This window comes from Carassius carassius, chromosome 4 (assembly GCF_963082965.1).
Source record: "Carassius carassius chromosome 4, fCarCar2.1, whole genome shotgun sequence".
Taxonomy (NCBI): Eukaryota; Metazoa; Chordata; class Actinopteri; order Cypriniformes; family Cyprinidae; genus Carassius; species Carassius carassius.
Genome location: NC_081758.1, coordinates 37,929,645 through 38,070,146, shown reverse-complemented (window position 1 = coordinate 38,070,146; position 140,502 = coordinate 37,929,645). Strand labels below are relative to the sequence as shown.

The window sequence follows — 140,502 nt, the reverse complement described above, 5'->3', positions numbered from 1 at the left end:
TACAGCCTTGAAACCCTGGACAGCGAACGACTGGTACCAATCAGGTGTAAGCCTGGGGACTTCCTCGAAAGTGAAAGTGGTGTCGACGGACGCCTCCACTTCGGGATGGGGAGCGCTGCTCGAGGGCAGACCGTTCTTTGGCCTGTGGTCAGAACAGGAAAAGCTCCAACATATCAACTGTCTGGAAATGCTGGCAGTGGAGAACGCGCTGACGCGCTTTTGTCCCCGAATCAAGGGCCACCACGTCTTAGTCCGTTCGGACAACATGTCTGTGGTGTCCTACATAAATCGCCAGGGTGGTCTCAGGTCCCGAAACCTGTACAGGTTGGCGGAACGCCTCCTGGTTTGGGCTCAGCGCAACTTGTGCTCGCTGAGAGCAGTTCATGTGCCTGGGCTACAGAATCTGGGTCCAGACAGACTGTCCAGAAGCAACATTCCCACGGGCGAATGGTCTCTACACCCACAGACAGTCCAGCTGCTGTGGGAGGGATTTGGCAGGGCGGAAGTGGACCTCTTCGCGTCCCACGAAAACGCTCACTGCCCCGCGTTCTTTTCCAAGAACGAAAGCGCGCTGTCACAAAGGTGGCCGTGCTGCCCGTTCTATGCTTTTCCCCCCGTCTCCCTCCTTCCGCAGGTGATAGAACGGGTGAGGGAAACAAGATGCTCAGTACTGCTTGTAGTACCACTTTTGGAAGAACCAACCATGGTTTCCAGATTTGATGCAGTTATCAGACACTGTCCCGTGGCCAGTGCCGTTGAGGAGGGACCTCCTCTCACAGGCCAGGGGCTCGATTTGGCACCCTCAACCGGAGTTGTGGTCCCTCCATGTGTGGGCGCTCAACGGTTACACGCTGATCTCTCAGTGGGAGTGCTAAATACTATCACTCAGGCTAGAGCTCCGTCGACTCGACGGCTATATGCCTCGAAGTGGTCAGTATTCTCCAGCTGGTGCACAGCTCGGGGACGTTCACCCCTTAGTTGTGAGGTGACGGAGGTTCTCTCCTTCCTACAGGAGCTGTTGGATAAGGGCAGAGCCCCCTCCACGCTCAAAGTTTACGTGGCGGCTATCGCAGCGTTTTCTGAGACAACGCTCGGTCAGTCAATAGGAAGGAACGATTTGGTCATCCGCTTCCTTAGAGGAGCTAGGAGGCTGAATCCTCCCAGACCTCCATCAGTCCCTGTATGGGACCTCTCGACGGTTTTGGAGGCCATGAAAGGTTCCCCTTTTGAGCCTATCGGAACGATTAGTCTCAAACATCTGTCATTCAAGACAGTGTTCTTGTTGGCTCTCGCTTCAGTGAAGCGTGTGGGTGACCTGCACGCGCTCTCGTTGAGCCCGACTTACTTGGAGTTTGGGCCTAATGACTCAAGAGTCATACTCAAGCCTAGGCACGGTTATGTGCCAAAATCCCTCAACACACCGTTTCGGGCTCAGGTTATTTCCCTGTCTGCCCTGTCGGTGTCTGAAGAGGATGGAGACTCAAGTCTTCTTTGCCCCGTTAGGGTTTTAAGAACTTATGTGTCTCGCTCTGCTGTCTTCAGACAGACTGAGGAGCTGTTTGTCTCGTTCAGTGGACGTTCCAAGGGAAAGGCTGTTTCGAAGCAGAGCCTATCCAGATGGATAGTTGACGCTATAGCGTTAGCTTACACTTCCAGGGGCCTTCAGTGCCCACTGGGGGTCAGAGCACACTCCACAAGAGGCGTCACCTCATCGTGGGCGTGGTCTAGTGGGATTTCCTTACAGGATATATGTATGGCGGCAGGATGGGCCTCGCCGTCTACATTTATCAGGTTCTACAACCTAGAGGTTCCCGCTCTGCAAGCAAAGCTGTTGTCGGTATAGTTGAATCAGTGTCCTGATGCGCTGCCGACTGTTATATGGGCAGTATTGCGTAAGACCCACATTCCCACATTGGTCAGGCCTTGCCTTGAATATGTGATGTCATATTGCCGCGTCTACGGACGCTGCTGGATATGGGACGGAGGGTTTCCCCCTCCTGTTCTAGGACTCTCTGTGAGTCCCTCTGGTGATTGGGCACTGTAAATCCTGGGCGTCGCTTCCAGGTTTATTGGTGTGTGATCTCTGCACGCACGGTGTCTTACATTGGGATCCCATAGCGTCTTAGCTAAGACGCAGTACGAGAGAACTCTCGTAAGAGAACTCTAGAAGAGGGAACGAGTACTGCGTTCTCTGCCGTGCGTACGATTCACTCTGGTTCGCTTCGGCGATGAAATAAATCAGGTGAGTCAGCCTTTTCGAGCTCCCTTTATAGGGCTAGGCCACACCCGTTTCGGCGGGAAGTGGCATGGAGGGCGCGAAGCGCCATTGGTCTGATGACATTGGTCTGATGTTGCATCAGCCTGCGCTCGATAGGCTTATGCAGTTGCCGCAGAGCAGCCAATGAGCGAGCGAGCCGTCTTGCCTATGTCTGTGTGTTGCTGCAAATGCGCTTTACAATAATTCAAAATTAAGGATTAATTTTTTGCTTCAGTGTATCGTGAAAAGAGACTTTTCACGTAGCGTCTTAGCTAAGACGCAGTACTCGTTCCCTCTTCTAGAGAGAACCGAGGTTACATTAGTAACCGAGTATGTTTTCTTTGCTCGGACCATGATTGCTAACAAGCACATTGTATACTTTGGAAAGAAATAAACTGGTCTATTATTTCCAGATAGAATAACTGAAATTAATGCACTGGCCATAACGCCTGTGGATCTCTTGCATGAAACATGAGCGCAATGGATTTATATGTTAAGTCCTACTTAACTATGTAAAAAAGTCTTAAGTGATTGCATTAAATGTAAATTTAAACTATAAAACATTTTCTTTTAATTTTAAATAACATGCAGTTAGATGTATGAAAACATTACATTGAGTTTGCACTTAAGTATTTTTTTTAAAGTACATTCTTTTCATAATAAAGTGCACTTCTTTTTTACAAGGTTACCGTCACTGCACTGTCCCTGTCAAACAACAACTCAAACCAGCCTTAGATGGCTTATTGGTCTCCACACCTGGTGAGCATTTCCCAAAAGCATTGTGTGGGCTGTTTGTGTGCTTTTGAAATTGTTTATGCATTTGGGGTTTTGTCAGTTTGTTTATTTGTTTAATCTTTTCTCGTCACAGGAGCCCATACTACATCGCCATGCTTCCAGATATAAAGTGGACTTGCATGCTCCCGTGGTTTCCTGTAAACCACATGACTGAAACAACTTGTTCAGACTTGCTTCCCCTCCAGCAATTTCAGGTAAAGATGGGCTGTTACAGATGGGAAGCACTAACTGTCTTGTTCCCACTTTTGCTGTATTTAGCGTTCAAGAATCTTAACTGGCTTTACTCAATACATTAATCCATGATAATTATGTCAAACTAATGCTTTACATTTCAAGGTGAGTAACTTTAGTAAAAGACTTGAATGAAGACATGAATGACTCTGATAACAGGCATAAACACAAGTATGCAATTGCATAGAAAAAACCTGTCAAAATACATAATAGATGCATATGATATGATCTAACCTAAATATTGATAACAATAGCTGTATTTTCCCTTTATTGCATGACCTGCTTCATGCAGTTTTGGACTTGTAACTAGGTCAATTATTGCTTATACAGCTTAAAATCTTAAAGATGAGCTTCAGAGCACCATTGTAGCAAAGTAGGTTAGAGCTTCTTCTTCTTGTTCTTCTTCCGCTCTATGGCTGCCCATTGAACCGCTTGTGGGAAAGTTATGAAATTTGACACACTGATAGAGGACAGTCTCAACATTAACCACAACAAATTTGATGTCTTATATTCAAACTCTCTAGCGCCACCACTTGTCCAAATTTGCAGTCATGTTTATGCTAATAACTTTTGAACCATAAGGTCTAGAAGAAAAATCCTTTTCCCTCTGATTCCTAGGCTAATGCAGAGTCGAATGGACTCATTTGACTCTTTCGTCAAATTGGCTCAGATCATCTTCAGACCATGCTGGTAAAAAGTTATCAAAAGCTTTTTGATAGACCCATCAGTTCTCGAACACCGCACAAACGAATTTGACAAAAAGCTTGCCAAATCGGAGGTTATGTCTTTCCAATGTTTTGTTGTATTAAGACCAAACTTAGTGTGTGTTATGATAAACTTGACCTGAGGTTACTTGCAGAGTTCTGCCTCAGTGCCACCTAGTGGTCTGGAGACTTGTCTATTTAGATTCAGAGCAGCATACTGAGTGAAACAATATACAATTTTTTGTCAAAATTTTTTATATTTTATGAATGTATTGACATATCGCTTTTAAACTCTGTATGTGTATTCAGCACCATGCCCTGAAGGTACTCAAAAAGATTGATGCCAGTGCCACTTTGTGGTCAAAAATTAAAATGAAACTTAAAAAAATGCTAATAGCTTTGAAGATTTTTTGTCTATTGTCATGAGACTGGCAGTTGGACTAATGCTCCATGCTCCTCATTATACCTCTGTTGTGCTTGACCCCTTAATTGCTGCTTGCAGCTATATTTTATATTGTTTCCAATAGAAGTCTTATTGGATTGAGGAAGAATGTAATGGTTTATAATCACAGTAAAAAAAACTCACTCAGAAATTGCTAGTAAAATTCACAAACAATTTAAAAAAACAACAACAATAGAAACAGCAGTGTTTAAAAAAAATTACTAGTTGTGTTATATAACTTTCTCAGTTTACAGAAAACATCTTTTGATGCACAACCTTGGACACATCATCAGTGTTGTTTCCAGGAGTCACTGGGTGTTTCGGGTCTTACAACAGACAGCCTCGTCCAGGCGACCCGACCGAGGCTGATCAGACCCCGGCCTGTGTCCAAGTGGCATTCTACTGCCCCCACTGCTCTCCCCTCTTTAACCAGAGCCATCTGGATGCTTTTTCTGCTGCCTCCACATTGTTACCTATGGCTCTTCTTCGGCTAGCACCTGTTATGCCCAGCGTACCGTAGGCCTTGCTCAGGGAGTAACTGGCAAATCCCCTACTGCCCACCTATACTGGCATACACCTGGTCCTCCATCCGTTCCTCTGACAATCCTCCACCAGTTCTTGATATTTCTCCCTCTTTCTCTCTTTAGCTTCCTCCTTGTCCTTCCTTGATGAAGTGAATGGCCTTGGCTGTAGCTTGGGTGTATCGGCTGTCCTTAATCCCCTTACTGATCAGTGTTGTGGGTAAGAGTTAGAGTAAGGGTTAGAGTACTCTAATTACTTTTTTCCTGAAATGTGTAACTTAACACGTTAGTTTCGTGCGTAAGTAATCAGTAACTTCGTTATTTTTTTAAAAAAGTAATCCGTTATTTTAAGGAAAGGAAAATCCCGACTGCAGCCTGCTTTTTGTCAGACAGTAGGCCTAGGTCTACTGTGCCACCTGCGGATGTATCAGCGGAGCCGAAGCTCTGTGATCGTAAAGTCAATGGCTGTGATACGTCTGTGCCCTGCACCTGACCCTGTGTGTGTGTGTGGGGTTTTTTTCGAACTCCCGGCAAGATGGCAGAGAGGACAGCGTTTGGTTTATTGTAGTACGCACATTATTTTCAATTTGTCAACGAAAAAGAAAAGAACATAACGGTAAAATGCACACTCTGCGTTGGTGAAAAGCTTCTGTCGACCGCCAAAAATTCTACCTCAAATTTAAAAAAACATCTCGCATTCAAACACCAATCTAGCACTCTGGTAGCAAAGCCTGCTGAGGAGGACGACGGTGGTGCACCAGCTACAAAGCTACAGCGTTTGAGCGTTTGAGCATTTGAGCGCACCCGTGGAGAGGCTTTTCAGCCTCGGGAGTCTCATTCTTACTCCCAGGAGAAATCGACTGTCGGACAAACGTTTCGAAAATCTGCTTCTGCTACGTTTTAATCACTACTTTGAAGAGTAAATGTAAGAGGACTGTGTTAAAGCGAATTTAGGCTTGTGACTGTGAGTGACACTTTAATAATAATTAGTTTGGCTATTAAGCGATTTGTCATTTGCCTGTGTGGCAGTGAAGGATTTAATTCGGTTTGTTATCATTTTTGTTTGACAGGCAGCTGTTAATTTCTGTTAGATCGTTGGCTGGCTGGTTGTTCATCATTTCTAAATGGATTTAAATCTGCAAGCCTGTTTAAGGTTGTGTTTACAAGTAAGCATACTTGTACTTTGATAACTGCATTATTTAAAGTTAAAGAAAAATCAGGAGTTATCTTGTGGTGCTCATAATATACAGTAGCCTAGGCTACCCGGGCTGGGTAGGTGCGAATTTTGATTAATAATATGTTCTGTGATAATAAATAAATAAAACGCCATGTGGAATAGCCTATTGCTGACTGTCTTTCCTGTTATTGTTATCCTGCAGTGTTAATTTAGTCGGATGACTGACGTTATTCATTGTCGGGAGTCACGACTTCTAGGTGCATTTAAAGGGGCCGGGGGCTGTATCTGTCATGTGTGAGCCGCTGCAAACGGCTTTTAATTTTTGGTAACGCATGAGTACTCTAACGCGTTACTTTTATGAATAGGTAACGCTGTATCATAACTGATTACTTTTAATTGATGGTAACGTTGTAACCTAACTAACTACTTTCCAAAGTAACTATACCCAACACTGTTACTGATTGCCTCAGCGATGGATTTGAGGACCTGGTCGTGCCTCCATCGATACCGACCCTCACCCAGCGCCTTGGAGCAGCTGCTCAGGATGTGTTCTAATGTCCCTGTCTTGGAACAAAGAGGGCATGCAGGTGTTTCTATTTTGCCCCATGTGCACAGGTTGGATGGACTTGGGAGGACATCATAGACCCCCTGAATCAAGAACTTAATTCTCTGGGGGTTCCACTTCCAGATTTCCTTCCAGGTGACTCTCCGCTCCATCGCCTGCTCCCACTTCATCCAGGCGCCTTGCTGCCGCATGGCCACTGCTCTGCTGGTTCGCTCTTCCTCGACACAATGTTTTCTCAAAACAATGTTGCTACAGTTTTTAGCTTGTGGCTCCCTGGAACACTTAAAACTAGTTAAAAAATATTTTTATATATTTTGCCCACTAAATTTGTTTCACTCAACACCCTCTCTCTTTTCCTTTGTTTTAAAATAATTTAAAATAAATATTTCATGCCTGAAGTTCAAGGCTTTCTCAACAAAATCATTATAGGGATTTTCTATTGAACCTTTGTGGTTTGTAAGTGGTCATTGTTGGCTTTATTACTCTGAGATTACTGGAAGGTTTGCCACTTCCTCCAACATTGTGCAACTGAGAAACCACTAAGGGTATTTTCCCCCCAGTGAATGTACTTTTAAATTAATTGTTCTGTAGATAAAACTGCACATACGTTTGTCCATTTTTGGGTTAATGCCTTAAGAATGTTTTGCCATGCTTTCAGGAAGATCACACACCTTTTACCTGCTCTGAGATGGGTCTCAGATCACCCTTGGCTTCTGACAGCTGAAGTGGATCTTGTAAAATGTGTAATTGCATCATTGATTACTCTTGAAAAACTTAAAGATGAAGTAGGCAACGAAAGAAAAATATCCAAACTTTTTCAGACTACTGCAGTTTGCACACACGCAGCCCACTGGTTCGCTACATCAGAAAGTTTATCAATAATGAGGAAAATCTGGCTCTGATCTTCAGTGGCACAAGACAGATTCTCAGATCTTTCTTTACTGCACATAGAGAACGATTTGACTGAAAAATATCAGAAGAGAAGAGATAGAGAAAAGAAATACAGTGGCATCTACAGTTGCGGGTATACAGCTGTACCATGAGGAGATTTGCCCCGCAAACATTTTACAGTTACTATAGGCCTGTATGTCCAATGTTTTGTTGACTGAGCCAGCCATGCCATTAATTATGAATTTATCAGTCTTTTGCATGCAAAAGTCAAATTCTGCTTATTAATATTATGCCAAATATAAGCAGAAGATCAAGCTATATGCACTTTCATGAGATCGGGTCAGCCTACAACAATTAATTTATTGGTTATTTTACAAATTGGAATAAAATGAATTCATGACAATGTTTTACATTCAAGCTACCCATGAAATTTAAAGTGAAAAGTACTTTAAAAGCATCCGGAAAGCAATAAAGTAATATTTAAAGCTGTTTTTAAAGCATTTGCTGCATGGATAAAAAAATAGGCTAATAAATAATTCACATATCAGACAAAAATTGCGTTGCAGCAAGTCCTGTAAATTTTAAGGTATTCAGAAAAGAGAAACATACAATTATAGGACCAAGTTTTACATATATGCCATTATAATTTTTGCTTTTTTTTACTGTATAGAATTATAAAATAAAATGCAAATCATAATTGGGCCTGTTTTAGGCTTTTCCTTTTTTATATTTAAGACATTCATCAATTATGGTAATAAAAAAAATGATTCACCAACTCCTCATTGGATGTGCCCTCTAGAGAGAAATACACGGATTACATAATGAAATAGTTTCTATATTTTCATTATTTCGATTTAAATAATTAATTTAAAGCTAAATTCTATATCTGTGAGAAAGTTCGCTGAGTTTAGGTTCATCATTGTGAAGTGCTCCTGTTCAAGACTGAGACAGCAGAAAGTTTTTTTTCTCTTCTTCTTTATTTTATAAAAGCACAAGGTTTTGTAGATATTGTGAGTGCACAAATACAACTAAACCCTTTATAGTATAGAATGATGTATTACTCTTACCTTTTTGAGCAAAAATGACTGCATATTTTAAGTTGTTTCCACTGTTAGAAAAACATGCAAGTGATCACGCTGGCTCCTCCTTGTCCTGCAGAGTGCACTTCAAAGTCAAAGATTAATTTACTTTCAATTCTTCCACATCTACAGCACAGGTGCTGGTCATATATTTAGAATATCATAAAACAAATATTTATTTCACTAATTCCATTCAAAAGGTGAAACTTGTATATTATATTCACTCATTACACACAGACTGATATATTTCAAATGTTTATTGTATAATTTATTGTATAATAAAACTAATATAATAAATAATAAATATAATAATAAAACTAATATAATAATAAAACCCAAATTCAGTATCTCAGAAAATTAGAATATAACTTAAGACCAATACAAATAAAGGATTTTTAGAAATCTTGGCCTACTAAAAAGTATGAAAATGAAAAGTATGTGCATGTACATCACTCAATACTTAGTTGGGGCTCCTTTTGCCTGAATAACTGCAGCAATGCGGCGTGGCATGGAGTTGATCAGTCTGTGGCACTGCTCAGGTGTTATGAGAGCCCAGGTTGCTCTGATTGTGGCCTTCAGCTCTTCGGCATTGTTGGGTCTTGCATATCACATCTTCCTCTTCACAATACCCCATAGATTTTCTATGGGGTTAAGGTCAGGCAGGTTTGCTGGCCAATTAAGAACAGGGATACCATGGTCCTTAAACCAGGTACTGGTAGCATTGGCACTGTGTGCAGGTGCCAAGTCCTGTTGGAAAATGAAATCTGGATCTCCATAAAGTTGGTCAGCAGCAGGAAGCATCAAGTGCTCTAAAACCTCCTGGTATACAGCTTCGTTGACCTTGGACCCTAGAAAACTCAGTGGACCAACACCAGCAGATGACATGGCACAGCAAACCATCACTGACTGTGGAAACTTTACACTGGACCTCAAGCAACGTGGATTGTGTGCCTCTCCTCTCTTCCTCCAGACTCTGGGAGCCTGATTTCCAAAGGAAATGCAAAATTTACTTTCATCAGAGAACATAACTGTGGACCACTCAGCAGCAGTACAGTCCTTTTTGAAGCGAGACACTTCTGATGCTGTCTGCTGTTCTTTAAATAAACTGACTGAAGAGGGAGTTGAATGAGGTGGTGAGCAGACCAATGCTGCACAAAGTGACTTGAGCAGGTCACAGTTTGTTAGTGGGTGGGGATAGTGGAAGGACCTGGGGATGTAGGAGCTTCCTGACAGCCTGATGAATGAAGCTGTCCTTCAGTCTGCTGGTCCTGGCCTGGAACTGTGCACATTGCAGGTGCCACTCGTCAGGATGCTCTTGATGGTGGCTCCACAGAAGGTGCACATGATGGGGGCCAGGGCTCTGGCTCTTCTTAGCTTGCAGAGGAAGTAGAGATGCTGCTGTGCTTTCTTGGGCAGTGCTGCGCTGTTGTCAGTTCAGGAGAGGTCCTCTGTGATGTGCACACCCAGGAACTTTGTGCTACTCATAGTCACACTAGTAATCTAGTTAGAGTGCACTCTACTGAAGTCAACAACAATTTCCTTCATCTTCTTTACATTCAGAGAGAGATTGTTGTCACTGCACTGACCCGGCCAGGCGGCTCACCTTGCTCCTGTAGTTTTTCTCATCTCTGTTGCTAATGAGACTCACTACAGTTGTGTCATCCACATAATTAATGAAGAGGTTGGAGTTGTGTGACGGTGTGCAGTTGTGTGTCAGCAGATTGAAGAGGAGGGGACTCAGCAGCACACATCCTTGGGGGTCCCCAGTGTTCAGTGTGATGGTGCTGGATGTGTGCTGAGTGGACATGGTGGCAATGGCATCGGCATCGGTCGAGCGGTTGGACCGATATGCAAACTGGAAGGGGGGGGGGGCAGACTTGATATGGTGCATAACTAGCCGTTCAAAGCACTTCATGAGAATAGGAGTAAGTGCAACTGGATGGTAGTCACTGAAGCTGGATGGACGGCTTCTTCGGGACTGGAATGATGCTGGAAGCTTTGAAGCATGTTGGGACAACAGTCTGACTTAGTGAAATGTAAAAAAAAATGTCTGTGAAGACATCAGTGAGTTCCACTACACAGTCTCTCAGTCTTTTCAGGACCCGGAGCTTTGCGTGCATGGATCCTGCAGAGGGATCTCCTCAAGCTGTCTGGGGACAGTGTCATCATCTGGTCACGGTAAGAGGGTGCGTCTTCTGTGCAGCGATGCTGTTTTGTGCCTCAAACTGGGCACAAAACAGCTAATAGGAGTACTGTCTATTAGCCTCTCTGATGACGCGGGATAGGTTAGCCCTAGCTGTTCTCAGGCCCACCTCATCTCCAGCTCTGAATGCAGCATTCCGCATCTTCAGGAGACCTCCCTTGTCATCCACGGCTTCTGGTTGGCCCAGACAGTGATGGTCTTTGTGACTGTTGCATCATCAGTACACTTGGTTATGTAGGCAGTGACAGTCTCTGAGTACTCTTGGAGGTCTGTAGTGTTACTGTATGTGGCAGCCTGCTTAAACATTCCAGTCAGTGGTGTCAAAACAGTCTCGAAGTGCCTCTGCCGACCCTTCCAGCCAAAATTATATTTTGTTTGTTTGGTGTGGCGACTTTAACAAGTGGTCTGTATGCAGGCATCAGCATGACAGTAATGTGGTCTGAGGCACCAAGGTGGTGGAGGGGAAGGGCCTTCTCTGAGCTCATCTCTGTGTGGTGTAAACAAAGTCCAGAGTGTTGTTTCCCCATGTTTGAAAGTTTATGTGTTGGTGTATTTTCGGGAACACATTCTTTAAGTCTGCATGGTTGAAATCCCCAGCTAAGATGAGAAAAGCATCAGGGTGGGCTGTCTGCTGCTCACTATTGTGCTGGTTTAGTTCATTTAGTGCCTCGCTCCTGTTGCTCTTGTTGCTTCCTCTCTGCGCAAACGATTAGATATGTGTAAGGTTAAACATTTAAACTAACATTGTAATATGCTTGAACTGTTTTTAAAGATTTTATTTGCACACGGACCCACACTGCACCAGCGCACCAACTACGAGGAAGCCGAGCACCGAGCACCGAGCACCGAGCACCGAGCACCAAACCGCCTCACATCGACGCCATTTCACCACCCAACCCTTAATAAAATCCACCATTCGGGGAACTTACCTTCATCCTCGAGTCGTGTCCTTCTTCACCCCGCCATAACATCATTCATCTGTGAGCATGATCTTGATATATGTATTTTACCATTTTGTTGAGTTTAAAACATGTGACACATTCGTTCTGCTATCACTGATCATTTGGTCCCCCATAAAAAAAAAAGAAAAAAGATAATTGCCTTCAGGCGTACCTGGTCATCGACACTATTTGGAAAAAGAGGAAGCTTTTCTGTGATAGGTATGCTTTTTATTTATTTATTTATTTATTTATTTAATGTATTTTAATGTTGAATAAATGTTATATAAATATATGAAATGTAGAACATTTAAAAAAGTGTTTGTGGCTCGTCTGCCAGTGCCCCCCCACCCACCCAAGCATTAAAGTGAAACTCCACCTATGAGTACAATGCGCCAACACTACACACACTACACTATTTATATTTATATACACTACACTTTTTATCCAACACACATACTTAGCGTACACGTAAATCTTTTGCACATAATATACATGTACATACATGGAACACACTACACTACTTATATTTATATTTATATACACATACACTTATTTATCCAACACACATACTTAGCGTACACGTAAATCTTTTGCACATAATATACATGTACATACATGGAACACACTATACTACTTATATTTATATTTATATACACATACACTTATTTATCCAAACACACATACTTAGCGTACAGTTAAAATTTTTCCACATAATATACATGTACATACATAAATGCTCATTTTAATATACCTGCCATACATTGTCAATTTGTATATTGTCAATCCTTACCCACCTATTTGTATTTTTTTGTATTTTTTATTCCTTATTGTGTTTTTTGTTCTGTCGCTGTTATGTTGCACTGCGGAGCTCTGTCACGAAAACAAATTCCTCGTATGTGTGAACATACCTGGCAATAAAGCTCATTCTGATTCTGATTCTGATTCTGATTCAATATTTGTTCTATTATGTTTCATGAATGAGGCCCTTTTAACTGTTTTCTCACGCATGTGCTTTACATTAAGATATGATGCCATTAGGGCAAAAACTGTAACCTCCAAGTGCAAATCACTGTTCACCTGTAAGATGCATGGTTTGCAATAGCTATTATTTAAAAGAATAAAGAAAAATAGAGATGCAAATAAGTGATTGTAGCATAGTTATATGAAGTACATTCCTCTGCATAAAAAAAAAATTAAAAAATTTTACATTTTAAATTTGGACCAAGTCAAAATTTTATTAATATTTAGCCTGTAATGGTGCATATTTTTAGGTAGATGAGTCAATGTAATTCCACTCAGTATTGATGGCTTCAAACAAATAGGAGTTAAAAAAAATATCTCCCAGTTAGTTGGAGTTTATGTGAGACCAAATATTCTTATATGGTTCAAATCTGGACTCTGACCAGGCCAAAACACAAGCCTGATGGACTTGTTTTAAAACCACGTCTTGTTTATCTTTGCAGCATTGGCAGGAGCATTTTCTTGTTGAAAAATAACATCTGATTGTTTCTCTTTAGACAATAAATTTTCAATTGTTATAAGCCAGCTATTCTGCAGTATTCTTTTATCCAAAGCATTATTTGACTTTTGTGGTAGGTGCATTCAGATCTTCAAAGACACCGCTCTGTTTCTTCACCATGCAACTTTGTGTTTTATTGTGATGCATGTCTTTGATAGTTTGTTAATGATAGTGTGTTTTGCTTAATTCTTAATTGATCAAATGCTTTTGCTAATTTTTTACCCTTAACCTATGAATAAATCCATTAAAAGATTATATAGAAGTATAAGGAATTGAAAATCTTATGATGCAGATGTGTTTTTATTTTTATTTTATTTTATTTTTTAGGTTTACAATAAAAACTCTATAGCAAGTTTTTTGTTCATTCTAACATGAATATGATTGACATGAATAGACTATTGGCATGAATAGACTGTTGTTTTTGGAAAGCTACAATAAATAAGAGCGGGAAAAGATAACATAGTGCCAAGTTATGCTTTTTCAAAAAAGAAACTGAGTTGTGCATAAATGGTTGGAGGGCTGTGCTTCTGAAAATTACCCAAATAAAAATATCTTTACAATAGTTATGCTCTTGGTGTTGTTATGTGCTTCACGGAAAAGCACACACCCTTGAATCTGTGCCAAGCTTTCTGATACCAAATGTCATTCAAACTATTCATTAGTTTGTCATCAAGGTAATGACTTGTGTTGAACAGGAAAGTTTGGAAAGGTCTAGAATAGATTATCCACATTATTTCTGTCTCCGCTAAAGAGATTAATTTTGGGAAATTAATTTTGTCCATCAGTCAAGTGGGTTTAAACAGTTTTTTAAGAAATATACATTTTAAAAATATGCTGAATTGAAATACAATGGGGTCCAAAATGTTGAGCCCATTGAAAATCTGGGATTAAAAAATATAAAATTTGATTTAAAAATAAGCAGAATGTTTTGGCATATGAATCATTATAGATAAAATGATGACTAGATAAATATACAGATAATTCTGTCTATATAGGAATATGCAAAAAACGAAGAAATTGATTTTTTTTTCAGTTCGCTCAAATTGCTAAACTGAAAATTATAATTTTTCTGTAAAATGTGAAAAAAAACTTGTAATCTAGCAGCAGAAATCAGATAAAATCATTTTAATAGTTTCTTTAGAGAAAAACGACAGTTGTGTGCATCAAACTGTATGCAATTTTTAGAAAGACGTAAATATTTCTCGGAGAGTTTAGCAGAATATGTGTGTCCTGTTTATGAGCTGTGATATTAATGATCAGGTCATGCACCCCTGCAGACAATTCTACGGGAATAGCGGGGAGAAAAGCCAGTAAAGAATGTGGGAATGATAAATAGTTTTGAAACTGATGCATTTACAAGATAGGGGTGGAGCAAGTACGGTAAGTCTTAGTGTGAAAGTGAAAGCTTGCTCATTTTTTGTGTATAAATACCTGCTCCTGATACCTGCATTTCACACCTGTGCACAATTGTCTGATGAGCTTGCAGCGACCAAACACAAAGACAAGAATGCAGACCACAACAGTAACTCTCCTGGTCATTACTGCAGTCCTCTGGGGCAACATAGAAGGTAAGAAAAAACTCATGGCATACATCTTGCAGCTTCTCAGAAGAATCCTGCAGAATTTCAAACTGAAACTTTTTCTGTATTGAGAATTGGCTGCAGCTCAGATTGATTAAAGAAAGAAAGAGAAATGCTCTGCTTTTTCTTTGCTGGCTTGCTTTTCTCAAAGATTCAGTTATAATGTGGGAGCAAGTTCCCGTAAGTCCATAAATGCCCAGGAACAGGCCAAGTTTTGTTCTTGCATGGGGTCAAATGTGTATAGTAGAGGAGTTTCCTGTGAGAAGTGTTGCTTATGCTGTCCTTTCACTCTTAGCTTTTTCAGACACAGCTGTGGACTGCTGTCTGACTACCAAGGACACTCGCATTCCAATACAGATTGTTGCATCCTACTTTCACCAAACCACAGAGAGTGGCTGTCCCATTCCAGCTACTGTGTAAGTATCCATTTATGGTTTCATGAAAAAACCTCTGACATCCATCAAATACAAATGGTTCTTTATACTGTTAAAAGGATCTTTAGATTAGTAAAGCCCCTCCTATTTAAAAAAAGTATTCTTTTTAAGAACTATTCACTGAAAGGTTCTTTATGGCAACCGCCATAATAAAATAATTTTAACTTCATTGATTCTGATATAGGGTTATGTTAATGCATGTTTCCTTCTTTCTGTCCCTATAGATTCATCACAAAAAAAGACAAGAAGCTGTGCGCTCCACCAGAGAAAAACTCCTGGATTTCCAGGATCATCACACACTTAGACAAGAAGAAAAATACTCCTCAGTAGGAACACAGGTATATATATATATATATATATATATATAAAAACTTCCCCACTTCAAGCTTTTAGTTCTGCTCTCATTTTTCATCTCATAGACATCTTCAAGGCCAAATCAGACAATAAGCAGAAGTTGTGTAGTTCTGCTTCCTTGAAACCTTTTTCTGGCTAATGATAACAAAAACTGAATCTGGTTTTGTTTTCCTGCTTAACAGATGGAAGGCGTACATGATGACACTCTGCACTGAGCAACACTGAACTAGACTGGAAATGACTACACTTAATCAGTAACTGTCAAAGTGAATTTTACAAAGTAATTTGTGAATCACGCAGATATAGGGAATGCATGATGGCCGAACTTTGTAAATGGTAAAAGCGAATATGCTATTTGTATATATTTGACTGTACTGTTTTACTGTAGCAATTATGAGTCTCACATTTGCATGAATTATCCTGTGAGCTGTGACTGTATTTTTAGCATACTTTGTGTGACTGGAATTTTTTAAGAATGTGAATAAATTTGCTTTGTTAAATCTCCCGTGCACTGAAATTATTTAATCTAAACTTTAGTTTATAAAGCAAATCACACATAACCTGCATGGATAAAAAGACATCTCTAATGCTCATCAAGGTTGCATTTATTTGGTCAATAAAATTTAGTACGAACATTAATTTTGTGTAATATGATTAGTATTTGAAATAACTGTCGTCTATATGAATATATATTTTAAAATGCAATTTATTGTGATGCAAAGCTACATTTTCAGCATCATTACTCCAGTCATCAGTGTGTCATGATCCTTCAGAAATCATTATATAATGCTTAAAACAAAATTAATATTATTATTACTGAAAACAGTTGTGCTGCTTAATATTTTTTGGAAATGTGATACAATTTTGTGAGTTTTCTTTGATGAATAGAAAGCTTAAAGGAACAGCATTTATTTGAAATAAAACCTTTTTTAATGTCAATTCTGATGATTGCCATATAAAATTTTCATGCACAAGCTTGCTCTTGCCCTCAGATGTTTGTGATGTCAAACGCTTGAGATAAGTTGATGATGGTCATTGACAAGCGGCACATGTGCAAAAGGTGTGTGCAACCTGAAATTGCATGGGAATTTCCTGACTTCTTCAAATTCACAATGGCAGTGCTGAATAGAAAGGCATATTTAAAACAATAATACTTTTAGATTTGCTCTCCATTCCCTAAGTGCTACACATTTAAGCATTTAATCAAACAATATATCCCAGCCATTAAGCCAGTCTATCATTAAAGACATCAGACAGAACTTATAAACTTCTGCTTCTACATTCAAACCCAACAGAATTTACTGTTTGCTTTCCAATCACACACACAGACACACACACACACACACACAGTTGAATTCCCAGCTATGTATTGACAAGAATCATGAAGTCGATCTAACAGTTTGTCAGGTTTATCTGAATTGCTTCTTCAGTCATAGCGAAACATCTGCCAGTCTGGTGCCTTTGATTGAGAAAGTATGTGAAAGTTTCTATGTGGGTTTAGGCAGAGAAGAGAAAAAGAGCAAGGAACAGATACAAAGAATACATTGTGCCGTAAATTTGTCCCTCCTTTTGTCCAGGCCACAACCTCTCTTTCAGCCTTTGCAGCCTTTGACTTTGTTTTTTTACAGGACAGGGGAGGGACTATGCGTAAAAATGAAACTTAAGATTGTCCTATAAAGCAGGGTAGTGATGAAGCAGTGAGAGGAGAGGGTTAGAGAAGTGACAGATATCTTCCAGCTGCTTCAGCAGGACAAACGTGACACTTGTTCGACCATCTCATCTCCGGTTGCCATGGCCTCAGCCCTCATATCTGCCATGAGTCTGATTCTCTGTGCGTTGGCATTCATTCTCTGCAGCAGTCCAGCAGGTAAGTCATGTTTTCTTCCTACATCTTCATCTTTATGTGCTTTATGAATGCATGGAGGATGTGATTTATTTGTTCATTTATTTGTTCAGTTATTTCACTTATATGATAGAAGGTCATAGTTAGTAATCAGAGAAAAAAAATCCCATCCATTTTTCAGAATGTAAAAATGCAAATATATAAATATATTTATACATCATATTTTTAAAGCAAATTAATGTAATTTAATATAACAACTAATGGTATAAAATTAAATATAAATATTGACACTTGATTTACACTTGACTGTGCTTTTCTTACAAACTGAGATGTCTCTAGGGACAGACACAGGTGGTGCTAAACACTTGTTTTCTTGTTCTTCCATCTCTTGTCTCTCATCATTTTTTAATTTCTCTTTTGTCTCAATCTCTCTCAGAGGCTCAAGCAGACTTAGCATTGGACTGTTGCCTGACGGTTAGCCATAAAATCATCCCTAAACAAGTCCTCCTCACTTACCGGAAGCAGCTGAGAGTTGACGGCTGCCCCCGAGATGCTGTTGTGTAAGTATATTTTTCAAATGAAACGATTGGACTGGGACATGTGTGGGAGCCTTGGAGTGAATGAAACCATTTATGAGCACATTTTCAAACAAAGCAGATGCGAAAGGGCATATTTAATGGGAAATTTCATTGTGCTTAGCATACAATGCTAGGATTGTCTACTCTTTTGTCAAATAATGTGCAAAAATCTACTATCTTTCAGATTCACGACCAGGAAAGGACTGAAACTTTGTGCCCCATCTGCAGAAAAGGAGCAGTGGGTTAAAGAGACAATGAAGTTTCTGGACACTAGGTTTAAGAAGTGCAAAGAAAACAAATTTAATGTATGTAATTCAACGTAGTTTTGTTTCCTCAGTCATGATTATTATCTAATGACATAAAGCTGGTTGCACAACAAGTACATCATTGTTATTGCAGGAGCCCTGCTGCAGGTCACTTTCTCTTTTCTGGTTTTCATCTGACTCATGACAGTGTTTATATATAGTAGATCACAATTTGTATGTTATGGTCTTACTCATGCAAAACCACAAACTATTCATCTGTAAAACCACAAGCCAAAACATCCTCCTATGGCAAGCTTAAACCGACCACCAACACTGAAGACTGAGTCAGACTGTGCTGCATGTTGCATTATACATGAAGCATGTGCAGAAAACTGTATTTAAAAAAATAATGATGTATTTAAATAAAAGAAGCATTATATCAGTTGAATTCAAGTCAAGTAAAAGTGTAACATCTCTTTATAAGCAGGCTTTAACTAACGGTTTTCTCTGTGTTCTTTTATTTCAGGATAAACGCTGTCATGGCCTGAAGAATTGAGTGAACACACACATAAATATATGCATTAAATGGCAGCTGAAGTAGCTCACTTCTAACAGTTTCTGTAATACATTTAGGTTCTTCCTCTTTCAGCATTTTCATTGTTGTTTGATCTTCCCATATTTGCTGTTGTGTGAACATATTATTCCTTTTTTTGTGTCTGTGTGTGTGTGTGTGTATATTCTATTCTGATATAATCATTGTGGTGGTTGTGTTTCTTTATGTGAATAAATCTGTTGAAAAAAACACAAATGTTGGTGGGATTGCATTCTTCAAAGTCCTGATTTCATACACATAAACACACATTCATCTAAACAGGCATCTCTCCCAAAGCCTAAAACACAACTTTGATGATTGAAAACGGCAAAAAAATTATTATTTATATAGTCTTTTTGTGAATAATCTTTCATTTTTTGTGCATCTAGGTCAGAAAGTCATGAATGTGAGCCTATTTATTTAAAAGGGAACTTTTTATTGGGTCCTTAAAGTGAATTCCAATCATTAAACCTAACCTAAATTACAAATTTTGGCTTTTGGAAGCCCATGAAGACATGATTTAGTGTCTGCATTAAGGTTTTGCTTCTCCTTTTGAGATTCTGTCTGATTTTATTTCCTCAAAGCCACAGCTGCGAGTGGCACTAATGAGCTGATCAATTCAGTTTAGTGCCAACACGAAAAAGAGGATGCCACACATTATCACACGGTTATCATCCTCTCACATCATTTTTCAGTTTATATGCATAATTATTATGCTCTTAAATGACGGAATTATCTGTAATGTTGGTAAGTGAGATTTGTGCGAGAAAACAGTCCGTGAGCATCACAAAACAAAATCTGGATAACTGCTAGCAAGCATCTTGTTGCCATAGAGAAACTTGGATGTACAAGCACATATACATTAACGATGTGAATTTAGCATGTATTAATAACTTAATGAGTATTTATATAAAAACTCATGGTCTAAACGCAACAATAATGTACATCTACAGTCAGTATGGGATAGTTATATGAATGTATGATTATTTCAGTGTTTTCGGTCTGCGTTTATTATGGCATCAGGTCAGAGAATATCGTCCTTTCTGGTTGGAAACGTGTCTGGCGTTTCCTTCAGCCTCAGTGCTGTTTCATCGTCAAATGCAACAGGTAGATAATTTCTAAAAACATCTCGATGCTATAATAACTGCATTTAAACTGCTATCTAGTGTGCTGCCTTCCTAGACGGCATTTTTGGGCATCAAAGTTGTGTTTACAGACTCAGAAGTGCTGTTTTGGTGTCATGTTCAGAAATAATTTATTGTGCGTAATTGAAATCCTTTGAGACTCTTTGTCTTTTTCTCATTAATCATAATTATTCCAGTTCATAACTTTTGGCCATGCTTTGCATTAGTTTACATGTTATTGCACTGTGTAATTATGTAGATTTACAGTTTTTAAGTTAGCAGACACTTTTCGAAACTGTATAAAAGTGTAATATGTGAATGCTGGAATGTTTGGACTTGACATTGTGAACTTCTTCAGGTAGCATCATCCCGTCATCACCCTGTATGCACAGTGGAATCTTTCATATGAATTACTTATGCAGCGGTAACGGCAGGTTTGTGTACTATGGAGGGGCAAATATGTCTTATTAAATCTCTGTCTTCATTCTTATTAGAAGTTAGTTCGAATCAGCAACATTGAAATGTGAGCAACATGGAAAGAATTTACAGCAGTAAACAAGCATCTACACAATAAACAGTTACTCTGTAAAGCCCCGGTTGAAATGACAGGAAAATAAAATCTGTGTTAATAACCTTTATTCCATACAACCTGTGTGTAATTAAGCAGGGTGTGATCACCTACACATCACATTTTTGTGCATGACTGAAATTCCCCTACTGCTTTGCCTTATCAGGATATTGGTCTCTGCAGAGATTTTTATGAGCTCCAGCCACTGATATAGATCAGTGGCTCCAGCACTTGCAGGGCTTTAGTGGTTTTTATGGGTTAACTTGGCAAAATGAGAAATTACTTTCCTTTCTATTTCACCTCAGCACAGGTATTTTTTTTACTCGAGTTTGCAAAAAAGTTGCTTTAGATTTCATGAGAGCATTCAGACAGACAGTAATCAAAAGTAATCAGTACCATAGGTCCTTTTTTTCTGGGGATTTCCACTGATGTGATATGACACTTTCTTGTAAGCTGCTGTGGAAAGAAAGTGTCTTCTAAGAACATACATGACTTTTCCAAAATGTAGGGTCAGTAAGGTCAAAGATGCATTAAGTTGTTCAAAAGGGATAGTAAAGACAATTATAATGTTATATATGGTTTCTATTTTAATCAAATTCTGTTCTTTTGAATTATCCATTAATCAAAGTGTCCTGAAAAAAAGTTGCACAGTTTACACAATTGATAATTATAATACATGAACAGAAAAATCAGCATATGAAGGATCATTTGACACAGAAGACATTTTTAAATGGTTATATTAAATTTTAATAGTATTTTACAATATTACTGTGTTTTTGATTAAATAAATGCAGCTTTGGTCAGCAGAAGAGGCTGAAGAAAAATCTTACCAGCTTCAGACTTTTTAACTGTGGTGTAAAATGTATTGTACATTTTCCACAGTTCTTACACGATACACTTAAACAGACTAGAAGTATGAATATATTTAATATCTTGTCATGCAAGATATTTAATGAGACGGTTTTATTATAACATCCACAAGACAGGATAATAATATTGTTCATAATACTTTAAATGTTTAGCAAAATTGTAATATTGTAATTTTTGCTTCGGCTCATAGTGTGTAATGGATTTGTTTTTTTAAACCTGTATGTTAATATCTATTGCTCACGAAAACTAGATTTCATCATAATTCATCCGGCTGACTTCTTCAGTAACATGATGGGAATATCCCTGACATTCAAGTTAGACAACCTGCAGTGACATACCACTAGAATAGAAGTGCTTTGTATTGTGATTATTAAGGGAATTGCCTACAGTAGAATCCTGACCAGAAGGAGTGGCTCAACTGAATTTTACCACTTGGAGTGTTTCTCATCACACTAAATGATGTGCGGTAATGTTTTGTTGAAACATTCTTCCTGAGGCTTTCCAAAACACAGCCCAAGTCCTCAGGAATGCAACATCTAAACCTAAAAACGAATTAAGCCCAAAATTAATTTCACACTTAATTTCTGTACTGACACCAAACATTTAAACGGCTGTATGTGTTCTTAGAAGACACTCCATTACTGCAGCCACTTACCAGAAAGTCCCATCTGAACAGAAATAGCACATATGGTACTGTTTACTTTTGATTACTGTCTGTCTGAATGCTCAAAAAAACAGCATTTATTTGAAATAGAATTCTTTTGCAACATTATAAATGTCTTTACTTTTGATGCATCCTTGCTGAATAAAGGAAAACCAGGCTTGCCTTACTGGAATATTGCACTGCTGAATGTCATTATATTCTCTCTTTTGAATACCAATATATCAAAGTGGCATCCTGGTGTGACAGTGTCTCAACTGCAGTCTGCAGCTGTGTGAGAATGAAACATCTGTCCCTGCCTGCTGCTTGAAACCACTGTCTCCGGGAGACTCTCCCTCACTCATTATACAGACTCAGATTTATGCCAAGATTGTCCTCAACAAACACCCGTCTGGTTAATGTCTCTTTACATGTTACTGAATTCCTATGGCTCTGTGGTAGAGCAATGTGTTAGAAGCACGGAAGGTCATGGGTTCAATTCAGAGGAGCACACATACTGATAAAAAAAAAATATATAGCCTGAATGCACTGTAAGTCACTTTGGATAAAAGCGTCTGATAAATGTAAAATGAAATGTACCATGAAATACAGTAGTTAATGAGTATTTATTCCTTTCACTCAAACATTCACATTTACATTTATTCATTTAGCAGAAGTTACTTAGAAATGAGGAACATTACAAGCAGTAGAGTATTGCTTTAGCCAGTACAAGGTCATGGGTTCAGTTTCCAGGGAATGCATGAACTGGTCATGAATATTCCTTGTATGCAATGTAATTCGCTTTGATATAATAATTTATAGCATTTATAGCGATAGTATAGCACTATACTGTTTCATAGTGTTGTCATTTATAAATTGAATACCTTAATGCTTTTAGACAATATATAATAATGTATTTGTGTGTGTGTGTGTGTGTGTGTGTGTGTGTGTGTGTGTGTGTGTGTGTGTGTGTGTGTGTTTTGTCATTCCCAGCCAAGTTTTTGCGCCTCTCGGCCACAACCCATGTGATGTTTCCCCAGGCGAGTGTGACATATGGTGCAGTTGAGACTAGGTAATAATTAAAGCATACACAGCTGAACATCTGTTTGTAATATATCAATCCTTTTCATTGGCAATCTCATGTTTAGTCTTTGCTAAGCCCCAGTGGTCAGTTAACAATTAAGCTAATCGTCAGTCCTACTTAAGTAAAGTGTAACAGAAAAAAATTACTTGCAATTAGGGCTGCAACAATCTATTATTTTTTATAATCCATTAATCTAACAATGATTAGAATGATTGATTTGATTGATTGATTGATTTGCTGACTAATCAGAAGACATTTATTGATTATTTAGCTTTTGAAATTAGTTAAAATATTGAGTTATACATATTCTTCCAGAACCTCAGATTCAGGAGGAACAGTGTGGTTTTCGTCCAGGCCGTGGAACACTGGACCAGCTCTATACCCTCTACAGGGTGCTGGAGGGTTCATGGGAGTTTGCCCAACCAGGTCACATGTGTTTTGTGGATTTGGAGAAGGCATTCGACTGTGTCCCTCGCGGCGGCCTGTGGAGGGTGCTCCGGGAGTATGGGGTCCGGGGCCCTTTGCTAAGGGCTATCCGGTCCCTGTACAACCGGAGCAGGAGCTTGGTTCGTATTGCCAGCAGTAAGTCAGACTTGTTCCCGGTGCGTGTTGGACTCCGGCAGGGCTGCCCTTTGTCGCCGGTTCTGTTCATGATTTTTATGGACAGAATTTCTAGGCGCAGCTAGGGGCCGGAGGGGGTCAGGTTTGGTGACAACACGATTTCGTCTCTGCTCTTTGCGGATGATGTTGTCGTGTTGGCCTCATCAAGCCAGGACCTTCAGCATGCACTGGGACAGTTTACAGCCGAGTGTGAAGCGGCTGGGATGAGAATCAGCACCTCCAAATCCGAGGCCATGGTCCTCAGTCGGAAAAGGGTGGCTTGCCCTCTTCAGGTTGGTGGAGAGTTCCTGCCTCAAGTGGAGGAGTTTAAGTATCTTGGGGTCTTGTTCACGAGTGAGGGAAGGATGGAACGGGAGATTGACAGAGGGATCGGTGCAGCTTCTGCAGTAATGCGGTCGATGTACCGGTCTGTCGTGGTGAAGAAAGAGCTGAGCCGCAAGGCGAAGCTCTCGATTTACCGGTCAATCTACGTTCCTACTCTCACCTATGGTCATGAGCTTTGGGTCATGACCGAAAGGACAAGATCCCGGATACAGGCGGCCGAAATGAGCTTTCTCCGCAGGGTGGCTGGGCGATCCCTTAGAGATAGGGTGAGAAGCTCAGTCACCCGGGAGGAGCTCAGAGTAGAGCCGCTGCTCCTCCACATCGAGAGGGGTCAGCTGAGGTGGCTCGGGCATCTATTCCGGATGCCTCCTGGACGCCTTCCCGGGAAGGTGTTCCGGGCGCGTCCCACTGGGAGGAGACCACGGGGAAGACCTAGGACACGCTGGAGAGACTATGTCTCCCGGCTGGCCTGGGAACGCCTCGGTGTCCCCCCAGAAGAGCTGGAGGAAGTGTCTAGGGAGAGGGAAGTCTGGGTTTCTCTGCTTAGACTGCTGCCCCCGCGACCCGGCCCCGGATAAGCGGTAGAAGATGGATGGATATTCTTCCAAATAAATTAATCACTTCAGCCTTTGTAAGTCATGTTATGTAATTACATTTCTACAATTAATTTATACAAATAAATATATTTGGCACACAAAATGAGATGGCAGAGAAACTCTCTTATTCATCATTTAATTAGCTATATGAAAAAGTAGCTGAATGACAGCACTCTGCCTAAAATCTTCTTGTAATTCATATGGATAAGAACCAAATAAAGGCTAAGTGATAAGACGTTTTATTTTTATTAACATAATCTCTGAAATAATCTCTCACAGTCCTGAGCTAGATCAAGCTTTGATCTCTGCAAACCAAACTATAACTTTAATGAAATATTTTTTCCCCACTAATGAAAAGATTTTATTGCTTGATTTAAGACTATTTTACTGCTTGATTTAAGACTATCTGTTGCATGAAGTACGATACTATATAAATATTCGTGACGTGACTGGACTTTACTAAACGACTGAGCTACAGAGCTCATGCAAACATCCACATCGCTGTAATCAGATGCGTTTTAAACTGCTGCTTTCCCACCACTGTCAGTTTTGATGTTTTTATTCTGTTATTGAGAGGAAACGTGCAGTATATATTTAGCCTACATATTCATCCAAACATAGCTCAGCAGCCTCAGCTTTGCCAATATTTGTAGACAATTTTTTATTATCGACGTTTTATTATCGTTTCAGCCCTACTTGCAATGTCACAATTCATTCCAGCCCTCATCAGAATAATATCCAACTTGTTTTTACCATTTTACGTGCACATTTTACAGAAAATCATGCTGTTCATGGGAATCTCTGATTCATTTCTACATATGGGATGTTTGTGAAGCTTGTCTGAGCGGGAAACATTAACAAAGGGGATGCAAGGTTAAGGTTATTTATGAGTGTAAATTTTCTCTTTTCAGGACTGTACTCAAGAAGTTCTGGGGTTGTTTGCGACTCCTGGACCTTTTGGTGGAAGTTTCAGTCCTGTTCCAGAGTATCATTGCTCAGCTCAATCCTCTGAAAAAGACCCTGATTGGTTCTCCTTCCCCTGTGTCACCTCTGCCTTGGACAACAAACCCTTTCTGGGACTTTTCTACAATGGCGGGACAGTGTAAGGAGAGGAAGTGCTTATGTCCTCTATAAGGTTTCAGTTTTGTTTATGTCTAACTTCTTGTATTATTAGACTCTAAACTGTTCAGAAGTTTGTGGTTGGTAAGAAGGAAGTCCCTGCTCACCAAGGCTGTATTTATTTGATCAAAATGAATTAATATTGTGAAATGTTATTATAATTTAAAATAACGATGTTCTATTTTCCATTAAAAAATTTGTGATGCAAAGTTACATTTTCAGCATCATTATCAGCATCCAGTCTTCAGTGTCACAAGATCCTTAATACTGATTTATGCTGATTTAGTACTCAAGAAACATTTCTTGTAATTAATCAGGGTTCTCTGATGAAAACACAGTTCTCAAGAACAGAATTAATTTGAAATAGAAACCTATATTTAATTCACCTTTATTGCATAAAAGTACTTAGTGACCCTGATCCTTTAACCAGTAGTTAAATATTTAGTGATTTTTCTAAATTTGCATGTTTTTTTGCAGCTCTCCAAAGCCCATTCCATCATTCCAAGCTCTGCAGATGACAGCTCCTGTACCTCCCATTAACTACCGCCAGGGGGATCCAATATTCACCAAAGATGACTAATACTTCACCATCCCACAGGTTAGAGACAGTACATTGTTAGTGCATGTATCAGTTTATATGAGTGTGCACATTCATGCATGTGGTATGAATAGTAATCCCATTTCTGTTTTGAGCAGAACTCTGGACTGGGTCAGTGTGTGGAAAATGCTCCAGTGACATTTTTGGAAAACTCTCAGTGCGTGGGGAGGCTACAGTCCTGCCCATCACCTTCTGATGACCTGAGAGCAGGGACGAGCACAGACATTTTGAGGGGCAGGGGCTCAAGTGAAATAAAGGGCACTTCTCATAATTAGTTTTTTTTTTTTTTAAACAAAAAAGTATATATATATATATATATATATATATATATATATATATATATATATATATATATATATATTAACGCAACTCTGACTTCCTTTAAAAAAAAATAATTAAAAGTTAATTAATTTTATCTTCCTCAAACTCACGCAATTGTTTCATTTTCAAAAGATGTCTACAAAATAATCAGTTCACAGAAACCATGGTCTCCTTAGTATTCACTAGGTTTATAGAGCAGCAAAGGAAACCATTCCACAATGTGCATGTTTTGAAAACATTTTCTATGCTACTAGTTTCAAGTATATATGAAGAGTTCAGATGCAAAAGCCTCTAAGTGCCATCTGAAATTTTCTTATGAGCTTTTTTTTTCAAGCTCGTATTTAAGTTCAGTAATTTAACTTAAATGACAATTAATAGGTAATTTTCATTGCCAGTAATGTAAAATAAGTGAACATAAACATACAAGCTTGATAAAAATGATCATTATTGAAGGAAATTTCAGATGGCACTTAGAGGATTTTTCATCTGAACTCTTCATATTTAGAATAACCTAAATAACTGCATCAAACAGAGGGGCGTGTTTTACTAATAATTTGTTTATTTTTGCACAAGGCACTACATCGTTTTAATTATTTTGGTGTTATCAGAATACATAACACTTTAAAATTAAACTTACCAAAATAATTGAGTAAAAATTCAATAAAAGCCAATGTCATGTATGTATTTGTGGTGGTATGGAATACTATTTTATAAAGGTTTCGAGGAAATAAAAAAAGTTAAATTACTTAAATAGTTCATATATAAATATTGTTATTTTTAAAGTTTAATGTTAACTTATTTCTACTCAGTTTTATTTATTAATGTACCAGATGCAGTTACTCAGATTTACTAAATTTTTTAGAGTGTATCCTCCATCTGTTTGCATCTGTAGATTTCTTCTAAATTCACCAATTTAGATTTCTAAATTTCAGGGGGAAAGACTCTTGATGTAAGTCAATAACTGGGGACGTTCTGTATGCAAATTAGGCGCCGACTAGTTAAAATGCGCACATTTGCATCTAATTGACAGGGAAATGCAGGTAAATAGGATAAAGAAAATAACTAAAGCATATCACCTGGTGGTGATATATGCTTATTTTATTAACTTATTTTATTACATGGCTTGGTTGAATTCCAATGTAGAATGCGGTCTGTTATAACCAACAGACCGCTGTGCGGAGTATAACAGACCGTTGCCATGAAAAACAGAGCGTTGCTATGTGTAAATGTCGCAGATATTTTTTACCTTTGAAAGGTTTTTGGATTGTTTGTTTGTGTTGTGAAAGTGTAGAAAGATGAATGAAAGTTAAGTAACAGCTTATAGGAAAATTGCAGGATTTATTTTATTTGTTCAAAATATTACTGTCATAAATCCTCGTAATTTTGGTGGCAGTGTAAATGTTATGATATTTTTTACCTTTGAAAGGTTTTTGGTTTGTTTGTTTGTTTTGTTTTATAAATTTTGTGGTAATACTTGTGTGAAAATTGTATTGATCTACATGATAGTTTGGTAATAGTGACACCCCAGGGGGGAAAAGGAGTAATATAAGACGTATTGGTCATGTGATTTTATATTTTGCGTGCTCACCGGAAAAGGAAAAAGAAAAAAGATAAGAGAGAAACACGAGGTGTCGCACACAAATCGAAAGAGGTAAAATAGAAAGAGTGTTCGAGCAAAATTGTCTACTAATGTCTCCTGAGTCCAGATTGGAAAGCACACGGTATGTTTGTATGCATTTTGGTTATTGTTTATTTATAATTTGATGTACTGTGTACAATGATTTCAGTTTTCAGTTTCGAGTGATGTCATGGTAGAATCACTTCAACAAATTTGATTTTAATTTTGGTTTATTTTTCAGTTTTTTCACGGTGTCCATTCAATTTTTGTGATATTGAATATCATGATTCCTGAAAGGAAGACATTAAAAGATTGAAGGCATCAGTTGAAGCGTGATTTTTCTGGTCTGGAAAAAACATTCAGGAGCCGTTATAGTGAAAAAACGTCTGTTTACGTTCCCCTGGACGAGTGCAAGAGTTCATCGTGGAAAAGGAAAGATTGCCAGACCTCGATGTGAAGAGCATAGTCCAGTCGACTTCGGTGGAAAACTGCAGCTGTTGGGTAAAGTGAGGACGCCGCCATTCTACGCGATTTCGTCGCATTGAAACTATTGCATTTCGCGTGACTGCATTCCTTGCCGTGTGGAAGGGCAACGCAAGACAATAGTGCTGCAGTGACGAAAGACAGCCACAAGGCGGCAACGTTGCGATGTTTTTGGACAATTCAGCTTTCAATAAGAGTTGCTACCTTTGGATTTGCAGGTCAGACTGTATCTTTTTAGCTTGAATTTTCATTTCTTGGTTGAATAACATTTATTCAAGTTAAAATAGTTAGCAAATGATTTTAACAAATGTTTGCTTTTCATACCTTTCAAGTTAAATTGATAGTGTGTAACTTGTTTAAAAATTGACATTGTGCTATTTTCTCATGGATGGAATTACAGCTTGTTAGCAGGGTAAAGCTGAATAATAGTGTAGTTTAAAGCAAGTTACCAACATGGATCAAGATAGATCAGAGAGCTGTGTCTTAGACCAAGTGATTCAAGCTCTTGAAGAAGAAAAAGCACAATTAGAGGGGAAATTAGAAACTGAGATTGATGCCATTGACAGAGAAAAATATGAAGAACGCTTAGCTGAAATTAATGCAGATCTGGAAGTTAATAAGACTAAATTCCAGGAGTCACCATCACGAGTTGAGCAGGCAGTTAGACGATCAGAAAGAGAAAGGCGTCCAACTGAAAAAATGCTTGAGTTGAGACATGACGAATTAGCAAGAAGAGAACAGAAGTTTATGCTCACGTACTTAAACTTCAAAGCTGAAGCTCAGTTTATCAGATCCAAGCTTAAAGAAGAGTGCTCTAAAACCGGGTTAGATGATATGATGGTGACATCAGAGAAACGTGAAGCAGAGTTAAAACAAATATATGAGAGTATTCGTGCACTGAACGTCCCATCTCAAGATATAAGGAGGAGAATGGATAGCTGCACTTCAGTTACTAGTGAAATAACTGCACTACTGAAAGGACGTTGCGCAGAAGTTGGCATAAAGGAGTTTGATGCTGAAGCTGTAAAAGAAACACTCACTCAGTTACTGCAAAGAGATGACGCCAGGTCAATTTATGGTTCAACTGTGTCGAGAGCTGAAAGAGATAGTCAACATGGAAGTAGTATGTCAATAAAAAGAGCAGAAGCAGCGGCACGCTTAGCTGCAAAACGTGCTGAACTAAAGAGAGAACAAGAAATATCAGCTCAAAGAAAAGAGGTACTAGCTCAACAAGAGAAGTTAAAAATGCTGGAAGAGCAAAGAGATCTTGAAGTAATGGAAGCTGAATATATCGTGTATGCAGAAGAGGAATCAAGATTAAATGCTGAAATAGAAGATTCTAAAGAAAAAAGCACTATGCCTTCAAGTCAACTGCCACTGCACCACAATAACCCTTCTTGCATCAAGAAAGAAACTTTAGCTCAACCTTGCACTGAAAATGAGCTAGAGACCAAAGTAGATGAGGTCTTGTTAGTGAAAGCACTAAAAGAATCCTTGGCAATGACTAAACTTCCAGCTCCAGAGCCATTCACGTTTACGGGTGACCCACTCAAGTTCACAGAATGGCGAACCTGCTTTAAAGCTTTGATTGAAACAAACTGTACAAGCCCAGCATATCGGTTGTTCTATCTGAAAAGGTACATAAGTGGAGATGCGCTTAGTGTACTAGAGGGAACATTTTATAGGAGTGATGAGGATGCATACACACAAGCTTGGGATGCCCTGAACAAACGTTATGGACACCCCTTTGTAGTTCAAAGAGCGTTCAGAGCAAAGCTTAATAACTGGCCAAAACTTGGACCCAAAAAATCACTGAAACTAAGGGAGTTTAGTGATTTCCTCATCTCTTGCAAAAATGCAATGCCTCATGTACATGGTTTGAGGGTTTTGGACGATTGCGAAGAAAACCAGAAATTGCTTCAGAAACTTCCTGACTGGATAACAACTCGCTGGAATAGGTATGTCACTAAAGCACTAGATGAAGAGAAGCCATACCCAAGCTTCACTGATTTTTCTGACTTTGTGGCAGAGGAGGCACGCATTGCATGTAATCCTGTTTCCTCTCTACTTGCTTTAAAACATGCAGATGAAAGGCCTGGAAAGGAGCAGAAACGTCTCAAGGCCAGTGCTCTGGCACAAAATGTTAAACCCATTGCAAAGAGTGCATTGGAAAGAGAGAAAGGCACTAAACTAAACCCTTCTGTCACTCAAGATAAGAGACAAATAGAATGTGTCTGTTGTCAGCAAAATCATTTTATATACAAATGTGAAAGGTTTGCGGAAATGCCTCTTGAGGAGAAGAAAAGGTTTGTTATGAACAACAAGATGTGCTTTGGTTGTCTCAGAGTTGGCCATGTCTCCAAAAACTGTAGAAAACGAGCTACTTGCAACATCTGCAAGCAGAGTCACCCCTCTCCACTTCATGAAGAACGCTCTCAAGGAGGAAAGCCAGAAGTGTTACCTGATGAAAGGGTTTCAACTAGCTTATGCAGTGTGGAGATCGATAAAGGTAATCACACTTCGATGATAGTTCCAGTTTGGCTCTCTTGTGCAACTAAGAACAGCACAGAAATTCTAGCTTATGCATTACTGGACACACAGAGCAGTAATACATTTATCAGTCAGGACATCTGTGACAAACTGCAAGCAAAGACAGAACCTGTGAAATTAAAGCTGTCCACAATGACTGATAGAGCTTCAATAGAGAATTGTCAGAGAGCAGTTGGACTAAGAGTGAGAGGTTATAGTCTGCAAGAGTACATCGAGTTGCCACCCGTATACACTTGAGAATACATTCCCTTGGAACGAGATAGCATTCCTACTTGCAAGAAGGCTCAGAGATGGATTCACTTGCTCAGTGTTGCAGATAAGATGCCAGAGTTGTTGAATTGTCCTGTAGGGCTTCTCATTGGCTTTGATTGTCCAAGAGCTCTAAAGCCAACCCAAGTGATATCAGGGAAGGATCATGAACCATATGCAGTCAAGACAGACTTAGGCTGGAGTGTAGTGGGATCCATAACACCCCATGGTTGCTCTAGAAAAGTAGCGGGGTTCTGTCATCGCATTTCTGTGAAGGAACTCCCAGCAATCACACCTGCTTCAGTAATCAGGACATTAGAAGCAGATTTTCGAGATACAGACTCAAGGGAAAAAACAATATCTCAGGAGGACATTCAATTTCTTCAACAGTTGGATGAAACGACTCAACACAACAAAGAAGGACATGTGGAAATGCCCTTGCCATTCAGAGAACGTCCTCAATTACCGAACAATAAGTAACTGGCTACGGTTCGTTTGAAGCATTTGAAAAGAAAATTGGAGCGAAATCCCAAGTTCAGAGAAGACTATGTGAGATTTATGGATGGTGTCTTTGGAGATGGTGATGCCGAAGAAGCAGATTACACACCGAAAGAAGGCAACGCCTGGTACATTCCGCACCATGGGGTGTATCATCCCAGAAAGCCAGAAAAAATAAGAGTGGTATTTGACTGTTCAGCCAAATTTGAAGGTACATCTCTAAATGACCACTTACTCACAGGCCCAGACTTAACAAATGCTCTTACTGGAGTGTTGTGCAGATTTCGTGAGCATCAGATTGCAATTGTTTGTGATGTGGAAAAGATGTTCCACCGCTTTCATGTCAGTCCAGAAGATCGTGATTTCCTGAGATTCCTATGGTGGGAAAAGGGGAACACCGAAAGGGAACCCAAGGAATACCGCATGCGAGTACATATTTTTGGAGCTGCATCCTCTCCAGGTTGTGCGAACTACGGCATGAAATATCTTGCCAGCAAATATGAGAGGGACTACCCACTAGCAGCGAGCTTCATTCGCAAAAATTTATATGTGGATGATGGACTTGTAAGCGTTGATTCCATTGAGAAGGCCAACAAGTTGGTTAGTGAAGCGCAGGAAGCCTTGGCCAAGGGAAACTTGCGTTTACACAAGTTTGTGTCCAATAGCAGAGAAGTCTTGAGTGCAATTCCAGAGAGCGAACGTGCCAGTGTTGTGAAGGATGTAGGTCTGAACTACAATGAACTTCCAATGCAGAGTGTGCTGGGAGTAAAGTGGAACATAGAGACGGATACATTCTCATTCAAAGTTGACCTTAATGAAAAGGCTGCCACTCGGCGAGGAATTCTGTCAGTAGTTGCAAGTGTGTACGACCCATTAGGTTTTCTTGCTCCATATATTTTGACTGGGAAGAAAGTGCTCCAGGAGATGTGCAAACGAGGGGTAGGATGGGATGAACCTCTTCCTTCTGATCTCAAGCCAAAGTGGGATACATGGATCCATGACTTGGAGAACCTCCAAAAGATCAAAATACCAAGATGCTTCATTCCTGAAAATATGGGAAGAATCCAGAAAATAGAGCTGCATCACTTTTCAGATGCCAGCAGTGAGGGATATGGGCAGTGTTCATACATCAGGATTATTGCTGATGAACAAGTACATTGTGCACTGGTCATGGGTAAGGCCAGAGTAGCTCCTACTAAGCTTTTCAGCATACCACGCCTTGAGCTGACCGCAGCCACAGTTTCTGCAGCAGTAAGTCATGTTCTTAAGGAAGAGCTTGATCTGAAGGTAAATGAGGAGTTTTTCTGGACAGATTCCCAGGTAGTGCTAGGGTATATCAAGAACGAAGCCCGGCACTTTCATGTTTTTGTGGCTAATCGTGTGCAGAAGATGAGAGACTCTACAGATCCAAGACAATGGTTCTATGTGGAAACAAGTCAGAATCCTGCAGACTGTGCGTCTAGGGGTCTCAAGGTGGCAGACCTGATTGACTCAAGTTGGTTGATGGGTCCCAAATTCTTATGGGAACAAGAGATTAGCACTCATGAAAAATCCCCAGTGCTTCTTGTAGGTGACCCTGAGGTAAAGGTCCTGAAAACAGATGCCTGTATAAGAGGTAGCTTCCTTGAAAGACTCTCAAGATTCTCAGATTGGAAGAACAACGTATGGCTGACCTTCCAGCTGACCGAGTGGAACCCTCACCTCCATTCTCGTATTCTGGTATTGACTGTTTTGGCCCCTTCTACACAAAACAAGGTCGGAAGGAATTTAAGAGGTATGGACTGTTGTTTACGTGCTTGAGCTCCAGGGCTGTACATTTAGAGATGCTAGAAGATCTTTCCACAGTGTCATTTCTAAATGCCTTAAGATGTTTCATAGCAATCAGAGGAGCTGTGCGACAGATCAGATCCGACCAAGGCACGAATTTCGTGGGGGCTAAGAATGAGCTGGAGAAAGGTTTGAAAGATCTGGACCAAGAGAGGATATCTACATATCTTGCAAGCAAACAATGTGATTTCCTTATGAATGTTCCTGAAGCAAGCCACATGGGAGGTGTGTGGGAACGCCAGATAAGGACTGTTAGGAGTGTGATGAATGCTGTTCTGGCACAAGCTAAAGGAAGACTGGATGACACTTCATTAAGGACATTTTTGTATGAGGCAATATCGATTGTAAATAGTCGTCCGCTTACCACTAACACAATAAATGACCCAAAGAGTGCTGAGCCTTTGACGCCTAATCATCTGCTCACGATGAAGACCTCAGTGCCTCTTCCTCCTCTTGGCTAATTTGTCCGTGAAGATTTGTACGCTAGGAAAAGATGGAGGAGAGTGCAGTACTTGTCAGAACAGTTTTGGAGCAGATGGCGCAAAGAATACCTGGCCAACATAAGCCTCAGACAACAGTGGCATACGCCTAGAAGAAATGTTCACGTTGGAGATGTAGTAATTCTCAAAGACGACAATGTTCCCAGAAATGAATGGAGACTAGCTAGAGTCGTTGAGGCAAATGCAGAAGATGATGGGTTAGTGCAAAAGGTTAAACTGCAAATGGGACAAAGTAAGTTAGGAAAAAAGGGTGAGCGATTGACAAACACATCCATTTTGGAGCGTCCAATCCAAAAAATTGTAGTAATAGTTGAAAACAGCTCTTAAACTATGAGTGTAACCACAAGGATTAGACTAATTAGTTTTGACATCTAAAATAGTAAAATTCAAACGAAGGCAAAAATAATACTGTTTATGAAAGTGTAGAAAGATGAATGAAAGTTAAGTAACAGCTTATAGGAAAATTGGAGGATTTATTTTATTTGTTCAAAATATTACTGTCATAAATCCTCGTAATTTTGGTGGCAGTGTAAATGTCGCAGATATTTTTTACCTTTGAAAGGTTTTTGGTTTGTTTGTTTGTTTTGTTTTATAAATTTTGTGGTAATACTTGTGTGAAAATTGTATTGATCTACATGATAGTTTGGTAATAGTGACACCCCAGGGGGGAAAAGGAGTAATATAAGACGTATTGGTCATGTGATTTTATATTTTGCGTGCTCACCGGAAAAGGAAAAAGAAAAAAGATAAGAGAGAAACACGAGGTGTCGCACACAAATCGAAAGAGGTAAAATAGAAAGAGTGTTCGAGCAAAATTGTCTACTAATGTCTCCTGAGTCCAGATTGGAAAGCACACGGTATGTTTGTATGCATTTTGGTTATTGTTTATTTATAATTTGATGTACTGTGTACATTGATTTCAGTTTTCAGTTTCGAGTGATGTCATGGTAGAATCACTTCAACAAATTTGATTGTAATTTTGGTTTATTTTTCAGTTTTTTCACGGTGTCCATTCAATTTTTGTGATATTGAATATCATGATTCTTGAAAGGAAGACATTAAAAGATTGAAGGCATCAGTTGAAGCGTGATTTTTCTGGTCTGGAAAAAACATTCAGGAGCCGTTATACTATGGACTCACAGGATTCTAACCGTAGAGACGGAGCGGACTATTTTCTTTAGCGGAAGCAATACAATCGGGGGAGGGGGAGAGGGAGAGGGAGCGCTTCAGAACTCCTGACCTGATATTTAGATACTATATTTCAATAAATATATTTGTTTGACAGGGAAGCTGTGTGCAAACAGAAATATATATTATTTTTCAAAAATAAAAAAAAAGCATCCCAGAAAAAAGGGCAGGTGCTCAAGCCCCCTTTCATGTCTATGTGTGCACGTGCCTGCCTGAGAGTGGATGTTAAAGATGGATGGGGAGGTAGATATTCAGTATGACAGTTTTCTTTCTTTTCCTTCCTTTTATTAACACAACCAAACGTAAGACAATCAACCAAATATTACAACATGATACATTATATTTAGTAATATACAGTAGATACCATTGAATCAGACATACCAACAGTGCTAACTTTTCGATATTGTAAAAATTTAAGGTTCAAATTTATTAACAAAGCTTTTGCAAAAAGATGGATGAAATTCCTGAACCTACATAAAAAGTGTCCATATCTGATAAAACATAAAGTGAAAAAAAAATCCATTATCAAAAAATATGCATTTTGACAGTGTTTTAAAATACAACGTTATGCTTTTAAGGAATAGTGTGATTGTAGAGTTTCACACAGTCTACCCTTTCTGTGCATGCCTGCATATATCAATTTGTGTGACTGTTTACTCATATTGACTTAATCGTAAGAAGTTCTCTTTCTAGCTTGTACTTATTTGAACAATGTCTAAATCTTGGTATTACAAGTTCGTCCTGTGTCTGTTTGCCTCTTTAAGAAGTCGATTTATGTATCCCCCAATTGTAAGTGGCTTTGTATAATAGCACCTGCAATATGACTAAATGTAAATGTAAATATGTGTGCATAATTTAATACTTTACATTAGTTAAATGTAATTTAATATTAACTATATATTGATGTAGTCTCAATTTTAAATATTAGGAACAAGTAAATTGTGATTTTGATTATATATATAGCATAAAATATCAATAATATAAATGTAGTGTATAAAGATTTGGGGTCTATAAGATTTGTATATTTATTTTTAAAATAAATGAATAATTCTAGTCAGCAAGGATGAAATAAGTTGATGATAAAATGATGGTAAAGACATTTATAATATACAGAAGATATACAGAGGGCCCAGATCAATCTCTTGCAGCCAGGTAGTGTAGCATATTCATATTCATCCACACAAACTACAAGAAGCGTTAGTTTAATCCTGTGCTGTGTCCTCTGCAGGTGGAGATGGCCTGTGCTCTTCTGCTGAACTGAGACCAGCTCTGTTTGGGATCAACTCAACACATCAGGCTGTATGCTTCCTGTGAGTTTGTGAATGTGACACAGGTCACAGTTGAGGTGAGTAACACTGCTGAAGGGCTTTATCTGACAGAAGTCTTTCTTTTGCATGTGGTGTCACAGGGGAACAGTGTGTGGTGTCTTAGCTGGATCAGTGCCTGCTACACTCGTCTCCACAACAGGAAAACCAAACTTTTAAGCAGCAATGGTGTTTTCAGCATGGATAATAATAACACAAAATGTTTCTTGAACAGCAAATCAGCAATTATAATTGTTTCTGAAGATCATGTGACACTGGAGACTGGAGTAATGATGCTGAAAATTCAGCTTTGCATCACAGGACTAAATTATATATATATATATATATATATATATGTATATATGTATGTATGTTAATAAATATATATGTTGCAATAGAAGACATAATAAATGCATAAATGCAGCCTTAGTGAGCAGAAGAGATGTCTCAAAAACATAAAAAAAATCACCTGAAAAAGTGGCCTACTGCTTTCAATGATTGATTGAAAACTATTCTTGCTCTCCTATATCAGCTTCAGTGCAGAACTCCAGTCAGCCAGCAGAGGGCAGCACTGGAAAGTGTTCAGCTGTTCTCACCCACCTCCACATCCATGTGTGGAGCAGCATCATGGGAAGTGTGCAGGGTGTGCCTCAGACTGTATACAGGCAGTGGAGATTAGGACTGCTTCATTCAGCATTGTATTGTTCTTATCGTCTCACTTTCCTGATTGCAAACATGATAGCTTTTCATTAATGTCTGATCTCGATATGTCTAGATGCATATCCAGTTTTGATACTTTGAGATGAGAACATTTTAACTTTTGAGAACATAGAAACAACATGGAGGACAGAGTGTGGCATGGGCACGGTAAACCCATGTTTAAACCCAGAGCTAATGCAAAATTTCCCTGTGAGCTCGTCTGTGACCTTTACTGACAATCCTCTTATTACACAACCCCCTAGATCCAGGTGGGTCCTAAACGCACACATATATAAAAGAGATTACTGTATAGATGCAGTTGCATTTAATTTCTAAATTATTTTTACATTTGAATAAATTCCCCTTGATCAAAATACAATAAAGGGCTTGAATTTCTTATGGTTACTAATATAATGAAATATAAATAGCCTTGAAAACAACGCTTATCATTTTTGTATTTTTCTTTGTGTTGGAAACTTTGTTGAAGTTGTAGCATATGTTCTTAAATGAGTTTATTGCTCATGTTTTGGTATATTTGGATGGTTGCTTTGAACATGAAGCACCTCCAGTCTCCCGCAGTGTGACATGTTTGACCCATCTACAACATTGTAAACAACATTTGTGTAATACTTGTGTGTGCAGTTGTTATGACTTCATATTTGGGGACAACATAAAATATTGGTGCTTTTAAAATGTAATTGTCACAGGCCGGGGTGGCCTCCCCCGTGTCTCACACCACCCCTATTAAGCGTACCACCTCGAGGAGTTACCCAAAGACACCACGAGACCAGACAAGGTAATCAGTCTTAAACGTTGTATTTTATTGAATTAAAATAGGCTAAATCTTAAACTAAATAGACACAGGCTGATCCGACTCTCTTCTTCGTCAGGCTGCGTAGGAAGTTCACACAGCGGTTCCTCTTTGGGCAGCCAGAGGTAAGTAATGAAGCAGGCACTGGTAAAAGGGTTCACACAGTGATTCCTCTTCGGATGGCCAGAGGTAAGTGACGGGACAGACACTGGTAAAAGGGTTCACACAGTGATTCCTCTTCAGACAGCCAGAAGTAATGGAGCAGACCTGGTAAGAGATTCATACAGCGATTCCTCTTCGGACGGCCAGAAGTAAGTAATGAAGCAGACACTGGTAAGGGATTCACACAGCGTTTCCTCTTCGAGTCAGGGAGTCAAACAGCAATGCATGAATATTCAACAAATCCTCTTCACATCAGACAGTAATCAGGTACTCACGTCAAGGATCTTCTTTAGTGTGAACAGCTCATTAGACAGATAATGCTTCCTCTTCGAGTCAGGGAGTCAAACAGCAATGCATGAATATTCAACAAATCCTCTTCAAATCAGACAGTAAGGAGCTGCAATACTGTACAGCATACACTCAACACACAGCAGCTAGCTAATTTCAATTCGGCATTTGAGACCAGCGAGTATGCCAACTGGGGACACGAGCAGACACAAAATTATATTGTCCACACCTGTGCATGCATCCATCACTTCAAATGGTCACACGTGTTCACTTCACACTAAGCACTGCAACTCACAACAGTCCCAGCCGACTCTCTCCTCTCAATTGACGATACTGTACATCCAAAACTGTGTGGGAAGTGTACTATGAAGGCATTAGGTTTCCTAATAAAAATTACAGATGACACTTAACTGCTTGACGAAGTAACATAGATCCACTGCCTCTCTTCTTCTGTTAGCATTATCTCCCTTTATGGATCCAGATCCATCAAAACCGCCGATTTAAGGATACTTCCTCCTAAGATGCAGTCTCTCCCCGCTCTGTGTGACCCCCTCTCCACACAAACGTGTCCTTATATAATTCCTCTCCTTAACCCACTTTGAAATTCCGTTATCAAACCTTTTTTTTCTAAAAAATACATTAATCTCTCATTTACCATTCTTTCCATTAATTTGCAAATATGCGATGTTAATGCTAGGTCTATAGTTTAATGGCTTACTAGCATCTTTTCCTGGCTTCCTTATTGGGATAATTACTGCTTCTTTCCAACTTTCAGGAATTCTCCCTTCTTCCCATATTTTATTAAATAACATTAGCAATTTTTCTTTACTTTTTGTACTTTGTTTTAACATGATATAGCTTATTTAATCTTTTCCTGGCACAGTTTGTCTAGTTTTAGTTAACGCTCTTTCTACTTCTCCCATATTAAAAGGAGCATTTAGATCATCCTCAGAGACTTCCTTCTTTTTTAAAGCTTCCATATTCTTAGACTTGGTGCTCTCTCTACCTTTCTTTCCCTCCACAGATAAATTGTTTGAGCTGTGTATACTAACAAATGTATCTACCAACATCTCTGCTTTGTCTTTGTTAGTAACGGCATCTTTATCTCCATCACTTAACACAGGATAGTTCCACTCCCTTACATCCCCACTCATCTTTTTAATAAAAAAAAAGTTTGGGAACCGCTGCTATATATGTAACAAACTATCAATATATAATAACTAATAATAATAATAACAACAACAATAATTATTATTATTCATATTAATATTGTTTTATATGTAAAAGCATTATCTTCTTTCTTCCACTTAAATATTTGTAACAATCCATCAATAATTATCACATCATTAACATACTTGAACATGCTTCTACTACTAGTAATAATTATAAGCTAGTAATAATTATAATATTTTGCTGATGTGATTGTGATTTGAATGGCTGTTCCAGCAGCGCCCCCTCGCGGTAGAGACGCAGCGCAACTTGTGGGAGGGACGTGAAACATCACTGAGCGCTCTCAGTCCCTCTCAGTATCTGACTCCAGCTGGGTTTTTTTACAGCTATTTCTGGTGCACTCGTGGCGACATGAGCGGAAGAGTCGGAGATCTGAGCGTGAAACAAGCCGACGCTTTGGCACAGGTGAATTATTCCCTTTCTGTTCCTCTAAAGGGTAGGTTGTAAATTTAATTGCTCCGGGATTTTGGAATGTAATATTTTCCCGACCAGAGAGGCCAAACACACACCGCAGATGAAAACAGCCGAATCACGGTCGTTTAGAATGCAGAATGGATATACTCTTCTAAGAGTATAGAAGTGTTAGTTAATCGCTCTTTTGCTGAGTTGTGTAAATGACTTAACTAGTGAAGTTTGCAGTGGTGCCAGCACGTGAATAGATGCATGCAATGTTGCATGCATGTGTGTGCAACTTCTTACTCTGAGTCTGACATTGCATAATTATTCATCTGTTTTCTTAAGTTTCGAGAAAATGTTAAGGATATTCTACCCCAGTGTCCATCCCAGAGTGACCACTTTCTGCTCCGATGGCTGAGAGGTGAGCTTCTTCACTCACATTCATGATGCACAATGGACAGTTTGTATGTTAAATATTAATTTCCTAATAATAGAATATAATCTTGTGGAATGACACTATTAATCTATAATGACAAATATTAAATACAATTTTCTAAACTGATACCACTTAAAGAATAGTATTTTATAAAATAATAAAAGATAGAATTTTACAGAATGATCATACTTCTAGAATAGAAAAAAATATATATATAACATTTTATCTCATAGAATACAATCTTTTGAAAGGATACAGTCTATAGAATAGAATCAGTTTTTTTTGTAAAACACAATTCAGATGAGATTCTAGAATGAGATGTCATGTTCAGACAGGGTAAATCAGTGTAATCGGATCAATTCTGCGTCTGTCTGCAGTCAGGAACGGGGAGGATGAGCTCAGAAAGTCCTGGGACTCACAATACATGATAGATTAGGCCTTCATGCATTGGTCTGGTTAGAACGGTTCTAAATTAGTTTGTTCGTTCACTTATTTTAAATCTTTATGGCCATTTTATTTATGAATAGAAAGCACACACTGAAAAAGAAAAGGTTTGTAGATTTAGCTGGAACATTGAGTATTTAAAGTTTTTAAGTTCCTGTAAGTTTATCTTCTGTTGGAAGCTGTTTCAGATAAAGCATCTGCTAAATGCATAAGTGTAAATGTTCTCTAAACTTTTAGCTGACCCTTCAGAGTGGCATTTGGACACCTCGTTCTTGGGTTTTGACAAAGGCTGTTTTGTGTTTCTGAGCAGAGCTGAATGCAGCCAGTCTTCTGCAGGGATTTCTTGGCACCAGACAGATAGCAGTCCAGATTTAATGCAGGATTACTGATGTAATCGATTAATTATATTCAGATAAACAATGACACCATCTAGCATGCCTGATGGAAAGTTGTGAATGTGATGAATCACGACTGTGCATGTTTTTCTTCTAAGGGATCTGGGTTATTCATATATGTGACTCTGGAGCACAAAACCAATCTTCAGTCGCTGGGGTATAGTTGTAGCAATAGCCAAAATACATTGTATGGGTCAAAATGATTAATTTTTTGTTTTATGCCAAAAATAATTAGGATATTACATAAAGATCAAGTTCCATGAAGATATTTTGTAAATTTCCCTCTGTAAATATATTAAAACTTAATTTTTGATTTGTAAAATGCCTTGCTAAGAACTTCATTTGGACAACTTTAAAGGCGAATTTTTTTGCACCCTCAGATTCCAGATTTTCAAATAATTGTATCTCAGAAATTGACCCCTGTGACTGGTTTAGTGGTCCAGGGTCACATATGTACTTCTGCATACCTGTATCGTCATCTTTTGTGCTGCGTTAGAGACTGTTGTCACGGCAAATTTGTTAATAAAGGCTGTAGTGTCTTGCAAGTGTTGATATGATAAACACTCATTTGTGAAATACATCACTGAGGTCTGCAGTGATGTGATACGAGTTCACTGCTGTATAGCATCGAGTGCACAGGTACTGCTGTTGATGCACTTACAGAGATGCATACACTACTGTTCAAAAGTTTAAGATCAGTAAGATTGTTTTGTAAGAAATTAATACTTTGCATAAATTGATCAAAAGTGATGGTAAAGAAATGTATAATGTTACAAAACATTTCTATTTCTAAGTAAATACTGTTCTTTTGAACCTTCTCTTCATCAAAAAAGAAATGTATCACCGTTTCCACAAAAAAATAAGAAGCACAACTGTTTTCAGCATTGATTTATAATAACATTCGTGACACTTTAGACTGGAGTAATGGCTGCAGAAAAAATTCAGCTTTGCATCATAGAAATAAATTTAATTTTAAAATATATTCCAATAGAAAACAGTCAAAAATCACCACCTGAAGTTGACTGCTGCTTTAAATGAAAGAATTAACTTGCCTTTGAATGGCAGTGTATGTAACTTTGTAACGGCTGTAGAGGTTTGATTGATGCTAAATAAGTCAAATATCACTTCTGTTTTTGCTTAAACTAATAGGAATTTGAACAAAGCCTTAATCTCAAGATGCACATCTCATCCTGCACTATTTGTGCAACAAACATGAATAAGCAGTATCTATTAATTTTTCCAAGCGATTAGACTTGTTGCCCTAATTGTAGACAATAAAATGGGTTTTATTGTTATTATGATTACTATAATTTCTACTACTGAGTTTGTCTTTGCTGCTGCTGATAAAAAAAAAAACGAACTAAATTACTAACTAACTAAATAAATCTATTTAGTTTGATAAATGTTGTATTTAAGAAGAGAAGGCACTGTATCCACCATTAAAATTCTTCATAAGGAAGCGATTGATATCCGTTCCACAAAACACTGAGCGCTTTTGTCAGTTGTGTCACATAATCTTCTTTATGTGTATTAAATACTTATGTATGACTCCATGTCTGACTAATTCTGGGTCAGCCGTGTCTTTAGGCCAGTCAGGTACAAACAAGTGTGAGTAGATGATAATAAAACTAATCCACTGACTGTGGAAATGAAATTGGGTTGGGTTGAATTTGCAATTATTATATTTTTTGGTAATACTTGTTTGAGGGTAGGCTTTCCCCTAGTCTGTCTACATGGGGATATGTTGAAGGTCAGCAGCACATTGTGGCCTACCCAGTCTGCTCATGGGCCTGCAGTTCTGCAAACTTTCCTTCTCAACTGAACAGTTAATCTGTTACCCAATAGTAACTTTTAGTGGCACATGGCTTCCAGTTATGTGCAGGTTATCTTGAGCGAGTTAAGTTACCTAAAAGCTTGTCTTGTGGAGTAAGGATATTGAGGAAAGTCATGTGCACTGCTTGTTTGCTCTTTATACTGTGAGTGTGCCACTTTATTAATGGATTTTGTCTGTGTGCAAGATTTGTGGTCAAAGATTAGTGCTGGAAACTGAAGGTTTGTAAGTTCAAACCCTGCAACACACTTAAGCTTCCTGTAATAGATTAGTTATAATGGATGAAAAACAGTAACGTTTAGTACATTATATTTCTCTCTTCATTTTTAAACTAATCTTCATTGCAACTTGTTTTTCTTGCTTTACAGCTAGAAATTTCAATCTACAGAAAGCCGAGGCCATGCTGCGCAAGGTATCACATATTCTATTTTTTTTTTCTTTTTTTTTTTAGTATTTACACTAATGTTCAAAGTTTGAGATCAGTAAGATATAAAACAATATATATATACACACGGTATATTAACTATTTTAATATTTATTTTAATATTTCTTCTAATATGCCAAGCTGATTTTTTTTATTATTAGTTCAAAATAATTGTGCTGCTAAATGAAGTGTGAAAGTGATTTTTTTTTTTCAGGATTTGTTGATGAATCAAAAGTAAATCTCTGGATTCATGAGCCTGTCCTCCAACAAAAAAAACGACCATATAGGTTGTTTGTGCAAGCACCTTATTACGACCTATATTCACGTTTTAAAGTTAAGCGGCCTCTAGCGGGCGTAAAAATAATGACAGTATCGCGTTGCGTCTGTCATCATGAAATGACGTATAACGTCATTACCAATCAAAACGCACGTTTATTTAAATGCAATGTGTGGACTTTTAAACTGATCTCACAGTAATTCGTACATATTTTACTAGGTGGCTTATTCGTTCGAACGACCACACCTAACCCCACTCCTAAACCTAACCCTCACAGAAATCATGCTAAATTATGATTTATTGAGCATATATATTTTACGTGCAACTCCGTTCTCTGGGATCGAACCCAAGATAGCATGATTGCATATCAAGGTATAACGCACTAATCTATCAACTGAGCTACACGAAACAAAATCAGAGTGCAAATAAAAGAGTACAAAACATTAATATGCCGATAGGGGCGCATATATTGTAGTATATGCTCTGATGGGTCATATTTCTGGGATTTGGACAAACGACCTATACGAGCGTATTGTCTGGAGGACAGGTTGGGATTCATACAGTGTGATGAATTTGGGTGTGACTGACCTTCATGATACCAGGCTTTATGTCAGTGTTTGGTGTACACTCCCCAGAGGCTTCAAACAACTAGTTGAATAACACTATGTAATATGATCTCACTAATATTAGGCCCTGTTGAATTTCAAAGGGAGAATCGCTGATTTAGTTCATCACTCACAGCATCAGTTTATTGTTGTGTGATAAAAAAACAACCATATATTTTAAGAAAGTCTCTTATTCTCAACAAGGGTGCATTTATTTGATCATAAATACAGTAAATAACAATATTGTGAAGTAGTATTACAGTTTAAAATAATTGTTTTAAAATGAAATTTATTCCTGTGAAGGCAAAGCAGAATTTCCACTCTTCAGTGTCACAAGATCCTTCAGAAATTATTCTAATATGCTTATTTGCTGCTGAAACATTTCATTATTATTATTATCAGTGTTGAAAACAGTCATATTGATTATTATTTTGTGGAAACCATGATACACTAACATTCAAAAGTTTGGGGTAAGATTATTATTATTATTAATAATAATAATAATATTCATTTTGTTTAGCAAAGACACATTAGCACATTAACCAAAATTAATGACTGTAAAACATGCTATAGAATATTTTATTTCAAATAAATGCTATTACTTTACATTTTGTATTCATAAAACTGTCTTGGAAAACATGTATGATGGTTTTCAATGTTGATAATAATAATTTTTTTTTTCTTGAGCAGCAAATCATCATTTTAAAATGATTTCTGAAGGATCATGTGACACTGAAGACTGAAATGATGCTGAAAATAAAATGGAAAAAAATGTTTTTACTGTATTTTAGGTCAAATAAATGCAACCTTGGTGTGCATAAGAGACTTCATTCTTTTGAGTTTTTATTATTGCAGACTTGGCAACATGTTTTTACTTGACTTAAAATTATATTATTAATCCAGAGTAATAATAACATAAGTATTCATTTTCTGTTCAGTTCATCTTTGAACAGAATGTGATAAAGATAGCAGTTCTGCAGTGAAGTGTGCTTTTCAGGTTTTAATTCAGGAGCGATGAGTCACGTCACTGTCTAATCACAGCTTATGGGTGATTACACCCTGATCATTCTGTGCTATTGGGTGTTCAGAGTGCTGCTTGCTTTCCCATTGTGTGAGTGATGCTTGTGTAGTTCATGTTTTTTTTTTATTACAGACATTTTCTTGCCATCTTGTATATCTGAACTCTGTTACAGCATTGATTGAACCTCAGCTCAAAGCACAGCAGTATCTTATACACAGAGACTCATGGTGGCAAATTATGTTCAGTCCGAACTGATAACACTGTTAAACTTTGCTGTGGTGAAGGTTTTAGTTTTTGAGCAAAAACACTGGCATGTTTTTAATCACGTGTTGCTTTTCCTGCACAGCACGTGGAATTTCGGAAACACTTGAAAGTTGACACCATCACTACAGAGTGGCAGGTGCCAGAGGTATGACACACCCATTTAATGATTACATATCTAACATATCTCAACTTTTTAATATTTTGCAGTTACACTACTCTCAAAGTAGTTTGAATAAATAAAAATAAATTATTTTTGAAAGAAGATTTTTTTATGGTCACCAGTCAAAAAGAGTAATATGTTGTGAAATAGTATTAAAATATTTCTGTATTATTATATATTAATTACTTAAGATATAATAATAATAATAATACATAATAATTAATTACCTATTTTCTGTTTTTATATAGTTTCCTTTATTTTTTTTCTGTAATTGCAAAGCTGAATTTCATTAGTCTTTTGTGTCTAGTAATGAACAGGTGTTAATGAACAGGCTGTTGTCCCTTTAAGACTTCTATGCATATGACCTCTATTATGATTGGCTGACCTACTCTTGCTCATTATAAACATGGCCGTTTCTTAATGAAACTTTTTTTTGTTAGTTTTAGTAAATATTTTGCATAAAGTGGGAAAGGATTTTGCAATGCTGATGTTGAATGTATATACATCACGCTCTCCTGTTTTCTATGATGTGTCCCAGTTTAATTTTATGATTTACTCTTGTGCTTAGGTGATAGCCAGGTATCTGTCTGGTGGCATGTGTGGCCATGACCGTGAAGGGAGCCCCATCTGGTATGACGTCATCGGACCTTTGGACCCTAAGGGTCTGATGCATTCAGTATCCAAGCAGGACTTAGTCAAGTCTAAAGTCAGAGACTGTGAGATTCTGCAGAAAGATTGTGACTTACAGAGCGAACGGGTAAGTGTGCATCTGTGAAAAGCGATGAGGAATAGTTTTGGGAGTGTATGTAAAGTTTTTTGGGGGAAAACAATACTTTTGTGGACAATTTTGAACGTAAAAGGATTAACATATAATTTTTCCTCCCACTTTATTATTTTTTTTGTATCACCATGTCCCTATAGACATTAGTTGCATGCCATGTGACTATTAACAAACATCAGAGAACAGTAAATATGTGAACATATTGTTAAATTATTGAAACATTAGCCTAAATTCTCAGAGTGTACAGCAAATAAATATTTTAATTCTAAAGACTCCAGGGTGTTTTTACAATCAAAACAAATTGGAGCAAAAATCTGGGCAAAAGTTGCATTGTTTATTCCAGTCTCAAAATGAACCCTCACTGAAGAACTGAGGTTATGATGAATTATATCATGGCTTAATGTGTGTATTTAATAGTTAATGTCTGTCTGCTTTCTCTTTTCTCCCTCTCAGTTGGGTAGGAACATTGAGGCAATTACTATGATCTACGACTGTGAAGGTCTGGGAATGAAGCACTTATATAAGCCTGCTATAGAGACTTATGGAGAGGTGTGTTTTTTATGTGTTTCTTGATTTTTAATATATTATTGGTTCTTTCAGTTGCATTTGACTCATTTATGTCTTTAATGTTCTTTCACAGGTTCTCACTATGTTTGAAGATAACTATCCAGAGGGACTCAAGAGGTTATTTGTCATTAAAGGTCAGTAGTATCTTCAAAACTTTCTCAGTTATTAGTTAGCAAAATATATACCGCTTTTGAAATATTTACCACTGTTTCTGTTGCAGCACCCAAACTGTTTCCTGTGGCTTACAATCTGGTGAAACATTTTTTGAGTGTGGACACTCGCCGTAAGGTCATCGTACTGGGATGTAAGTGAACACGCATATCTTAATGTGCTAATGTCTTTTCAGGGTTCTTACACAGTATGGAAAAGTATAGAATTTGATTTTAGTAATATCTAGGTCTGGATAAATATGAAAAAAAGAAAACAGAGATTGAAAAATATTTGTGTTCCCAAACTGTTGCCCCATATAAAGTTGGGAATTTCTAAAAATAAATAAAGTTTACACGGTTGGTTATGTGAGAGTAAACAGTTGAGAGAAAAACGGGTGCATGCCTGTATATTAGATGTGTGTCTTAAAGTGACAGCAGACTAATTGTACTAAACATGCTGCTGCTGGTCATTAAAGGGATAGTTCACGCAAAAATGAATATTTTGTCATTATTTACTTACTCTCATGTCGTCCCAAACCTGCATTAATTTCCTTTTTGTGCTGAGCACAAAAAATATATATTTTGAAGAATGTGGTAAGCCAAATCAATGCTGGTTTTCACTGACTTTGCTAGTAGGGAAAAAATACTACGGAAGTCACTGGGTATCAGCATCTCTTTGGTTACCCACATTCTTCAAAATAACTTTTGAGTTTAACAGAAGAAAAAACTAACTTGAGAGTAATTACATGACAGTAATTGCACTTTTGGCTGAACAATATTTCATAAATGGCTTTAAAATTCAACTGTTTTTATGAATTTTATATTCTGACTATGTATGCTATTATGTTGCCAAATAATTGCTGTAATGATATACGCATTAGGGTTGGGAGATATGGCAAAAATATCATAACACAATTTTTTTTCAGGAAAATCACAGTTTATGATTTCATCACGATTCTTTGTCATATTGTTTTTAGTATTTTGCAAGTTTTCTAAGAGGTACAGCCAAACTAGTTTCCCTGTTGTATTCATCACACTTTTTCAGAGAAATTCCCACATAACCTGCAGTTTTCAGATCGTTCAGCTAAATCTAAATGCATTTTGGTGGAAAATTTTGCTAATATCTTTAGCTGACAGATTAGCTGGGTTGTTTCCTAAAGCAATATTGTGTGTTTTTCATCTTGATCGTCTGTGTACTGTGTATTTGACATCCTGTCAGTTACCACAGACGATAATTTCAACTCATCATTTGGTGTGTATAAACAAAAAACACACGTGTTTACAGTAAATTACTAGCTACAGCTACTTCTGTTAAAAAAATCACTTGCTTATTCTCCATTTGAATTATTTGCAGTAAGTGTGTTTCCCCGTATTTGGGTTAAAATGCTGAGAGTCGAAATACAGAAGTGCATAGACATTAGGTTGAAAAATAAACCTAGAATATTAATTTTTTAGATATTTGTTAGTACCCAGAGCACAGCTGCCATCCAGATGTTTGACATAAGTCATGTTTTCACACAAATGCATTTTATCATTAAGCTTCTGTCTGTCTCCTCAGCAAACTGGCAGGAGGTTTTACAGAAATACATCGACCCTGAAGAGCTCCCAGCGCACTATGGAGGCAAACTGACTGACCCTGACGGTGACCCCAGATGTAGAACCAGGGTGAGAAAGAAACAAAGAGCACCAATCATGCTAAGTGATGTTGACTTGTTAACGAGGTCATGTTAACTGTAACTAAACCTAGATTTCTTCTTTCAGTTAAAGTGGAATGACGCTGCGAAAACCACATGAGAATTAGTCAGCAGTTTCCGTTTCATGAACCTTGAGGTCTAACCCATGTGCAAAACCGACATTCTTGATTGACATAGAGCATCCATCTCATACTTCACTCTGAAATCAGCGGTGAAGTAATACAGGATTCTTGATTTTAGCAATGTGAAGTATTTTTAGTTTGATTGTTGATTGAACTGTTCTTACATCTAACATCGAAAATGAGCTAAAATTGGTAAAATACTAAGAGTTTTCAGAGAATGCGTTTGGAATTAAGATACATTTTTCATATCCAGTTATGTTTATATTTTCAAGTAGTTCTTGATTTAAGTATAAATCTGTAGATAGCAACATTTAGTAAGGTTTATTCTTGATTGATACCATAAAAAAGGAGGAAGAAAACTATAAATATTAACTGATTCTCTCTACGGTTTTGCATTTCATGTACATTTATTTTTGTTTTCTATGGAAGCACCATTTCTGGCACCCAATACAAAAAAAAAAAAGAAAAGTTTTATCTCACATCTGTCAACCTCAAGTTAACTTCTGCAATTCTGACTTTTTCCCAGAAGTGTTTATGTCTCTCAAATCTGTATTATATCTTCCAGTTCTGAGTTTACATCTCGCAGTTCTAACGTTCCTCTCAGAATTTCAATAAAAAGTATAAATGTTAAGATGTAAACTCATAATTTCAATAAAAATGTTTAAATTGTGAGATTAAAAGTCACAGTGACATTTTGTTATCTTGTGATGGAAACAAGCTTCCGTAGTTTTCAGTATGTTTAGATCTTTATCTAAATGTTTCTATAAATTGAAAACAAAAAAGCTTAATCAATTTGACACTGTTTCTGCAGGGTCCAAAATTAACACTCACCAACCATCAGCATGTGAGTTAAAAATGAGATTTTTAAAAATTGCTAAATAATTTATGGTTTAATCCACGATGTAAAAGAGATACAGTTGGAGTACTAATTCCAGTTACCAAGTAATGCAAAATCCAGTTTCATAGCCAAGGGGGTTTTTTTGACTGTTTGTATGTTGCTTGTTTCCTGCTCATCTAGTTTCATAGAAAAGTGCTTAACAACTCTGAATTTGTTTATTTGCCTATTTAGTTCAAACCTAAAGGAGCTTCTTGTCCTTGCATCAGTAAACCCACATCATTTAGCAATAGGAACATATTCAGCCTGTTGCCTCACAACCTCCTTCTAGATGTATTTTTAGTGTCTAATGGTGTCTCAAATCAACAGAGGGGTGGAATAGCTGTCAAATGGTTGTTTATATATATCGGTTTATGATTCCAAAACATTATATATTTCTTTATGACACACTTGATACCATGTGGTGTAATCTGGACGAGAACCCGTTGGATTGGTTCACTGGTTATTGCATAAGCTGATTATTCGGTTGATCTGCTGGCAAGGTTGCAGCTTTGGAGCGCATGACATGACTAATCTTCCCCTCCAATCTGTCAAAGCATTGTGGATATGAGTTTGTTTGTGATAAATCCTAAATGTGAAGAGCAAAGGGCTGTTATGACACTGACACATGAAAAGCACCCTGTCAAACGGACATACAGTGCTTATTTAACCCTATGGTACTGTCAAAACAAATAATAATTATACTTTTTAATGAAATTATGTACACTATTTAATTTCAGTGCCAGTTATCCTGTAATATTTCATTTATTTGTATCTAAATAATGCAGCATTTATTTCTTTTAGAATTTAGATCATAAGTGTGACTATTTTTTAAGAGAATAGTTCACCCAGAAATAAAGAATTTGCTGAAAATGTATTCCCCCTCTGACTGTCCAAGATGTAATTGAGTTTGGTTCTTGACTGGAACAAATTCTGGAGAAATGTAGCATTGCATTACTTGCTCACCAACAGATCCTCTGCAGTGAATGGGTGTCGTCAGAATGATAAAGCTGATAAAAACATCACAATAATCCACACTCCAGTCCATCAATTAACATCTGAAGTGATAAAAAAATCTGCATGTTTGTAATCAACACATTCATCATTAATAGCTAATACTGTATATAACTGTATATAACCACCTATAATATTGTAATATTGCGTAAGGCTGAGTACATTTTCAACACATTTTTTCACTATTCTTTTAAGACCATTTGGCCTTTTCTAATAATGTCCATGATTCGTTTTTGTGTGTTTATATAGCAAGTGTCTCAAAATTCAACTAAAATCAGCAAAGACCACCACAGGGTTACATTTCTGTTTCCAAAAATAATTCTGTGCTAGTGGAGATGTAGGATTTAAAATACAAATCACATTCAAAGTTCTGAACTGAGGCATTTTTGTGTATGTATGTAGATACACAGGTAAAGCTGCTGCCCCCTTCAGGACTGGAAGTGCTAAAAAAAACCTCGGAAGACTTTGTGAACTCTCAAAGTAGACTGATATTTAGTTATTTAGTTACAAATATTCATTGGAGTCTTTGTTGGACTGTGATATCGCACAAAGTCAAATAAATGTTTGTCTAGAGAGCTGAACTGAAGATTGTTTATTTTGTCTTAAAGAGAGTTAGAGTGCTTGTTTTTCCACTGCTATGACAAATGGACGGCAATTTCCTTGCCTATTAAAACTGTAATTAACCTTAATGAAAACCAGAGCACTTCCTTCATGGGAAAATCGCTAAAGGGAGACAGATCAAGTACACAAGAAGGAGCTGTTTGTATGAATGAGCACAGATGGAGTCATTGCATGTTTAAATGACATGTCACACAAATCACAGGCTTCTATTGTAATGTCTTTACACAAGACTGTTTTATTGAGAGAATAAAGCAATTTTGGCTGAATCCCAATACACATGCTTCTACTACACCTTCCAAAGATATGTGCTTTTGAGTATGTAAAAAGATGCTATATGCCAGTTTTGGGACGTATACTGATAAAATTGTCTTGATTCAACATTTCAATGTTTTGCATGTAAATATTAGCATCTCAATATATTCCTGTATTCATTAAATTCAATCACCTTTACCTAAAATCAACTTTAAAAAAAGTTGAACATTTATTTTTCATTATGTGACATTTCTGAATGAAATCGAATATTCAACAATAACAAAAATAAGAAAAGACTAGATTTTATCCATCTTCATTTGTATTACACTATGTTTGGCTGGTAAGTTTTTTTTTTAAATGTTCACCAAGTTTGCATTTATTAAGTCTACAAAAGTACAGTAAAATTTGTATTGGAATATAATTTAAAATCAGATGTATTCCTTTGATGTCAAAGCTGAATTTTCAGCAGCAATTACTCATGTCACATGATCCTTCAGAAATTTGATGTCCCAGACATATTTCTTATTATTATAACAGTTAAAATCAGTTGTAGTGCTTTATAGTTTTGTGGAAACTATTATTTTTTTCAGGATTTTGTGCTGTTTTATAAAATGTAACATGATAAATTTCTTTACTTTAAATTTTAAAATTTAATGAATCATTGTTGAACTAAAGTATAAATTCCTTAAAGAAAATGACTTGACCCCAAACTATCGAACATTGTATTGTATTATATTATATTATATTATATTATATTACATTACATTACATTACATTACATTACATTATATTATATTATATTATATTATATTATATTCCGTCCATGCACCTTATTTGGGATGCACTAATAGTATGCGAATTGGCATTTAATACATTGAGTTACTGAATATGAAGTATTGTCTTTGATTTCGAGTGTCTAAATGTGTTTCTGTGTATGAAAATAATAGTGCATTATTTTGAATGATACACTTTTTCTCAACCAACATCTTTATATTTGAGTCTGTGACTCCAGACAACGTGACCTTAACTCTTTATAAAGTGTCTGATGTTTATGCTGTCAAGTTTGTTTTCTTACTGGATTCAGTGACGATTTATTTTTATTTCTGTATTTTATTGGATTTTGAGCTCATGAAAATAAATAAAACACAAACACATCTGCAGTCTGTAATACTGCAACATTTTTCTCTTTAAGCTTCATGTAGGATAATGAATCTCAAACAGTGCATGTAAAGGGAGTTTGTGTTCCTTATTAAAAGCCACTTTGATTTGGGCTGCTTTCCTGTCTGTTTTTTTCCTGTTTCCTTATTTCCCATAAAATGCTTTACTAATGTTTAAATGTCAGGCTTTTATCTTTCGCACTCATGATGCTTCTGTAAGTTTCATCCTCTTTTGTGATTTATTTATTTTTGAATTTTCTGATTCATTATTACCAACTCTTCTCAGCCAACTACATGTTAAACGAAGGTTTCTGTATTTATTTATTTATTTTTTCAGATTACGCTCGGATCAGAGATTCCCAAGACCTACTATGTTCAAGACTCCATTAAAGTGGACTATGATCAGTGTGTGACTATTGGCCGTGGCTCATCTCATCAGGTGGAATATGAGCTACTTGCACCAAACTGTGCACTAAGGTGATCTAATGCTAATACTACACAGAAGCACTCTCTGATACTAATTACAGATACTGATCATAACATCAAAGGTGCTTTAAACAAAGCAGCAAGAATCTCTGCATGGGACATGCATTTGGGTTTACTAACATTGGGTCTGTTGGCATTCCTTTAAAAGGATTTGGATGTGAGAGTGTGAGCTTGTGAGCTTTTCAGTACTCTATTCAATGGTCTCCTCATCAGATGGCAGTTCACCTGTGATGGTGCCGACATAGGTTTCGGTGTCTATATGAAGAAGAAGATTGGAGAGTGGATTAAGGCTAGCGAAATGAAGGAAGTTGTGCCAAATCAGCGTTACAACGCACACCTGGTACCCGAGGACGGATCCCTCACCTGTCCAGAACCAGGAGTGTGTAAGTACATCCTTACAGACTTCATTTTATATCACTAATTGACATGAAAATTAAATGTGCATGTGGATTTACTGTATTTTGTTTTATTCAGATGTACTGCGATTTGACAACACCTACAGCATCTTCCAGTCCAAAACGGTCAGCTTCACAGTGGAGGTCCTCCTGCCCAGTCAAGTCAACCAATCAGAACGTTAGATATTATAGCAACAAGCAAGCGGACAACTAGGTTATGAAACAGTTTAGGAATGACGACATCTTATACAGTTTATCTGCTGTGGTAAATGAAGGAAAATATTATAATAACAGTGCTCTCAAAAACGAGAGTATGTAATTGAACTGACCAATCAATGCATTAAAATGGTAGGATAAAATTACACTTCAGTGATTGACGTGCAATAAGAGACTGTATCTTCCACTGACATATCTGGATCCTGACTCTGATGCCAGTGTGATTCTTTACATTTGTTTCTCTGAGATGAATATATTATCAAGTTCATTTGTCATATATATTAATGAAGTGCCATTCATTTATCCGTGGCTTAAGTGTAACAACTGTGCTGCAGTTTACTAGACTGAAACTGTCTTGGTATGTATTCAGGGGCGTCGGACTGGGGGTAAAACCAGTACTGATTACCAGGGCCCCAAAGGAAGAGAGGGGAAAAGTCTGGAATATATATTTTCAAGTGTGGGGGGTGGGGGGGGGGGGTCATCAGGACTGCCTATGCATAGGGCCCGGGATCTTGTGCAGCGCCCCTGTATGTATTATTTGAGCTTGCCCTCTTTATGATTGTCTTAACTCATGTTGTTGAACTTATTTTCTCTTTTTTAGTTTAGTTTTTTTTTTGATAATGAGTTCAGATGATGAGGCTGCACACATTTCCCTCAGAATGTGGTAAGAGGTTAAATTATTAAATACTTTTATGTTATTGACGCACACAACCGTTTGAAATACTTTGTTTACAAAGAGCATTTGACTCGATACAGAATATGATATTGACATCATGGGTGGTTTGCCTTTTTTTATCCTACTTTTTATTATTATGATTATTATTATTTAACTAATTGATGTCTTAGTAAGGAGATTTTATACCTCAGGTCCTTGTGTTTACAGTAACAGTGCTCATATTTAATTCCAGCAATATGTCAGTGTCTTTCTAGGATGACCACATTGTATTTTTTCTCATTCCCATGTCTCTTTTTGATTTTGTAATATTGATGTAATTTATGAGTGATATTATATTGATTTGAATTGATTTACTAATTAAATATATACATTAGCAAAAACTGTCTCAGATTATTTTTTCTTGTCTTTCTGAACTACATTAATGTCTACTTGCAAACGAATGTCTAACAACCAGTCCCCGTGCACAGAATAAATCTTATGTAATAAAATAATTTGGAATATGGAGGATGTATGATATAGCTGTAGTAGCGTTCATTTTTAGCCAGTCTGATGGCGCCACCTGTTGGTGGAAGCATTTTTACATCTCTGTCAAAGATATCGAAAAGTTGTTTTATTTGCATAGCTAAAAGAGGCATTATATTTCCACAGCATAAATAAACATATAAATTGTAATTAGATTTAACAATATTAGTTTTGAAAGTTTTTTTTTTTTTTTTTACTTTTGTTTTTTTAAATCATAATACAGCCTTGGTGAGCATAAGATACCTCTCTTTATTTTGAAATTTGTACGGGTTTAATATGTCTATAATATTAATGTAAAAATAATTGGATGTAATACAAAAAAAAATTAAAATAAAAAATATGTATGTGTGTAAATCTGATGAAAGATTCCAGAATTGAGAACATATTTGTTAGGAAAATGAAGAAATTTTGTGTTGTGGGCATCAATAAATGTACTGTTATGTAATATATATTCATAGAATATATTTTAGTTTACGTTAATTACTGTATAAACACTAGAAAACATATCCAAACTTAAAATAGCGAAAATCTGTTTATGCAACAAGGCTGTTTTTTTATTTATTTTTTATTTTTAATCAAAAGTACAATAAAAAAAGTTATACTGTGAAATTTTTATTACAAATTAAAATAACTATTTTTTTGCTTATATTTTTATATATATATATATTCTTGTGATAGAAAAGCTGAAATGGCTCCACCTTAACTGTTGAGAAATACTGTTCTTCCTTAATTTAGCAAGCAAACTCGTTCTTCTGATTGGAGTTTCACAGGCGCTATGTTAATGAGGGGGCGGGGCCTTGTGAACTGAGTAGGTGACGTCAACTCTCATTCCGCAGAGAGCGAAACAAACATGGCGACAGAATGGAGTGGGAAAGGGTGCACGCTGACTTTAATGCTGTTCTTTTGGAGTAAAATCTGCGCTAATAGAGCGGAATCCCTGGGGAGCGACAGCCGGATCCTCGGCATGCGGCTGGAGTGGAGCGAAAAGCCCGCCACGACCGCCGACAATGGGATCATACAGGTAACAGAGGGGAGCAAAATCAAGCTCCGGTTCTACGGACTGCAAATCAGTAATGACACCAAGCAGCAGATTAAGTTCGTAGAGCAGGGCGAGGACAGCAGCTCTGACTTCAACAGGACTTGTGCTGATTTCACCAAAGACATCTCCATCGAGACTGAGATGGAGGTCAGCAACCAGGGCACATCTGGGGTGCTGGAGTTCAGTATTAAACCACTTAGGAAAAGTGAGTCCAAGAAGGATTACGGGATGTGCATCAGACGCAGCCAGGATGGGAAGTGGTACCGCCTGGGAGAACATGATGGAAAGTTGCGTGTGGTGGAGGAGAAGAAGTCTCTGCTTCCCATTTGGTTCCAGGTGATCTTGATCTCCTGCCTTCTGGTGCTCTCAGGTATGTTCAGTGGTCTAAACCTGGGACTCATGGCTTTGGACCCCATGGAGCTGCGAATCGTCCAGAGCTGTGGCACGGAGAAGGAGAAGAAGTACGCACGAAAGATTGAACCCATCCGGAAGAAAGGAAACTATCTGTTATGCTCGCTGCTTCTCGGGAACGTGCTGGTCAACACCACGCTGACCATCCTGCTGGATGATCTTATCGGCTCTGGTTTGGGTGCTGTGGTGGCATCAACCATCGGCATCGTCATCTTCGGTGAGATCGTTCCTCAGGCGCTCTGCTCTCGCCACGGCTTGGCGGTGGGCGCTAACACCATCCACCTCACCAAGTTCTTCATGCTTCTGACCTTTCCGCTGTCGTTCCCCATCAGCAAACTGCTGGATTGCATTCTTGGCCAGGAGATCGGCACTGTGTACAACCGGGAGAAGCTGGTGGGGATGCTTAAGGTGACCGCGCCATACAACGACCTGGTGAAAGAGGAGATGAACATGATCCAGGGTGCTCTGGAATTGAGGACTAAGACGGTGGAGGACATCATGACTCCACTCAGCAACTGTTTTATGATCAACAGCGACGCTGTGCTGGACTTCAACACTATGTCAGAAATCATGGAGAGCGGATACACACGCATTCCGGTTTACGAGGACGAACAGACCAATATAGTGGACATCCTCTTTGTGAAAGACCTGGCGTTTGTGGATCCGGATGACTGCACTACACTGAAGACCATCACTAAATTCTACAACCATCCGGTCCACTTTGTGTTTCACGACACTAAGTTGGATTCCATGCTGGAGGAGTTTAAGAAAGGTTAGTCACTTTTTTTTCTTTTTTTTCCCTCCTGCAGCATTTCTCATTGTCACTGTCGGAGATGTTCATCTGGTTTAGCGAGGAATGGTACAGCCGGAGGGAGGTGTGTCAGCAGTGATGTCACTTTTACAGGGTTTATGGAGAAGGCCGCTCGTTCTGACTATTCTTAAATAGTTCAATTTCTGTCAGGTTGGAAAACACACATCCTAACATCCCTATGGGCATTTCTCTCCTCCACTGACTGTCAAGGTCAGCTGTTGGGACTTGGGAGTCGGTCTTCTCTTATTTCCTAAAGCCCATGAGGTCGACATGAAATCACTATTGACCTTGTGTGCTTTCCTAAAACACATTTGTGGTCTGACTGTGAACGGTCATCAGTGCATGTTATTTCAGTACAAAAAACATAATAATAATTGTTTTCAAACTGTAATGATTCTCTGAATTTGTATTCCACCCCTTAAAAACCTGTTATAGTGTTATTTATATCCTATAATAAATTTGTATTAATATTTTTAATTTGATTCGATTTTTTTTTTATATTTGTAATATTTTTAGTAAAATATTTGGGGGTTAATTTTATGTAGTTTTTAACATTACTATTAGTTATTGTTTTCTATTAAAGCAATGTAATTTTATTTTTATTTGTATCTTTGCTTTATTTTAATTAACCAAATTGAATTAATTTAGGTTAATTAATACATTTCACTTTTTTTATTTCACTAATAGCTTCAGTTAATGATAATAACCCTGATATAAAGAGCTTATCATGATCCAGTCAATTATGTAATCAAGTCCCGCCTAGGGATGGGACGGTATGAAAATTTAATATCACGATTATAGTGACTAAAATTATCACGATTATCAATATTATCACGGTTTTGTTGAAACGAGATGAAAGTGTTCAAAAATAGTTGATGCTCACACTGAAAACATTTCAGCAAGTTTTATATTTAATAATCAACAAACAACTAATAAAACAAGCAACTCTATGCACTTAATTTAAAGAAAGATTAAATTCTGTGGCATTTCCTTCCTTACAATGAAAAGTGTAGAAGCATAGAAAAGCATAGAAAAGTCACTGACTTTCACCATTCCTTCTCGAAAAAAAAACAAAAAAAACATTGTGCGCTGCGCTTGCGTCAGACTGTTGCTGGCTGGACATGATTTAATAGTGAGTTATTAAAACCGCGATAATCAAACACGGTTTTAATGATAATTCATTTTTAAACGATATTACTAACCTTCAGCACATTTTATCACGGTTATCAATAAAACCAGTTATCGTCCCATCCCTAGTCCCGCCCCATTTTTTTTTCATTGAATATCGTGTTTCACCTAGAAATTAACAAGTAAAATGACTTGTTAATGCCATTTCATGTTTTGACGTTTTTGGAAATATTTCCCAACAAGTCTTTAATTCAGTAAATCCTCAGTTTAAGTTGATCTTAGTTGATTAACCATGGGTAACCATTGTACCATGTTTTTACTACAGGCCCTCTGGGAAATCTGTTTAAGCGAGGATTTGTAATTAATTTCTAAAGCCTTGTATAAATACTGAGCTGAAACTTAACATCGCAGAGCTATTTGACTAATCACATGTTTGTTGTCATAGCCATGATGATGGGACGAAACCTGCTATCTAATCACTGCTTGCACAAATTTACTGTCAGCAGGCTTTGACTTGGGGTGGAGCTACATTTCCAGAACTCGAAATGTTCTATTGCTGAAATTTTAAATAAGTGTTTATATTCTTCTATATCTGGCATTAATTTAAACACCCAAACCAGTCAAAGTTGTATATTAATTAACCTACAATCCTTAAGTCTGACTGACTGCCTGCCTTGTTGTCTAGTATAAAATCCTCAAGTTTGGGATTTATTCTGTGCTAACATTCCTGCCATATTAGTTTTTAGTTTTGAATAAACTGAAGTGGCATTATAGCTCATTTGCTAAAAGTGATAGTCACACAATATGTTGTGCTCATGTGACTATTACATGACCATACCAAAGGACATTAGCACTAATAACATGATCAATTCATAATGTTGAAGCTGGATAGAAAGTTTGGTTTTTACTGTTGATCTTTTTAAACCTGGTTCCATGATTCATTGAATATCTCTGAAATGTTTATGGTTATCTGAAAGGTACCATAAAGACTTATGACTCGGTTGATATCATGACTTGCACCTTAAAGGGATAGTTCACCTAAAAAAATAGAGAATTCTGTTATTATTTACTCGCCCTCAAGTTGTTCAAAGATATGTTAAAGAATGTCTGTAACCAACCAATCAAGTCAATGGATAGCAGCAACTGTGGCATGTGGTTGAATCAATGATGACATTTTCATTTTAACTGGAGAGCAAAGAGACAGTCAAGACCTAAGATGTATGCATTCATACTGTCCTTTGGACTTGGACAAGTAATACATTACTTAGCAGTCAGTAGTGACTACTGGTTGAAAACTATTTAGCCACATTTGATTTAGAATCATTAGGCTGAATGAGTTTGTTGGATAATATATGAAGAAATCATGAACTGAAACATTTGTTTCTTTAGTTGCATATCTGGTTTCAGCTGTCTTTTAAATGTAGGAGGTTTTATTGAATTGACTTTTGGAGGTCTGTGTCACGTCTGTGCACATTCAGAATTCAGTGTATTGCATAGTACATACAGTATATTGCCTAATATTTTTAATAGCAAGCAAACCTTGCTCAGTGTGTGACTATACACATTTTTAATAGTAGGATGCTGTATTTTTGTCACATTGCTGTCCATTTCTAATTTTAATTTTACATTTAATAATTAATAATACTGGTCACACTTTACATTAAGATCTGATAATATTAGCTCACACATTAGCTAACATGAACTAACAATGAACAACAGACACTGAAGAAATTGGCAGGATTTTCACTCAGAAATAGCTAGTTAATGCCATAAAGAATTACAAAGATAAAGTGAATGACACTTGTATTAAGCATTTATTAATCTTTGTAATGTTAGTTAATATATATAATTATTTATTATTTGTTTACATAAGTCCACAGTGCATTAATGTCAACTGATAAAAACATTTTGTTTAAAAAATGTCTTAGTTAATGTTGAAATTATTAATAAGATTATGCTGAATAAACGCTGTGGAAGTACTGTAACCCTAAAGTATGATAACTATTAATTAACTATTAATATTAATTAATTAAAATAACCATCCAATCAAATAATGAGTGAATGAAATCATGTTTACAAATTTTGCTGATGATATTGGATCACATACTGGTAAGGATGAAAGGGTCATGTCAAGTGCATTGCATTGTGGGGTACAGTATTCAATATTTTGTGCTCTAGTGCACAAGAGTGAACAGATGATTTTGTCAATATAGCTCTCGAGTCACTTGGGGCCTGTACCGAGATGCTAGTTGAACAAATTCAGTTACAGAATTAGTTTTGAGTTGACAAAACCAAACCACTCCGTTACGGCTTTGTTGGTACCATGATTCTGATCATCAACTTTATTTGTCAACTCAAGCTTTGATCCTAAATTTGTGGAGCAGATGCACACGGATGTGACATCTGTAGCGAACAGCCAATCACATGCCTTGCAACACAGAGCAAGTGTGATTCACTTCTCTCTCGAGAGCCAGTTAGCTAAAGGTTAGGAGATTGAAGAATAAGAGGAATTTAAACTTGTCCATGAAAGAGGACAAAAAAAAAAATAATCTTGCTCTCTCAGTACAGTCACAAGTGAAACTTGTGAAGTAAGTGTACCCTATATTGTTGTGTATATATATATATATATATATATATATATATATATATATATATATATATATATACGTAGTCATTTTTAAAGTTTTATCTATTGATTCTACAGCTTATTCATATTACATATTATCTGTATTAAAGTGCCCCTATTATGGATTTTAGAAAATTACTTTTCATGCAGTGTGTAACATAGCTCTAAATGGATGAAAACATCCTGCAAAGTTTTAAATCTGAAAGTGCACAGTGTATAAAGTTTGTATATTGTCTCTCAAAAGAAAGAGTCGACTCTGAATCATTGAAATGAGTCGTTTTTAAAACGAAGCATCAACATGAAACATTAGCATATTTCCCGCCCACTTGTTGGTCTTTTCGTTTTGGTGTGAATTAAAATGCAGATTCTTTCTTTGTTGGTGACTCTCAAAAGTGTGTAATGGATTATTAATAGTAGAAATTATGTATAAATTCAGACATATGTCACTTTTCTTACATCTGATTGCTTTTTGTTCATTGTCATTGACTAACAGGTACAATCTGTTTGCTTTTCATCTATTACTATCATTTAAGAAGTATGTTTACATTGCCGTGTTGTCTGGCTTGGTTTTAAATCAAAACCGCCGTTGCTATGCTATCTGTTTGTTAAGCTCATGAGTTTGTCTGTTTTGAAGCACTTCCTCTTCTATGCAGAAGGCTTTTCTTACTTCACTTCCCATCCATGATACAAACCCAAACCATTATATTTCTTTCCTCATCCACTTGTCCTGTTCTGCTTACACACGCTGATACTCAAAGATGGCATTCTGCCACTGTGGCCCAGTTTTGGGTTAGGCTTCTATCACGTGGTACTGTGGCAACTGGTTTTGGTTATGTGTTGCATGAAGGAATACAGGTCATAAATGGTTATTCTCAATGGCTTAATGACTGGGTTTCCCCTGGCAGATTTTTGGCCCCATATCCACCTTATTTTTTAACAAAACAGCGTGTGGTTTTTTGTAATTGCGGTGTGCAAGAAAGAGCGCTGAGGTGTGATATGAGAGACGTAAAAGTCACATCGGCCTCAAATACCTGCATGAGCGGTTGTTATCTGTAAAAAACACACCTCGGATTGTTGAGACTGACCAATCAGAAAGAATCAAGAACCTGTAATAAGCTGCTTTTTATTGGTATTATTTGCTCATTAATTTATTTAAGGATTCAACGATACAATTTTCGATCCAATCCGATACCAGCGCAGTTTTTTTTAAATCAATGTAGAATTTCTATACTTCTCTGTGTTGACCTGATCATCACTCTTTTGTGGGTTAAACACAATCAACTACATATAGACAACTTAATTTTAATGAAAAAATAACAAATTAAAAAATATGTAATCATAATCTGTTATAAAATACTATTATAAACTTGGTTAGTGGATAATTCAGCAGCAAAAGATACTCTAGAAAAATAATGGGTGCACAATAATTTTATAAAATCTAGGGAAATATTTTATTTAAAAATAAGATAAAAAGTCTAAAATTTGGTAAAATGTTAACCATTGCTCTTTGTATCATTGTAAAACACATTCATGAAAAAACAAGTATATACATTTTATATAGAAATCTAAAAGGGTTTATTTTAAATGTATAGCACAATTATAAAGGCAGCAACATGTGATAGATAGGACAATAAGAAAGGCTATTAATAATCTTTGTAAGGGCAAGTGCAATCAAAAGACATTAAGAGAAAAGAAAAGACACATTTCTGTCAAACCTGTGCTTTATTTGGTTGTTTTGTAGTCTGGGTTTAGTTGTGCTAAGTGGATTTGGCGAGCTCTCTGACGGTATTGTCATGTCATAAGCCTCTCCGTATTCTAATAGGATCACAATCTCTGTGTTTCTCTGTTCATGCTTACAGTGTCGACTCACAGATATCTCTCTCTTCCTGTTTTTTTACTTCCTGTCATGGCATTTGTTTATCAGGAGTGCCGACCAAGCATATGTTGTGTGCTTGTGCATGTGTTAGAGCCCAAGAAGAAGGAAAGACTCTGCTGATGAAGGTGGTTTGAATGGTTTTAGATATAGCACTTTTCATTTACACTTAACTACACAAATATGGGATATTTTTCTCACCGGATTAGATAAAAAAAAAAAAAAAAAAAGTTAACTATAGCTTCTTGTGAAAATGAGAAATATTGTTGTCAAAAGATAAATAATATGGTATTTTATATTGTATTTATAAAAATATTTTAAATCAAGTGGTTTAAACAATAGTAAACACTGTTGTTAAGGGATATTTGAGTTTTTCTTGGAATGTATCTGGATAACCATTATTGCAACAAAGAAACACAGGCCATGTATTTTATAAAAACAAAAAAAGATTTCAAATCAAGTGGTTATAGCTACAGTGTATTTACTGAAATAAAAAAAACAGTATTTTTCAGATTTTTAAATCTATTTAAAAAAAAAAAAATTAGATACATCAGTATATTTAATTGATCTAAATATGTATTGTTACTTAATCGTCCTGAATCATATTTGCTGTATTAAATCCAATAATTTTTTCTTAATAATTTTGGGTTCCTGGCACCAAAAATAGCGCTTGATTTGCTATACCACAAATAATGTTATGAACAGTTTGTAAGGTGAGGAAGTGTTGTATAATTATTTAATTAATATCTTGTTCTGATCCAGGTTACAACTATTTGTTCAGTTCTTAGCTGTTTTTCACATATACGAATGATTCAAAAGACATGGTTTATTATGCCTAATCATGATTTCAAGGTTAGAATTATGGATGGTGACAGAAAAAAAATAAAAAAAAGAATACAAACATGGCCCAGATCTGTTTTACTACAGTACATCTAGACTATGACAGAAAATTATATTTTTGAGAAATGTAAATATTATATCTTCAAAATGTATAATTAAACTTACAATCTTCAAAGACATTTTTTACTCCTTTGAAGATTGTAAGTTTAGCGTTACATTTTGAGGATACAGGGTTGTATAATTGGTGAATGTTTCTTTGTGTAAAAGAAGTTGTCATTAAATCAGTATCAACCTTATTTATTTGCTCTTTCTCTCAAATTGCTTTCCTTTTCAGATGACATCCCTTAATGTCATCAAGGAGCCAAATAGCTTGACCGAATTTTAGCTAAGTCCTCATTTGGTCTCCATTACTAGTGTAAGTGGCAAATTATGTTGACTTTAAGGTATTTGTACATGGTTCTGAAGTTGTCGTAATGAGGATAAAAGTTGCACTAACTATTTATAGTTTTATAGTAGAACTATTTATAATTTTTTAGTTGGTTTAAACAAATGTAAGAGATTTAACGATGGCACATTCAGATGTTCGATTTGCATAGTCCTGCAGTTATGTAATTGTGATGAGTTTCAGAAACTCACCGTCAGTGAAACTTCAGATGACAAATCACATATGTAACTAAAGACGCCGTGTGCAATTACAGATGCAATTGCTTCTTTTACTCATCTCCTGAATAAAGAAGCATTGGCGTCTTCAATTGCATATGACTCAGATTAGCCAAATGTGTCATTGTGATGAGATCAGTAGTAATGCCCTGTTTTTTCAGAAAGAGTTCACTTGCTAAAAACATTTTATAATGTTGCATAATAAATCTGATTAGATGACATCGTTTGTTGGGATTTGTCTCCTAATGTTGAATGTCTCCTTATGAATATTATAATATCTTTTGAACAATAGTCAGGCATTACATACGTCAATAAAGGTGTGACGGGCTCAATCAGAAGTGACTCGACAATTTTAAAAGTATCAACAATCACCTTTATATGTTTGACAAGCAAGACCCTGCCCATGTAAACGCCAATGTTCTGATCTTGTAGTTAATGTCGTGTGAAGTCGATTCATTTGTCATTTCACTCACCAGAGTTGTTTACTCTAAAAACTTTTTCTTTAAAATGCTGCAGTTTTTGAGAAAGTAGCTTCAAGTGATATATTAACCAAATTCTGAGAAATGATCCAAATTCAAAACAAGTTTGTCTGACGTCTACTGAATCAGATGACACACCTGTATTGTGACGCATATAATTGTTTTAAAATGTAATTTATTCCTTTGACGCAAAGCTGAATTTTCAGCATCACTACTCCAGTCTTCAGTGTCACATGATCCTACAGAAATCAATCTAATATATGCTGCTTGGCCCCTCAAGAAACATTATTCTTATTATTATCAACGTTGAAAAGCATGATATTTTTCAGGATTCTTTGATGAGTAGTAAGAACCCGCATTTATTTGAGGGTTTGTAATCGAGCGTGGTGGAGCGCAGAGCACAGAGTGTGTCAGTGAATGAGCCGGTTCAGTGATGCAGACAGACGGGGCATTGTTTTAGCCGCAGGGATTGATGACTCCACAACACATAACTGTCTAGTGAAATACAGAAGGGACAGAGGGTATATGCATAGTTCGTATTTTTATGAGAAATTAAATAGGATTGGAAGTGAAGTATTTTATGTGTCTTTTTCTGGCTTTGATAAACCTGTGTGTGGCACTCACGTTCACAAGCCTTTTAAGGCCAAGTCAACTTTAAAAGTAAATGTTAATTTTATTGATTCATTATATTTTGAAGAAGATTTTACTGTAAAATAAAATCAGTTAATCAGAAATATTAATAATTCACCTTGTAGATTGACTTCAAGTTGAGACTTGAGTTTTTTTGGAGCTGCATTTGGAAGGTAATCGTTTCCCCACAGAAAAGCATTATGAAGAAACATTTGTTTTTTAGTATGTTAAGCCCTGCCAAATCTTGTATTTTTAATGGTTTACTATGGTTAAAGCTTAGTGTTAAACTTTATGATTTGCATTCAGATTCTGGGTTGATCAGTTGCCCATAGACAGCATAAACAAAGTGCAGTAAAATTAAAATTTACTTATCCAAAATGTAGGTGAGCTTGTTTTTTGAAGTAATTTAGCATCACTTTCAGCAATGGTTCCTCTGCAGTGAATGGGTGCTTTCAGAATGAGAGCCTAATCAGCTGATAAAAACATCACAATAATCCACACCACTCCAGTCCATCAGTCAACATCTTGTGAAGCAAAAAACTGTGTATTTAAATTAAACCAATCCATCAATAAGACCTGATGCTTCATCCAATGCAAAAGTGGTCCCGTCTGCATCAGGAGGGAAATATGCATAGATCAAGATTTTGATGCAAGAGGATAACAGGGAATGATCTTTGGCAATGCGCTATTATGGATTATGGACTCGAGCAACAATTTAAGGTTAGAACACCATAGGTTATTTCACCAAAAAAATGAAAAATCATTATTAGATAGTTTCATTATTCTGTTAAACACACAATAAAATATTTTCAAGAATGTTGGTAACCAAAAAGTTGCTGGTAGCCACAGAGTTCCATAGTGTGGGGAAAAAAATTCCTAGAAGTCAATGGCTACCACTAACTATTTACACATCAGAATATCATCTTTTGTGTTCAACATAAGAAATTCATAGTTTTTGACCGAATAATTAATTTTTGGGTGAACTTTTCTTGAATGATGAAATCTTTTTTGTTTTGTTTAACTTCACAAGATAGGTAATTTATGGACTGGAGTCATGCAGATTAATTGTGGATTATTGTGATGTTTTATCAGCTGTTTAGGCTCTCATTCTGGTGGCACCCATTCACTGCAGAGGATCCATTGGTGAGCAGATGATGTAATGCTAAATTTATCCAAATCTGTTCCAATGAAAAACAAACTCGCCTATATCTTGGATTGCCTGAGTAAATTTTCAGCAAATTTCAATTTTTGGGTGAACTATTACTTTAAGCTGTTTTCAGTTTACAGTGGAAATATGGGAGGCAGTGGTTCAAAATATTTTATTTTCTGTTATGCTTGTGTGGTGTAGTTTTGGCAGTAGATACATGAAATAGTTTCTCATGTTGTCATCATTATATTTGGCTCAAGTGATCCTCTGCAGCATAATGCAGGCCCGCTGGGACATCTGCTGTCAGAGATCTGTTTTCCAAAAATGTCCTGAACTAACTTATGCTTTTCTCAAGCAAAGACACTTGTTTAGTCTGTTTAGTCTGCATGCACTGCACAGGCTTTATTAGCTACATCCTGTCACATTACAAACACGGGGATGAGAGATAAGCAGGCAAGTTTTAACTCTTCATTCTCTGTCCACTAAGTTAAAATTACCATAATATTACCATGTTTCGTTTAGATGTGGTCCATTGTTTTTTGGACTTTTACCATATTATTCTTGAAAGTAGGCTACACTTTCTTTGTTCTTATGTTTGACTCTTTAAAAAACATTCTTTTGAAAATATAACATGATGTGAAATACAACATATATATATACACATATATATATATATATATATATATATATATATATATATATATATATATATATATATATATATATATATATATATATATATATATATATATATATATATATATAGGAAATTGTCTTTTTCAGGATTCTTGGATGAATTGAAAGTTCGAAAGAATGACATTCATTTAAAATTGAAGTCTTTTGTAACATTATAAATGTCTTTACTATCACTTTTGAACAATTGAATACCATACTTTTGTATGGTAGTGTATCTTAAAATACCTCACAAATATCATGAAGCATTAATTTTAGGATCATGCCACATGTCGCAGTGAAATCTAGTGATTGTTTGACAGTCCTAACAATTGCAGTCAAAACGTCTGTGGTAGAAAATAGGAAGTGGTTTTGGACAAGACATTTATGTTGAAATATTTTGTAAGTCAAGATTCTAAATAATGTTTTGCAGTTCACCGTTGTGGATATTTATGTCAGTGAAGCAGTGTGTTATGTCTACACGTAACACTGGATTTAGGCTTTTTGTTTTGATGAGCAAACGCTTTAGGATTTCCTGGGTCTTTGTGTGCTGCATGGCCACAACAGACCTTCCTATAAACTGTGTTAACCCATAGCTTCTACCGTTTGTCCTTAAAACTGTTTATAAAGAAACAAGATAACTACAGTACTGTTTTGTCTTTTACTATCTCTAAATTGAGCAAAAACGTTCACTATGTATGTAAGCACTTTGAATTTTCTTTTGAAAATGTACTTTGGTCACTACAAGTAAATACCTTGATATATGGTTGTAAACGCTCATTCAATACAATGATATTCATCATCGTGCCACTATAGTACATTTTGTAAGGTTTGAGGACTGTATGCATTTCTCTCACACTCTTAGTTGCTTAATTTCTCTCTGTAGTTGCAATCTCTGATTTAAAATGTAAAATGTATTATAAATGCAAACTCAAATAATTATGCTTTAGCAAGTGAGTTGTATAATCAAATGTATATTTATAATTTTATTTTCTGACTTCTGTGCTTTTGTAGAGCTAAAATGTGTTATTTCTGCAACATTAGTGTCACCAAATGGAATTGCAAAAACAATGAGTATTTTCAAATTGGTTTTCCAAACACTGCCATTGGTCAGGCAAACTTTTAACCTGCCCTAAAACTCATGCCTTTGGCGGAGCATTGTTTTGTGCCACAAAACCATAGCTTTTAGACTTCTCGGGAAAATCAGAAATATTATGTGAAATATTGTAATGTATAGTATTAGATATAAAAAATATTGATATTATTAATTTATATTAATGATAAGATATATTGTGTAATATAATTTATTATTATTATGGCTACACAATCAAATTTCTAATCGCGATTACAATTATGGATGCCACAACTACATAATCGTTCAAAGTGGCAATTATGTTATTCTGCGTGCTTAAGATGTGGTTGTTGTTTTTCTATGTTATCTTAAGGTTTTTTCCCATTATTTAAATTTTAGTTTTAGTGTAACATTATAATACCATTCATATTTTATAGGGGTGCTCCGATCGTTATGCGCATTTCGTCAGTAAAGCCGGTTCTCTAATCAGCGGTAAATTCCATCAGGAGCAGTAACAGCTGCTCAATGTGAAATCACGCACCTGATGGAATTTACCGCTGATTAGAGAATCGGCTTTACTGACGAGATGCGCATTAACGATCGTGATCGGAGCACCCCTAATATTTTAACTTTTTTATAATTTAAAGAAGAAACCAATCAGATTTATAGTTCACATTAGAGGCTTAAATGGTTAGTTCAACCAAATATTAAAATTATGTCATAAATGACTCACCCTCATGTCGTTCCAAACCCGTGAGACCTCCGTTTATCTTTGGAACACAGTTTAAGATATTTTAGATTTAGTCCGAGATCTCTCAGTCCCTCCATTGAAGCTGTGTGTACGGTATACTGTCTATGTCCAGAAAGGTAAGAAAAACCTCATCAAAGTAGTCCATGTGACATCAGAGGGTCAGTTAGAATTTGTTGAGGCATTGTAAATACATTTTGGTCCAAAAATAACAAAAATGACGACTTTATTCAGCATTGTCTCCTCTTCCGGGTCTGTTGTGAGTGCGACTGCTGTGACGGTTGACGTACGACGCTGCCGACGTGTTATCTTTGTTACCAGAAAACACGTCAGCAGCGTTGTACGTCAACCGTCACAGCAGTCGCACTCACAACAGACCGGACAGTATACCGTACACACAGTTTCAGTGGAGGGACAGAAAGCTCTTGGACTAAATCTAAAATATCTTAAACTGTGTTCCGAAGATGAACAGAGGTCTTATGGGTTTGGAACGACATGAGGGTGAGTCATTAATGACATAATTTTAATATTAGGGTGAACTAAACGTTTTTCCGTTAGTGTTTTCAGCTTGTTTATTTTCATATAAAAATATGGTATGTATCAAACAATGGTATAAACATAATTCAATGTAAATCGTGATAATCGTAATTAATAATCGCAATTACAATTTCAAGGGAATAATCGGCAATTCCGATTTTTTCCGTAAACGCGCAGCCCTAATTATTACATTAAATCGTGAAATATACAGTTATATATAATATTATCTTTATAATTCTTTACCAGACAATTGTTTAATGTAATTAATTATGTTATATTAGAATATAATGTTATTTTTATGCAAAGCTCTACCAAACCTTATTCATGAGGGCATTTTCTGCTTTAATACTAAAGGTCTTTGAGGAATGTTATTTGACTGCATTATTGTTTTTATTATTATTATTAACAGCTGTTTACTGAAAGAGTAACACAAATACTCTTTTATGAATGAGTATTGTTATTTATTTAAATGACTGCAGTTTTTGTTCAGTCATAACTGATCTGACTGATTGGAAGTTTACTGTATTGATCTGATTAATCGTTATCTTCTCCTGCAGGTAAATCACACTTGGCGATAGTTCAGAAAGTTAATAATGAGGGAGAAGGAGATCCGTTCTATGAGGTGCTGGGATTGGTCACTCTGGAAGATGTCATTGAGGAGATCATCAAATCAGAAATCCTGGACGAGTCTGACCTCTACAGTGAGTGGAATGTGTTTTTGTGTTGTTCGTGTGTCTTGTAATGCCTGTCATCTTTTAAATAAATCCACACAGCACTCATACAGCAACAAATTCTCCAGAATGCACACTTTTGACTTCCTCTTGCTGGCCAGCATCATAAATCTTTTCATAATGGTTGCACGCATACACTCTGCTTGCGAAATCACAGACACATGTGCTGATCATTTTTGGAGAAAAGCACTATCATCATCATGGAATTAAAACTTTGATGTAAAATCCTCTGTGTTTTGCTCCCGTTCTGCACATCGCAATTCCTTATGAATGAGATTTTTGTGCATTTCTTTGCAGCTGATAACCGTACCAGAAAGAAAGTGGCACACAATAAAAACAAGCGAGACTTCTCTGCCTTCAAACAAGAGAGTGAGTCTAAAGTCAAGATCTCTCCTCAGCTGATGCTCGCCGCTCACCGCTTCCTTGCAACAGGTAAACAATCAGTCAGACTCACTGTATCTGTACGTGTCCACTGAACAGAAAATATCCTCTCAATTGTGCTCAGAACACCAAAAGTGTCCTTAAAAATCTGCTTCAGATATGTCATTTCAATCAAGTCATCAATGCAAATTCTCTTTATGAAGACCAGTGTACCTGCATATCAGTTTAATACACTTACATTTACCTGATCCCAGTCTAGAGACACATTGAAAGCATGCAAACTGTATTTAATATGAACAAAAATCTGACACATTTTTAACCAGTTTTATTTTTACCCTTTTATTTGCATAAACTTCAGGTTTTCTTAATCTTTTGATGCTATCATCACTTTAAAATAAGGTTCAGCTTTAGTCAATGCATTATGCTTCATGAACCAACAATGAACATCGTTTTTACAGCATTTATTACATCAGGTTAATGCTTAATTAATTAAATATGCTAATGCTATTTGTTAATCTGTGTTCAGAATACATAAACTCATGTTAATTATACAACTTGAAATGTTAAAAATGCTTAAGTATATATAGAAATTAACTTTAACTCAGGATGTTAAACATCTTATTTTTTGCCATGAAAATAGCCTTGAATGCTGGCATTGATCAAACAAACAAACAAACAAACTATTATCATTTACTAATATAACAGATTAAGCAAACTAACATATTAATTTTTATTGTAAGTGCTACCGGTTTGTCAAAAAGAAAGACATGCATTTCAAATGTGCTTTAATTTTAACGTCTTTGTCTGTTTCTGTCTCTGTCTCTGTCTTCACAGAGGTTAATTTGTTCAGTCCGTCTCAGATCTCAGAGAAAATTCTTCTGCGTATCCTTAAACACCCCGATGTGATCCAGGAGATCAAATTCAATGAGAGTGATAAGAAATCGGCGCACCACTACCTTTACCTGCGTGGCAAACCCGTGGACTTCTTCATCCTCATACTGCAGGTAACAGCACAAACTGATGCCAATTACCTGATCTTTAGTAGCGTTAGGGCTTGGATGGCTTTTAAAGCCAATTAGCAAGACAAGGTGTTTTAAGCAGTTTAAGCCAACAGGCTTTAGCTCTCAGCATGAGCGTGTGCTTGGCATTAACTTCTGTTGACGCATGCTAAAACTGAGGAGTATAAATGAGACTTCCTGTCTCACATCATGGCTATATGGTGATGTTTTAGAACATCTAAATGTCTGTAATCTCTCCAGTCCATATGTTGTGCATTATGATATAATTTCAGAGGACCATAGAAGTTACTTTGAGATATAAACTACCTTTCAAAAGTTTTGGATTGTTAAAGGGATATTCACCCAAAATTGAAAAAAAATGTGTTGATCTGCTCAGCCCCAGGGCTTCCAAGATGTAGGTGACTTTGTTTCTTCAGTAGAACATTAACTGAGATTTTTAAGTCAAACCGTTGACGTCTGTCAGTCTTATAATGGAAGTGGATGGTAATCATGGTGAAAACAAAAAAAAATATATATACACACAAACAAAACCAAATTAAACCCTGTGGTTTGTGACGGTAAATATTGATGTGTAAAGACACAAAACGATCGGTCTGTGCAAGAAACAGAATAGTATTTATATTGTTTTTTTTTACCTCTGATTCACGCAATGTCTGAACTGTCAGAACTCTTCTAGGCACGTCCTCAGCAGCAGATGCAGGAGGCGTCTTCTTCTTCTTGCTTTACAGCGGACAGCAGACTTAAAATTGCATTACTGCCACCTATCTCTCAAGTGGATAATTGAAACTCCTAGTTGAGATTGTAGATAGTGTGTCAGTGGTCCATTTGAGAGATATGTGGCCGTAATGCACTTATATATTGGATGATATTCCGGACTTTATTCAAAACGAATTGCAAACTGTATTTGCAATTGCGTTTTCAATTTGTGGATGCATAAAAAAAAGTCCACACTAATTAATTAATAATAATTTATTACCGTCGACTGTGAGTGATGTCACTTCCCAATGCAAACACGGCCAATAAAATGGCCCCACCCCTGTCACTTGATTGACAGGTTCCGTGTAGACGTTGGAAATTCAAATGCAAAAGGAATTGCGATTCCATTTGAGTTTTGGCAGTTTACATGCACAGTGCAGAGAGAGTGAAAAGGCAAATGTGGTAATTAATATTGCTATTTAAATATGACAGGCTCATAGCTCGTAAGATATGGAAAACACAATTGCAAACGGACTTTGCATTTCCATTTTAAATTTGGCAGACACTGTGCGTTTGCTTAAACGAAAATGAAAACGGTAATGCGCGATTTGCATTTGAGTTTAGATTGTCACATTTTATGCGTGCACAAATTGAAAACGCAATTGCAAATACAATTTGCAATTCCTTTTGAATAATGTCCATAGATCATTCCATACTTATAAGTCTGTGATTCCCATCCACTTCCATTATAAGACTGATAGACTGCAATGGTTTGAGTTAAAAAAAAACTTGGTTTGTGTTCTACTGAAAAAAACAAAGTCACCTACATCTTGGATGCCCTGGGGTAAGCAGATAGTGATGCGTGGGTCGTCTCATAACCTGCGGGCCCCGCGGGTCGGGTTGGGGCGGGTAACTAAAAACTAAATTTTTAAAAATCCATTTATGTTGCATGGAATTTAGTGGTTGAAATTTTGATTCTTTCCAGAGATTCGTTGATTTTCAGTTCGTTCACCAAAACGATTCATTCACTGATTCGTTCAGTTGGCAAAAAAGAGTATCTTATGTGTTATGTGTCTTAAGTCAATGAATGTATTTACTTGTGACAAAAACTGATTTGGCTTTATTAAAGTGTGTGCATGATCGCATTAAATAAATAGTCTAAATAAATTGTAAATTGTTGAGTTATGTTCTGTATTCCAAATATGAAAACAAGCGTATGTGCACCAATAACTGTGCTTTGTATCTGCTGATTGCTGATCGAGATTTACATGCTTGGCTGACTGACCCTGTATAATCTCATTCATTTCATTCACGAACGAGATTAATCAGTTCATTCAACTCTTTCACCTACGAGAAGATCGTATTCGTTCACTACATTCAACAAGTCACATGCTCCGTCACATCTTGAGTAACTCTTTGACAGGATGAAGCAGTTCACAGAGCTGTTCACGAGCTGCGCATGCGCTGCTAATAGCGCCGCGCTCGCGCGCTGCTGTGGGAAGAACTTCATTGAACGAGAAATGAGTCTTTTACTGTCTATGGTCAGTGGATTACGTAAACGAGAATGATTCGTTCACCTAAAAGATTTGTTCACGAATGAACCATCATAGTGCAATTACCTTTAGCCTATATTAAATATCTGGAATAGATATTTTCATATTTTATTAGGTTCTTTGATAAGGTTACGATACGAAGGTATAAGTAGCAACGTAATGTCCGTGTGTCCCGATGCGCCGGGCTGGTCGGGGCGGGTCATGAAATTTTATTTTATTTGCAGGGCGGGCTGGGGCGGGCCAAATAATTTCAAAGAAGTGGGACCCGCGGGTTGGAGAAAACCCCGACCCGTGCATCACTATAAGCAGATAAACATCAAATTTTCAATTTTGGGTGAACTATTCCTTTGAGATAAATTTGGAAAGAAGTCTCTTTATGCTTACCAGTTTGGTCAAATATACAGTAAATTATTGTGAAAAATTATTATAATTTGAAATCATTTTCTGTTTAAATATATTTTAAAATGTAATTTATTCCTGTCACAGAAAGCTGAATTTTCAGCATCATTACTCCAGTCTTGATTGTCACACAGTCCTTCAGAAATCATTTTAATATGCTGATTTGGTGCACAAGAAACATTTCTTAATAATTATCAATGTGGAAAACAGTTGTAATGCTTAATATTTTTGTGGAAAGAAAAATTTTTATTCTTTGATGAATAGGAAGAAAAACTTTATTAGATGAGAAAAGACGAGAAAAAAGAACCACTGTTGTCTGACTTCCGCAGCAGTGGAGCTGTGTTGCTGGTGTGCAGGTCTGTTCAGGTCTGAAACCGGTCTGTGGTTTGTCCCAACAAGATAACAGAAGATAAAAGATAAAAGTTGAAGATTCAAGAAACTTACCAGTAAAAGTTTCATCAGAAAGAATTCAAAACATAGAGAAAAAAAAAAGTCTACTTCTCTCTCAAGAACCGCATCCCCAAAATATGTCTGAAATACAATAAATACTTTATAAAAAAAAAAAAAACTGGGCCAAAATACCTTGTAATTGTTGCACAACTCTAGTAAATTAGCAATAAAAAGCATGTGATGAAAGTTGCCAATAAACAGGTTTAATGAAATATGTATGCACATGCGTTCCCATCCATTAGCTTGGTTATTTAAACCATTTGTTTAAAATATGCCACTGTGTTAAATCATTATCACCTGGATGAAGCTCATCTCATATTTTGGGGGCTTTTAGCATGCAGAAATCCATATGATTTTTTAAGAGTAGTTATTTAGTTGTACTTTTTCCCACAGTGGTACCATCATCCATCACTTATTCCTTCATTCATTCTCTCCGTCTCACTCTTGGGTTTGTTGTTGTTATTATTGGCTTCTAAACAATCATTAGACCATTCAGCCCATGCTGGTTAAACATCACATGCCCACCTCAGCCTTTTAGTGATTCAGTGAATTACAGACCCCACACATTCTTTCCTCTACAATGGGTGTTTAAAGCCATGATAATCCTAAAAATAAAAACGGGGGAAACCACATATTAGGAAAAAGAAATCTGGGTTTCTGCAGATTTTATGAAGGTAGATTTATCATCATTTACTGACGATCAAGTTGTTCCAAACATGTATGGATTTTTTTCTTCTGTTAAATGCAGTTGCTGGTAGTCTTTGATCTACCTAGTGTGGGCAAAAAACTGTGGAGATCAATGGCTACCTGCAGCTTATGTTACTAATGTTTTCCAAGTATCTTCTTTTGCATTCAACAGAAGAAAAAAAATCATACAGGTTTGGAACAACATGAGGGGAGTAAATGATGACAGATTTTTCATTATGGGTGACCCTTTTAAGATCAATTGAAGAAAATTTAGATAATTAATTAAAGGGAACACAATACATCAGTATGTTTGTTAAATGAAACCATACACAACAAAGTATACAGCGAGTTGTATTAGCAACAAATTTGAAAAATACAAGAAGTTATTTTTGTATCATTGAGGTTCGATTTTATTTTTAATTTTTTTATTATCGGTTTCCATTTAATGTTTTTTTTTAAATATAAATCATTTTGTTATTTTTTAAAATGGGTATGTATAGTTTTTATACATTTTTATTTCAGTTGAAGTTTTAAGTTAAGTTAAAGTCATGTTAAGCTAAATGTAAAAGAGAAATATTGGCAACTAGCTGAAATATATTTTTTTATGTTTTCATTTTATTTCAGTTAAATGTTTATTTCAGTTAACACTTTTTTTTAAGCTCCAGTTTTCTGTTTCTAAGAAAACAAATCTTAATATCTTCATTTTGCCTCTGAAGTAAATATCTCTTGATTTAAGGATGTTTAAAATAGGACAAAAATAAGAAGATAAGTATTTTTGTAGCGCAAGCAACACTTAATGCCATGACTTTATGAATGTAAGATTTTCTGCTCAAATTTCAGACCTTTTTAATGCCATCATTTCTGGAAAGGGTGATTAAGACTATTTAAGACCCGCAGAAATAATACATATAGACACATCTTAAACTTGTGTAGTTTGTGGCTCGTAATAATTCACAACACTGATCTTTGTTCCTTGAACTGTCATGGATTTAACTTGTCAGGTTCAAGCGTTCCGGTTAAAATGTCTGAAGTCAGTACACCGGTGTAGATTATTCACAGTGAGAAGGAGATTCATTAATAGGTTATGAAGTGCACACTAGCAGCAGTTTGAGACTGTTAAATATGTCATGCAGCTGTTGGTGCGGCTTTTGTTATTTATGATTTAAAGCGGCTCAATGATGGGTTTGTGGAAGCAGGATATGCTGTATTTATTATGATTATTATTTAATACATTAAGTGCACTTGCAAGTAGACTTCCCAACATGGAGACCTTTCTTTCCTGGCACCGGTTGAAGACGGCCTCAAGCTGAGAGCGGCCGAGTGACCTTCATCAAAGATTAATGCTGCTTTCTCTGAGGTGTCAGGCTTTGTGCTTAAGATACATAGCACTCTCTTCTGCTGCACTCCTGTGTATATGTGCTAAAATGACTAGTGTCTTCAAATCATTTGATGTTTGTTGAGTTGACTTTAAAATTGGGTTTTAGATATTCATGATAAACATAGCTCTTTAGTTTGTGTTTAAAAAAATCCACACAAATAGCTTTTTTTTTTTATATAGAAGAAATGCATTTGGTGGAGTGACCGGCATAATTGTACAGGACATCTTCAAGAGCGACTAATCGTTTGGACAAACCACTGTCTAACTGATTTTGGAAATATGTAGTTTTGCACATCCCTATTTAACTCTGTTTTGTGAAGGAGAGAATTATAACTGTGCATGAAGAGAAGCTGTGATTGTCTCTCCTGTACACAAATACTTGAAGTTTGCTTTTCTTCACTGCACATGAGCACTGTTGTTAGTTACTCAAACAAAGACCTGTTAAACAAACATCGTAGCAATTTTACAGTGTGTGTTTGGCCACCCACGTTATGTGTTTGTGAATGATTGACAGTGAAGCTGAGGAGAGGTTACTGAGTGATGCAACTTCCCGAGGCCTTCTGCACGTACACACACATCTAAACAAAAATTATCTCTTCTCAACACCTCCATTATTTATACAACCCATCTGCTGGCATTGCATGACCAGTGTGTCATACCATGAATGTATGAGACAAATTGCCATGACACTTTGTGTTTGGGATATCCAGGAAGTTCTTTTTTCTTTTTTGTTATTTATTGTTCATAAAATTATTTCTTTAACTATATATATATATATATATATACACACACACACACACATATATATGAATGCATGCATGTATAAATAATATATATATATATATATATATATATATATATATATATATATATATATATATATATATATATATATATATATATATTCTCATTCAAAGAGTTTTCTTTATTTTCATGACTATGAAAATTGTAGAGTCACACTGATTCATCAAAACTATGAATTAACACATGTGGAATTATATACATAACAAAAAAGTGTGAAACAACTGAAAATATGTCATATTCTAGGTTCTTCAAAGTAGCCAACTTTTGCTTTGATTACTGCTTTGCACACTCTTGGCATTCTCTTGATGAGCTTCAAGAGGTAGTCACCTGAAATGGTTTTCACTTCACAGGTGTGCCCTGTCAGGTTTAATAAGTGTGATTTCTTGCCTTATAAATGGGGTTGCTTGGGACCATCAGTTGTGTTGTGCAGAAGTCAAGTGGATACACAGCTGATAGTCCTACTGAATAGACTGTTAGAATTTGTATTATGGCCAGAAAAAAGCAGCTAAGTACAGGAAAACGAATGGCCATCATTACTTTAAGAAATGAAGGTCAGTCAGTCCGAAAAAATGGGAAAACTTTGAAAATTTGAAAGTGCAGTCACAAAAACCATCAAGCGCTACAAAGAAACTGGCTCACATGCGGACTGCCCCAGGAAAGGAGACCAAGAGTCACCTCTGCTGCAGAGGATAAGTTCATCCGAGTCACCAGCCTCAGAAATCACAGGTTAACAGCAGCTCAGATTAGAGACCAGGTCAATGGCACACGGAGTTCTAGCAGCAGACACATCTCTAGAACAACTGTTAAGAGGAGACTGTGTGAATCAGGCCTTCATGGGAGAATATCTGCTAGGAAACCACTGCTAAAGAAAGGCAACAAGCAGAAGAGACTTGTTTGGGCTAAAGAACACAAGGAATGGACATTAGACCAGTGGAAATCTGTGCTTTGGTCTGATGAGTCCAAATTTGAGATCTTTGGTTCCAACCACCATGTCTTTGTGCGACGCAGAAAAGGTGTACGGATGGACTCTACATGCCTGGTTCCCACCGTGAAGCATGGAGGAGGAGGTGTGATGGTGTGGGGGTGCTTTGCTGGTGACACTGTTGGGGATTTATTCAAAATTGAAGGCATACTGAACCAGCATGGCTACCACAGCATCTTGCAGCGGCATGCTATTCCATCCGGTTTGCGTTTAGTTGGACCATCATTTTTTTTTCAACAGGACAATGACCCCAAACACACCTCCAGGCTGTGTAAGGGCTATTTGACCAAGAAGGAGAGTGATGGGGTGCTGCGCCAGATGACCTGGCCTCCACAGTCACCGGACCTGAACCCAATCGAGATGGTTTAGGGGTGAGCTGGACCACAGACTGAAGGCAAAAGGGCCAACAAGCGCTAAGCATCTCTCGGGGAACTCCTTCAAGACTGTTGGAAGGCCATTTCAGGTGACTACCTCTTGAAGCTCATCAAGAGAATGCCAAGAGTGTGCAAAGCAGTAATCAAAGCAAAAGGTGGCTACTTTGAAGAACCTACAATATGACATATTTTCAGTTGTTTCACACTTTTTTGTTATGTATATAATTCCACATGTGTTAATTCATAGTTTTGATGCCTTCAGTGTGAATCTACAATTTTCATAGTCATGAAAATAAAAAAAAACTCTTTGAATGAGAAGGTGTGTCCAAACTTTTGGGCTGTACTGTGTGTATATATATATATATATATATATATATATATATATATATATATATATATATATATATATATACAACCCGAATTCCGGAAAAGTTAAATCTATTCACAATAGATTATAGATAACGTAGCAAATGTTTAAACTGAGAAATTTTACACTTTTATCCACTTAATTAGCTCATTTAAAATTTAATGCCTGCTACAGGTCTCAAAAAAGTTGGCACGGGGGCAACAAATGGCTAAAAAAGCAAGCAGTTTTGAAAAGATTCAGCTGGTAGAACATCTAGTGATTAATTAAGTTAATTGATATCAGGTCTGTAACATGATTAGCTATAAAAGCTTTGTCTTAGAGAAGCAGAGTCTCTCAGAAGTAAAGATGGGCAGAGGCTCTCCAATCTGTGAAAGACTGCGTAAAAAAATTGTGGAAAACTTTAAAAACAATGTTCCTCAACGTCAAATTGCAAAGGCTTTGCAAATCTCATCATCTACAGTGCATAACATCATCAAAAGATTCAGAGAAACTGGAGAAATCTCTGTGCGTAAGGGACAAGGCCGGAGACCTTTATTGGATGCCCGTGGTCTTCGGGCTCTCAGACGACAGGGCATCACTCATCGGCATGATTGTGTCAATGACATTACTAAATGGGCCCAGGAATACTTTCAGAAACCACTGTCGGTAAACACAATCCGCCGTGCCATCAGCAGATGCCAACTAAAGCTCTATCATGCAAAAAGGAAGCCATATGTGAACATGGTCCAGAAGCGCCGTCGTGTCCTGTGGGCCAAGGCTCATATAAAATGGACTATTTCAAAGTGGAATAGTGTTTTATGGTCAGACGAGTCCAAATTTGACATTCTTGTTGGAAATCACGGACGCCGTGTCCTCCGGGCTAAAGAGGAGGGAGACCTTCCAGCATGTTATCAGCGTTCAGTTCAAAAGCCAGCATCTCTGATGGTATGTGGGTGCATAAGTGCATACGGTATGGGCAACTTGCATGTTTTGGAAGGCTCTGTGAATGCTGAAAGGTATATAAAGGTTTTAGAGCAACATATGCTTCCCTCCAAACAACGTCTATTTCAGGGAAGGCCTTGTTTATTTCAGCAGGACAATGCAAAACCACATACTGCAGCTATAACAACAGCATGGCTTCGTCGTAGAAGAGTCCGGGTGCTAACCTGGCCTGCCTGCAGTCCAGATCTTTCACCTATAGAGAACATTTGGCGCATCATTAAACGAAAAATACGTCAAAGACGACCACGAACTCTTCAGCAGCTGGAAATCTATATAAGGCAAGAATGGGACCAAATTCCAACAGCAAAACTCCAGCAACTCATAGCCTCAATGCCCAGACGTCTTCAAACTGTTTTGAAAAGAAAAGGAGATGCTACACCATGGTAAACATGCCCCCGTCCTAACTATTTTGAGACCTGTAGCAGAAATCAAAATTGAAATGAGCTCATTTTGTGCATAAAATTGTAAACTTTCTCAGTTTAAACATTTGCTATGTTATCTATGTTCTATTGTGAATAAAATATTGGCTATATATATATGCATGCATACAATAGAGAAGTCAATGTTTAATCATCATAATAATTATGCAGTAATTGACTTTGGCGTCATTTATTCAAACTCAAACCCTATTTTCATGAAAAACAAAAAGGGAGATGTTTTGAACGTTCTAGCTGATTATTTCTATACAGTGAAAGCATACAGTGGCAAAGAAGTGTCAGTTGTCTAGGTATGCAAGATTGTTTGTTGTTGACATCTTAAGGTGGGGAATGCCGTCTTAAGTGTGTTTATGATTGATAAATGTGAACTTTTCCCTTTGCCAGCACACACATACACACTTTGCCCACCTCACAGCCATGGATTTGTGTATTAAGTGGCACAAGGACGATTTTCTTATGTTTGTGTGTGTGTGTGTGTGTGTGCATGCTTTTTGTCCTGGAGGTCTTTCTCGTTAAGGTCAGTTCATATATTTGTAAAACGTGGTTGATCTGATCTTTCCAGAAAAACCGGATTCATGCAGCCGTTGCAGTCCCCTCCCTGCAAACAGTCTCACTCCATTGATTCTTGCAAAGGCAACTGTCTGTGTGTGTGTTTGTGTGTGTGTGTGTGTGTGTGTGTGTGTGTGTGTGTGTGTGTGTGTATCAACAATGTGATCATGCTGCATTGTGCACCTCATTGTGTGGACATCAGTCACTCTGTGGTATTCGGCCCCCTTATGTGTGTGTGTGAGCATCATTATTGTCTCAGTGGATTTACTGTGCTACAGTTCTCACATTCCTCTTGACCAGAGCTCACATTTACACACTTCTATCGCTGTAATTCACCCAGAGCCTTCTCAGTTTATTTGACTGCAAGTCTTTACCTTTGTTCATTTATGTGTCCGTTCACCTTCCAGAAAAAAATTACTCTCGTTTTCCTTGTGTCTGGGAAACTAGTCGTGTGGAATGTTCTCCATTCAGATTGGCAAAGGCTTATGGCCCTGTCTTCAATTGATTTAAAGGATAAGTTCACCCGAAAACTTGAATTTGGCATCATTTATTTAAACTTAAACCCTGTTTTAATGAAAAACAAAAAGGGAGATGTTTTGATAAACAGTCTAGCTGATTATTTCTATACAGTGAAAGCATACAGTGGCAAAGAAGTGTCAGTTGTCAATCAAAGTCAAAATTCTAACTGAATAGTGACCTAAATTTGACTGTTTCTTACATTAAGCCATCATGTGGCTTACTTTGATTTTTTTATATTTTTAAAAAGTATGAGTTTGTCAGCCAGTTTGGCAGAATTTCTTTAAAAATATTAGTAAAAATATTAGTAAATCATGACGGTTTTCTTACTGATCAGATTTGAATGTACAATATTGTTAGTGTATGTTTTTTTTATACAAATTAACACTTTTTTTTTTAATTCAGCTAATAAAAAAATAAAAAAGTTATTTTGAGCATAAGAGACTTCTTTCAGAAAAGAAAAAGAAATTCCGAACGTAATTTTGTTTGTTAAAAGCCCCTCAGATTAATCTTGCTGCTTTGTACACAGGGCCGTGTGGAGGTGGAGGCTGGGAATGAGAATATGAAGTTTGAGACCGGGCCTTTCTCTTTCTATGGAGTCAAGGCTCTCAGCGCTTCAACACCAGGTGAGACAAACACACAGAAAATACAACATACATCACAAATAACAAATACATGCAAACAAATACTCATCTCATCCTGCTTGATTAAAAAACTTCAAAATGGGATTCTATATGGAAGTCTAATACTCATGCACATACAGTATATACCTGTATATATTACTACATATTGTGTTGCCATCCCCTTCACAGCTCTGGGTTCATATATTAAGTGACTAAGATCAGGATAGTCTATTTAAAGTTCATATCCTACACTCTCCTTTCAGATTTGTGTATGTGGATGAGCAGTAGGTGGTCTTGTTTGTGAGTCTGTGCATGCATTATGGTAAATACCACATTATTAAAGGGTTCAACAGCAGATGAGAAAACACTTTAAAGCACTAATCACTCATAATTATAATTATCTCACGTGGGTTATTAGGACTTTTCCAGACCACCCATCTATCCTCATCGGGCTTAGGAAAAGCAGTAGATCATTGCCCTCTAGTGCCGCATCTAGAGGATGCCATTATCCTTTTTTTCATTTAAAGGGATTTTTCTCCCATTATTGGAAATTATCATAATTTGCTCACCCTCATGTCTTTCCAAACTTCTATGACTTTTCAGTCTTGTACTGAATGAGACTGCAGGCAGAATGTGGATGCCGCTCTTTGTTATAGAGTAAAAGTAAATAGTATTTGCAGAAAATAAACATCATAAAAGTATTTTATACTACTCTTGCAATATTGCAAGTGTTTTGAAGCCATATGATAGCTTTGTGTGAGGAATAGACACACTGTGCAAATTTTATTTATAACGCGTTCTCTCGCTATAATGTTAGCTAGCAAACAAAAGCAATATGTAGCATTAGTTTTGTTAAATACATGCTTTGATAATAAAGACAACATGTGTTCAAACATCCTGCCCCCTAATAAATAAACTCAATAAGTATTTCTTCTTGTACTGTCCACCTGACTCATTCAGAAAATTTTTACTGAGGTGTTTAAAGTTGTCGCGCTAATTGCATTATCAGGTTCAGCGCTCCTATTGGTTCTTGGTTTAATGGTCTTCGTAGAAGTCACACTACAGGAAAGTGTCGAAATCATCAGACACTGCCAGAATTCAATGGGAAGAAATTATTGATTGCAACAACAGCCATTAATCGGCTGTCAGTGAACATGTCAAATCAGCGATCAAAGACAACAGATTTTAGCCTAGGATTATAGGAATATTTTAGGATTTCCTAAATTCTGGTCTCAGACGACCAAACCGCACAGTGTGAGCCTGGCTTTATTCTCACACAAACTGACTTTTGACAAGAGCAGCGTGAATGTTTTGCCTAACATCTCCTTTTGCAATCCACAAAAGAAGGAAAGTCATATCTGTTTGGAAAACCATCACCAAATTCAAATTTTTGGGTCCATTATCCCTTTATTTATAAAAGATGTCATGCTGCGTTTTATGTTTGTCTATCTGTGCTCACGTATGTACACAACCGTTCAAAGATTTGAGGTTGGTAAGATTTATATTTTTTATATTCATATTATCTCTTCTGCTCACAAAGGCTGCATTTGTATGATTAAAAATATTTAAAACTGTAATATTGTGATTTATTAATATAATTTCAAGTAACTGTTTTCTATTTGAATATACTTTAAAATGTAATTTATTCCTGTGATGCAAAGCTGAATTTTTAGCACCATTACTCCAGTGTCACACGATCCTTCAGAAATCAATCTAATGCTGATGCAAAAAAAAAATATATATATATATATTATTATCAATGTTGAAAACAGTTGTGGTGCTTAATATTTTTGTATAAACCACGACACTTTTTTTCAGGATTATTTCATGAATATAAAGTTTAAAAGAACAGCATTTATTTGAAATAGCAATATATTGTAAGTGTTTTACCATCGTGATCGAGCAACATAATGCATCCTTGCTGAATAAAAATATATAATTCCTACTGCCTACTGACTGTAAACATTTGAACAGTAGTGTATGTCTTCTACCTTGTGTTTTTCCTGTACCTGTACTTCCCTCTTCCCTCATCCATGTCTTACCCTTCCCATCAATCTCTGTCTTTCTCTCTCGCTCTCAGTGAGAGTGTCTCGTCCTCGTCACCTGTCTCTTAAGAGATGCTCTCTCTTCTCTCGTTTCCCAGGTAACTGCCGGCATGTCTGGGCTCTCTAACCACTCACTGGGAAGGGTCGGACTGATTAACAGCAATAGTTTTCACAGAAATAACCCCTTAAGTGCTAATTAGGGAGCAGCCTTTTGCTTCTTCTCTTACACTAAAGTAGATTAGATATTTGTACACAAATGTCAATAACGTAACAAATTTTAGAATATTTTAACTGACCTAGAGTTGAAAAATCCCTCTTATGCATCTGCTATCCTCCAGAGTCTAAACAATTAAACACGCTTTAAGAAATATTTCAACAAAAAATTAAAACTGTCAACATTTAACTCATCCTCATGTCATTTCAAACCTGTATGATTTTATTTCTTTAATAATTATTTATTTATTAATATTTTTAGAAAATCTGCTCTTATGTAAAAGTAGACTCTGTCAAGCCACAAAAAGTGCCATAAAAGTAGTACTTATGATGAACATGTACAAGCACTAAATAGATGTCAGAACTGGTGCATTTTCAGTAGATAATGGATTCAATCACGTAAAGTTATCATATGGCTTCAGAAGATAATGTAATGCACAAGAAATATAGATTGCTGTAATGGTGATTTTGCTTTCTGGGGCTTGACATTCTTCTAAACGAGCTGCTGTACTGAGAATGTGCCAGTAGGTGGCGAGATCTGAGCGGCGCATGTCTGTGTGACATCCAGCACTTCTGCCTCTCTCTGTTCTTATCCTTCTGTAGCTGATTCTTCACTTCTGAATCTATATACAGTCTTACATTTATACTATGTAGTGTTGTGTGTGAATATATAGCCTCTAAACACACTTACATCACAAAAACCTGACTTTATACACATGAACACTTGTTGAACGGTTTGGGGTTGGTAATATTTTTATGTTCTGAAATAAGTCTCTTATTCTTCAAGGCTTTATTTATTTTAAAAATGCCATTATAACAGTAATCTTGTGAAATTGTGAATAAATGTTTTCTATTTTATCTTAAAATGTAAAAAGAAATTCCTGTGATGGCAAAGCTAAATTTTCAGCAGTTTTTACTGTAGTTTTTGTTGTTACACTGATTATTATCAGTGTGAAAAAAAACAGTTGTTGTGCTTCAATATTTTTTTGTGGAAATGATTTTTTCAGGATTCTTTGAATAGAAAGTATATATTTTTTCAATATTTTAAATCTCTTCTTTTGATCAATTCATACTCGCTGAAATAATAATGATAATAATAATAATTATAATTAGTTTAATAATTACTTGCTGACTAAACTTTTAAATAGTATTTTGTGTTTTACTACTGCTGCTAATGTTCCTGCATTCTCTACATTGTTTTATGTATGTATGCATATATATACACTCACCTAAAGGATTATTAGGAACACCTGTTCAATTTCTTATTAATGCAATTATCTGTTCAACCAATCACATGGCAGTTGCTTCAATGCATTTAGGGGTGTGGTCCTGGTCGAGACAATCTCCTGAACTCCAAACTGAATTTCAGAATGGGAAAGAAAGGTGATTTAAGCAATTTTGAGCATGGTTGCTGGTGCCAGACGGGCCGGTCTGAGTATTTCACAATCTGCTCAGTTACTGGGATTTTCACGCACAACCATTTCTAGGGTTTACAAAGAATGGTGTGAAAAGGGAAAAACATCCAGTATGCAGCAGTCCTGTGGGTGAAAATGCCTTGTTGATGCTAGAGGTGAGAGGAGAATGGGCCGACTGATTCAAGCTGATAGAAGAGCAACTTTGACTGAAATAACCACTCGTTACAACCGAGGTGTGCAGCAAAGCATTTGTGAAGCCACAACATGCACAACCTTGAGGCGGATGGGCTACAACAGCAGAAGACCCCAACGGGTACCACTCATCTCCAGTACAAATAGGAAAAAGAGGCTACAATTTGCATGAGCTCACCAAAGTTGGACAGTTGGAAGACTGGAAAAAAGTTGCCTGGTCTGATGAGTCTCGATTTCTGTTGAGACATTCAGATGCTAGAGTCAGAATTTGGCGTAAACCGAATGAGAACATGGATCCATCATGTCTTGTTACCACTGTGCAGGCTGGTGGTGCTGGTGTAATGGTGTGGGGGATGTTTTCTTGGCACACTTTAGGCCCCTTAGTGCCAATTGGGCATCATTTAAATGCCACAGCCTACCTGAGCATTGTTTCTGACCATGTCCATCCCTTTATGACCACCATGTACCCATCCTCTGATGGCTACTTCCAGCAGGATAATGCACCATGTCAAAAAGCTCGAATCATTTCAAAATGGTTTCTTGAACATGACAATGAGTTCACTGTTTTTTTTATTTTTTATAGAATGATATCTGGGGCTGTGAAGCCATAAAAGTGGTCAATATGAATCATATCTTATATTCTATGGGCCCTGTATTCATGTTTGAGTGAACTACTCTTTTAACTCTCTTTGAACCTCTCTAATTCCATTTGAATCTTGTAGTGATAAGTGTGTTTGTGTGACATTTGATCTGATGATCATTAATACACTGAAGATGTTAAAGCTCTTGATAGGTTTTATTTATTTATTTATTTGCCTTGGCTGCAAGATATGTGACCCTGGACCCTGTCTTAAGTGTAATTTTTTTCAAAACTGAGATTTATACATCATCTGAAAGCTGAATAAATAAGCTTTCCATTGATGTATTGTTAGGATATGACAATATTTGGCGGAGATACAACTATTTGAAAATATAGAATCTGAGGGTACGAAAAAATCTAAATATTGAAAAAATCGCCCTTTAAAGTTGTCCAAACCTTTTTTATTTGCAGGATCTAAATTAGTAAATTTTTTAAAAATGCATCCCAATAATTTCAGCACATAAGAACACTCTGGATTACAGGTGCATCTAAAAAAAATTTAATATCATGGAAAAGCTCTTTATTTTTTGTAATTTAATTAAAAAATGCAAACTTTTCGTATTTTCTAGATTCATTGCACACAAATGAAATATTTTAAAAGTTTTTTTTTTACTTCTGATGGTTACAACTTACAGCTTAGGAAAATAAAAAATTCAGTATCTCAAAAAAGTTGAATATTTTCTCAAAGATCAATCAAAAAAAGATTTACAAAACAGAAATGTTCAAGATCTCCAAAGCAGGTTTAATTATGCACTCAATACCTGGTTGGGGCTCCTTTTGTATGAATTACTGCTTCAATGCGGCGTGGCATGGAGGCGATCAGCTTGTGGCACTGCTCAGGTGTTATGAGAGACCAGGTTGCTTTGATAGCGGCCTTCAGCTCCTCTGTATTCAGGTCAGGTGAGTTGGCTGGCCAATCAAGCACAATAATATCATGGTCATCAAACCACTTGGAAAGTGGTTTTGGCACTGTGGGCAGGTGCTAAAGTCCTGCTGGAAAACGAAATCAGCATCTCCATAAAGCTTGTCAGCAGATGGAAGCATAAAGTGCTCCAAGATCTTCTGCATCGACTTTGGACTTGATAAAACACAATGGACCAAGACCAGCAGACGTCACGGCACCCACATCATCACTGACTTCAGAAACTTCCTTGATTTCCAAATGAAATGCTAAATTTACTTTCATCTGAAAAGAGGACTGTGGACCACTGAGCAACAGTCCAGTTCTTTTTCTACTTACCCCATGTGAAATGCTTCTGACATTTTTTTCTGGTTCAGGAGTGGCTTAGTTCTAGGAATGTGACAGCTGTAGCCCTTTACCTGAAGACGTCTGAATGTGGAGACTCTTGATACACTGACTCCGGCTTCAGTCCACTCCTTGTGAAGCTCTCCCGAGTTCTTGAATCGGCTTTTCCTGACAATCTTCCCAAGGCTGTGGTCATTCCTGTTGCTTGTGCACTTTTTCCTTCCAGTCAACTTTCTATGAACATATTTTGATACAGCACTCTGTGAACTACCCGCCCTTTCAGCAGTGACCTTCTGTGGCATACACTCCTTGTGGAGAGTGCTTATGATTGTGTTTTGGACAACTGTCAAGTCAGTAGTCTTTCCAATATTAGTGGTTGCATGTTCTAAACTAGCCCAATAGGTACCCAGTATTTATAATCAAAATTACTCAAACTAATCAAGCTTAAAAATTAATATTCTGGAATATTCAATTTTTTTGAGATACTGAATTTTTAATTTTCCTAAACTGGAATTAGTAAACATCAGAATAAAAAAAAAACCTCTTGAAATATTTCATTTGTGTGCATTGAATCTAGAATATTACAAAATTAGCTTTTTTTTAAGTAAATTACAAAAAATAAAGACCTTTTCCATGATATTCACATTTTTTCAGATATACCTCTATGTCTGGATTATAAAATTGCCAGAAATTAAAGAATTATTTTGGTCGAGACACTACATTTAATGTCTCTGTCACTTTTTATAATGATTATTATTCTTATTATTAATAAACAATTCTAAAGACCTCAACTGTAGGTAAAATAGAAAAAATTGAAAACTAGGGAAATAGACAAAAAAAAAAGATTGTATTAATACCATATGAATCTTTTAGGACATAATTGTTTTTTCAGATGCATTTACCCATACATATATATTCACTTACCAGCCTCAGCACGCTAGCTCACTTGGTTGCATTATTTTATTTTAATGGCAACTTTGCTCATCATATTGCAAAGTACTATTTATTTATTTCTACAATACCATTTATTTATTTATTTGATCAAAAAAAAAAAGTAAAAACAGGTTTAAAATAGCTGGGTTTTTTTTTTATAAATTGTAAAATATAATTTATTCCTGTGTACTCACCCTCCTCTCCCACACCTTTTCCCTGTTTTTTGTTTTTCTCTTTTTTCAGAGTTCCTTTCGCCATCTCACATTTGCGGGCTCAACCGATCAGCGTCTCTGAGCTACACGGATCGCCCTGAACCTCAGTCCGTCAGCGGCAGCAACACGCAGCTCAGCAGTGCTGCCTTGCCACAGTACACCCCAGACTTCAACGTCCGAGCTCTGGAGGACCTACAGTTTGTGAAGGTAAAGGTATATTTAAGTGATGCACTGAAATATTCAGCCGAAAATGAATTTCGGCTTTGGTCAAAATGGTATTGGAGGGCCTAAATCATTGACCGAACGAAGTTTAATTATCGTTTCTCCAATGGTGCGTTTTGACTGTGTCTGCGTCTATTTTGTGCACTCAAAATGTCAGCTGTGTGGACACTAATGGCTTGATTTCTCGTTTTTGATCGATTTTCATTTTAATGAACTAAGTTCTTTTAATCTATGCTGATTTTCAACTGATTCGTTTGTGGGGCACTTGTATTGTAAATAATGTGTTATGTAAAATTACATTAACGGAACGTTTCACCCATGAATTAAAATTTGCTGAAACTTTTCTCAGCCTCAGACCATCCAAGAAGTAGATGAGTTTTTCTTTATCAGAACTGATTTGGAGAAATTTAGTATTACATCACTTGCTCACTAGTGGAGTGAATGGGTGTCGTCAGAATGAGAGTTCAAACAGCTGATAAAAACATCACAATAATCCACATCACTCCAGTCCTTCAATTAATGTCTTGTGAAGTAAAGTGGTGTTTTCAATTTTAAACTATTGCTTCTGGCTAAAATACAAGTCCTCTGTCCATATATCCATATTGCTTTCTTGTCTGAATTAGGAGAGAAGTATGCACAGATCAAGCACTGTTTACAAGCAAAAACAGTTTTAAACGAATATGTCAATGGATTTTAATGTAAGAGGACAACAGGGGATGTACTTTTCACTGGAGAAATCCTTTGTATAGATTATGGACAGTTCAAAGTTAAAACTCCTGAATGATTCTTACAAACACACAACTTTTCACTTTAAAAGATGTTAATTGATGGTCTGGAGTTGTGTGGGTACTTGTGGATTATTGTGATGTTTTATCAACTGTTTGGACTCCCATTATGACGGCACCCATTCACTGCAGGGGATCCATTGGTGAGCAAGTGACATAATGCTGACCTATTCCAGGTGTTAGTTTTTTTACATACTGGTAAATAAAAAAAATGTATAGCCTGAATGCACTGTTAGTCGCTTTGGATAAAAGTGTCTGCTGAATGCTTAAATATGTTCCCATGAAGAATGAAACTCATCTATATCTTGGATGACCTAAGGGTGAGAACATTTTAAGCAACTTTTCATTATTGTGTAAACTATTTCTATAAACTTGACCAAACTTCACATGTTGAAAGAAACGTCCTGTAAGAGACGCGTTTCTGTAAGTGTTCCAACTACAGAAAGACATCAATTAAACACAGATGCTATTTCTTCCATTTCAGTCGGTTGGGCAACGCAGTGCGAAAGTGAGGAATTTTTTATACACATTCAGCCACAGCTGTCACTGTTCTAGACTGTTTGTTCTGCCTCTGGATATATATATAGTCCAGTCAGTGTCAAGTCACATTATGTGGAGTACCACCCCTTTTTGGGCATTTTCACTATGGTTCTCATAGGCAATACAAATATTTTATTTTGTAAAACTGCAAGCACTGCAAATGTAATCTGTATGAGATCAGTGAGGGCTAGCACTAACATGCTTTCGTAATCATATATAACTTTAACCCTTGTATGGTGTTTTGATCTGTGGGACCTGTTTTCATTTTTTATGAAAAGGAACAATTAATTCAGACTCATTGGCCTTGGCTCATATTCTGTGAAGAAAACATATCAGAACACATTTCGTCACACAGAACACAGCACCCCCTACACATGTATATTACATAAAGTATGTTCCGGTCCACTGGACCCAGGCTAATAAAAGTGAAGAAATTGTCACTCTGTCCCCTCCTCTTGTCTGGGCCTGCTTTTAGTGTGTGTGTGTGTGAGTGTGTGTGTGTGTGTGTGTGAGAGAGAGAGAGAGAGAGAGAGAGAGAGTGTGAGTGTGAGTGTGAGTGTGAGTGTGAGTGTGAGTGTGAGTTTTGTGTTTCTGCCCTTGCCGTTTCTGCACAAGGTTGTAGCACTTTAAATGTTTATTTGATTATGATTACAAATCATAAATGTAATCTAACAAAGGTAAAGGGCAAATATTAACCATATATGCTGATTATTGCTTGTAATTGATGAAGTAAACATCTGTTTAGTATTTCAAAACAAAATATTTAATTGCATTGAATTAAAAACGCAAAAATGCAGTGGGTCCACCAGACCTATGAACACTGGCTGAATAACAAAAATATGAACACCACGCAAGGGTTAACTCGTGCAGCGACTGATGAGAACAAACATACCTCTATTATTAAATCAGGTCATATGGTATTTTAAAGTGTCCTAATTTTGTTCCGGAGTCCCCTACAACAGGTTTTACTGCATCAAGGGCCAGAAAACATTGTAATATTCTCAGAATATACATTTAATATTAGAATAATTTTTCAATGATTTCAACATGATTTGTTCAAAGCCGTTCTGAGTTTAAGGTCCGTAAACTCTTCCCTTCCATAAACCTACTCTGCTCTGATTGGTCAGCTGGCCAAGTGTGTTGTAATTGGTCTTTCTGGATACAATGCGTCTCGGAAACGAAATGGCCATTACCATAATTCATTTTTGCTCCGGAGGGTTACTTGTAAACAATAAGGTTACAAAAATGGCATCAATATTACCTTATAAATTCGAGCCTGTATCCAAGAATGATACCGATGCAGTCACTCAAGCTCCATCGCAAGCACAAATAGATCAGGCCGTTTCTCAGTGGTAAGTTTAAACTTATATATGTATGTGGTAATTTACATGTGGTGACAGCAGTTTTATTGCATTCATTATTTACTTTATTTGAGGTGCACATGTGGAAACGGTGTTAGAATGCCCCCAGTGAGGCTGAAAACACTGCGTCTTCTCGACATGATGTAAACACTAACTATTGGTAGTGTTTGTGGGAAGGTCAGTTTGTTCGTATTTCGTGGGCAGGCTGGGATTGTGTGTAAATGTGTTACCTTGTGACGTATACAGGCAAAAGATTTGAAAATGTCGTCTCGTTAAGACGGGTCAGAGTTGACTCTTTCTTTTGAGAGGCAATATCTTTATTTATTATGCACTTTTTTGATTAACAACTTTGCAGACTGTTTACATTAAAGGATAGCGATGTTACAAAACATACTGTGCTGAATAAAGCAAGTGAAAGTGACATTCAGCCAAGTATGGTGACCCATACTCAGAATTTGTGCTCTGCATTTAACCCATCCGAAATGCACACACACAGAGCAGTGAACACACACACACACTGTGAGCACACACCCGGAGCAGTGGGCAGCCATTTATGCTGCGGCGCCCGGGGAGCAGTTGGGGGTTCGATGCCTTGCTCAAGGGCACCTAAGTCGTGGTATTGAAGGTGGAGAGAGAACTGTACATGCACTCCCCCCACCCACAATTCCTGCCGGCCCGGGACTCGAACTCACAACCTTTCGATTGGGAGTCCGACTCTCTAACCATTAGGCCACTACTTCCCGAACTAACCAATATCTCACCAGTAAAGTTTAGATGGTAGACGATTACAGTGACATACAGCAATCATACATTAGATAAGCACGAGTCTGTGATTATTGGTATACAAACAAACAGAGCGTGTGTGTGTGTGCGCTCTGATAGCTTTTTGCACAGGCACATTTCATTATGATCACATGTCTGGCAAGTGTTTTATAATAGACACTCGCTGAAGAAGCATGTTGTTATTATAGGAGTTTGCAACGGTCAAGGGTGTTTATGCAGACACTCAAACACAGACACGAACATTCACTCTGACAGAGGAACTGACAGCTGCGTTATTAACATTAAGTGACAGGGCATCTGATGTATGGCATCAGTTGGTGGGCCTGATCTCCTCTGGCCAGATGAAACCAGTGTGGCATGGTTAAATTCCAGGCTGCAACACAGGTTATATTGTGCAGAGGACTTGTCTGATTCCCATGGTCTTGTGCCAATGGTCGACGAGGTATTCGCAGAGAATCGGTCTCTATCTTTAATTGATGATACGTATCGGTTTCTTTCAAGCATATTAATTACATGGCAGAGTTAATTTGCAACATACAACAGTACTGGTATTACATAATATTCCACTCAAATAGCCTACATGTTTGGGGGAAAAAAATCTATAATAAATAGTATAATAAATATGTATATATTTAAAATTCACTAAATTAGTCTTATTTATTTTGGTTTTTCTGTCACAATAGGAATATAGCTGTACATGTCAAAACCGGAATTGTCACCGGATGTGTCACTGAACATGGTTGTCCGTCAGATGCGAAGTCACTTAATGTTAATACATATAATATAACTACTATATGATAGGTGAAAAACAGTAGTGGCCGGATGACCTACTGCTTCCCACCCAGATTCTTAAGTCTGCATTCGATTGAAACTTTAGTTTCCAATGAGGCCATGGGAGATGATTCATGAATTGCAGTGAAGTGACGCAACTGACAACATGTTGGATGTAGTACGTCTGAATTTAATTAGCATGTTTCTCAATATGCGTTCTTGTTTGACTTCTGTTCTTGTGGACGTCATCAGTCATTGCCAAAGTACTGTTTCAGTTCAGAGTTTACATCAACCAAGCACAGTTCAAATCCCTGGATGTGTCCTTGCTCCGCCCCTTGGGAGAAACCAGGCTCAGTCGGGGGGCCAGTTCTCCTCTGACCAGACGAAACCAGCAGTTCAATTACAGGCTGCAGCAAAGTCAGATTGTGCAAAAGAGTAATCTGTTTCCTGTGGTCTTGTGCCGGTGGTCGTCTGAGACAAGGCTCATCTAGTTGTCCTGGTCTCCAATGTCTTTCAGGGATATAGAGGTCCTCTCTAGGTCCTGATCCACCATCTGGTCTGGATACGTACTGGATCCGGGTGACTGCAGTGACCCTCTGATCTGGATACAGACTGGAACTGGTGGCTACGGTGACCTCGGAATAAGAGAGAAACAGATTAATATTAGCGTAGATGCCATTCTTCTAATGATGTAACAAGTACATTGGGTGCTATGGGATGTGTTCCCGGTTCCGGTTTACCTAATAAATGCAGCATAAAAATAATTTAACGGATTTGGATATTAGAAGCGCATTAGTGTATTATGTGTAAGGCAGGTTAAAGAGATAGGTCTTTAATCTAGATTTAAACTGCAAGTGTGTGTCTGCCTCTCGAACAATGTTAGGTAGGTTATTCCAGAGTTGTCAGAACACAGTGGACATGGAGGACTACAATGTAACAAGAGCTTGTTCAAATATTGAGCTGCTAAACCATTCAGGGCTTTATTAGTAATAAGTGTCTAGTGCTGACAGAACTGGGCTAATATGGTCATACTTCCTGGTTCTAGTAAGAACTCTAGCTGTTGCATTTTGGACTAGCTGCAGTTTGTTTATTAAGCATGCAGGCAACCACCATATAAAGCATTACAATAATCTAACCTTGAGGTCATTAATGCATTAATTAACATTTCTGCAATTTAGATATGTTTTTGAGATGGAAAAATGCAGTTTTATAAATGCTAGAAATGTGGCTTTCTAAGGAAAGATTGCTATCAAATAGCACACCTAGGTTCCTAACTGATGACAAAGAATTGAAAGAGCAGCCATCAAGTTTTAGACAGCGTTCCAGATTATTATATGCAGAGTTTTTAGGTCCTATAATTAACACAACTGTTTTTTCAGAATTTAGCAGTAAGAAATTTCTCGTCATCATTTAGTTTTTCAATTTTTTTTGGTTTTTCAAAAGTTTTTGGTATGTTTCGCCGGGCCGCAAAGAAATATAGAGCTGAGTATCATCAGCATAACAGTGAAAGCTAACACCGTGTTTCTTGATGATATCTCCCAAGGGTAACATGTAAAGCGTGAAGAGTAACGGCCCTAGTACTGAGCCTTGAGGTACTCCATACTGCACTTGCGATTGATATGATACCTCTTTATTCACTGCTACGAATTCATGGCGGTCATATAAGTATGATTAAAACCATGCTACTGCACTTCCATTAAAGCCAACAAAATTTCTAGTCTGTGCAAAAGAATGTTGTGGTCAATAGAATGCAGTGCTAAGATCCAATAACACTTATAGAGAGATACAACCATGGTCAGATAATAAGAGCAGGTCATTTTGTAACTCCAAGGAAAGCAGTCTCAGTACTACAGTCGTGGCCAAAAGTTTTGAGAATTACATAAATATTGGAAATTGGAAAAGTTGCTGCTTAAGTTTTTATAATAGCAATTTACATATACTCCAGAATGTTATGAAGAATGATCAGATGAATTGCATAGTCCTTCTTTGCCATGAAAATTAACTTAATCCCAAAAAAACCTTTCCACTGCATTTCATTGCTGTCATTAAAAGACCTGCTGAGATCATTTCAGTAATCGTCTTGTTAACTCAGGTGAGAATGTTGACGACCACAAGGCTGGAGATCATTATGTCAGGCTGATTGGGCTAGAATGGCAGACTTGACATGTTAAAAGGAGGGTGATGCTTGAAATCATTGTTCTTCCATTGTTAACCATGGTGACCTGCAAAGAAACGCGTGCAGCCATCATTGCGTTGCATAAAAATGGCTTCACAGGCAAGGATATTGTGGCTACTAAGATTGCACCTAAATCAACAATTTATAGGATCATCAAGAACTTCAAGGAAAGAGGTTCAATTCTTGTAAAGAAGGCTTCAGGGCGTCCAAGAAAGTCCAGCAAGCGCCAGGATCGTCTCCTAAAGAGGATTCAGCTGCGGGATCGGAGTGCCACCAGTGCAGAGCTTGCTCAGGAATGGCAGCAGGCAGGTGTGAGCGCATCTGCACGCACAGTGAGACGAAGACTTTTGGAAGATGGCCTGGTGTCAAGAAGGGCAGCAAAGAAGCCACTTCTCTCCAAAAAAAACATCAGGGACAGATTGATCTTCTGCAGAAAGTATAGTGAATGGACTGCTGAGGACTGGGGCAAAGTCATATTCTCCGATGAAGCCCCTTTCCGATTGTTTGGGGCATCTGGAAAAAGGCTTGTCCAGAGAAGAAAAGGTGAGCGCTACCATCAGTCCTGTGTCATGCCAACAGTAAAGCATCCTGACACCATTTATGTGTGGGGTTGCTTCTCATCCAAAGGAGTGGGCTCACTCACAATTCTGCCCAAAAACACAGCCATGAATAAAGAATGGTACCAAAACACCCTCCAACAGCAACTTCTTCCAACAATCCAACAACAGTTTGGTGAAGAACAATGCATTTTCCAGCACGATGGAGCACCATGCCATAAGGCAAAAGTGATAACTAAGTGGCTCAGGGACCATGTTGAAATTTTGGGTCCATGGCCTGGAAACTCCCCAGATCTTAATCCCATTGAGAACTTGTGGTCAATCCTCAAGAGGCGGGTGGACAAACAAAAACCCACTAATTCTGACAAACTCCAAGAAGTGATTATGAAAGAATGGGTTGCTATCAGTCAGGATTTGGCCCAGAAGTTGATTGAGAGCATGCCCAGTCGAATTGCAGAGGTCCTGAAAAAGAAGGGCCAACACTGCAAATACTGACTCTTTGCATAAATGTCATGTAATTGTCGATAAAAGCCTTTGAAACGTATGAAGTGCTTGTAATTATATTTCAGTACATCACAGAAACAACTGAAACAAAGATTTAAAAGCAGTTTAGCAGCAAACTTTTTGAAAACTAATATTTATGTAATTCTCAAAACTTTTGGCCACGACTGTATGATACAGTCTAAATCCTGACTGGAAATCCTCACAGATACCATTTTTCTCTAAGGTCAATAGAATGCAGTGCTAAGATCCAATAACACTTATAGAGAGATACAACCATGGTCAGATAATAAGAGCAGGTCATTTTGTAACTCCAAGGAAAGCAGTATCAGTACTATGATACAGTCTAAATCCTGACTGGAAATCCTCACAGATACCATTTTTCTCTAAGAATAAAACTTGATATTGTACATTTAAAATTTACTGTTGATTATTAAAGAAACTTGATTATTTAACCTCTTTTTCATCTATATTAGAACTTTTTTTTATTTCAGTGCATCACAAATATGATTTATTCTCTCATCCATCAAAATTACAGAATAGCTCACCAACCAACGTTTCCATCTTTCTTTTTCCAGATCACACGCTCTCAGTATCAAAACGGTCTGATGGCGTCTCGGCTGGACAGCTCGCCGCAGTCTCCAGACAGCGGACACGGCCGTGTGGATAACAGCATATCATCCGCTCCCCATCCGTCTTCAGAAAACATCATCTCGCTTGCAGACGCCACTGATGAGACAACCTCACTCCTCAATGAACAGAACAGCCAACCTGCGCGCCAGGCCAACCACAGCACACATAACGACAGTGCCATTTGACACACTCACACGATTTACCCATATCCCACACTCCCATTGGACATTAAGCACTTTTCCCAGAACTTTTAATCAGACCCCTTTTAGCACCAACTATTACAGCTCCCAGTATAAACGTGCGGGTGTATGAAAAACAACCATTTGCTGAGACATCCAAGGATAACATTGTGTAACACATTGTGCAAGATGAAGACAGAGAAACCAAAGGGTATCTGGACTGAGAAAGGAAACTGTTTCAGACAGACACATGGGGCGTTTTATAGACTGCGCGAATAGAGACATTTCTATATTCAAAGATGTTTATTTTGTCATTTTTCTATTGAGGTTGATCACAGAAATGCGAAGGAGGGAAACTGCGGATGCCTTTTTATTTTGTGTTAGTCCATAGCTAATTCATCATTGTACCAAATTGTATTTGTGTTTGTGTGTGTGAGTGAAGATTAGAATGAGTTTGTGATACAGATATACATGCCGGTGAGTGTGTTTGTACATATGACAACGCATGAGTCCAATTTGGTCGTTGCAGCCCAAGCAACAACTCAGGGAGACGCTGAGCTTCACATACTAACTGCATGTTCAGTAATTCCCCGTTCATTTACTTGAACCCATGCGACAAGTGGTCAAAAAAAAAGTGAAGCATGCTTTCGTCAAATGCACCAAATACTAAGATACACATGGCATCCACTTGTCATTTTTGTCACATAGTTCTGCTGGTTGTCTGTGGCAGTGTTCATGTGTGATTTAGTGTTTGTGTATGTGTAGAATTGTCCTTTTAAAATGAATGCATTGACTTTTTTTACTCCAAAGAGAACAAGCATTTGTCGTTGTAGTGCAACTGTAAACAGAGTCACTTTTCTGCACAAAATGTTTGTGATTAGAGCTCTTGAACTGTATCTGTTGCTCCCATTGGACCAGAGGTAATCTAACCAAAATAATTTAACTCTTTAAAGCTGTATTTATTTAGCATCAAATTGAGGTTGTATATTTTTTAAAAATGATTTTATTTCTTTGTTTTTGTGACTTCTTAAAATTGTTGTATTTTCTAAACAGGTTGACATGGTACAGACTACAATTTGTAGAAGCCTAAAACTAGGAAATGGCGGATTCAGGAAGTGACTTCAATGTTTTTTGCCTTTTTTCCCCCCACTGTGCACATCTTTTGCTTTTATACCAAATATGTTTAAACTGATAAGGACAATCAAAGTGAAAAGTGTCTCATATACACATTGATAGTAAGATATCATCACATGCCTAGTCAAATGGACACACAAAAGCCTCTTTTATTCTGTAGCATCTCTTGAATATTATAAAATGGGGAGCAAGAACTGCACTGTGTATCTCAAATTTTTTTGGCTATTGACAGCTGTTCAGTTTTTTAGAAGACACTCCCTGTTCATTCAAAGTGTTCATTGAATTATATCTTGTCCTTCTCAAATTGGTCAAGAAATACATTGTGAACTTACACTTTTTTTTTTTCTTTAGTGGAAACTGCAGATTTTTTTTTAGGGGTAACAACTTCATTCTTTTTATACTGTATTTTTCCAAGTTATTTTGTGCTTTGGGAGAGGTATTCCTTAAGTTGATCTGAGTTTGGTTATTAAATTATTTATTTAATCAGTGTAATATGTTCCATATTCTTGTAATCATTACCGGTGATGTATTTTGTAATAACCCTCAGATTGTGTAGGTGTATAAATGGACTAAAAGTACTTAATATGAAAAATTTCCTGTGCAAATAAATTGGGTGCATATTAGAGAATGTAATTGTAATTTAAACCATTAGCAGATCTACTGGCTAATATTGATGTTCACAGGAAATCTTTTAGTTGCATTTATTTATATCTGAAATATCATACAGTAATATTAATATATTAAAAATTAAAGAAACCTTATATGGTGAGGCCCAAAACACTACAATGCTACAGTACATCCCTGCTTTTATTCCAATTTTATTAAAATAATAATAATACATTTTAATTATAGTCATAATGTCTATTTCATTCTATTATAATCTTCATAAAACATACATTTAAATATTTTGTCATTATGTCATAGATTGTCACTGCATGTCTACATGTTCTTTTCTAACTTATCCTATTATTATTATTATTATTATATGTCATAATATAATGACCTCAAATTCAAATACATAAAGCCATGTGACAGTTATAACAAACAAAAGTCATTTATAACGAATCATCAAATCATAGGAAGCATCCAAACTGACCAACCAATAGTTGGGCTTTAAAGTTTTGAACGAACCAATGGGAATTGAGATGAGCGTATCCCTGCGAAATTCAAGCGACGGTTGTGTGGAGAATGTGGGCGGTTTGTTAACAGCATTATGTGCTAATAGACTCGTATCCAGGGTGCGATTTGTGAAAAAAACAGAGGGGGGATGTTTTGAAACATTTTAATTCATAAAAATAAATAATGAGAACGTGAACTAGATGACGTCATGTGCTAATTAGCATATTTATGATGTAAGTGCGTCGTATTGTAATGTATTGCCTCCCTATGCTCACATACTGCAATTTAATTTAGCCATTTAAGGGGCTTGAAAGAACTTGTTAAACGAAAGGCATTATTTTTATTTTGTAAAGGGCAAAACTCTCACTGTTTTTTTACAAGAAACTCATTCCTCAGAAGCTGATGCATCGTTCTGGTTTAATCGGAAAAATCCTCTTCAGTCATGGCTCTTCAAGATCCGGTGGAGTAGCAATTTGCTTCAATAACTTTCCTGGAGAAGTTATCACACATCGGACTGATACAGATTCAGAAGGACACTGGTTGACAGCTGTGGTGAAAATTGAAGGTTCTTTCATAATATTGTTTAACGTATATGGGTATAATAATGATAACCAAAATAAGTCAATGCTAGATGATATAACAAAGGTGATTTCTGAGCTTAAAGGTCGATATCCTACAGATTATATTTTATGTGGAGGGGATTGGAACATGACTCCAAATGAGTGGCTTGATAGGATAGATAGAAAATGAAGTCTACATGTTTCATTCTAAATTATATTCTTCTCAGTTCTCGAAAGTAGACTGTAATAACCTCTTTCAAAATCTTTCTCCATTAATTCCCCAGATTGATTTATCTTTTAAAAATATTTGTGATTCGGAACTTAGAATAGAGGAACTGGACGCAGTTCTTAAGAAAATGGCTTCAAATAAATCCCCGGGATCAGATGGCCTCACAGTTAATTTTTATAAATATTTTTGGAAAGATTTGAGAATCATATTATTTGAAGCGCTAAAAGAATGTATAGTTAGGAAAGAATTGATGACTAGTATGAAACAGGGCATAATTACTCTGATCCCAAAGCCGGGGAAAGACAAGCGGCAACTAGACAATTTAAGACCGATTACTCTACTAAACACAGATTATAAAATATTTTCAGGATCCATTGCCTCTAGACTTAAAAAAGGGATAGCAGACCTAATAAGTGAGACACAGTCGGGCTTTATAAAAGGAAGAGTCATTCATAATAACATTAGACTTGTTATGGATTTATTAGACTATAGTGATTTAATTGATGATGATGGTTTTATACTCTTCCTTGATTTTTATAAGGCCTTTGACTCTGTTTAGCATGAATTTATTTTAAAAACACTTCATTATTTTGGTTTTGGTGACAAATTCAAAGATATTATACACATGCTGTATTCTGATATAAATAGTTGTGTGTCTTTGGGACACGGGTCCTGTAAAAGATTTAATAATGAAAGAGGAATAAGGCAAGGATGTGGAAGCTCTCCCTTGTTGTTTATCTTAATTAAAAACAGCGTGATAGAAGGTCTGAATTTAATGGGCAAACAAATAATTATAAGTCAGTTGGCTGACGACACAACATTGTTTCTTAAAAACAAATTCCAAATTCCCATAGCATTACAAGCTATCAATATTTTCTCAAAAGCCTCCGGACTTCAGTTAAACTTAAATAAATGTGAATTATTGCCATTAAAAGACCAATCCATACAATCATTGTATAACATAAAGGTAAAAAAAGAAGTCAAATACTTGGGTATTGTAGTGACTAAAGACAAAACGATCTCTGAAAAACGAAACGTAGTAGACAATGTGGACAACTGCAAATCATTTCTAAGTAGATGGTTACGAAGAGATCTTTCCATTTTTGGCAGAATATTGTTAACTAAAATGGACTGTTTATCTAGATTAATATACCTGTCACACACCTGGACTCATTTTGTGTGTTTTTGCCCCTGTGACCCAGTTTCTGTCTTCCGTGTCTGGTTTGATTAGTTTCCAGGTGTGTCTCTTCATTTCCCCATGTGTTCCATGTCCCTGTTAATTTAGTCATGCCATCCACCTGTGTTTCCCCAATTATCCCTTCTACTTAAGCCTTGTCCTTGCAGTTCTGTTTTGTTGGGTCTACTCGTCTAAATGTCAACTTGTCTACTTGTCACCTGTTACTTGCCACTTGCCTCTTGCCACCTGTTATTTACGACTTACCTTGTTTATGTTTTATTTAATAAATCCTTGTTTCGTTTATCCCTCGGCTCCGTGTTCCTTCCAGCAGCATAAGCCGTGACAGAAGACCCGACCTGAAAAAGTTAAAAACTGCGTGTTTTCCCTCCGTTTTGTTTTCCGTTTTTTTTTCACAGTCTTTTTTCTTTCCGTAGTGTTTCATGGATCCCCTCTATCGCCCCGAATACCTCCTCCTCCTGCTGGAGCAGGAGGGACTGTCTCTCGAGGACCATACCAGACGGTTTCTCTGGCTAGCTAATGCCACCAGCTACCCGGACCACGCGCTCTGCACCTTTTATCACGCCAGCCTGAACCCTAGGTGCAGAGCGTTGTCGCCCGAAGATGGTCCTCGGGAGGATTTCGCCGCATTTATAGAGTGGAATCTGGTGAGAAATGGGTCCCCTCTCACGGTCGGCCCAATGGAGGATCTCGCCAGGTCCACTCTGGACCCAGAGCCCAGCCTACAATCTCCCCACGGTACGAGGCATAAGCCCGAGCCCACCGATGACGGAGAGCCAGAGAGCATCCCGTCAGACCAGGTGCGAGAGCCGGCGACACTGCCCACCACGAGGGAGCAAAATATGGAGCGCCAAATGGGTCAAAATGAGGGGGGTTCCAATTCACCTATGCCAGATCCTCTGTTAAGCCCAGGAAGGGCTCCTGATCTTCCGTTAAGCCCAGGACGGGCTCCTGATCCTCCTTTAAGCCCAGGACGGGCTCCTGATCCTCCGTTAAGCCCAGGACAGGCTCCTGATCCTCCTTTAAGCCCAGGACGGGCTCCTGATCTTCCGTTAAGCCCAGGACAGGCTCCTGATCCTCCTTTAAGCCCAGGACGGGCTCCTGATCTTCCGTTAAGCCCAGGACGGGCTCCTGATCCCCCGTTAAGCCCAGGACGGGCTCCTGATCCTCCGTTAAGCCCAGGACGGGCTCCTGATCCTCCGTTAAGCCCAGGACGGGCTCCTGATTCCCCGTTAAGCCCAGGACGGGCTCCTGATTCCCCGTTAAGCCCAGGACGGGCTCCTGATCCTCCGTTAAGCCCAGGAAGGGCTCCAGCCCCAGAGCTTACTCCAATGCCTGCTCCTCCAAAATTCCCACCCTCCCACCCACTCCTGCCTCCTCCTCCGCTGTCGTCTGGCTGCCCCTCTGCTCGCCCTCAGCCTACCATCATTGTGGTGCGAGCTCAGCGGGACCGCCATCCTCCAGCGACGCCTTGGTCGGCGTCTCCCTCACCTCCGCCTGCAGCCTCTGAGGCCTGGACTCCGCCTCGGCCCGTTGACCCGTCGGCTCCACCATGGCTCCTAGCTCCTTCCTCTCCGCCGTGGCCCGGCAGTCCGCATGCTCTGCCTGGCTCCCTCGTCCCTCCGGCTCCGCCTTGGTCTGGCGTCGTCCATCCTATGCCTCGGGACTCCACTCCTCCGGCTTCGCCTCATCCCTCCGTCCCTCCGGCTCCGTCAGGCTCCTTCATCCCCTCGGCTACACCTCAGTCCTCGGTCACTCTGGCCTCACCGCGGCCTTCCGGATCCACATCGCCGCGTCAGTCACCAGAGCCATCTGTTCCGCCTAGGACCTCCGGCTCCTCCCTGTCACCCTGGCTCTTCGGCTCTCCGTCTCCGCCTCGGGCTCCTCCTCAACTTGCTCCGTTGCCGTGGGTCGAGTCCCTGGAGTCAGTGACCATTCCTCCTCCATGGCTCCTTCCACCGTCGGCCCCACCTTGGGCCGTTATGGCTGTGGCCTGGGTCCTGCTGGGTACCTCCTGCTTCACATCCTTCCTGTCTCCTCCCTGGCTCCTCCCTCCGTCATCTCCTCCCTGGCTCCTTCCTCTGTAGTCCCTGTCTGCTGGCCCCCTCCTGGGAGGCTGTCCTCCACCTCCACCTGGTTTGATTAGTTTCCAGGTGTGTCTCTTCATTTCCCCATGTGTTCCATGTCCCTGTTAATTTAGTCATGCCATCCACCTGTGTTTCCCCAATTATCCCTTCTACTTAAGCCTTGTCCTTGCAGTTCTGTTTTGTCGGGTCTACTCGTCTAAATGTCAACTTGTCTACTTGTCACCTGTTACTTGCCACTTGCCTCTTGCCACCTGTTATTTACGACTTACCTTGTTTATGTTTTATTTAATAAATCCTTGTTTCGTTTATCCCTCGGCTCCGTGTTCCTTCCAGCAGCATAAGCCGTGACAATACCCAGGTTACTCTCTTCCAATAGCACCCCATATAGTTAAAACTATCAACAAACTAAATTTTGATTTCATATGGCGGAATAAATGTCATTATATAGCCAAGCAGAATTTGATTCAAACTTATGAGGATGGTGGTGGTAATGCAATGGATTTTGATTGTATGAATGGCATGTTAAAAATTAGATGGTTAAAAAACTATATTCAAAATAAAAATTCATTGTGGTTTTATGTTCCCAATCAGATTTTTGAAAAGGTAGGCGGCATTAGTTTTCTTCTCCAATGTGATTTTGATTTTAAGAAACTTCCTATGAAACTTTCAGATTTTCATCAACAGGTCCTTCTGTATTGGAAACTAATATTCAAGCATAATTTCACACCACACAATACACCAATTTGGAATAATATAGGTATATTTTGGTAAATAGAAAATCTCTTTTTATTTCTGAATGGTTCTCTAAAGGTGTCTGGGCTATTGCCCACTTAATAGATATGGAAGGAAATGTTTTACAACATGTTGAATTCTGTGACAAATTTCAAATTAGTTGTACCCAAAAGAAGTTTAAACAGATTGTGAAAGCTCTCCCAATATCACTTGTAGCTATAATTAAGCAGGATATAATATATTCAAAAATCACGCCTTCCTTAAGACAACTTTGCATTAATGGTATTGATCTGCAAAATTACAAATGTAACAACAAGTTTATAAGGAACTGTTTCCCAGTCCCGCCAAAATTCCCAGTCCCGCCAAAAACAAAAGAAATGCAGTTTAAAATTATAAATAGGATTTATCCAACTAATGATTTCTTAGAACGGAGATTTAAAATAGATGTAGGAAACTGTAACTTCTGTGAAAATGAACCTGAAAATTTGGATCATCTTTTCTGGTTGTTTGAAGTTGTACAAAGGTTTTGGCTGGACCTTCAACAATTGTTCGTCTCTAAAGGAATTCAAATGATGAATCTAACAATTAATGATTAAAAAATTTGGTGCTTTTCGAAATGATCACAATGATTTTGGCATTAACAATGTAATTTTGTTAAGTAAACATTTCATACAGAAATGTCGTTTCTTCAAGACAATTCCTAACATTACTCATTGGAGGAATGAATTGAAACTTTTTTTATAACTCTTTATTAAGGATTAATAACAAGAATGCAGTGAAACTAGCTTCTTTTATAAACAAACTTATTGAATAATTGCCCTTTTGATTCATTTTCTTTTGATTATGTGAATGCCATCTTTATCATATGGCCCATGCCACATGTTTTTCTGTTCTTTAATGTATTTATTTTCTAAGATGTGCACTGTAGAATTGTAAGATTTTCACATGGTACCTGATTTGTTTGTATTTGCTTTGTCAATTTAATAAAAAAAAATTTTAGCCATTTAATTTAATTCTCAATTAAACTGTTTTTATTACTATATTTTAATGTTTCTGTTTTCAGAAAACGGAATGAATATTATAATGACTGAAACGCGGTCCATTAAGCTCTCAAACATTAATCTGCACTAATGAAATCAAATACACATACGATAAAGTCAGTGGTTGTGCTATGACTGATGTCAGCTATACTTGCTTGTAAAATAGAATTAGAAGCAACAGAATATATTTCTTTTTTTTAACTGAAAGTGTATGGAATTACATTTAGTTCAATAATAATGAATGTAACTTTATAAAACTGAACGTAACTTTTTCAGAAACTATCAAACATATGCCATTACAAAAGCAGAAAAACACAATGAAAATGAAAAAAATTAACACAGTTGCACTAATGTAACAGGCTCTTCAAATATGCTTCATTCTTTGTTAATGTTTTTCAAAGATTCGTTTTCGCTGATCGTGGATTCTGAATGCATTGCCACAGATTTCGCTTTTGCTTCGCAGTTTTTCGTTTGGAGTAGTGATGTGTCGTTCGTGAACGAATCGTTCTTTTTGAACAAATCTTTTAGGTGAACGAATCGTTCTCGTTCACGCAATGCACTGACTCATATTTCTCGTTCACTGAAGTTCCTCCCTCCACAGCAGCGCGCCGCTATAAGCAGCGCATGTGCAGCTCAGTGATCCGGGCAATAGTATGTTCCTGCACAACCGGAGGCTGCAGTTTTAGGACCCCGTCTGTAGGACCCAGGCGGCAAGGAAGTCGACCGGAAGTTGAAGTCGGCCGCGTGCCGCCATCTTGTAGCAGAACTTCACTTGCGTTAGCATTCCCATTGACTCCCATTCATTTTGGCGTCACTTTGACAGCGAATAACTTTACATCTGAGGCGTTTAAAGACTCTGTTTGTCCATTATTTATTTCTAAAGATACACGACAATGTATAAAGGGCTCCATTACCTTCTATGTTACATTATGGCCCCGTAGAAACAGTTTTTGTAAAAATAGGCTAACGATTGCGTCATAACCACTCGACTCTCTGTCGCATTACCGTACAGACAGGAGGAGAAGCTCGCAGGCAATTAACTTAATATGGCGTACTGTCGTTACATTTTAAAATACTATACAAAATAATTAATCAGAATACTTACTCCTGCTCACTCACGCCAAAGAACTCCCCGCTCAAGCTCGCCGTCTCTGCAAGATTAACGATGGCAGTTTTCACTCACAGGTACTAGAAGATTTACATCTGTCAGACAGGTTGCTGACATCATCAAGCTTAGTTAGAGTCTGCGCGTCAGAAACGGAAGTGCTAAAAAACGCTAAAAATGGGCTTCACTTGTCTCAATTGAGTTCCAATGGGGTCGCTGTGTCCATTTCTTTTACTGTCTATGGTAGGACCCCGGTTATAGGACCCTAGTTTTTTGTGACAGCGCCACCTAACGAACTGGATGATATAGCAATGGTTCCAGTTTCAGGACCGCAGTTATAAGACCCAGGTGGTTTAGTTTGTACATACATAGATTGAAAGACATTTAATCAAATGTAAATGTTATATACAATTTACAATTTAATGATAGCAAATGGAAATGTTTTTTATGAAAAATAAATATATTCATAATAATAAATGTGTACTTTATGTACAATCTAAATGTAAATTTAATTATATCAAATGGAAATATAAACATATCAATATTAATATTTTAAAAAGGGGTATTTATATACAATTCAATATACAATAATTTTTGCAAGAACAAAAGCACCAAAAAGACTCCCTTTTCCATCAGTTGCTGCACATGGCTGTAGGCTTCAACTCTGAGAGTCTCTGAGAGAGAGAGAGAACGAGAGAAAGAGAGAGTATGAGTGAGTGAGTGAGTGAGAGAGTGAGTGAGTGAGTGAGTGAGTGAGTGAGTGAGTGAGTGAGTGAGTGAGTGACTGAGTGAGTGAGTGAGTGAGAGAGAGAGAGAGAGAGAGAGACAGAGAAAGAGAGAGTGTCTGAGTGAGTGAGTGAGAGAATGAGTGAGTGAGTGAGAGAGAGAGAGAGAGAGAAAGAGAGAGAGAGAGAGTGAGTGTGAGTGAATGAGTGATGAGAGAGAGAATTAAATTAGAAACATTTGTTTAACATGTTCAACTGAAATATATCTCTCTGATTTAACACTTATGAAATGTTTCTGAGCTTTTTCACATTTGGCTCCCAAACTCTGGAATAGCCTTCCTGGTAATGTTCGAGGTTCAGACACACTCTCTCTGTTTAAATCTAGATTAAAAACGCATCTATTTCGCCAATCGTTCAAATAATGTATCTCTTAAATTGTGACTGCAGCTGCATCTGATCAAATGTGCATTCTTATTCTTTAGCTTGGGTTAAACTAATTAATTTTACTTGGTTGGAACAGCAGCTATGCTAATGATGTTTCTATTTGTTTCTCTGATTTGCCCCGTGGTAACTAGGATTTACACAAGCTCCAGTCTGGATCCAGAACACCTGAGAAGAGATGATGCTGACCCTCAGAGGACCCCAGATGATGCTAACCCTGAAACAACAAACAGAACTAACAATTATTGCTACAAGTGTGACTGCATCATATAATAATTGCTGTTAATAATGTTCATCGTCAGGCTGACTACATCTTGTATTATTTTTTCTGAAAAATCCTGTCATATGCACATAAACTGACAGTCACCACTGATAAGCTACTACTAAATATTGTAGAAACATAATTTTCTGTAAAGTTGCTTTTTAATGGTTTGTATGGTAAAAAGCACTATACAAATAAACTTGAATTGAAATGTTGGAGATGTAGAGAAAGTCAAATAGAATGTTCATGTTACTGACGTCTAATTCCAAACTCCAAATGTGTAATATATATATATATATATATATATATATATATATATATATATATATATATATATAATAGCAATACCCACCAATTGAATGCTCTTCTTTCTTTCCTGAATTGTTTGGCAAGTTGTCTGTTAAATTCTTCCACTTCACTGAAATAGTTATCAGAGAACAATCACTGTTGTGTTAACATAAATATCAGTAACAAAAGGGTGCACTGGGCATTGCTCAAAAATAATTAATAATATACTCTGACCTGCAATGATAATCCAGACCTGAAAGGAAGATGTGCTCAGTCTCCTGTAAGGAGACATTCTGGAGGACAGCCAGGGCATTTATGATGGCCTATGAAAAACATTAATGTAAATATACTATAATACCACTACTGAACATTGGATTGTTCTATGCATCTTAAAAAAGAGAGAGCCTATTATACAGAGAAAATTTTGAGGTCATCTCAATTAAAATAACCCTAGTGCATTTTTTTCATCATATGTCCTACAATGATCCTAACCAAATCCATAAAATTCATATTGGCCATGCAGAACATCACAGAAACTAACACATGATTACCATGGACTGACTGTGTGTGTGGTAGGCCCGCAGATTAGGCTAAATTGTTACAGACTTTTAAAACTGCCGAACGACTCATTCATGATTGCAAAACAATGCCAAAATGACAGGCTAATTTGTAGTGCAACCAGGCAGTTAAATTATGAAAGGTATTTTATACTTAACTAATAAGGTTTTCACACTAATACAGTAAGCTCCAGGTAAATCTTACACATTTAACATCAGCACGCTTTCATGCTTATCTTTTAAGCTAAATTAATGTGCTGGCTAGATTTACTTATTATAAAACGCAACAAGGATTCATTAAATCATGGCCAAGAATTAAGAACGTCGTAGTACTTAATACATCTAGAATACAAATTCTAAATTCATGGGAATTAGTTATTAAATCATAGTTAGCAGCTCTCACTTTGGCTATGTAAACTTTGCTTTGTTTAAACGTAATATAATAAGTTAATTTAATATCGGATCATCTGGTGAGGAGGAAGACGGTCTCTGCTATTCCGCAGCCATACTGGACTTCTATGGAGAATGAAGATGAGGTTCATGACATTGTCTTTTCTGTGGACCGATCACTAGATGACTGCATTAAAATTATTGGTATTATTATTATTTGAGGTGTTTTTATTTTTTTTTTCTATTTTTTTAAATGTGTAATTAAATGAATGTGCGTAAAAAGGGTTAATGCGATAACATAGGTTCTTCCATGGAAATCTGAGTTTCTGTTCGTGCCAGTTAGCAGACTGAAATCAGACTGAGAAATAATCATGCTCCACATAGCTGATGAAAATCAAATATATTCTGAGTTGGTCTCAGTGTTTCCCAATTTTGCTTGTGGTCATACAAATTTTTAGTCATTTCCTTGGTCAAGACATGAAACTGTTTTGTTGACTTTGTCATGTATTGTGTGTGTGGTCATAGGTGTGTGTGGTCTCAGATAGACCATAAAGTTTATCATTCTTTTCCACCAGTCTCATGACTCTTTGAGTTTATGATTTATGGGTATCCAAATGGTTGATTGACTTCCATGGTATTGAAAAAAATAAATTCAATGCCTGAAAGAAGTTTATACACATTTGGAACAAGTTTAGGGTGTATAAATGATGACCATTTTCATTTTTGGGTGAGCTATCCTTTTAAATATGAGCTATAAATCACGTTGCAGTTTACTCCTGTATTTATAATACAATGTTCTCGGCAACCGGGTATATTGCAGAACATTTTTAATGAATACAAATATCAGTCAGTTTCAGGGTTCCAGACCTCAACCAAATAGTCGCATTTTTCGACCATTTTCCTGCTGGTGCGACAATTTCTTTTTAGATGTGTGATGACTGGGTGAAGGAGGGGCTGGAAACAGGTGCGAGTTAACAATTTAATGGTAAATAAACAAACAAACAAGAGTACAAAAACAATGCAGGGAAGACGACATGAGGAATCCGGATGGTGATGGTGAGAAGGCAGCAGGAGAAGATGGCACAGGAACTGCAGGGAATAGAGCCGAAGGTAAGTCTAGATGCTGAGTGATAGTCCGGAGAGTGGATGAGGTTCCGGGGAAAAACAGACATCCAACGCAAACGACACAGAAGCAATAGACAGAGGTACTGCCATTAAACAACGTTCTCACAAACACAAGACGTGAGACAAACCAATATATAGGGAGTGTGTAATGAGTGACAGCTGCTGCTGATGACAATTAACGGAGATGCCCACAAACTAATCAGTGCAGACGCGAAACACACAGACTTCACCACAAAGTGCAAAACCCAGAGGTCACGGTTTACCAACCGTGACAGTACCCCCCCCCCCCCCCCCCCTCTAAGAACTCCTCTTGGAGTTCCCAGAAGGGCCTACCTGCTGATTGTAATCATCAATAAGGGAGTGATCCAATATGTCCCTAGCAGGTACCCAACTCCTCTCCTCTGGACCGTAACCTTCCCAGTCCACCAGGTACTGGAATCCTCATCCCCTCTGTCTCGAGTCCAGAATACGATTAACCGAATAAGTCGGTTCCCCATCTACGAGACGCGGCGGGGGGGAACCGGAGTAGGTGGATTAATACGTGCATAAAACACGGGTTTAATTTTGGACACATGAAAGGCGGGGTGTATCCTCCTGTACGCTGGAGGTAGTTTGAGGCGGACTGTCACCGGACTAATGATCTTGGTGATAGTAAACAGGCCAATAAATTTGGGAACTCAGAGGAATGTTACTGGTAGAAAGCCACACTTTTTGACCCACGACGTAAACGGGAGGCTTTGACCGGTGGCGATCGGCCTTGGCTTTAGTGCGCTCCCTCATCCGGAGCAGAGTCTCGCGGGCTCTGGTCCAGGTGCGGTGGCACCTCTGGACAAACGCGTGAGCGGAGGGGACAGTGACTTCAGATTCCAGACTGGTGGCTGGTAACCTAAACTGCACTGAAAGGAGAAAGGCCCGTAGCTGACACTGGTAACGAATTGTGAGCGTACTCCACCATAGAGAGTTGTTGACTCCAGGAAGAATGATTCTTGGAGACCAAACATCACAACGTCCTCTCTAAATCTTGGTTGGCTCGCTCAGATTGTCTGTTACTTTGGGGATGATAACCCGAAGACAAGCTAACTGACGCTCCTAGCAATTTACAAAACTCTTTCCAAAATTTGGATATAAATTGAGATCCCCTGTCAGAAACCATGTCTAGCGGGAGGCCATGAAGCCGAAAGACGTGATCTAAGACAGTGACCGCTGTCTCCTTGGCTGTTGGTAATTTGGGCAAGGGAATGAAATGTGCCGCCTTCGAGAACCGGTCCACTACGGTCAAAACGACCGTCATGCCATTAGAGGGCGGGAGGGCGGTAACAAAATCTAGTGCGATGTGGGACCAGGGTCTCGAAGGGACAGACAGCGGTTGAAGGAGCCCATCAGGAGGTCGGTTAGATGACTTACCACTGGCGCAAACTGAGCAAGCCAAAACAAAATCGCGTTCCTGCATTCAGCAGGAGATAATCGATGAGAAAAAAACGTGCAAGGATGTACCTTATCGTCCGAAACAGCACGTTGGGACAACACTGCTCCTACCCCCACCTCTGACGCGTCGACCGCCACCACGAACTGCCGTGTGGGATCAGGGGCCACAAGGATGGAAGCCGAAACGAAGCGGCTTTTGAGGTTAGTGAACGCAGACTCGGCTGCGTCCGACCACCTGAACGGAGTACTGGGAGAGGTCAAGGCTGTCAGAGGTGAGTCTAGATGGCTGAAATTGCGAATGAAACACCGATAGAAATTGGCGAACCCCAGAAACCGCTGTAGGGCCTTACGGGAATCTGGAGATGGCCAATCTATCACAGCCTTAACCTTGTCAGGGTCCATACGTATTCCTTCAGACGAGACGATATACCCTAGGAAGGGAACAGACTGTGCATGGAATACGCATTTCTCCGCCTTGACAAAAAGCCCATTCTCAAGTAACCTCTGGAGCACTCGTCTGACGTGTTGAACGTGTTCCTGGAGAGATGAAGAAAAAAAAATCACTATATCATCCAGGTAAACATATATAAACTGATCTACCATATCTCTCAACACGTCATTCACGAGTGCTTGGAAAACCCCTGGTGAGTTGGAGAGCCCGAACGGCATCACCAAGTATTCAAAGTGCCCTTTGCGGCTATTAAAGGTGGTTTTCCATTCATCCCCATTCCTGATGCAGACCAAATGATAAGCATTACATAAATCCAATTTTGTGGATACAGACGCTCCCTGTAACCTCTCGAAAGCCGAAGACATGAGTGGTAATGGATAAGTGTTCTTTATCGTAATGTTGTTCAGCTCTCGGTAATCGATGCAAGGTCACAGAGAACCATCCTTCTTACCCACAAAAAAGAATCCCGCCCCTGCTGGAGAAGAGGAAGGACGGATGAACCCAGATACTAAGGAATCAGAAATGTATTTCTCCATTGCCTCCCTCTCAGGAATAGCAAGAGAGTATAACTTGCCCTTAGGCGGAGACTTAACTGGCACTAAATCTATAGCACAGTCGTAGGGACGATGCGGAGGAAGAGAAGCAGCACGGGACTTACTGAACACTTCCTTCAGGTCCAGATACTCTGCAGGCAATCATGGCAATACCATGTTCTCCTTCTGAAAGACAGAAACAGGGACAACAGGACAAGCAGAAACCAGACAAGACTCATGACAACTTTCACTCCACAATGTGACTGTGTTGGAACCCCACTCCACTCGCGGATTATGTTTAATTAACCAGGGGTGACCTAACACAATGGGAGCTACAGGGGAGTCCATGAGGAAAAAGGATATGGTTTCACGATGATTGCCAGAGGTGAGTAGTGTGATGGGTTCTGTGTATTGTGTGACGTGAGGCAGTTCCTGGCTATTGAGTGCGGTGACATGGATGGGAAGAGACACAGGCAGGACAGGAATGTTCAGGTGATGTGCAAGGAGTGAGTCGATGAAATTACCTTCGGCTCCGGAGTCCAGAAGGGCGTGACAGTCGTGAGAGTGATTTTCCCACCACAGTTTCACCGGAAGGAGGGTCGATGATGTAGTTGAGGACTTCCCAGCGGAGATCCCACCCGATAGTAGCCTCAAGTTTACTACCGGGCTGGCTCTTTTACCGAGCAGGAGAAGATGGTATGCCCTGAGCCTACACAGTATAAACATAGTCCTTGGGACCTCCGCCGTTCCCTCTCCCTCCGGGACAGCCGAGCTCTACCCACCTGCATGGGCTCGTGGTCGTCGACGGGACCGACCGCGTTCTCTCGACTCGAGCACCCCCTAACCGGAGAGATGGTATGGCGCGTTGGACTGGTCTGGCGACCCAGGCGATTTATCCGTGCATCAACTCGTAAGGCCAAGTCGATAAGACCATTAAGTGTGGGGGGCAGCTCGAGGAGGTAGATCTCCTTTTGAACACGGTCGGATAGCCCATGCAGGAATCGATCCCACTGCGCTGCCTCGTTCCACTGGCACGCGGCCGCCAGGGTACGGAATTGAATGGAGTAATCCGTGACTGAAGATGTTCCTTGATGAAGGTCTGAGAGCTGGTGAGCGGCCTCCCTGCCGGCCGCGGCTCGATCGAATACCCTCCTCATTTCCTCCGAGAGGGTGTGGAATGAGGCGCAACACGGATGTTGATTCTCCCACACCGCCGTCTCCCATAGGGCGGCCTTGCCCAACAGTAGAGTGAGCGTAAATGCCACCTTAGATTCCTCGGTGGTGAAGGTGCGGGGCTGCAAGGCGAAGTGCATAGAACATTTATTCAGAAAAGTTCTGTAAAAAGCTGGCTCACCGGAGTAGTTTTCTGGCGCCGAAATCGCGGCTCTGGCCGGAAGTGATCCTGGGGGGTCTCCCGGGGGACGGGCGGCGCAAGCGGTGCGATGGGCGCAGTGGGAGAAGTGAGCTGATGGATCTGCTGGGTGAGCTCGGACACCTGTGCCACCAGCGCTTGGACAGCGCGTCCGGTGTTAGAGATGCTCTCCTGCTGCTGATCCATGCGTTTAACATTGTGGTGCATAAAGTCTGTAAGAGTGTTGGTGCTCGCTGCTTCCATGGTGGTGAGAACGTTCTGTGACGACTGGGTGAAGGAGGGGCTGGAAACAGTTGCGAGTTAACAATTTAATGGTAAATAAACAAACAAACAAACAAGAGTACAAAACAATGCAGGGAAGACGACAATCCAAGATGGCGGTGATGCGGTGAGGAATCCGGATGGTGACGGCGAGAAGGCAGCAGGAGAGGATGGCACAGGAACTGCGGGGAATAGAGCCGAAGGTAAGTCTAGATGCTGAGTGATAGTGCGGAGAGTGGATGAGGTTCCGGGGAAAAACACAGACATCCAACGCAAATGACACAGAAGCAATAGACAGAGGTACCGACATTAAACAACGTTCTCACAAACACAAGACGTGAGACAAACCAATATATAGGGAGTGTGTAATGAGTGACAGCTGCTGCTGATGACAATTAACGGAGACGCCCACAAACTAATCAGTGCAGATGCGAAACAAACAGACTTCACCACAAAGTGCAAAACCCAGAGATCACGGTTTACCAACCGTGACAAGATGTCGCACTGGTGCAACTGCTACATTTTTATATAACTATATTTAAAATTAATGCACAAGCGATTTCTTTAATGGTGCATCCAGTCAGTCTCTGTTTTTATGAGAAACGTCACATGGCAAACAAAACTGAAAACATAACGAAACTGTGTTGGTGCTTGCTGCTTCCATGGTGGTGAGAACGTTCTGTGACGACTGGGTGAAGGAGGGGCTGGAAACAGGTGCGAGTTAACAATTTAATGGTAAATAAACAAACAAACAAACAAGAGTACAAAAACAATGCAGGGAAGACGACAATCCAAGATGGCGGTGATGCGGTGAGGAATCCGGATGGTGACGGCGAGAAGGCAGCAGGAGAGGATGGCACAGGAACTGCGGGGAATAGAGCCGAAGGTAAGCCTAGATGCTGAGTGATAGTGCGGAGAGTGGATGAGGTTCCGGGGAAAAACACAGACATCCAACGCAAATGACACAGAAGCAATAGACAGAGGTACCGACATTAAACAACGTTCTCACAAACACAAGACGTGAGACAAACCAATATATAGAGAGTGTGTAATGAGTGACAGCTGCTGCTGATGACAATTAACGGAGACGCCCACAAACTAATCAGTGCAAATGCGAAACACACAGACTTCACCACAAAGTGCAAAACCCAGAGATCACGGCAAGATGTCACACTGGTGCAACTGCTACATTTTTATATAACTATATTTAAAATTAATGCACAAGCGATTTCTTTAATGGTGCATCCAGTCAGTCTCTGTTTTTATGAGAAACGTCAGATGGCAAACAAAACTGAAAACATAACGAAACTGTGCTACACGTCCGAACTGCACAGCGCTTCGAGTGTAGAGCCTTGTTTAGTCGCCACGTCAGCAGGAGCGCGAAGGTGTGCGCAATGATGACGATAGAAGGTTTTTAAGCCAGAGTAAAGTAAAAGACCAGTTTCTGAGAACTGATCCAATGCTGTTTGTGCTTTTATGTGACAGGGTTTCCCAGTTGAACAGGTCAGAGATGTGCTGTCTCGAGTGCCAATGGCACAGAAGTTTGCTAAATAATGGATTTGTCAGGCCAGACTAATGGAAAGAGAAGGAAACCTGGAGGTGCTGCCAATGTTTCAGGAGGCCATTCGTGTAGTGAGAGAGGTCAGTATCTCTCACACATACATATTTTTTAAAATAGTTTTTACTATTATTATTATTGTTGTTGTTGTTACTATTATTATTAAATAGTTTTTCACAGAATGTAAGCAATTTCCAATTCTACTAAGGCAAGATTATACAATTACAGGAAATTACAGACTCTGGAGCATGTCAGTGTAAAAAGAAATCCAAATGTCACAAAGATTATGAGCAACCAATATGTTTCTTAACAGCTGGTGGATGAACTACGATCTGTGGTTTTTGAGATCCTTAAAAAGAGACAAATTCAAGGTAAAGTGGGGGGATGGGCAATCCAGGCTTTTTTTTTTTCATTTTTTTTTTTCATTGCTGGTAAAAAGTTGGATGGAATAATTCATATTTCTTATGTTTTTGAAAGACGACTCTTATCTTATCAATGCTGTGTTTATTTGGTCGAAATAGTGTGTACTAAAATATTACTACAATTGAAATAAAGAAGTGTATATGTGTCCAAATCCTTTATACAAAAAGGGAGGTAAATACAGATGGTTTTCTGAGTCTGAAAGAACATGGCAGTCCTGCAAAAAGCCCAAACCTAAATACCACTGAATATTTTCAGCAACAATTGCAACAGCAGTGTAAGACTATGCTGGATATTTCAGATTAATGATAAATAAATAATATTTAGAATTATTTATTTTCTTTTTCTACAATAAAACTTTTGATGCAACTTCTCATTCTTTATTATTACTTTTTTCCACAAAACTAACATTTAAGGAAATACCCCTTTACCCATCATGCTCTGCTTTCAGTAAATAAATCATTTCATAATGGTCTTCGCTTTTATGCTCATGGCTGCTTTTTTTGTACAGAAAATGACCCTCCCCAAGCGGTCTAGAATGTCATGAAGATTTGTTTTTATTGAACACAGAACTAAAATCTCTCATAGATATTCTTTCTTCACGAGTTTAAGCAATAAGTCTGTTGTAAGTAGCTTTGGATAAAAGCTAAATGCATAAATGTAAAAGAATAATAAAAACAAATCTTGCAATGTTTTTTAAAATCATTCAGGTTTGTCTCCAATGCCAAAAGAGTCTGACGCAGTAGAGACTAGAGTGCATGATGAACTGGAAGACAGTTACATCATGTGCACCCCAAAACCTGTTGGTGCTGTCATATGTGGAAGGAGGGGAGACTCGTCTGTTGTCAAATATAAAATTACAGCAACCCCAGGGTATGACACTTGCACACACTTACACAATCCAACTTGAAATTCAATCTGCTCTGAGGCACAAATATTCTTTGGAATAAGTATTGTAGGACTTTTACAGATGGAAAATACATGTGTGATTGTGCTTATATCAGGGTTGTCAGTAGATTAAGATTTTTAATCTAATTGATCACACCCTTTTTCTGTGATTAATTGCACACTTAATGAAATTAAGCATAGACTATTTATCTTGTTTCAAATGTTTATTTTGTCATCATTTGCTATATCCAGAAATCTGAATTTGAAAGATTTTTTCATGATAAATTTAGATGCCTCACTTGTAATGTGGCTGAAGCAAACACTCAATGTATTTTAGGTGTAGTAATAATTAGATGATAACTGCCATAATCTTCAGTCGAGTTACAGTATATTCCACAAAAAGTTTTAATATGAAAAATTTCCTGTGCAAACAAATTTGGTGCATATTAGAGAATGTAATTGTAATTTAAACCATTAGCAGATCTACTGGCTAATATTGATGTTCACAGGAAACATTTAGTTGCATTTATTTATATATGAAATATCATACAGTAATATTAATGTATTAAGAATGAAAGAAACCTTATATGGTGAGGCCCAAAACACTACAATGCTACAGTACATCCCTGCTTTTATTCCCATTTTATTAAAATAATAATAATACATTTTAATTATAGTCATAATGTCTATTTCATTCTATTATAATCTTCATAAAACATACATTTAAATATTTTGTAAAATGGTTAATGTCATAGATTGTCACTGCATGTCAACATGTTCTTTCATAACTTTATCCTATTATTATTATTATTATTATTATTATTATTATTATTATTATTATTATTATTATTATTATTATTATTATTATTATTATTATGTCATAATATAATGACCTCAAAGTCAAATACATAAAGCCATGTGACCGTTATAACAAACAAAAGTCATTTATAACGATCATCAAAACTGACCAACCAATAGTTGGGCTTTAAAGTTTTGAACGAACCAATGGGAATTGAGATGAGCGTATCCCTGCGAAATTCAAGCGACGGTTGTGTGGAGAATGTGGGCGGTGTGTTAACAGCATTATGTGCCAATAGACTCGTATCGATGTTATAAACAAATGCTATATTTATCTTGATAAAATATTTATGTGGATCATCTGATAAAGCGATGGAAACAGTGACGGACGACGACGTATCAAAACTCTCTAAGATAGGTAAAGCGCTCCCTTATAGGTTTACACCAGGGCTAGTCCCATGTACGTTATCGTGTAACTTGCGCTGTTAACTTCAATATTTACAGTTTCTATTGATAAACGTGTGTTTATTTTTATACAGTCGATTGTAGTAAGCTGTGTCACGTTTTTATTTTTGAAAATCTATCTATTTTGTTCAAAACACTGCAATACGACACCGATGTGTATATTATGCGTGACTGCGAAAGAGGTATGTTTTTGCTTCAAAAATTAATTATATTAAGTTAATGGTGGTGTCAACTCGTATTTCCCTCATGAAAACAGCTTTATAATGGTACCGTACAATCTGTCGAAAATATTACAGGTGCTGAAATATTGTCCCGTCGTGCCTTATTGCTAATGTTAAACGCTTATAACGTTATTTAAAACATGTGTTAGTTAGATGGAGTATGCACGACAGTCAAATGTCAAGTAACTTTACTACGAAACCTTTTCGGGACGCTTTAAAAGAATTCAAATGGCTCATAGAGACTGTCTTCGTTCACTTCACCTCATTCAAATGGCAACGGTTCTGTTATTCGGGTCACTTGCGTCACCTTAAATTGTTTCGTTTTGCAATAATGACCATATGACTGTATTTTTCTGCATATTGCACTGCTATTAAAAAAATAATAATTTGATATATATTATAATATGTGAAGAAAGTTACTGCCCAAAATATACATACGTGAAGCACACATTTCTAACATTTATTATTACATGCATGCAATGTTTTTTCAATGTTTTTTTCTCTTTCATTTACAGAGCAACGCAAACTGAAATTGGCAGAATATCTTGCTGCAAAAGGAAGACTGAAAGTATCTAATCCAAAGTAGGTGGTCTTGAGGGCCGTTTCTGTTTGTAAGATTTGTTGAATTTACTTTTACCATAAAAAAAAAAACATTTTCTGTATTACTTCCATTGTGTGTTTATGTTTTGAATCAACTGTTTTGTTTTTTCATTCAAGACCATATCTCAAGGAGAAGCCTGTTACAAAGAAATATGCTGAAAAGAATCAAACGTTTAAAATTGTAAGTTAAATAAATTTCTTTACATTTGCATTATTCGATATGTTGAAAGTGTACAAGGTTGAAATTATGTCTCTCTTTTTTCTCTTTTAGACAGGTGATGGAAAGGAGAATTGTGGTATCAATGGGGAAAACATTCAAGTAAAGAGAGTGAAGACATTGGCAGAGGTTGATAAAAACACATCCTCAAAAAAAGGACTTAGCATCAATTCACTAGCCAAAGCCCAAACACAGTCTTCCAGTAAATTGCAGAATGCTTGCCGGGAAGGCATTAATGTTTTGAAGACACAGAGCAATAGAACAGCCTCTCTTCAAAATCCAAGGAAACCCTACAAAGATGAGAAGACCTCCAGGTCATTCAATGACGCTAAGAGGACTAATTCACAAAGCGTTCAGAATGCCCAACCCAAAGCTCAGCCAGCTTCCCATGCTGCAAATAAAGCACAAAGGTCAAGAAACCACAACTGTGGCAATTCACAGTCTGGACGTGGCATCGCAGCCCAAAGCCGCACAGATCAGATTCATGCCAAGACAGATATTCAGTCAATGAGGCCTTTGGCTAAGAAATTAACAGAAACATACATCAAAACAACCTCAGTTTCCACTTTGAAGAGTCGAAGAACAATGAATACAACCGAGACAAAAATGCAGACAAACAGTGTTTCTAAAACCCAACTGCAGTTCTCACGCAACTGTAGTTCTCAGAGCAATAAGCCCGTAAACCAGAAATCAAATTCAGTGATAAACAGGTCAGATGTGAAACAGAGAAAAGATATTCCATCAATTGTTTCGAAAGTTGGTGCCATAAAAATGAAGTCAAATAGTTCTGTCACAAACAGAGTAACAAGAACAAATGCCTCCTCATCTGAACCCGCAAATAGAGAAGGATCAGTGATCATCAAAAATAAACAGTCTGCTGCTGTTAAACAAACTAATCTCACTGCTCCTACCAAAGCACTCGGTCGAAGCACCAAAAGTTGTGTAGAATCCCGAGAGCTTCATCAGCCCACTCAGGGGTCCAGGCAGGCCAAGCCTGCAGTACAATTGCAGACTCCTAAATCCAGATTCTGTCCCAATACTCATGGTGTCCGAACAGCTCCAGTAGATGGAATGAAGAAGCCCACTGCAGCACAGGAGAAGAGACTGTGAGTAGACAACTGTCTAAAGCAGGGTTTCTCAGACTCCAACCCTGATTAATCTCACCTGTATGCAACTTTCTTGTATTCCTGAAGACCTTGATTGGCTTTTTCGGGTGTGTTTTGGGTTAGAGCTAAACTGTAATTGACAGTGAGCCTTGAGAAACCTTAAACTAAAGATTTGATGCTTTTGGAAACTACATGTTTTTTAGTGCTTTAAAGCTGTGGTTCACAGCTGGTAAAATCTGGTATCAAGATACAGATCTTACACCAAACAACAGTTGAACAAAATTATTTTTGGGTGGCAGTTAAGATTGAATTAGGATTTTGTTCATATTGATTATGTTTTAATTTAAACAGTTGATTTGTAATATTGTTTATAATTAATAACTTAAAATGTTAAGAAATTAGAAGGTAGAAATTAAAGGAATAGTTGACCCAAATATTAGCTGAAAATTTACTTAACCCAAGGTGTAGATGAGTTTGTTCAATAGAACAGATTTGGAGAAAGTTAGCATTACAACTCATGCTCACCATCTGCAGACTGAATGGGTGCCGTCAGAATGACAGTGCAAACAGTTGATAGAACATCATAATAACCCACAAGTAAATATAATGATTAAATGAACAAAATAAAAATGTTTGGGTGAACTATCCCTTTAGGTAAATAAGTATAGAATGGGCCAAACAGTAACAGAAATGATGTGTGTGCAGGCGTAAGCTCCAAGAGTGGCGGGAGTCGAGGGGCATCACATATAAACGTCCTCCCATGCCTGTCCATCTGGTGAGGAGGAAGACGGTCTCTGCTATTCCGCAGCCATACTGGACTTCTATGGAGAATGAAGATGAGGTTCATGACATTGTCTTTGCTGTGGACCGATCACTAGATGACTGCATTAAATTATTACAGCAGGTATTATTATTTTTTGAGGTTTTTATTTATTTTTTTCTATTTTTTTAAATGTGTAATTAAATGAATGTGCGTAAAAAGGGTTAATGCGATAACATAGGTTCTTCCATGGAAATCTGAGTTTCTGTTCATGCCAGTTAGCAGACTGAAATCAGACTGAGAAATAATCACGCTCCACATAGCTGATGAAGAAGATTCTGAGTTGGTCTCAGTGTTTCCCAATTTTGCTTGTGGTCATACAAATTAGTAGTCATTTCCTTTTGGATAAGACATGAAACTGTTTTGTTGACTTTGTCATGTATTGTGTGTGTGGTCATAGGTGTGTGTGGTCTCAGATAGACCATAAAGTTTATCATTCTTTTCCACCAGTCTCATGACTCTTTGAGTTTATGTTTTATGGGTATCCAAATGGTTGATTGACTTCCATGGAAAAAATAAAAATAAATTCAATGGCTGAAAGTTAATTATGACCATTTTCATTTTTGGGTGAGCTATCCTTTTAAATATGAGCTATAAATCACGTTGCAATTTGCTCCTGTATTTATAATACAATGTTCTCGGCAACTGGGTATATTGCAGAACATTTTTAATGAATACAAATATCAGTCAGTTTCAGGGTTCCAGACCTCAACCAAATAGTCGCATTTTGCGACCATTTTCCTGCTGGTGCGACAATTTCTTTTTAGATGTCGCACTGGTGCAACTGCTTCATTTTTATATAACTATATTTAAAATTAATGCACAAGCGATTTCTTTAATGGTGCATCCAGTCAGTCTCTGTTTTTATGAGAAACGTCAGACGGCAAACAAAACTGAAAACATAACGAAACTGTGCTACACGTCTGAACTGCACAGCGCTTCGAGTGTAGAGCCTTGTTTAGTCGCCACGTCAGCAGGAGCGCGAAGGTGTGCGCAATGATGACGATAGAAGGTTTTTAAGCCAGAGTAAAGTAAAAGACCAGTTTCTGAGAACTGATCCAATGCTGTTTGTGCTTTTATGTGACAGGGTTTCCCAGTTGAACAGGTCAGAGATGTGCTGTCTCGAGTGCCAATGGCACAGAAGTTTGCTAAATACTGGATTTGTCAGGCCAGACTAATGGAAAGAGAAGGAAACCTGGAGGTGCTGCCAATGTTTCAGGAGGCCATTCGTGTAGTGAGAGAGGTCAGTATCTCTCACACATACATATTTTTTTAAATAGTTTTTACTATTATTATTATTGTTGTTGTTGTTACTATTATTATTAAATAGTTTTTCACAGAATGTAAGCAATTTCCAATTCTACTTAGGCAAGATTATACAATTACAGGAAATTACAGACTCTGGTGCTTGTGTAAAAAAGAAATCCAAATGTCACAAAGCTTATGAGCAACCAATATGTTTCTTAACAGCCTGTGGATGAACTACGATCTGTGGTTTTTGAGATCCTTAAAAAGAGACAAATTCAAGGTAAAGTGGGGGGATGGGCAATCCAGGCTTTTTTTTTTCTTTTTTTTTCATTGCCAGTAAAATGTTGGATGGAATAATTCATATTTCTTATGTTTTTGAAAGACGGTGTCCAAATACTTTATACAAAAAGGGAGGTAAATACAGATGGTTTTCAGAGTCTGAAAGAACATGGCAGTCCTGCAAAAAGCCCAAACCTAAATCACACTGAATATTTTCAGCAACAATTGCAACAGCAGTGTAAGACTATGCTGGATATTTCAGATTAATGATAAATAAATAATATTTAGAATTATTTATTTTCTTTTTTTACAGTAAAACTTTTGATGCAACTTCTCATTCTTTATTATTACTTTTTTCCACAAAACTAACATTTAAGGAAATACCCCTTTACCCATCATGCTCTGCTTTCAGTAAATAAATCATTTCATAATGGTCTTCACTTTTATGCTCATGGCTGCTTTTTTTTGTACAGAAAATGACCCTCCCCAAGCGGTCTAGAATGTCATGAAGATTTGTTTTTATTGAACACAGAACTAAAATCTCTCATAGATATTCTTTCTTCACGAGTTTAAGCAATAAGTCTGTTGTAAGTAGCTTTGGATAAAAGCTAAATGCATAAATGTAAAAGAATAATAAAAACAAATCTTGCAATGTTTTTTAAATCATTCAGGTTTGTCTCCAATGCCAAAAGAGTCTGACGCAGTAGAGACTAGAGTGCATGATGAACTGGAAGACAGTTACATCATGTGCACCCCAAAACCTGTTGGTGCTGTCATATGTGGAAGGAGGGGAGACTCGTCTGTTGTCAAATATAAAATTACAGCAACCCCAGGGTATGACACTTGCACACACTTACACAATCCAACTTGAAATTCAATCTGCTCTGAGGCACAAATGTTCTTTGGAATAAGTATTGTAGGACTTTTACAGATGGAAAATCCATATGTGTGATTGTGCTTATATCAGGGCTAGGGGTGGGAACCGAAAACCGGTTCTTATTCAGAACCGGTTTTGTTCTTTGAAAAGAACCGGAACCGTGAGCAATTTCTAAGTTTCGGTTCTGAAAACGGTTCTTGTGCAACACGTGACCAAGCACTGTGAGCAGCTGTTCTGAGTATTCGTCGTTTCCTGTAAAGGATGTCACGAACCGAATAACAGACACACCTCCCTGCCTCTTTAATTACTGAGCACATTGATTCAAATAACGCGCATTCCACAGACTCGTTTCGCTGTTGCGTCTTTAATTGCCGAACACATTGTTTCCCACGACTGTATGTGCACTCGCGCCTTTTATAACTGTGCACATCGTTTTGTCTGAGGCCGGCGACACACTAGATGCGTGGCGCAAGCGTCTCAGCTGCGTGGCTTGTCCGTTTTGAATTCGGCTCCCATGTTAACAGGTTAGAGCTTGCAGACTGCCTGCGTGAGACGGGCATGCTAGAAATAGAACCGACGCCTATTTTTCACGCGACACGCAAGCGTGTTGAAAGCGTTTCCAGGCAAAATATAATAGGAAAATATGTTTATATGTCATTTTGTACACAAATATATATTAATTCATGACATTTTGATGTTTGAAAGTCTATAGGTTGACATAAATTCAGATATAAATGTAATTTAAAAAAAATAATAATAATTGTCGATTTTCAAATATTGCACCTGTCAAACATAGTCTATTTTGCCGTCAATACTGGTGTGTAAAAAAAAAAGCTTATATTTTTGTCATGAAGACAAGAGCCTGGTCTGGCGTCGGCCTCCCTCTATGTTACCTACAGCAGCAGCAGCGTGCCAGCGCCGCGTCAGGCATGATTCTGGTGTGTAAAGACACAAAAAACGCGAAGCAGCCGCCACACAGCAGAAACACCACGCAGCCAGTGTGTCACCGGCCTGACTGTACATCTAACAGCAGCGCGCTGCACCTGCCACCACTAAATTGCATTATATTTGTCCCATATTGTCATTAATATACATACTGGCTTCAACTTGGACCACTAAATAAATGGACTGCTATTGTTATGCAAGTATGAGGGTTAGATTATTTAGTGTACAGGTCATTTCAAGAGTGATAGACAAAGTGATAGAAAATATTTATTTTAATGCATTTTAAATGTTTAAAAATGTGGAAACCACTCATTGCATCACACCATCTCCTGACTGCATTATTATTTGTAAAATAGGGACTTTATGGAGAGTGTGTATACATGTTTATAAGTTTAACCGTTTAAATTTCATTAATTAAGGGAAATTAACAAGTGTCTCAGCCCTCAAGGGACTATTTAGCAGTTTATTCCTGCTTGAAAAGCAAAACGTTATTGATAGTGTAAAAAACATCAACTTTGAAACACATGCTGATTGATGGACTAGCATTACTCAACATTATTTACTACGTACTTACTTTTATTAAGGTAAAATAGTAAAAAAAAAAAAAAAAAACATAATAATAGTTCATTTAAATGGAACCAGAAGCTGAACCGGAAAATGTCTAAAAATACCCCACCCCACCCCACCCTACTTATGAAGATTTTTACACTGTAATATATGTTGCATTTTGACATTGCCAACCTTTAAATTAAGTTGACAGTAAGTAATAAACAGTATTAGTTGAGTATTGTGCATTTTTCCTTACCACTATTTCTTAATAATTGTTTAATGATTTTAATGGAACCGAAATCAGAACCGGAACCGTTAGGTGGAACCGGAATCAGAACCAGAAAATTTCTAACGATTCCCAACCCTAATCAGGGCTGTCAGTAGATTAAGATTTTTAATCTAATTGATCACACCCTTTTTCTGCGAGTAATCGCACACTTAATGAAATTAAGCATAGACTATTTATCTTGTTTCAAATGTTTATTTTGTCATCATTTGCTATATCCAGAAATCGGAATTTGAAAGATTTTTTCATGATAAATTTAGATGCCTCACTTGTAATGTGGCTGAAGCAGGCAAACACTCAATGTATTTTAGGTGTAGTAATAATAAGATGATAACTGCCATCATCTTCAGTCGAGTTACAGTATATTCCACAAAAAGTTAGCCTGTTGAACATGAATTAAATTAAACTTAACAAAATACAAGTCACCTCAATGGCAATTGTGTCCAAATGACCTAAATTTGAAATGAACATTTTTCAGCTGCCAGGATCATTTTCAGTTATTTTTGCTGTAATAAATGGTGTATCATCTTATAACAGTTTTTTTCTTGTATGCTTTAAGGGGTAAAAGGAGTCAGCAGGGAGCAGAACCAGGACAAGTAGAAGGTCATGAAATCCGTTTCTTTACTCCAGTGCGGCGTTCAGTGCGGATCGAGAAAACCGCTCTGCGATATCCGACAGCATTGCAGGAACATGACCCCTGTGTGACCTCTCTTTGTGACCTCGCAGGTGAGAGTAAGGTAGAGGTCAAAGAGGAATCGCGAGCCCAAAGCTCTCCTGTGTATGTGTACCGGGAGAATGAAGCACTGAGAGACCATGTTCACATTAAACTCGTCTATCCAGAGGAGGATGAAACATGATTGTGTTTATTATCATACAGTGACCTTCATTTCCCACACAGGAAAGGAATCTTTTTTATCAGTTTAATTCTGTTTGCTATTTCTCAGTAAAATGTATTTTGTACACTTTTAGCCAATCTTATATACTACTAAAACATCTCTTGCTAGATTTCAGCCAGAGTTTTTGCTTTGGCTCTCACAGTTAGATGCTACCTAATTGGTTCATACCTTCATTGCTATGAAGAATCTAAACATTAAGTACTGCTATATGTACAAATAAGATGATGGCATTGTCTAAATGTGGTGTAAAATTCTGAAACTGTCCATACTGCAAAATATACAATAGAAATGTCAGTATTATTAATAGAGAATTGACAAGTCAAACTTCAGTTGTAATTTATGGGTCCGTCTCGATCTGTTGTGCTTGTCTGAGCAATAGCATTCATGTAAGAAATTGTATTTTGCATGCTAATTAAACTATATTTGAGTCACTGATGCTATTATTTTGTTCCATTGAAATTGTAGAGTTATTGCTAAGACTGATTGGAAGACTACATTCTGAGCAAACAAAATCTCTAGATGTAAACAGAAACATTGAGTCTTAGAGCTATGTGTTTCCTGAGCTTTGTTTTTAGGTCATTTCCCACTGATGTAGTATGACTTCATCTACATCTTCATTGTTTTTTAAATCTTGAAATGAAGATGCGTGTTACTGATTAGCAAATAATGTAAAGTTTTTAGGTTAGTGAAAATTTTAAGTTCATGTACTACTGTATATTAGCTTTTTTGGTGCACCAAAGGATCTTGGCAAAGCTTGCACTTCAGGAAGGGGAGGGATACATTTTTCCCAGCCTGGTCAAGACACCTAGTGCATTTGAATAGGAGTAGAATGTCTCAGTTGTTTCTGGGAGACTATAGTGTGTGGTCTCAAAACATATGGTCCAGTAAACTGATGATTCAAAGTGATACTTTAACCAAACAAGAAAATCATTTACTCACTCCCATAACTTTCTTTTTTAGAACGCAGAAGAAGATTTAGGTTTTTTGCCTTCTACTGTAAAGACAAAAACAGTTAAACACTATTCAAAACATTATCTTTCGTCTTGCGACAGAACTGTCTTATCTGCTGGAATTACAATGTCTTCAGGAGCCACATTGAAAAAAAGAAAGAAATGTACACAATTTTTTTTTTTTTTTTTTTTTTTTTATATTAACTGTGGAATATTACAATTTAAAATAATAAAAAAACTAATCAGTTTTATAATATTTTACTGTTTTATAAAAAAAAAAAAGGTAAAAACTTGAATAAATGAATAAATGTCGCTGAAAATAATAAACACTTTTTTGTCTGAAGACCATTAGGGACTATAGGTGGAAAGATAAATGATTATTATAAAGTATTTTTTGGTTCTTCTCAGAGAAGGATTTTGTGCACTACTGCACTTGTACACTTTCCCTATTAAATAAACTACAAATAATATGTAAATATATGATCAACTAAACCAGTTGCATAATCACATTAAAGTACCAGTTTATACTTAAGAGATTTAACTTAACTTCAGGGTCTTATGGTGGGGCAAGTTAAAATGCTGGCTCACTTTGCCCCACAGCTGCCATTTTTAAATAAACCAGCTAGTCTACCAATACCAATCTAAATGATTTGCATGGTTTTATAGGTTGCTAAATCTCCTTAGCTTTGATGTAGCAGCCATTATATCTGATTTTTCTCAAAAAAGGTTTTTAAGTGGTTGCTTTCCACTCCTCTCATGTGAAATGGGTCAATTTTCCCACAAGCTCATCTTACCCAATCTCCCCTAAAGTTGTTGTTAAAATGAATGTAGTGTTGCAGACATGCTCTGGCAGATAGGTAACATAGCTGAGGTGGAATTGGATTTCTTGGAGCAGTTCTCAATGTGATGAGAAGCTGATTGTGACAGGTCCGGATACATGCTGTACATGATGTGGCAAGTCTGAAAACGAGAAAGTGCTTATTAGATTTCAGTCAGTAGAAAGCGTTCCCACGGGGTTTGGAAAAGTATGGAATTTAGGTATTTTCCAGGTCTGGGAAAGTATGAAAAATATTTGTGATTCCAGACTTTTGCCCCTATTAGTTGTTTTTATAGTAGAAAACTAAGAATTTAATGAAAATAATTTTACTGTGCGAGAAGTAAGGTTTCATGGGAGCTGTTTAGTGATTCTCTAGTGATTGTCAAATACCACTGAATGAATTCAAAGTGCACTTTTCATTATGCAAAATGCAGGTTATAATAATATTAGGTTTCTTCTAATGATATTCTTAGCACCGTATTACATGGCCTCAAGGAACTTAAAATTAAATAAAAAAAATATACTGATGTGTACAATTACATGTGCACAAGAAACCATTAAACTTAGCATTTAGGACAATACTGTACACACTGAGCCACCTATTGTGCAATGAGCCCATTTCACAGTGTGGTTTTTAGACACATAACACCTATAAATACGGCATACTGCACTAACGAAAGCCAAATTTTGAACACCTTTTTTATTTTTTTTTATTTTTTCTTGAGCTTGGCAAATTTTATGCTTTCTCCGCCGCCACAGAGGATGTGTTCAATTGGACATTAGGCCTTTATATTACCATAAGAAAAGCCTAATTTTGAGCAAGTAGATCTGTTAATTCATATGCATCCATTCTCTCATTTTATTAGTAAGATGGCAATGATGTACAAAGTAAATAGATTATATAAAACTAGAAATGGTAATAAGCATGCAGTAAATTCCTATGCACGTGAAGAGTTTATTGAAGGACACAAAAAAAGTTTCTTGTGTGCATGTAAAGGCTGTTTGTTTGTTTTTTTAATTTAGGGGATCTGTATGTTATCACTTAGAGAAAAACCTTGAAAAAATAATATTTACAGATGACTTTACTAGTGGGGTGAAAGGTGACAATTATAGGGGCCCATGCATTCATGTTTAAAGATTCAAACACGAGGCGGATAAACTCAACGGAGAGTTCAGCACACACAAGAGACAAACACTGACAGCTGAGAAAGAAATTGAATGTGTATGACTATGATTATATTGGATGTATTGTCTCTTAAAACGACAGTGCCTAATTTACTAGCTGCTGTCAATGTCCTTAATGCTAATCCAAGAAATTAAATGGGAGGAAATCCCTCACTGCTCTTTCCTGAATTACTAGAATTTATCAATATTTATTTTACACACAGCAAAGACTATGCAATGCTATTTACATTTAATTATTCAGTTTCTGTACCTGGACACCTACAAACTTGAAAAAAATTGGTTTAAGTTGTTTATACGTGCTATTTACACAATTTCAAACAGGGCCCATGGGTATAACCTGCACCGGTGCCCCGCAAACCCCAGCTATGGCCCTGCTGAAAATAATGCTCTATAAACCATTTATGTTAAATATAGTCTGAAAATCTATTAAGTTGTTTGGGAATTTAGTTGTCGAAAAAGTATTTAGGGACTTTAAACTTGTCTTTATGTGTGTGTGTGTGTCTATATATATATATATATATATATATATATATATATATATATCAAAATATTCTGTAATTCAATACAAAATTAAACTTAAGCAACAGCATTGGTGGAATAATAATAATTAAAAAACAATAAAGCTTTAATAAAGCTCACATTAATAAAGCACACATGGTTAAATTGATCTAGTTGTGCAGCAACTGCAACTTCCAAAGAGTACCTTTCTGTATCAAACAACTGCTTCAATATACCTGACAAACGTGGATGACAATGGTTGACAATTGTCAACTAATAAACCACAAAGTTTTATTTCAAAATTTTTAATGCATGTGCTCCACTCCATGGGTGTTAAAAGTCTTTCAGTGGGCAAAATTTTGCATGCTAAATCTTGTCAAGTAGAAAAATGTATCACCTGTCAAATATTCAGTCCATATTTCAGTGCTTTCATCATTCAGTAATGTAAAGGTTAAAATTTCCACTGGCATTTTCAACATGATTAAGGTAATAGTCCAGGCAAAACTGAAAACGTACTCACTCTCAGGGCAGGCCTTTCAAGATGCTTACATACAGGTACATGTCTTTTTTGTGTTTGTTCATCAAGTTATTAATCAATATTTAATCTTTTTTAGTTGATTGAATAAAGGTATGAGTTTTTGATCTTTTAGTAGTCACTCTGGTGTATTCTGCTGCTGGAATGTGCTTTCTCCGTGGTTTTCAGAAAGTTCTCTCCATATGCTAAACATATATTTACTCCTAAGGCCCACTTTGATAGCATATGGCACAAAGATCATCAGGGCCCCTCGGATACATGACAAACTCATAGTTGGAACATTTACTTAGTTCTCTATCCCTGAATATCAAAGAATAAAGCTGATTATTGTGTGGACTTCTCTCCCTTTCTCTCGGAGAAGCTGCACTCATTCTTTATATGTTTTTGGAAAGGACCTAAGATTACAAGCCTGAGGAACTCCACCTTGAAGAAGTTGTGAATTCTCTGTGTGCTATTGGTATGTGTTCACAAGACTAGGCTTGATTGAGGTGAACAGCACCTTCACTAAAGACAAAGAGGGCATTTTTCAAACAGTTTGGCACACGTAGAGCTCATATATGCCTGAAACTAGACCTCGTTTGTCACCTAAATCTTCTTAGGAGATATGCTTTCTACTTTCCAAGTCCATGTGTGGAGATTTTCTGAGTTCATCTAAGGTTTTAACCAACTAGAATAATCTAATATAATGTGATAACCTTTAGTGACCTTTTGTTAGAATAAATGCTGCTGTATTGAGTATGTACACAGATCATCCTAGTTCAAGACAAGTTGTAGAAATACATAACAATAGAAGAGAAATGACAATTAAAATTTCTATGTTAATTCAAGTATACTTTGAATAAAAAGAATATAAAATTATTTTGGCAAATTAGAAATTAGAAAAGAATGTGTTAAGATACAGGAGTGAACAATTGTTATGTGAGTAGTGGAGACTCCTATGACATCTATGATTTTACATTCTTGACAGTCTTACAAATCTTGATGGAAGGTAAGGTCGAGACCTTTCTGGTTGTTATAGAGCAAAGAAAAACATTGGCCTTATTCAAGTCACTTTTATTTTTTATAATGCTTTGTACAATAGAGATCTTTCAAAGCAGCTTCACTGTATTAAACATGAAAGTAACAAATACATACTTCAAAATCCAAATTCTGCTCTAAAGTAGCTGTAACAAGACAATAGTGTCTTTATTCAGCTCCAGTCAGTTCAATGTTGGATTAGTTCAGTAACTGTTTGGAGTTCATTCATTATGAATCCAGTTCAGTTTAGCTGTTAAGCAGATCTTCCGAAAACAATACTGACATTGTTCAGCTGGAGTTAATGTTGATTTCCAGCAGGTTGAAACATGAAGGTAGAGCTACTGTTTGGACAGCAGTAGGCAACTGGCTTACTGATGGCCATAAATAAAATGGATTTTGGTTCTAACTGGTCCAACTGGCATGAAATGCTCCTAGCTGTCCGTAGAGATCTTGTGCCCAGAGCTCATCTAGTTTTTGGGTTTATTGCTGAGGATCCTGTCCTTCACTGACTGTGAACAGCTGTGTTGTAGCCGTTCCTGGGTGCAGGTCCAACATCTGATCTTATTTCTAAGCTATTTATTCCCTTTTTGCTTCTTTGTTGTTTTTTGCCAGAGTTTCTCAAGAGGAACTGCAGATGTTATCGCACATTTCACAAGATCTACTTCAGCTATCACAAGCGGGGCAGATCCTTTTCCTATTTCCTATTTTCCTAACCTAACCTTTTCCTATTTGGTGCCTAAACTCTGGAATAACCTATCTAACATTGTTCGGGAGGCAGACACACTCTTGCACTTTAAATCTAGATTAAAGACCCATCTCTTTAACCTGGCTTACACGTAACATACTAATATGCTTTTAATATCCAAATCCATTAAAGGATTTTAGGCTGCATTAATTAGGTAAACCGGGACCGGGAACACTTCCGATAACAACCGATGTACTTGCTACATCATTAGAAGATGATGTAGGCATCTACACTAATATTAGTCTGTTTCTCTCTTATTCCGAGGTCACCGTAGCCACCAGATCCAGTCTGTGTCCAGATCAGAGGGTCACTGCAGTCACCCGGATCCAGCACGTATCCAGACCAGATGGTGGATCAGCACCTAGAAGGAACCTCTACAGCCCTGAAAGACAGCGGAGACCAGGACAACTAGATACAGATCCAGATACAGATCCCCTGTAAAGACCTTGTCTCAGAGGACCACCAGGACAAGACCACAGGAAACAGGTGATTCTTCTGCACAATCTGACTTTGCTGCAGCCTGGAATTGAACTTCTGGTTTCGTCTGGTCAGAGGAGAACTGGCCCCCAAACTGAGCCTGGTTTCTCCCTAGGTTTTTTTCTCCATTCTGTCACCAATGGAGTTTCGGTTCCTTGCCGCTGTCGCCTCTGGATTGCTTAGTTGGGGTCACTTCATCTACAGCGATATCGAACACGCGCTCTGTCGCTCCCCACATTCCTCACTCATTTTAACTGAGGCTGGCGACACACTGGATGCGTGGCGCAAGCGTCTCAGCTGCGTGGCGTGTCAGTTTTTAATTTGGCTCCCATGTTAATAGGTTAGAGCTTGCAGACTGCCTGTGCCTCAAGGTGCGCGGAAAATGCGTGCTTGCTAGAAATAGAACCGACGCCTATTTTTCACGCGACACGCACGCGTGTTGGAAGCGTTTCCAGGCAAAATATAATAGGAAAATATGTTTATATGTAATTTTGTACACAAATACATATTAATTCATGACATTTTGATGTTTGAAGTCTATAGGTTGACATAAATTCAGATATAAATGTAATTTAAAAAATAAATAAATAATTATCGATTTTCAAATATTGCACCTGTCAAACATCGTCTATTTTGCCGTCAATATTGTTGACGGTGTCCTTTATCAGTAGGCTTGATATTTATGTTCAACATGAAGTATAGATATTGTTGTCATGAAGACAAGAGCCTGGTCTGTCAGCGGTCTCCCTCTATGTCACCTACAGCAGCAGCAGCCTAGTATTTTGACAATCACGTCTTTTCGAACGGAGAGATATATGAATTATCAGACCCCTATCAAATCAATATTCCATCTAGCTAGTAGTAATATATGTATAAAACACAATATATGTTAAAAAAGCTACTTTATCCAGCTAGATATAGAACACATGTAGATTTACATTATACTCTACATGAGAGCTAGTCCGTCTGCGTTTTACACAAGACATCATCGTTTCACAAAATATACGGATAGATACAGTTAGCTGAATGGATGCATACCTGTTTATTAGAATGCAAACATCTCTCTGTAGTTTCAGCTTGTCACGAAGCTCTCTCTATCTTGGAAATGCAACTCCAATATTTACCCGTGTCTTGTTTGTTCTCTTGTCCCAAAACCTTCTCAGGTCATTTATTTCACCCGTACGTTTGCGCTTCACAGAACGTGCAGGCAAAGCATAATCATGATCCATAACTAAGTTATTGATTGAGGTATAAATACGAATATAAACAATATAAATATAAAATATAATAGTCTCGATCAAGACTAGCTACTACTTTTTCTTCTTCTTCTCGTCTTTGCTTCTGTTCACCTTTGTATTTGGCGGTTCTGCAGGAAGTTAGATAAACTAGAGGGGTCAAAGTTTATATGACGCCATAGACGGGCGACAAAACGGAAATAAAGAAACGTGCCGTGTCTTCTAATTAAACTATAATTTTCTCTGGATTTGAAAGTTTGTGGAAACTTTCGGGATAATGTAAGTACACAACTAAAAAATATATATAACATAGATATAGTGATATCTGCTATTTTTAAAGCAGAAAAATTACATATTGCGCCTTTAAACTGAACAGAGATGACATCACTGAATTCACTGATGAACTGCCTTTATCTATCATTTTGCATTATTGACACACTCTTTTCCTAATTAATTTTGTTCAGTTGCTTTGACCCAATGTATTTTGTTTAAAGCGCTATATAAATAAAGGTGACTTTACTTGACTTGACACGCCAAACTCAAGGCCATTGATTCAAATCGCCTGTCCAATCCAGCCAGAAATGAAATCCACCACATTTTTATTAACAGGTATATATATATATATATATATATATATATATATATATATATATATATATATATATTTGTTAACTTCCTAAAGCAGGGCAATAAGGAAAAGAGAGTCCTCTCCAGTTGAGAATCATTCACATCTCGCGAGGATTTGGCGCTTAAATAATTAATTTAGCTCAACTTACTTATATCCACTAAAACAAAACAAGATAATACAAATAAAATGAGGAAATGTGAATTCTTTCATTTTTACATTTTATTCATAGCTAGGGTGACCATTTTTTCCAAAAAGAGGACAGTGTGGGGGTTATCACTTAACAGGGTTTCATTTTTATGTGTGTGTTTATTTACTTGTTTTTGTAATAAATAAAAACAAAACAAGTAGATTGAATAGAAAAGGAAAAGGGAATGCTAGTGTTAAGAGGGTCAGTTCTTATAATAAATGAAAAGGAAAGAAGTAGAAAGAAAGAATGTCTTGGTTACGTATGGTAACCCTTGTTTCCTGAAGGAGTGAACAGAGACATCTCGCCAGATGACAGACGAATTGGTATATTGCTTCGATAGACCAATCTACTTTGAGTGTAAACAAAACAAGCCTATGCACATTGGCATGCAATTATTGCATCCATCTGCAGCCGATCACAGTATGAGCATAAAAAGGCAGCAGGTGCAATGCATACCAGGTTTCTGCTGAGGAGCCAAGCCGGTGACCGGGCTGCTCAGCAGTGGTACAGCAGCCGTGGCGAGGTGACGCAACGTCTCTGTTCCCTCCTTACGGGGACCAACAATTATCATACGTAACCGAAACGTTCCCTTTCAGTCACTCACTCTTGACATCACGCCGGATGACCAACGAATTGGGATTACTACCAAAGTGCCAAGGATGCTGTCCCTTCCAGTGCCCTGTGCAAGACTTCTGCATTTGGTGTAGGCCGGGCCTCGCAACAAGAAGTTCCATTCACCAATGTCAAAGCACTACCCACTCAGTGAGATTGGATAACACTGGGAAAACTTACCTGTTCCACTTGGAATAGGGACACTGCAGAAGCTCCATCCTTCCTGAAGGAGCAGGAGCAAATGAATCAGTTTAGGTGCATTTGGAAAATTGGAGGTGATTGTAACCTTCTTGGAAATGACAGAAGTCTGTTGCAATGATGCAACACTCCTACTTGAGTGAGCTCGCAACCTGAATGGGCAGGGCACACCCTGTGCCTGATAAGCCAGGGTGATGGCATCCACAATCCAGTGGGCCATCCTCTGCTTAGAGACGGCATTCCACTTCTACCAGCCTCTGTAACAGACAAAGAGCTTGTCTGAGGTCCTAAAGCTTTGTGTCCGGTCTACGTAGCACCTCTTCTGGGAGCAGTGCTTGCAGGTTCACCACCTAATCTCTGAAGGGAGTAATAGAAATACCTGGGCACATAGCCAGGCCGGGACCTCAGGATTACCTGAGAGTCAGCCAGCCCAAACTCTAGGCATGAATCATCGACTGAAATGCGTGCATGTCCCCTACCCTCTTAATGGAGGCCAATGCAAGCAGGAGCAGAGTTTCCAATGAAAGAAACTCTAGCTTGACTGAGTGCAAGGGCTCAAATGGGCCCTGCTTTAGTGTTTTAAGCACTAGAAACAGGTCCCAAGAGGGTATGGAGACTCTAAGAGCCTCTGAAATATTTTCAGTGGGACCGCCGTCCTGCCCTTGAATGAATTCAAGCAAGTCAGCACTGACCGCGCATGTTTCTCTGTGAGGCATGCTGTCTGTTCGACTGAATCCAACTTCATACAGAGAAAAGAGATCCTCTGCATCAGGGAGAGTTAGTTCTTTTCTCCGTTGACCCAAAGACCCAACAGGCTGAGGTGCCGGAGCACAAGGTCCCTGTGCTCACACAACTGATCCCGAGACTGTACTAGTATGAGACAATCGTCAATATAGTTGAGGATGCAAACACTGCTCTCTGAGGGGAACAATAACCGCCTCTGTGACTTTCGTGAAGAAAGGGGGGGGGGGGGGCAGGTGTTGGCAGCAGCTGCCAGGAAGAAGTTCGGCCCACCTCAGTATGCTCCCGCACAGCCAAGAACTGCTGGGCAAGGTTCTCAGCTGCGTCGCCAAAGAGGCCAGTGTGGTACACAGGGGCATTAAGGAACCGATCTTTGTCTTTGTTCCTCATATCAACCAGATACAGCCAGAGATGGTGCCCCTGGACTACAAGTGTTGACATCGCACAAAACAAAGAACTTGCAGTGACCTTTGTGAGGTCAGTGGCAGTTTGGAGCTCTTTCAGAACTTCCGGATCGTGATCACCCTCGTGCAGGTCCTTCAGTGCCTTGGCCTGGTGCACCAATAGTAATGCCGTAGTGTGTAAGGCAGAGACAGCTTCTCCAGAAGCCATATAAGCATCGCTAGATAGACCAGACAAGTACCTACAGACCCGGGAGGGGAGGCACAGTTCGCCCTGCTGGGTGGAGGCAGTATTATGACAAAACTACATCATACCGACTGCTCCATTCTACCTCTACCCCTGTATACCCCCTCGCCTGGTCAGTAAGAAATTTATTCTCCTTAAGCTGTAGTCACACTAGACCAGGGGTGTCAAACTCAATTCCTGCAGTTTAGATTAAATTCTAATTAAACACACCTGATCCAACTAATTAAATCTTTAAGGCTTATTTGAAAGCTACATGGAATGTGTGTTGAAGCAGGGTTGGAACAAAACTCTGCAAGGCTCCGGCCATCCAGGAATTGAGTTTGACACCCATGCACTAGACTTTTCGTTCCATTGACATCCATTCATATGGATGCGAATGATTCAGACCAGAAATGCAAGCCTGTACAAAGATATTCCACATTTCACTATGTAGCAAAGTTTCAAGTTTGCTGAACTAGGACCTGTGAATTCACATCACGTGAATGCGTGAGACCAATAGAAGATCAAAATATCATAGTGACCTCTCCGTAAAGAAATGGAGGAATTGCTAATTTTAGCAGTGTTGCATCATCCTGTTTTATACAACATAAATTTATAAGATTACAATAATCACATAAAAAGAGAAGCTGCTTGGTTTGCGGTGGCAAGGTAAACAGGAGCAGATGGTATGTTCAAACAGTATAAAGTGTCATTTTATGTGATTTGTGTGTGCGTGTACTTGAATAACTAATAAATGACTGATTGTAATCAATTAAATAGTAAATAATTATGACTGGTGAGGATATTTTGCTTTGAGATGTCATATCCTGCTCCTGCCCCTTTGCGCAACACTGTCTGAATGAATTTTGCAAGCTCAAAGTCTAGTGTCATCATGGCTTTATAGTGGACTTCAACGGCTACCAAACCGTTGAAGGTCAGATTTACAGTAATAGTTCAGTTTCAAAGGGCTCTACACAATACCAGACAAGGAATACGTGTCTTATCTAGTAAAACAATCTGTCATTTTCAAAAAAAACAAATGCTTTATAAACTCAAACGCTCAGTCTTGCATTGCTCAGGGGAGAGCGGGGCACAAGGCAACACTTTTTGACTTTCTCAGTTTGTGCAAATCCAAAAGGGGTTCAGAATTTTTTTTTTGTCCACAGTAATTTCACAAATGTTACCTTGTTTCATAATTACAGTGTACGTTTTTCTTTATTTACCTTAAAAAAAATGGAAGTGAAATGTGACAACATGCCCCGTAGGTGGGGTACATTGTAACATCTGAGGGGCACGTTGTAACATTACTGTATAGCTTAAAATGTTATCTGATGTCATGAAAAACATATATGCAAGACAAACTAAAATATTTTGTCAATAATATTAAATTATTAGGGTTTCTTTTCAACTAGAATGATGGCGTTTTTTAAGAATTAAAAATAATCTGATTTTGGAGTTTAACATTGAACACATTTCAACCAGGCTTGGGACGGTCCACAAAAATGAGCCAAAATGTTTTACGTCTTGAAATAATAATTTCTGAACAGTAAACATTGATTGTCATTCTTTATTCACCTGCTTGTCGTAGTTTCTCATTAAAATTAATTAAAGTAAATAGTGTAGATTGCATCACTATAACCGATAAAAAAATTTGATTTACATAAAAAAAAAATTTGCAAAATTTTTCAAACAAGAACGAGTTAATTTTTCTGTCTATTGAAAGGATGTTTACACATAAAGTAAATTTTGTAAGTAAATTTTTGTATTTCTAAGTATTTGTGTGTGTGTGTGTGTGTGTGTGTGTGATCTACATAACTTTAAGATTTCTAAATGTGTATTT

General features: G+C 37.7%; 5 protein-coding genes and 2 long non-coding RNA genes across 9 annotated transcripts in view; all 7 read left to right on the top strand.

Moving 5' to 3' along the window:
* LOC132139983 (uncharacterized) overlaps nucleotides 1-4,293 on the top strand; it is a 9,244-nt gene extending 4,951 nt beyond the window's left edge. For both annotated transcript variants that reach the window (XR_009433696.1, XR_009433695.1), the window contains exons 2-3: nucleotides 2,942-3,016; nucleotides 3,126-4,293. This is a non-coding gene — a long non-coding RNA (uncharacterized LOC132139983). The remainder of the gene's footprint in view (nucleotides 1-2,941; nucleotides 3,017-3,125) is intronic.
* Nucleotides 4,294-14,642: 10,349 nt separating this feature from the next.
* On the top strand, nucleotides 14,643-16,193 carry LOC132131428 (C-C motif chemokine 13-like). Its single transcript, XM_059543448.1, has 4 exons — nucleotides 14,643-14,893; nucleotides 15,201-15,321; nucleotides 15,564-15,677; nucleotides 15,876-16,193. The coding sequence occupies exons 1-3, from the start codon at nucleotides 14,800-14,802 to the stop codon at nucleotides 15,667-15,669; spliced, it is 321 nt and encodes a 106-aa protein (XP_059399431.1). The 5' UTR covers nucleotides 14,643-14,799; the 3' UTR covers nucleotides 15,670-15,677; nucleotides 15,876-16,193.
* Nucleotides 16,194-17,384: 1,191 nt separating this feature from the next.
* LOC132131419 (monocyte chemotactic protein 1B-like) lies at nucleotides 17,385-19,165 on the top strand. Its single transcript, XM_059543438.1, has 4 exons — nucleotides 17,385-17,560; nucleotides 17,973-18,096; nucleotides 18,299-18,419; nucleotides 18,886-19,165. Exons 1-4 carry the CDS (start codon nucleotides 17,485-17,487, stop codon nucleotides 18,913-18,915), a joined length of 351 nt encoding a protein of 116 aa, XP_059399421.1. The 5' UTR covers nucleotides 17,385-17,484; the 3' UTR covers nucleotides 18,916-19,165.
* Nucleotides 19,166-40,475: 21,310 nt separating this feature from the next.
* On the top strand, nucleotides 40,476-55,862 carry LOC132139979 (SEC14-like protein 2). Its single transcript, XM_059548722.1, has 13 exons — nucleotides 40,476-40,628; nucleotides 40,965-41,040; nucleotides 44,094-44,137; nucleotides 46,399-46,461; nucleotides 47,045-47,233; nucleotides 47,711-47,806; nucleotides 47,898-47,958; nucleotides 48,045-48,128; nucleotides 49,532-49,638; nucleotides 54,045-54,184; nucleotides 54,407-54,576; nucleotides 54,668-55,178; nucleotides 55,348-55,862. Exons 1-12 carry the CDS (start codon nucleotides 40,575-40,577, stop codon nucleotides 54,769-54,771), a joined length of 1,188 nt encoding a protein of 395 aa, XP_059404705.1. The 5' UTR covers nucleotides 40,476-40,574; the 3' UTR covers nucleotides 54,772-55,178; nucleotides 55,348-55,862.
* LOC132139980 (uncharacterized) lies at nucleotides 51,803-53,820 on the top strand. The gene is made up of 2 exons (XR_009433694.1): nucleotides 51,803-53,272; nucleotides 53,402-53,820. It is a non-coding gene; the product is annotated as an uncharacterized LOC132139980 (long non-coding RNA).
* A 962-nt stretch (nucleotides 55,863-56,824) lies between the features above and the next one.
* LOC132139977 (metal transporter CNNM4) lies at nucleotides 56,825-100,632 on the top strand. 2 transcript variants are annotated; one of them, XM_059548720.1, is made up of 7 exons: nucleotides 56,825-58,224; nucleotides 71,233-71,376; nucleotides 71,704-71,838; nucleotides 72,622-72,791; nucleotides 83,509-83,605; nucleotides 90,530-90,705; nucleotides 98,773-100,632. In XM_059548720.1, the coding sequence occupies exons 1-7, from the start codon at nucleotides 56,853-56,855 to the stop codon at nucleotides 99,010-99,012; spliced, it is 2,334 nt and encodes a 777-aa protein (XP_059404703.1). In that variant the 5' UTR covers nucleotides 56,825-56,852; the 3' UTR covers nucleotides 99,013-100,632. The 2 variants fall into 2 exon arrangements, with proteins under 2 accessions (XP_059404703.1, XP_059404704.1); XM_059548721.1 differs by lacking the exons at nucleotides 90,530-90,705; nucleotides 98,773-100,632 and adding an exon at nucleotides 85,683-85,789.
* A 19,307-nt stretch (nucleotides 100,633-119,939) lies between these two features.
* Nucleotides 119,940-128,645, top strand: LOC132139976 (cytoskeleton-associated protein 2-like). Its single transcript, XM_059548719.1, has 9 exons — nucleotides 119,940-120,119; nucleotides 120,903-120,969; nucleotides 121,105-121,168; nucleotides 121,259-122,310; nucleotides 123,016-123,214; nucleotides 124,218-124,373; nucleotides 124,601-124,658; nucleotides 125,329-125,491; nucleotides 127,874-128,645. The coding sequence occupies exons 1-9, from the start codon at nucleotides 120,074-120,076 to the stop codon at nucleotides 128,169-128,171; spliced, it is 2,103 nt and encodes a 700-aa protein (XP_059404702.1). The 5' UTR covers nucleotides 119,940-120,073; the 3' UTR covers nucleotides 128,172-128,645.
* Nucleotides 128,646-140,502: the final 11,857 nt, after the last annotated feature.

Bases quoted from the DNA above. Each gene is read 5' to 3' on its own strand.
- LOC132131428 (XM_059543448.1), top strand. From the start codon at position 14,800: ATGAGCTTGCAGCGACCAAACACAAAGACAAGAATGCAGACCACAACA. The intron at 14,894-15,200 runs GTAAGAAAAAAC...TTTCACTCTTAG, and splicing joins CCTCTGGGGCAACATAGAAG to CTTTTTCAGACACAGCTGTG. The intron at 15,322-15,563 runs GTAAGTATCCAT...CTGTCCCTATAG, and splicing joins TGTCCCATTCCAGCTACTGT to ATTCATCACAAAAAAAGACA.
- LOC132131419 (XM_059543438.1), top strand. From the start codon at position 17,485: ATGGCCTCAGCCCTCATATCTGCCATGAGTCTGATTCTCTGTGCGTTG. The intron at 17,561-17,972 runs GTAAGTCATGTT...AATCTCTCTCAG, and splicing joins TCTCTGCAGCAGTCCAGCAG to AGGCTCAAGCAGACTTAGCA. The intron at 18,097-18,298 runs GTAAGTATATTT...ACTATCTTTCAG, and splicing joins TGCCCCCGAGATGCTGTTGT to ATTCACGACCAGGAAAGGAC.
- LOC132139979 (XM_059548722.1), top strand. From the start codon at position 40,575: ATGAGCGGAAGAGTCGGAGATCTGAGCGTGAAACAAGCCGACGCTTTG. The intron at 47,234-47,710 runs GTAAGTGTGCAT...TCTCCCTCTCAG, and splicing joins GTGACTTACAGAGCGAACGG to TTGGGTAGGAACATTGAGGC. The intron at 47,959-48,044 runs GTCAGTAGTATC...TTTCTGTTGCAG, and splicing joins GAGGTTATTTGTCATTAAAG to CACCCAAACTGTTTCCTGTG.
- LOC132139977 (XM_059548720.1), top strand. From the start codon at position 56,853: ATGGCGACAGAATGGAGTGGGAAAGGGTGCACGCTGACTTTAATGCTG. The intron at 72,792-83,508 runs GTAACAGCACAA...CTTTGTACACAG, and splicing joins TCTTCATCCTCATACTGCAG to GGCCGTGTGGAGGTGGAGGC. The intron at 83,606-90,529 runs GTGAGACAAACA...CTCTTTTTTCAG, and splicing joins TCTCAGCGCTTCAACACCAG to AGTTCCTTTCGCCATCTCAC.
- LOC132139976 (XM_059548719.1), top strand. From the start codon at position 120,074: ATGGAAACAGTGACGGACGACGACGTATCAAAACTCTCTAAGATAG. The intron at 120,120-120,902 runs GTAAAGCGCTCC...TTTCATTTACAG, and splicing joins ATCAAAACTCTCTAAGATAG to AGCAACGCAAACTGAAATTG. The intron at 123,215-124,217 runs GTATTATTATTT...TTTATGTGACAG, and splicing joins GCATTAAATTATTACAGCAG to GGTTTCCCAGTTGAACAGGT.